Source organism: Mchenga conophoros, linkage group LG16, assembly GCF_057382185.1.
Source record: "Mchenga conophoros isolate Kocher_MC1m ecotype Shallow Benthic linkage group LG16, M_conophoros_male_GT1.1, whole genome shotgun sequence".
NCBI classification, from domain to species: Eukaryota; Metazoa; Chordata; class Actinopteri; order Cichliformes; family Cichlidae; genus Mchenga; species Mchenga conophoros.
The window spans coordinates 7,046,365-7,181,889 of NC_140541.1; the positions used below are offsets into that span (position 1 = coordinate 7,046,365).

At 40.4% G+C, this 135,525-nt stretch overlaps 5 protein-coding genes, 2 long non-coding RNA genes and 5 other non-coding genes across 13 annotated transcripts; 4 read left to right on the forward strand and 8 right to left on the reverse strand.

The window, feature by feature from the left end:
* Positions 1–9,463: 9,463 nt before the first annotated feature.
* On the reverse strand, positions 9,464–11,532 carry olig2 (oligodendrocyte lineage transcription factor 2). Its single transcript, XM_085250160.1, has 2 exons — positions 11,458–11,532; positions 9,464–11,045 (listed from the first exon to the last, which is right to left on the reverse strand). Exon 2 carries the CDS (start codon positions 11,021–11,023, stop codon positions 10,202–10,204), a length of 822 nt encoding a protein of 273 aa, XP_085106286.1. The 5' UTR covers positions 11,024–11,045; positions 11,458–11,532; the 3' UTR covers positions 9,464–10,201.
* Positions 11,533–25,637: 14,105 nt separating this feature from the next.
* LOC146556185 (uncharacterized) lies at positions 25,638–57,746 on the reverse strand. The gene is made up of 3 exons (XR_014889019.1): positions 55,107–57,746; positions 37,165–37,233; positions 25,638–27,613 (listed from the first exon to the last, which is right to left on the reverse strand). It is a non-coding gene; the product is annotated as an uncharacterized LOC146556185 (long non-coding RNA).
* On the forward strand, positions 53,088–53,206 carry LOC146556186 (5S ribosomal RNA). The gene has a single exon (XR_014889094.1). It is a non-coding gene; the product is annotated as a 5S ribosomal RNA (ribosomal RNA).
* A 3,027-nt stretch (positions 57,747–60,773) lies between the features above and the next one.
* LOC146556187 (5S ribosomal RNA) lies at positions 60,774–60,892 on the reverse strand. The gene has a single exon (XR_014889095.1). It is a non-coding gene; the product is annotated as a 5S ribosomal RNA (ribosomal RNA).
* Positions 60,893–64,613: 3,721 nt separating this feature from the next.
* Positions 64,614–65,558, reverse strand: LOC146556188 (uncharacterized). Its single transcript, XR_014888967.1, has 2 exons — positions 65,181–65,558; positions 64,614–65,100 (listed from the first exon to the last, which is right to left on the reverse strand). It is a non-coding gene; the product is annotated as an uncharacterized LOC146556188 (long non-coding RNA).
* A 1,218-nt stretch (positions 65,559–66,776) lies between these two features.
* On the reverse strand, positions 66,777–66,886 carry trnal-caa (transfer RNA leucine (anticodon CAA)). Its single transcript has 2 exons — positions 66,849–66,886; positions 66,777–66,822 (listed from the first exon to the last, which is right to left on the reverse strand). It is a non-coding gene; the product is annotated as a tRNA-Leu (tRNA).
* A 410-nt stretch (positions 66,887–67,296) lies between these two features.
* LOC146556190 (5S ribosomal RNA) lies at positions 67,297–67,415 on the forward strand. The gene has a single exon (XR_014889088.1). It is a non-coding gene; the product is annotated as a 5S ribosomal RNA (ribosomal RNA).
* A 1,852-nt stretch (positions 67,416–69,267) lies between these two features.
* On the reverse strand, positions 69,268–69,376 carry trnal-caa (transfer RNA leucine (anticodon CAA)). The gene is made up of 2 exons: positions 69,339–69,376; positions 69,268–69,313 (listed from the first exon to the last, which is right to left on the reverse strand). It is a non-coding gene; the product is annotated as a tRNA-Leu (tRNA).
* A 274-nt stretch (positions 69,377–69,650) lies between these two features.
* On the forward strand, positions 69,651–74,314 carry dhrs12 (dehydrogenase/reductase (SDR family) member 12). The gene is made up of 10 exons (XM_085248802.1): positions 69,651–69,830; positions 70,363–70,496; positions 70,592–70,674; positions 70,952–71,044; positions 71,134–71,215; positions 71,592–71,653; positions 71,742–71,846; positions 71,932–72,022; positions 72,150–72,287; positions 73,854–74,314. Exons 1-10 carry the CDS (start codon positions 69,775–69,777, stop codon positions 73,964–73,966), a joined length of 957 nt encoding a protein of 318 aa, XP_085104928.1. The 5' UTR covers positions 69,651–69,774; the 3' UTR covers positions 73,967–74,314.
* Positions 74,315–74,625: 311 nt separating this feature from the next.
* Positions 74,626–98,227, reverse strand: wdfy2 (WD repeat and FYVE domain containing 2). Its single transcript, XM_085248801.1, has 12 exons — positions 97,948–98,227; positions 96,277–96,344; positions 91,160–91,233; positions 89,960–90,014; positions 88,682–88,832; positions 86,598–86,710; positions 85,420–85,546; positions 84,808–84,913; positions 81,759–81,860; positions 78,921–79,051; positions 78,710–78,818; positions 74,626–77,369 (listed from the first exon to the last, which is right to left on the reverse strand). The coding sequence occupies exons 1-12, from the start codon at positions 98,082–98,084 to the stop codon at positions 77,340–77,342; spliced, it is 1,203 nt and encodes a 400-aa protein (XP_085104927.1). The 5' UTR covers positions 98,085–98,227; the 3' UTR covers positions 74,626–77,339.
* Positions 98,228–101,100: 2,873 nt separating this feature from the next.
* ints6 (integrator complex subunit 6) lies at positions 101,101–121,367 on the forward strand. Its single transcript, XM_085249374.1, has 18 exons — positions 101,101–101,553; positions 101,692–101,769; positions 102,380–102,529; positions 106,864–106,953; positions 107,838–108,021; positions 110,903–111,028; positions 111,348–111,499; positions 113,026–113,178; positions 113,947–114,079; positions 114,283–114,377; positions 114,493–114,603; positions 116,616–116,831; positions 117,171–117,297; positions 117,437–117,579; positions 117,687–117,873; positions 118,184–118,555; positions 119,180–119,273; positions 119,587–121,367. The coding sequence occupies exons 1-18, from the start codon at positions 101,443–101,445 to the stop codon at positions 119,678–119,680; spliced, it is 2,616 nt and encodes an 871-aa protein (XP_085105500.1). The 5' UTR covers positions 101,101–101,442; the 3' UTR covers positions 119,681–121,367.
* Positions 121,368–121,492: 125 nt separating this feature from the next.
* serpine3 (serpin peptidase inhibitor, clade E (nexin, plasminogen activator inhibitor type 1), member 3) lies at positions 121,493–128,689 on the reverse strand. 2 transcript variants are annotated; one of them, XM_085249161.1, is made up of 9 exons: positions 126,855–128,689; positions 125,884–126,212; positions 124,901–125,128; positions 124,177–124,419; positions 123,294–123,492; positions 123,086–123,186; positions 122,911–122,997; positions 122,744–122,827; positions 121,493–121,658 (listed from the first exon to the last, which is right to left on the reverse strand). In XM_085249161.1, the coding sequence occupies exons 2-9, from the start codon at positions 126,146–126,148 to the stop codon at positions 121,606–121,608; spliced, it is 1,260 nt and encodes a 419-aa protein (XP_085105287.1). In that variant the 5' UTR covers positions 126,149–126,212; positions 126,855–128,689; the 3' UTR covers positions 121,493–121,605. The 2 variants fall into 2 exon arrangements, with proteins under 2 accessions (XP_085105287.1, XP_085105288.1); XM_085249162.1 differs by having other exon boundaries at positions 122,911–122,994; positions 125,884–128,688.
* Positions 128,690–135,525: the final 6,836 nt, after the last annotated feature.

Consider the following 135,525-nt stretch of genomic DNA (forward strand, 5'->3'; position numbering starts at 1 on the left):
CAAACGGGAGTAAAGGTGCTCCAGCAAGTTAGTTTTCTCAGGAGCTGATTCAGTACCATGACCAATTACTTTTTAATGGCTGTAATGTTGCAATGCATCAAGTAACGAGTTACCCAACACAGCTTGCAGCGACAATCTCTAATCTCAATAAACATTTATGTTGAAATCATATCTGATCACCTAATTAACTAAACCAAGGTCCCAGCTGCCATGACAGTGTGTCATCAGACCAGTAAAAAGCCCAATACTGATCATTTTGTGAGAAATCATGGGCTTGTTTATGATTGATTTATTAAGAACGACTACAGTGTGTTTAGGTGCAAAGTTCAAGGGACTTTGTTGCATCTTGTGTTGATCTCTGGCTTTCATAGACATAGTTTATCTGGCACATGCTTTGATCATTGTGAAGAAATTTTCTCAATTTTCTCAAATTTGAAATTATTCAAATTATTTTAAATTATTATTCATGAGCTACCACATTTACAAGGCCTTTCTGCTTAAGCCTGAATACCTTGAAATTAGAAGCAAATTCCAAACTTGCTCAAATCAGACAATTTTAATCACTCTGTGTACCTTCAAGAAGTGAAATGTCCTTGTTTTAAGAGAAAAATCTGCTAAGATAACAAAAAAACTTCTTAAACTAATAAAATTCATGGCAAATCTAAATTGATCTAATCTTAATGTAAAAAGGTGTTTAATGTAAATCGAATACTTTTCTAAGACGTTACTCACTTTAAAAAAAGCACACTGCTTCTTACAGTGACAAAGGTCTCAGTGTAGATCTGACCCTTTCTAGCCAACTGCAGGACACCTGGTGTGTATGTGTCTCAATATCACTTTAGTTTCCCTGATTCCTGTCAGGGTGAGTCCCTTTGTCCAAAAGTCCCAGCTGCCAGCAGCAGTCAGAGCTGGCAGGACCAATGCCAGGGAACAGACGCGAACGTGACATGGTCAGCAAACCATATGGAACATAATTCACGGGGTATCTCAGAGTGAAAGTCACACAATATGAGAATAAAACGTGAGAATTTTTTAAAGATGTGAGAAAACAGGGAGCAGATAAAATTTCTTAGATAATTCTCACTTGTGTGCAGACAAAACTCGCAGCACTTTTCGTAAGCAGAACGACTTTAGAGTCACAATCGGGAAAAGCACACATTCCCTTTAACAGTGTTTCCAGGAATTTGCATTTATATTTTGAACTGTTTTATTAGATTATTTTCCTTTATTGATACGGTACTGTGAAATAAAACTTATTTTAATTCGATTCATTTCAATTTTATTTACATAGCACCAGTTCACAGCATCAGTCATCTCGAGGCACTTTATATTGTAAGGTCAAGACAGCAGCAAACAGAAAACCACAACAATCAGACCACCACATATGAGCAGGCACTTGGCGAGAGTGGGAAGGGAAATATCAGTTTTAACAGGAAGAAACATCCAGCAGCACCAGACTAAAGGAGGAGCAGCCATCTGCCAACACCAGTTGGGGGTGAGAGGAGAGACAGAACAAAAGATACACTGTGGAAGAGAACCAGAGATTAATAATAACTAGTAGTGTCAGCATTAATGACGTTAACACCATAACCACGTTAATGCTGCAAATCTCCTTTAGCTCGTTAACGCGGATGACCCCGTGCGTGTGGTTGCATGGCGTCAATTTGTTTGCGCGGTTAGCTCGTTAACGCGTTAGCGCCATCCAGCCCCACGCACAGGGCAATCCGCGTTAGCTCGCTAACGGAGATTTGCCACGTTAATGCGGTTATGGCGTTAACGTCATTTTAACAAGATTAACGCTGACAGCAGTAATAATAACTAATGATTAAATGCTAAGTGGTGTATAAACTCACAGAAAGTGAAAAGAGGTCAGTTAAGAAGAAACGCTCAGTGTATCATGGGAAGTCCCACAGCAGGCCTATTGCAGTCTAATGTAAGTAATTTCAGATTTAGTCTGATTGGAACGAAAAGTTGTCCCATGCTTAAATTCAGTTCATTTTAATTGTATTGATATATAGTGCCAAATCACAACCTCAAACCTGATCATCCATCAACCTAAACTTTTCTAATCAACAGCTCAAAAGACACAGGAACACAATGAAAATGAATGTGTCATTATATTTGATATTTCTTCGTGTGTATGTATGTACATATCTCATATTGGATGACAGGTGCACACACCATAGCATATCATCCTCCTGAATGGATTTAGGAGACCCACATCTTGGAATCATTCAAAGTGCTATCCAACCACCAGACAACTGGTCCCCTCTGGACCCCATCACACCCCTCTGAGACCTCTGTTTTTCTGCGATGGCTAATTCATATCCCAGTCCGGCCCTCCTCAGATTCACTTTGATGTTTAATCCCATCCTGGCTGTGTCCTCCTTCAGTCCACGGAGCTGCTCGGCCAGTCATGAATATCCAAAGGTCTGCTTACTTGACAGGATTATCCCCCCTTTCAAAGCCACTGAGGACAATTCTTCAGCCACAAAAAAACACACTCAATGGATCTTCTGCTCTCTCGCTTTGTTTCTTTCATTTTCCTTCACTCATTCTCTCTCTCCCTTCTGTCTTTGTCCCACTGGGCTTTTACTAAATGCATTGATCCACCCAATCGAAGAGTTCATCTGCTGCGCTTCGTAGATTATCGGATGTACACACAAAAGTAAAGACAAGCACCACTCTGGGTTTTTTTTAAGAATTTCACATAAATATATGTATGAATGCTACTCAATTCCACAACTTCATAGTTTTTCTTGCGGTATGCAGAGCTGTCTAGCATAAAAATACAATGGCAAAACAAATCAAACAGATGTTTAACTTAACAGGAAGGGGCCCTGATTCAAAGGCTAACAGTCCCTCAGTCTCAGTTCAGCATTTCTGTTGGTAGACTTGATGAACATGCCTTGTAAAATGTACAACTTTTAGAGCAGCCAATACATTTTTAATACACTTTGTCGCTCTTAAACAACAAACAACACTACATGTAATGCTAATGCCTGTCACAAATCTGCCAAGTTTTAGCTAGCTAGCGCTGGCATTGAAATTGGCTTTGATAACATACCTTGGTTCTATTGTTCCTTCATTTCGGAGACATAGCCAACATTGCAGCAGTTTGCAGGGTTCCACACTTAACTTTTTGCCACTGGACGCTGATAGTTTACTCAACGTAGTCGTACTTGTCAGCACAGGCAAGTGGGTGAGTATGGAGAGCACCATTTGACACAGCACATTACAGTTTCTGTTTCAGCTGCGCTACTGCTAACCTCAGTTGTTTAGTGCAATGAAAGCTAACCTGAGGGTCTAGTACATCTTCTGATTGACATGCTCCAAGCAGAAGACGTGTTACACCCTCAGTGTACAGACTGATTGTCCTTCGATCAGTTTTAAATATGATACATCTCTTTACACAGGACTGTATAATATACCTGGCTAGTGGTTTGGACAATATATGATGTAAAACATAGAAACATCATGCAAGAGCTGATTTCTTGTTCTCACACTATGTTCACTTGTAACTTTGAATGACCAACTTATCAGAGTAGCTGCACATGCAGACCACTGCAAAAGCCTATCTTACCCAGAAGTAATCCAGTAACCCAGAAGTAATCCAGTACTCCAGTAAAGTTTTTATTAATGCTGACCACATTATGATGGTTTCCATCACAAGGCTCCTTATTATGAATGAAAAGCCTTCTGAAATTTATACACTTCCAGACAGCTGGAAAAAAAATGTTACTGTGAATTGACTTTTAAAAACAACAGGCTAATTTGTTGCAGCTAAATTTATTAGTTTTAGACTAAAACTGTGATTTGATTGAAACTGTAAATGTTTCTTAAATAAGTCAATTATATTTATTTTTCTGGAATCATAAATGTACATGAAAACAAACAAACAAACAAAGTAATTCCAAAGATCTTAAACCCTTTTTTCACTTTGGTACAATAACCTGATAGTTTTGAGTACATTTGTTCTTTGGGCTTAGTTGATTGAAACTTTCTAATTGTTTTACAGTTTTTTCAACTTGTGCATTTTGGCCAGTGAAATAAAATACAATTTCTACTTACACATAACTGAAAATTGGTTTCTTATGTCCTCATTTAAAATATTACTTAATAAACCTTCACAAAAAACTTTTTTATTACGTAAAATTCACCACAATCAAAAGCTGATTTCTTTAAGGTTAAACCAAGATTTTCACGTCACAATCAACGTACTAGAAATAAAGACACATTCTCTTTTGAAGGACAAAATGTATTATGGTGCATTTTCAAAACAAAGGCTGCCTTTTATGTACATAAAATACATTAAAAATTATAAAATAAAGCACTGAAGTCTTCATTATCTGAACAACAGCTGCAAAAGAAACAAAGATCAAATACACTAGACAAAATTACGCAAAATTTGTCCCCTTCTCAACCTTTTAAAGAGCTTAAAAAATATGCTGAATTAAAGATTAAAGATATATTTAAAATATAAGATTGGTGATGTAACAGCAATTAATATTAACATTTCTAACACTGTGATTATGAATCAATATGACAGACAGAACTCTTTGAACAATGAAAGGGGGAGGGGGCTCAGATACTGTTTTTCTAATTTCAGTCAAATTAAAGTATTTCCTTCCCATTACAATCTAATAAATTCTTTACACCTCCCTGGAGTTTGTCTGTGTCTACATGTCTCTTTGGCTGATCCAGTGCTTTGAGATCTACGTGTCACTTTCTTTATTTCTATCTCCATGAACAGTTTCTGCAGTGCATCAAAGGTGTATTTGAGCCTTCTAGGATCACTCAAATCGCAAGTATAGATCAAGACAAACAGCATAGCACATGCACGTGCGATTGATCACAACTCATTAAGGAATTTCACACCATTAGTGACAATTCCACCTGCATGTGGTGGCTGCAGAGTGTAATGTGATGACAAACACTGGCATTGTACTTACTGCACATACTTCACTGCTGAAGCGTGGTAATGGCGGACACAGGAATCAGTGCTGAGTGACGTCATGTGACACCATCACCTTTGACTTGAAGTACATAGTTACTTAAGAGGAAATTGTTTCTATAGATTTTTTCCACGTAAGTAATTTTTCATTTTAGGTAAAGTGAAATAAACAGTTTCAAACCGGAAATCCCAGTTTACCATTGCAACAATGTAAAATTTCAATTCAACTAAATGACATGGACACTTCACTTTTTGTAGTGTAGCACAACCTACTGATTTATTTAGTAAAATTACCAATGTAATGGTAACTGTGAATATAGTGGTAAACATTTACTAATTGATGCAACTGTACTGATTAAACATAATTCCAGTTTGGGTTTTGGTGACAAACACCTGCTCTGCTTTTAAGATTAAAACGTTCCTTTCTCATAAAGTTTATAGTTCAGGCTGGAGCAGGTGACCCAGAATCATCCCCTATAGGCGTATGCTGCTGGAGGCTTCCCATGATGCAGTGTTTCTTCTTCATTTACCTTTTTTTTTTTGCACACTCTGCATTTAATAATTAGTTATTACTAATCTCTGCCTCTCTTGCACAGTGTGTCTCTTGTTCTGTCTCCCTCCCCTCAGCAGCAGATGTTGCTTCTCCCTGAGCCTCGATCCGCCAGAGGTTTCTTCCTGTTTAAAGGATGTTTTTCCTTCCCACTGTCGCCAAGTGGTTGCTCATAGGGGGGTCACCTGACTGCTGGGGTTTTCTTTCTGATATTGCATGGTCTTTACCCAACGATGTAAAAAAAAAAAGGGTTTTGAGGTGACTATTGTTGCAAATTGCTGCTATATAAATAAAATTCAATAAAAATGAATATTAATCTTTAAAAAAAAACTTTTTTTCTAAAACTCAGTAGTAAATCAGTACAATTATAAAACACAAAATTATCAAACATAGCCTCACTTCCCATTGCTCTGGTGTAAGTGGAAAACATGTGTAAATACTAGGTATCCAGTTCCTGGTTAACAGTGACATCATGATATAAATGCTGATATGCTGCTACATTTACAGCTAAGCAACCACTTGTTGCTTATGTATCTATACAGTGACTGTCTCTTGGTGTGTTAGAGTCCATCAGTGGTTTAATGCTGGTAAGAACTGAGCAGATGAAGCTGTTGGAATAAACACCAGTCCCATGGGAAAGGGTGACCTCTGAGGTCTCATATTTACCTTAGAGCTTCATCTATTTTCTTGTTAGAGTTAAATCCTGCCTTTGTCTCTGACAGCTTCTCTGTTTGATTATCTTCTCTCTCTTATTCCTCCTTTTCTCCAACATAGACTCTGTTTCTCTTTCTGTTTTTCCGCCACCTTTGATGCATCCCACCAATGTTTAATCCTTTCGGCTAACACAACATGATACGCGGTGCTGAAAGGGTGTACATCTGTGCAGTGTTTTCAGGAAGGTTTAAATCCAGTTACAACAGTGTAAGACTGATGGCTCCCCTTCTGTCCAAAGTTATGAATATTTAAACTGTCACAGAATCAACCTCACGCTCTCAGCACCAATGGATAAGTCAGCCTGCCACCAACAGTGGATAAGAAGCTGTTTATTCAAATCCAGACACTAGGACATGAAGCCCAGCTGCTATTGGCCAGAATGTTCACGCAGAGCTGAAGAGATTCCACCCAGTGAGCTTCCCTTTTAACTTTAGGCACATGTTTGTCTGGATGGATCTTGAAAAACTAACAAAATTTGAAACAAAAACAAAGACAACAGTGATTAAAAACTAAACTAAAGTTCTTACACAGGATATGAACCATGAACTGCCTGAAAATTTTGTGAACTGTACCTGATAGAGAGACAACAGGTTTGTTGTATATTGTATATTGTTGTATAAATGGAAAGGCATTCATTCATTTGCCACAACACCTCCTTCTAATATGATGTTTTTTCTCTTAAACAGGACAGCACAGCATCTTTGTGTGAATCTACCTGGGACTAAAGCGTTATGATGCATTAAGAGTAACTACACTCTTTGTGTTATGATCCGATCCCATCTCCAAAACAGTAAATATTCCTCAAAAAGCACATTTTGGAAGGAACTTAGCTGCTACTACAGGTCAATATTCATATAGTGAACATAACACATCATTGTTGCCTATTCAAATATCTATTCAGGTCCACGGTATCTTCCTTTACCATGCTGTGAGCACCTATATCATGTGTGTGTGTGTGTGTGTGTGTGTGTGTGTGTGTGTGTGTGTGTGTGTGTGTGTGTGTGTGTGTGTGTGTGTGCGCAAAGTTTAACAGTTCACTGCAAAACTTTTTTCCTTTATTTTGTCATTTTGTCATTTAACTGTAGTTCTCATACGGTGCCATTTGTTATATGCTAGCAACAAAATAATCAGCAAAACTCAGGAAATATGTTGGGCTCTGTAACTGAGACAGAGGCAGAAGAGTAATGGGGTGGTGGGTGTGGGTGAGTGTGTGGGGGGCTTTCTAATTATTTTTGAAATGTAACACTTTTTAATCCATGTTAACTGCATTTTGCTCTGACAAATGGTGCTTGGACTGCTCTGGTGTTGGGACCCCTGAGGAAAAGCAGATGTTTCCAAGTGCTGTATGTGCCACTAAAAAAACTATAAATCTCTTTATGCCAAAGTCTAAAATAAAATGATGTCAACTGAGAAGAAGAATTGGATCTACTATTACAAATAATAATAGTAAAAAAAAAAAAAGCTGTAAACAAAAATAGAAAGTTCACAAGACTAAAAACCAAAAATGAATGACAAAGATCTTCAGGCTTTCAGGCAGAACTGCTTATAAAATAAAATAAAATAAAATAAAATAAAATAAAATAAAATAAAATAAACAAATTAATAATAAAGGTGTAATAAAGGTGCAGATGTGCTCAACTGGCCTGTTGTTTATGATGATGATGATTTTTTTTTTTTGGCACACTTTCTCATTGTTATATGACTCACTGGGACCATAGTAATGATATTAGTAATGATATTAGAAACAAAAAGTTAAAATGCATGCTTTAAAAGAATGACAGCCTAAAGGTAAGTGCACCTGAACTCCCTACAAATCATTGGTGCCCCTCACACACAGGTGTTTTTTTTTTTAAATGCTTCTTTTCTTGGGACTTTGGAAATGTGTAAACACAAACCCAGAATCCAGGGAACTTGTGAAATATGTGAAAGGTGATAGAGTCTGTGGAGAGGTCTGATTCAAAGACCAAAGAAATTAGATGGCAGTGTACTAACTGATGTATCAACGCTGAAGGCAAAGCATTGAGCGTGCAAGTTTTGGGAAAGCCACAGGCATACGCTGAAACTTTGGAAGAATTACTTCTTATAGCTTATCTGTAAATAAACTGTTTTTGTTGCATTGCGCCAAATTACCTCTTACTCTCGAACGTCCTACAAAACACTGAAGGACTCTGAATAATTCAATTCCAGTAATGAGATGAATAAACAAATGCATGCATGAATATTCAGAGATTTAGTCATATCATTCCAGCTTCAAAAGCTTTTGGAAAATATTGCAACAGCATGCACAATCTGCTATGCAGCTGCTTCATTTTCCTAAAGTCCACCGGCGTTTACTCATCGCTGGCTTCTTATTGCCAAAAGAGCTTTTTGTGCTCATCTTTAGCGGCTGTTTACACTCGTGCTTTAAGGTGGCTATTTCAAATGCTGTATTTTACTCACATTCTTGCTGCACAGGTTGGAAATTAGTATTCATGTGAGCAGATGAATTGTTCAGGAAGAAACATTCAGTTGGACAGACAGACAGGTGTCAGTGGGCTAAAAGTCATCACTGTTTGCTGAATGAAGCTCATTCTCCACCAGCTGAAGCCACATTGTGCACAACTGTGAATAATTAAAAACAGTGAGTGTCATCCAGCAGAAGAGACCAGCTCTGAAAAGTTTCTTTCATGTGGCAACATTGCTGTTGGCTCATAACATGACGAAAAATTACTTTGGGCACTCTGTTATAAATCCGAGAAAACGTTTATCGTCAAACTTGTTCTTTTTAATGAAGCCCTTTTTCATAAGATGCTCGTAACTGCTTGTATATAACACCAATAATTAGGCTGAGATTTATTATTTAAATGGGCGATATGTTTATATTTTTATTTTTTATTTTTGTTTTTTTGGTTGACAACTGAATCTAAGCCGATTGGGTTTTATATGGAGTAATAATGAAAATAAACTGATTCAAAATAAAAACTTTTCTTAAAGAGTGCTAAGGTGTTTTAGCTGAGGCGGAAAACTTTTTGTTCCCATGATAAACGTTTAATTGGCCTTGAAGATCTAAACACTACAATTTAAAACGAAAACAAAACAAGTTGTGCTTATGATGTGTAATTTCGCTGGTTATTATGTAATAATACTGAATAACCCTGTTCAGTACTGCCCTCCTGCTACAAGCTATAAACGCTGCTTTTAGTCTCCTTTAAATGTATTTATCCACAAAAAAGAAAAACAAATAAAAACAAAACCACCACAAAATGTTTTTCTCATTTCAATATTCATCTTTATTTTACATTTCAAACCCCAACATAATCAGAGATTCGTCTGAACGTCCCCTCCAAAATAAGTAAATAAATATCATTTTCAAATTTTTATTTTTATTTTTTTTGTAATTAAAAAAATAAAGAAGTGGTCGCTGTGTGCGTCTGACAGTGAATAACAGCCTACCGAGGAGAAAATAGGGAGAGGAGCATTGAATGAGGCGGACAGAATAATTATAGCAGGTGCAAGATGTGAGGAGGTGGGGTGGCGGAGTCTTCCTGGACATTTACAAGACTCTAATATATATCTCCGACTATTTAAACAGAACAGCCCATCTAGATATTTACATCCTATATTTGTGGTTTGATTCAACTTTTGGGGACTTTTTTTTTCCTGCGGTACCACAGAACGGGAAAGTATTTTTGGAATAAATGTGATCTTCAACAAACTGCATGGAAACACGTATGTGGGCCATGACCGATTCCCAGTCGCAAGAAAACGTTTGTGTGTGTTGCAGGAGCTCTGTGAAGAAAAGACCGGTTAAAACAGAGGTTAATTACTATGAAACACCGAGTTAGTTTCAAAAACACCGAAGTCCCAGTGAGGAAAACCAATGCATTGGTCTTAAATGCCTCCGTTGACGCAACGGATTCGGCAACAAAGATAAATAAAACCACGATAAAGTTGGGAGATAAGTCTTTAACACCCCCCGGAGAAAAGTTCAGCTTTGCTTGGAGTCACTTAGAGTCGCTGGTGAGCCTCGGCATGGTGACGGTGCTCATGCTGGACACATGCGGAGGCGGGACTTGGCACATGCTGCACGGACAGGGCATGCCGGTGCCAACGCCCCAGTGCTGGAAACTGCTGCCCAAGGGCCCCGCACTGGCAGTGGGCGCTTTGAGAAGTCCGTGGTGGGGTCTGACTGAAGTGACGGCGGAGATACCGGGCGCGGAAAGAGAGGCAGTGGAGACAGCCGCCGACGGGAGGAGAGGGTGATGTACCCCGGGGTGCGATGCGTGAGAAGCCGCCGGGTGTCCCGGCACGGGCCCCGCGTGTGTCATAGTCCCACATGCTGACGGGTGGAAGCCGCTGTGATGTCCGCTACTGCCGTAGATTTCACTTACAAGCCGCTTCATCTCTTCCAGAGAGTTGCTCAGCATCAGGATGTAGTTTCTCGCCAGCAGCAACGTTGCGATTTTGGAGAGTTTACGCACCGACGGTCCGTGCGCGTAGGGCATGACCTCCCGCAGCCCGTCCATGGCCACGTTGAGGTCGTGCATTCTTTTCCTCTCGCGGCTGTTGATCTTGAGGCGGATCGCCTGCAGCTCGTTCTCCGAGAGGAGTTTACGGTCTTTCTTGGATGCCATCCGGAGCGACAGAGAGTCCTCGTCGAGGGCGGAGAGGCCACGCAGACCGGGGATCTCTGACGGAGAGTCACTCTGCGTAGAGGACACAGCGCCGGAGAAGCCGTGCACAGACTTCTTCAAAGTAGACATGAAGATGTCGTCCACCTCGGGAGAGGACGGTCTGCTTGACACGCGGCTTGTATCTGAGTCCATGATCCGGGTCTCACACGCTAATCTGAGAAAAACAACAAAAAAGTAAACTTCTGAGTTACTTTACTGAAAGTTCAAATCCACATGTCGACCAAACCAAGCTCATCTTACCCATTTCGATTCTGATAATGAGAATCTGCTCATTTTAAAAAATATATTTTTAAATCAATGTAGGCCTCATAAAATATGTTAACACAGAGGAAACTTTGTGATTTAACTTTGATATAACACAATCACAGAATGGAAAAAGAAAGAAAACCATATAAAAGTTATTTGTTGAGTTCCCCATCTTTTATATGCAGCAGCCAGTAATCAGCGTCCTATTTTATTTCTGGATATTTTTTTTTCTGAGAATAATTAAAGCAGAAACACAATCTGTGTATACTGACACTAATTATCAGGATAACCTAACAGAAAATAAATAATAAAACACCTACCGAGAGTGTTTGCAGGCGCGATGAAGAGAAAAACCTAAACGTCAAATCCACTTGTTACTCCAAGTCGCATCTGACAGCCCATTTGGCACGCCTGCGTGCATATGCGGGGTTTTATAGTGGGCTGGGGTGCACAGAGGCCGGGTCACCAGGACAACGCAGTTTCTGTCCAAGCTGCCTCCCAGCGACCAATCAGCTCCGCGCAGAGGGAGGAGAGAGGGAGAGGAGGCTGACGGAGGGACCTCCAGCCTGATGTAATTACCAACACCCAGCATCACTATTAAGTGAAATCAGACACACTCCGTCCTACATATGGGCCCTTCTTGTGAAAATATTGGCCCGTGTGTATGGATAGATTTTTATTACAATAAGCCATGGAATAAGACGCATTTCTTTCCCTTTATAAGTGAAAAATAATTAGGGAAAAGCAATACAGTAAATCAAACTTAAAAAAATAATAATAATAATTGGCCTAACGTATATGAAACCTTTTTTTTATTATTGCGATTAAATTTAATTTAAAATGTGCTTGAATTCCATGTATCTTTTTTTAAGGAAGTAGCCTAAATGAGATTTCAGTTTGTTTTGATGATGAATTCGTTTTTTTATATATATATATATATATTAATAATAAACAATAAAAAAAGGAGAGTCAGTGTCGTCCCTTCGGCTGAACACAGATTACCAATCGAAGCCTAATAAGCAGTGCAATATGTTTCCTGCTTGCAGTGTTGGAGCTAGTACGGTGTTTTCCGTTTGTACCCGCTGTCGGCCAGCAGCTGCCGTTGAAGTGCATCTTTAACGTTAATTAATGAAGTGTGTAAAATTGTCTTTAACCGTTATGATCCGCAATATTTCAATTAGACTGCAGTGAGCCACAACTGCGTGGCCTGCCGCTGGCGGTTATCTGAGCCGTGACATAAGGGCCTAAACCGGTGGTCTGCACTCGGACCTAACTGAAACTGACAGCATGCATTGTGCCACAATATGACAAGTGTTGTGCAGTCGGACGCAAAGAGCCCTAATTGCCTCTACAAGTTTATCTGTTTTCATAAGGGTGAGTTATTGGTTAAATAAAAGGCGGGCTGAGGAACACCTCTGATGGGGTTAACATTTGTAACCTAGGCCTATAGATACTTTGCACCAGGCGAAACATACATAAAATAATTATTAGTTTTTCTAGTATTATTTTTCAATCTTTCTCATTCATCATATATATATATATATATATATATATATATATATATATATATATATATATATATATATATATATGTGTGTGTGTGTGTGTGTGTGTGTGTGTGTGTGTGTGTGTGTGTGTGTGTTATTCATTTAGAAAAGAAATAGCACCAAGGGAAAAAAAACAAGCAAACTAGCAAAGCTAGAAAGAAAAAGCACAAACAACTTCAGAATAGGGCAATGAGAAAATGAAAAAAAAAAGTTTTAATTTTTTTTTTTTTAAATTGATCTCTTCCTTATTTCAGCTAAGTTTTCGTAAACGGAAGACTGTTGCCATAGTTACCCTCCGTTTTAGCGCCTTGCGCACTGATTTAGGAAGCTAGTTGACCGGAACTAAGTTTGTGCGGAGTCATGTTCGATTTGACGGCCAGTCGGAAAATTTGGCATTCCAACCGTCATCTTTCAGTTAGGAGCCCTTCAGGTGTCAAAAAATCAAGGTCATTAGCGGGTGAGTGTGCTTTAGCGTGCCATACACACGCGCACACGCACGCACACGAACCCACCCACCGCCCCCGTTTTTCTCCTCCCTCTTCCTGATCCTATATTTGCTAGTTTGGCTCCTCCATTGCGTTCGCGTGTTTAGGCCTGCTCCCGTTAAATAAGATTATGCTAATGAAGTGGCATTTTAAATAAGGAGGTTTGTATCCTTGCCACCCCCCTGCTTCATTAAACATTCCCACAGTCTCAGTGTTGCAAGTGGATTCACAATGAGACACATGCTCTCCTCTTCCGCAGGGTTTTCTTTTTACCTCTAGCATCCTCATTTCACTCTCTACCACGAATTTGACCTCCCAGCAAGAATGTAACGACAGCTTGAAACATTCTGGAAGGTTGTCATAATTTCAATTATGTATTTATTTATTTTACTTATTTATATAGAGGTTATTTTTTGTTTTTAAATAACTTTTTGTGCATAACATATTTTTCTTAATGCATTAACAGAAATTGATTTTTGGTATGTCAGTGAGAAAGGCTGATATTTCAACAGGGAAAAAAATAAGTTTCGGGCCAATTCCTAAGTTTCCTAAGATTCAGAGAAAACCTATACAGCTCTCTGTGTGTGTTTTATATTGCAGCAGCTGGAAACTGCCCCCCAATCCACATGTTTGCAGTTAATTTACCTCAAAATTATTTACAAGTATTTTCTATATTGCCAGAAAACAGCACTCAACAGGAAAGAGAGTATTTGTGAATAAATAAATACCAAACCTGATTAATAATGACCAAGCAGACAGATTATTGGCAGATTATTATTTTATTTAAAAAAAAAAAAAAAACAGACAACAGCATTGCACCCATGTGATTTCCAGACCATGGGAATAAATCTGTTTCTTTAGCAGCCTCCGCTCTTCTGGTTTCATTCTTTGCACCAGATTTCTAAACCTGGCTGAGGATTTGCGCTCATTCAGCCACAAGTGCTTTGGTAACGCTGATGCTGTGATAAGGTCTGTTTTGCAGTCTGCACTCCAGTTCATCTCAAAGGGCTTTGTGAGTGGCAGTTAAGTCTTTTTCTTACCAAAACTGGGGAAACCCTTCATTTATGATCTCAGGTTTTTGAACAGGGGCAAAACAGTCATGTTCAAATAGTAAAGAGAGTTCCTTGGATGCTCTATTCAGTTTTCAAATTATTTGACAGCCAAATTGAGGGAAAACAGCTGCAACTGAAACCTAAAAACAAGGTATGTGAACAGTGGTGTTGGTAACATGTTCACTCATCTTGCAACTTTGACTCCTATCCATCTCTGGTCTTCATCAGCATCGTCCCCATCTTTTTAATTCTATCTCTGTTTCTGTCCATCAGTCTGGGTGGCGTTAGGCCCAGTGCAGTGGTGAATACCAATAGTGAGGAGGAGCATATGTGAGCCATACTTAATCCTGCTAATCTGCCTCCAAAATAAAAAAAAAGGAAGGGAACAAAAACGGCAGAAAATAGAGGAGGGTGGAAAAACATGAGAGAAGGTTTCTCTTTCTGTCTTGGGAGCTGACCAGCAGAGCCAAATGAACTGAAAGACATGAATAATGTCCTGGCTGTCCCCCTCGATCCCTTTCTCTCTGAAATCCTGGAACGAAATGAAGCAAAATTCTCGCTTTTGTTAAATTCTGTAGTGAAGAACGTGAGATGCCGCCAGCCACTGCCGTTACTGTGAGCGTGTTTCTGCAAGTGCACTTTGTCTCCCGCTCAGATTTGCATGCATGTCTCGTGCATTAGCGCTTTACTGTACATCTAGTGGCCTAGTTAATGCCAATAAATTAGGGTGAAGCAAAAACATGAGAAAGTGCCTGCACCCCAATTTTAACTTTAGTTATACTCGGGAAAAGTCAAAACTGGAAAAGATATAAAGTCTCCACACACCAGACGAGTGCCAGTGAGATTGTGCCTGTTATACAAACTCCACCTCTTACCTCTTCTAGCTGTCTGGCTTCATCTAAACTCCAGCTCCTCTTACTGAGGACCATCAAAAAGTATTTAACTCTTTTAGTATGTGGTGACAAATTGTTTGCAGGTAGTCACTGGTCTTTTTCTGTTATCCCCAGTTTTGTCAACTTTTATTCACCACGTCAAACAGGCAGTGATTTAGATTAAAGAAGTGTAGAGTTAACCAGTGCAGGACTGTTTGGCTATAAAAATGTCAGTCATCACGTTGAACCTCTTACTCTTGTCCGTTTGAGTGTTCCAAGTCAGATTCAGCAAACTCTCTTAAAGCCACGAACTCGTCATTATGCTTATTTCAGCCTGATGCATGGCACCTGTTCACGAGCAGGTGTTCGTTTGTGAGATTTGCATAAATTAACATAAATATTGACCCTAAAAATGCTATACAGGGCTACCTGCTCTGCTCCTTTTCAGACAACTTTAATTCAGAAGGTTGTTACTAGAAATGAACAAGAAGGACTTCACAATGAGGAGGTTCAAGCCCTGCTGTTTTTGCAGTGCCAGTAATAATTCTAGGAGGCAGGAGGCAATTATAAAACATAAGAGTTATCATATATTGAAAAGGGAATGGTGGGATTATAAGCAAGGTCTAGAGAGTTTAAATCTGATGTTGTAGGAAAACCAGAGGCAGCTGTTAGAAAAGGGTTTTTTTCCCCAACATGTATTATAAGTACGTAATCTCATTATGTCATAAAATTGAATCATAAACTCTGGAAAAACATGGAGCAAATCCTGTGCCCCCCTTGTACCCCGCTACTAGCCTAGCATCCACCTGTGGGCTCACACTGCAAAACTCATTCACCGCTCCCCAATTTCTTTGTGTGCCACACTGCAGGGAGTGATCAGTTCAAAGCCTCTATACTAAACTAACTCTATTTTCTTACTATCTTGCATATTTCTAATGATCCAGAAGATAGCACGCTCCTGCTTTATTTTTGGTTCGTTTCAGTTCTAATTTTTTCCTTCTCATAGATAATATTCATGCATTTAGGAGTATTGCGATTCTTAAATCAAATACTGTAAGAAAAATATTGTATGTGTGCTTCCCATTGTCTAAAAATAAGTGCAGTGTGTTTAAAAGAGATACAGAAAAACTCATCAACAAGTTGTTTAAGACCATGATCTTAAAGAAGAAAACCTGTAGCATGTTCTTTAGCCTGTTTAAGACGATTTGCAACAACATTTGCAGATGATTATCAGTGCATAATGTTCGTCTAGCTACAGCCTTTGATTAATTCTGCAATCATCCTTTTCACTGTATCACTTTGTTTACAAAAAAGAGTCTGCAGCCATGCTAGCATGTTGTGAGGGGCTTTATTATATTATTATTTAAGTGCTGATGTTTTTAGTCTTCTTGGTCTTAAATAAATAAATGCTAACCCAGACTCACACTAGGTGGTGTAGGTGCTGAAAATGCAAACAAATACACGAGAAAGTCATCAGGAAGTCACCAAAGTGCTACTGCACCTCTGTACAGATGTGTAGAGACACATGAGGGCGAAAGGTCACATCAGTAACATATACTAAATCGTGTGTACCTTGGCTGCCGAAGGAGTCTTCAGGCCAGTGTGTCTCAGGGGCTGGACAGCGCTGGGTTTTGCTGGCCGGGGGCTTTATCTCTACAACAGCTATTAGGAGGTAATTAAGTCCTAACACTGCAGAGCCTCCCATGGTTACTATAACATAACTGCAAATGGGAAGCTTACAAGCTCCTTTAGACGGCATGACAAATTGAATGGAACTCATTGGGCTTCAGCTATTCTTCCAGCGGCCCCATCTGGCTGGGAAAAGATAAAGGGGATTTGCTGGAGGTTGTGAGGGGTTGAGCCTCCGTGCTCGGCGTGTTAGTGTGTGTGCGTGAGGGATAAGTAACAAGAAGGGGGTCCTGGACCAGCATAGGGAGTGTTTTGAGGGTTCCAGGGGGATTTTTTTCTCTACTCTTTGGTGTGAGCTTCAATTCAACAGGCAGCCTGAGATTTGCTTTGGCCAAATGTTACAAATGTTTCGACAACCTGGTCTCTGATCCTCCGGGGTCACCCAGGAGGGCACGGGGGTACAACAGCTTTACGCCCAGAGATTTAACAAAGCAGCATGGGGATGAATATATTCACACTTGTATTCACTGCCCGAGCCTCCAGATGCTTGTTTTAGGGAGCCAGAGACTAGACTGTGTCGCACTATGCTCAAAGCAGGCCAGCTGGCTATTTGTGTCCATCGTGCATCCATCGCCAAACTTGAGAGGACAAAAAAAAGTGTCACGTTCACTGGAGTGAAGCTGTCAATTGTTTATGGGTGGAAAAGCCGGTGAGATTATTCTAAGACTGATTAAAGCATATTTTAAAGCGATTAGAGCATTTTAAATTTGCACAAGTGTTCCATATAATAGTCTAAACATAAATGCATCTCAATGATGCAAATCATCTCAGGACCCTTGAAGCAACTGAGCAAGAAGAGCACAAGATAAAAGATACTGAAGACAAAGTAACATATGAAGGACCATCATTTATACTAACTCATGTTATTAATATTAATCTTTTATCCATCATATTTATAACTTTTTACAGGTAGGCTCAATAACAAAAATAGGTCATTGTACAAAGCAATAATGCGAACAGTACCATAGTGTGCAGCTGGAATAAGTGTATCTAACTGAAAACAACTCGTATATGTAAATATATGAATGCGCACATTTCTGGAAATCCTGTGGTTTTATCCATATTTTATTAATATTTCCACATTTTTCAGAAATATGTCATTTTTAACCACAGAAACAGCCCATGAATGCTCTCAATGGACTTTCAGTTGCTTGCTAGGAGAAGAGAAGGAAATTCAGATTCCATAAAAGCGACATCTTCCTTAAGCAAGATCAAAAAGTTTTAGATCAAGTTATTTGAAGATTTGGTGTGAATGGACAACTGAAACAAAAAGAAACAAAGAATGTATCTGTGGTTATTGTGGATTTGTCCTCAGTCCTGCTGAAAGCCACTGATAGCCCTACAGTATCCTCCGTGCCGCATCACAATGGGTGTAAAGGGGTCTAATGACGGGGATCTGCCAAGCTTAACAGGCTCTCATTCAGATGGCGATTGTCAGAAGGCAGGAGACAATAGGCTGAGGAATAACAATAGTGTACACAAGCAGACCAGGCCATCCCCGTTCTGTTGCAATTAGCATCATATGTAGAGACTGAGAGGGCTGGGCTGCATTCCTTCATTCTCCCTACCAGCCTCCTGATCCCATCACACACACACAAGCTCATCATCCCTAACAAGGGGGTGGAGTACTTTATTGCTACCTCACTACTAACCAGCTGGCACACCCCCAGCACACACACAGACATGCACTCAACACTGTTGTTTCTTTCTCTAGTGGTTATGTTGAAGTCGACCAGTGTTGGCCATACCTGACTCAAAAAATATATATGTGTGGTGAAAATTTGACAGGGCACTCAATTGTTGAGCTGTGGACTTTTACAGATGATGAAGTTAAGATGTATTCACCAACATGAATATTGATGGAGACATATTCATGATGGGTACATGATTTGTTTCTCTGATATTTTGCTACACCGCGTATGAACACAGCCTGAAGAAGGTAGTAAAGCTTGATGAGCACGCCTACATAAGCCTTGGTTCCACCACAGGAACTTTTTAAAGTAAACTTTAATAAGCATGGTAAACTGCGACTCTTTGTTAGGTATTAACATCAAAGTGACCTAAATTTCAATGACCGAATGGGAGTCACTTCATCATCACAGAATATCCCAATTAGTTTGTATATCTGGAAGACGAGTTTTTTGGTGTAGACATATGAGCTGCTGTAGAAGATACCAAAACATAATTTCTCCCTTATAGGTTAAAAGAGTTTTTCCACACTCATTATTCATTAAGAGTCGTGTTGTGTACTGAGGCGACGTTAACAAACCTGGAGGGCCTAGAGAATGGACAGGTCTTCAAGGAGACCTATGGGGTAGAAACGCAGAGAGGTGGGGGTGATTTGGACCCACTTGGCAGCTTACCATACTAGCTCTCCTTCAATTCTTCAGCAATTATGCTGTCATCAAGCCATTTTGCCTTTTTTGAGAATGAAGAGAGCAACACAAATAAGGGCCACGCTGATTTAATTAAACTAATACCAATTCATGTTTGAGCGAGATGCTTGAGGTGTCATTAGGAGGAGAAGGACAGAAAGGGTCTGTTCCTGTGTGTTTGTGTGTGTTTGTCCGTGCCCGTGAGTCTATGCATGGATGCCCATTATGTATGTGAGAAATTCTGAGCATTTGTGCATGTGAGTGTGTATGTGTGGGCGTGTGTCCTCTCACTTCCAGTCCATTGAGCTGCTGCGGTGCTGGTGCATGCTCTCTGCTGTCCTGGTTTTGGTCCAACAGAACATAATGTGTGGAGTGAAGGAGAGAGGCGATGGGAGAAAGCAGAAAGAGGGGGGGGGGAGGGGGGGTTGCACGGAGGGGGCTGTTTGTCACTGTGAATCGGCTCAGGGTGGTTCACATCATCTGGCCATTGATGGCTGCCCCTCCCCTGTTGTAAAACAAGCTCCTGTGGGCCTGCCTGAACACTGGGGGCATTGTGTCCCACCCTTGCAGGAAACATGCCACCCAAAGTGCTGCTACCCCCCACCACCACCGTCCACCCACAGCATCTCCAGTCCTTTGCCCTCTCCATCTCGTTCCATCCTTTCCACCCTTGCTCCAGCACAGCCTTGTGTCAACCTCAAGCTGGCGGTGAAGGCAACAAGACATAATGGTGTAGCACGATCATTTGAATGCAACAGGTAGGACTAAAGAGGATGGAGGGAGAGGCGGAGTGAGCAGCAAGTGGAGGAGCTTGAGGGAGGTGCAGGGAGAATGACAGATTTGAAGGGCTGGTGTAAAGGGGGCGTTCCCCGCGGTTTCCGTAAGATGGAGGGCTAATGGGAAGATTGATGGATTGAGACAGCAAAACAAAACAAGGGGTGGTGATAAAATGTAAAGTGGGGGATAAAGCAAGTAGGGCTTGGGCTGAATTGTGTCTTAAAGCCTCAATTCTGAGGTTGTGTGAGTGTGTGTGTCACAAGGCCAGGAGAAGGAGGAAAATTTACTGCCTTTGGGGGCAGGGAGTAGGTGCGACTCGTTCCCTAATTGCCAGGGAGGTCTCGGGATCTTTGGGTACAAGACAAGTGTGAAGGGTGGGAGAATAAGACAGGATACAAGAGGTTAGTGCAGGTCAATGCTGACCACCTAAGATGCCCCTCGCAAAAGGCGCACACCCTCCCCCCATTCCATTTCACCCCTCACCAAGTGCCCTGGCTGAATGCTATAAATAAATATCGTGTCTTCCCCACTAAAAGCTGATAATTTACTGCCCACCCATCCCGTTCTGCCCATCTCTTCTCCATTTCTCAGCTCCGTTGCCAGGCGGTGAATGAAGCTCGTCCTTTGAGATTGGAGAGCCGGGCCTGTGTTTTCTGGAGGGGCTGTCCTCAAAGTTTGGAGCACTCTGGAGTGGACACACACAAACACACATATGCTTATATCTTGAATGCCACACATGCTCCTTTTATCAGCCACCTCTATAACAGCTACCCTCATGGGAAGAATTTAAGGTTTGTTCAATGCAGGTGAAGAGAGCTAACTCTTTTCTTTTCTAATTAAATGTGAGGCTAACAGGTGCTTCAGGTTGATGATTCTTAACTCTGTGTCAGAGTGAAAGGCAGATTTGCACTCTCTTAATTCACCTGCGTTGTCTGTCTGCACTCTCTTTACAAAGACTTCACTATTAAAGTTAGTAAAACTTATTAACCTAAAAATGTAATCCATTGTGTATGTTATACATGCATGCTTAGAGATGCTTGCAGGTGTTTTATGCAGGTTTAACATGGACAGTGTGTACACCTATTGGTACATTTCTACAAATATGCCCTAAAAGCCCCAGAAACAAGCATGAGAAAGAAAAAAAGTCAGTAATTCAGGAGATGTTAAACCGCACTAGAGTACCAAGCCTGATCAGGCTACTGTTAAGTGCAGTTTTTAAAATGAACTTTGCATTGGTTGCAGTTACTTGAAGCCTGGTTTCAGCAATACACATTCATGTGAATGCACATTTGAGTGGCTTTTTCCTAGCAGCACTGTCTTGCTAATTTGAAATTTCTGATTTGTGGAAACTACGGAGCATCAAAGTTAAAGAAAAAGAAATCTCACTATCATTAACACAGGAAAAACACTAGAGTTGAACGTTCAGCATATCTTCAGGTCAGTTTTTTTCATTTTTACCCGCCTTTACCACTTCCTCCTTCTGCGTGCACTTTGTGGTTCAACCATAATGTAGTAAGTACAGGATGACACCCTCCTTGCGACTGGGAAAATTGGTGGTTTGTCCATTGATTGCATTTGATTTTTTTTTTACCTTTGGTGAAGGATTGTAAGTAGTTGCAGCAGCCAACTACTTACAATCTACTGAACTACTGATGGCCCAGAGGCTGAGTGTGCAACACCCTCAATCTCTGAGTGTCAACTTTTGATTGATTCGACTCAACTGGTTGTGTTCTGGTATTATTGCTTTATGAAAGCAGGGTTGACAAGCATTTTTCAGTTGAATCGTCATCCTGCAGTAACTACGTCACTATTTGTGAAATTTCAGTTTCACGTCAGTTTCAAATTTCTGTCGTTCAGTCTCTAAGTGACTCTGAACGAAAGTAGCTAATGTGAATTTCTATCTATGTTGTTGTCTGTTGCGACAGATTTGCAATTTTTAACAACTGATCACAGCGTGTAGTTACCAACCTGACCCCGTTCAATCACAAACCGAGGTCAGACTGACCCCGTCTTATTGCTGTTTTATCACTGTCGTGATGCACCAAAGTTGCTTTGAAGGTAGCAACTGAATAAGAGTGGTCCCAGTCCCAGTCACCAGCTTTGAAACAATCATTTTGAAGGCAACACGACTGCAAGTTCACCGTTTTGCCAAGTGTGACTGTAGCAATAACCGTGAAATAAAAGACACCACTGATAAACTAAAAAAAACAAAAGGAAAAATCAAAATCAAGGTAGCCAAGATATTGTTATGTGTCCTTTGAATTCCATGCTAGAGGATGAAGTAAATATTGGCAATTTTAAAGATGAGAACATGAAGGCAAACAGTGTTGACAGCTACAAGAATGTGCCCCAGATTAATGTTTGCTAATCATTTTGGCATAAATGTAATTTTAGATCACTTTTGATATTTTGAACATGAGGACCTGTTGCTTTGTCCCATATAGTCTTTAGCAATTTCCACAGGATTTCTCCAATTAATTGTTTTAATTGCTTTTTCTTTGGCACTTTTGCTTCCTATTTCTTTCTTGCAGCCATCTGCTTCCCTGGCGCCCTTGCCTGCCTGGCATCCACCTGGAAAGAAAAAAACAAGAAAGAACAACAAAGACGACAAAGACAGATACAAGTATGAAACTGCCAGGGCTGCCATGGAGTCGTTCACTGACCTACTGTAGCTCAAAAGAGGACAGAGTGAAAGAATAAGAGGGAAAAAAGAATCAAAGAGGAGGAGAGTGTGCTGGCAGCCTCTCCCTGCCTCTGCTGCCATGCCAGAGTCAAACAGGCACAACTAAGAAATTGTTACCCTAACAGGGGGCACAGGGAGGGCAGAGAGGGATGGAAGAGGGTCTATTGAGGAAGAAAATAGTGCATGTATTCCCCAGTAAATCAGTGTTGTTGAGAAGATTGGCTTTGCCAATAAAGTGAAGAAACGACAGTGGCAGCTGCACCCAGTTCAGTTCCTGCTGACAGAGATGAGGCTTTTGTTTGGGACACAGTGAACGACATAGGGTTGCATGGTCTGGAATGTGACGTTACTGTTTTTTTAATAGAGATGGGGTCAAAATGGGGCACACTCAGGGACCAATTGGGAACCAGATTTTGTTTGTGTGTCGTTATAAAACATGTGTGCCATTTATAGCAAGTTCAGTCATAAATCAAACGCTCCTACTTTAAGTTTAAGCCAAAAATAAGCTATTTTAATGTTGAATGTAAAGTCAGTGTCAATTTCTCAATTTTGAATTGAACTCATCTTGTTGTTGCACAAAAGGAGACACTAACAGGCAAAGTAAAACATGGTTTGGATCCAGAGCTCATCTTAGAGGAAGGGGCCTCTGCAACTCGATTCAAGAGAAAACTTTTCTATCCTGGCAGGAGGGATCTTTTCTAGCATAATGGTGCCCCCATCCACAGGGCTAGAGATTACTTCTGTTATAGAAATGCAAGCGTGAAAAATAAAAGCAAAATGTTTGTCTTGTTGCAAGCAACTCAAGTTATTAGTTGTTGATGCTTGTTAATCCACCTGGACTAATATTACATGATACATTGAACATACAGCTGCTTTACCCTGACGACAGTTAGCAAGTCAACGCGTGACTTCATTCTGGCTGCACCTGCAGTGCGCTTGAGTGTTTTTGCATGCGTGTGTGCAAGTATGTGTCCCTGCATGGATGCACGTGTGTGAATTTAACAGGCAGGTGGTAATGAGGCAGACCGAGCTGTGCTGGCTTCTATAATGAGGAGGCAGGCAGTGAGGGGCAGGGCCAATGCTACTAATGGGCTCCTATAGCCTTTAATAAGCAGTAATTATAGTGTGTGTTTACCAAGTGGCTCCAACCTGGTTGAAAATGGTTACCTTCACTCGTAGCTACTTCACTGCTGGCCCTCCCACCCAGGAATACAACAGAACAATGCTGCACAAAGCTTTTTGTGCACTGCATGTGTGTTGGAATTAGCATGTATGTTTTCTTTTGTATCATTTGTTGAAACGCTGTAATATTTTTGTGCATGATTTTCAGTTTCTGAATCTAACAGGGAATACCAAAGCATCCACGTTCAAACAGAGCAGTGACTAGCATTCCAGTGTGTATGAATGCACCTGAAGCAGATTTACTCAGACTTCATTCTCATGCTGCGTATTACAATCTAAAAATTGATGTAGTACTTTAATAGTTTGTGTCTCCCCTTTGGTTGCACTTTGACCTCTACCCAACCTCTGGCTGACCCTGTGGAGACACTCAGCGATTTGGGGAAGCCCTCTCAGTGACCTCATCAATCACAACATCAGCAGCCAGGCTCCAGGTTCTCCCTCTTTCTCTAGCGGCTGCTGCATTGTCTTCTTTCCGTCTCCTTCTCTATGTTGATGTAACACTCTCTTTCTCTAGTTCTACTTTTCTTCCTATTCTCTCATCACACCCTCAAACCTCACTGTGACTTTGATTAGGGTTCAACTGTCAGACGTTCAAATTAATATCATTCCTGCCTGTCATGCACTCAACCCCTCAGTTTACCAAAACTTCCTTCCACATTGTCTCAACATTTTGTTCTCTCCTTCATTTTCCCCTTCATTTTTAAAAGGATGGAAGTTAGCTGAGGAAAGGCTTGTTCTTGTTTCAGAAGCTATTGAGTTAGGATGATTAGCAGGTCGAGCTCTCACTGAGACACACATACTGTGCTGAAAAAATGTATTAAACCGCCACCCAGTGTGAGGTTTATCCCACTGCTGTCCAAAATTAACAGTAACAGCTCTTTAATCAACATGATATTTTTTAAACACTAAAATATAATAATATAGTTGCTATGTTGTTACATATTTGTTACTATTTTTACACCAAAATCAGAAAAATGTAGTGAAGCAATTTATTTGCTTTCATTCCTGAACATAAGAAGCAGTTTTATGCTTCTCAGAAAAGTCCAGTGTGCCGGCTCAATCAGTTTGTAATTCGCCTAATAATTAACAATAATTTTTTTTTTAAGTTACAATCAAGTTTTTGATAGATTTCTCAAACATTTGTCTTTTCTTGTTTTGTGACAGGAGGTCTAATAAATTTGTTGAGTGCTGCATCTATTCTGCTTTACAACAGCACGGTTATAAAACTAACCAAACACAGCGTCTCAGTGCAGAGGAGCATAAACTGGCTCTGGGATGTTATAGCAGGTTTCCACAGCTCGGCTGGTTCATCCAGTTTGATGTCCGACAACAATAACCTTTCTAAACCCCTGCTCATTAAAGTATGGTTACAGATGAAGAGAGATTAAAGCTTTCGTTAGTAAAATGTGAAGATTTTGCATCCTTGCACAACCAAATGATTCTCCTCATTATGTTGCATATGATTTGAAGCCTTTTCTCACTGAATGACTTGCCTGGATTTTTTGCTCTGATAGTTTCTTCAGTGAAAACAATACTTTTAAAATATTTGAAGCAGGGAAAATGTTACTATGATTAGTATACATCGGTATATGTGGTCTGTACACAGTGCTCAGTCCTTTGAGAATGAACTTGAACACCTCACCGCCACAACTCTAGCTCACTATAGCCGTTATAGAAGCTGATTAAAGCCCACGGTTTTAACTGACATGCTCTATGGGTGTAATGTTTGGGTGTTGACGTACTTTTATCCATACGGTCTTTATCAATGGGCTGTGTTATGTGTTCAGCTAAACCGAAAAATAAAACACTGAAGTGATTACAAAAAGTTCAAAGGCACCACAGCGGTTTAATGAGTACAAAGAGGTGGATTTAACGTGATATTCACACATCAGTCTGCTTTTGTCTGACAAAGATAAGCTTGAATACTTCATTATGTGAGAGAGAGAGACAAAACTGCCAGCCAGCTTAACAGCAGCCTGATCAGATATCAACATTCACTCATAAACACACACAAACACTTGCTGTTTTCTGCTTTTGGTTCAACAGTAGCAGCAGGGCCTTCGCTCACTTTCAGGGTGGTATTTCTCTGACGGTTGGGCCCATCTTTGATGTGGAGATGAATGCGTAGGATAAAGTTGGTCCACTATCTCAGTGGCCATTCACACGTCATGAGAACAGCAAACCAGTAAAATAACTGGGTTTCTAATCTGGTGCCCATGCTGGGACAGAACCACAAGTTTGCTCACGCCACAGTTTGTGCTCTTTCTGTCTCCCTCTGTCTGTTTCAGTGTGTGCGTGTGTGTGTGTGGTGTTCATAGTGCAAGAAGCACCCAAACACCCAAAGAAAACCTGCCATAATGAAAGGTAACATTAAAAAGTGCATTGTAAGACCCAAATTTTAGCAGATGACTGTTAAAAAGGCGTAAATTTGGAGGGTAAAAGCTGTAACTGTGATGGGATTAATGAATTTAGCACAATAGCACAATTACGTCACTGCATCACTGAGAAATGTAACGTGATTGCAGTTAGACCCAACACTGTCGTTAACATAAGTTGATTTATATTGACAGCTTGTACAAAGCCCAGTGTTCTACTTACTTACTGTATTTACCAAAACTTTACTGAATATAATTTAGAGAAGAGCGGCAGCATCAGTTCAAAAACAACATCTGTTCACATCCGCAGTGAAGGAGGAAGTTGGGAGACATTGTAAGGATGGGTGGGTCATCAAAGCTTTAAACTTTATCAAAGATGTTTTTAATGTAACTCGTCTCATGCTAATAAAGCTCTCTAATCGTAGCAAAATACTGCCAGTTCCCTAAACAAAGTTGTATTTTTGTGGAAAGCCTGATTTAGCCTGATTCGGTTTGCACATTCGCTTAGGATTTGTGCTGGTTCAAGCTCGGGAGGAGACCCGTTGGGGTTGCGTCAGGGATATAATTAGCAGTGGAGACGAGGATAAGTATTTTACATTCTGGCTTTTTGTGGAGAAACAGCTGTTAAGTGTAAATCTGTATCTGCAGTAGAAGGCAAAGGTGGTGTAGGATCACTTTTAACTACAGCTGGCAGCATCTCCCCACAAGATTCCCTAAGTAAGACACTCAGGTTATATAAATAAAAGTCAAAGTAATTTTAAATTTGACGGAAATCTCAAGGTTTTAAGAACAATAATCATATCAGAATTATATTTTATGAATTATTAAATTAAACTCTTTTTCTTACACTACATTCATTTGAGGATTGCACTTCTTTAGTAACTTTCCGCCATCAGGGTTTGTACACATCCCGCCTCCACCACTGAGAGAGAAATAGGCCACATTTGAGTAGTTGCGTTATCATTTGGCCCATCACTGTTTTTCCATGACAATGAAAACAAATCCAGCTTACACTCATTTCTGTTTTCTCTCAGACTCTATGTGTGAGAGAAAGCCTCCCTCTGTCCTCACTCTATAAAGGCTTGATCTCTGCCTCTGTTGAATATGTTAATCCATCTGGTGGTCCCCCTGCTCTTTCTCTCTGCCCACGAGACCCCCACTACCCCACTCTCCCTTCCCAAGTAGGGGAAAGGGAATCTGGGATACTTCAGCAGAGGCTTGGTGGGCCAGGATTTCATCCCCTGGATGATTATTTGTGGTGAAGAGAAGAGGGAGAAGGAGAGGTGCAGGACATAATCCTATTGACCATCCCTGTCCCATATGGTGAACGCACTGGCCTCTCCAGTGGTACAGTCAGTGGAGTGGCAGGGACAGCTTGCCTCTCCAGTCGGGGCACATTTTCACTAAGGCCCACCATCTCACGCTCTCATGCAGGATCACTGAAAAGACAAGGATTTTTTTTGTTAGTCTGTCACAGAGATGGGAGTCTAATGCTGTCTGATCACAGTTTAATTACACGTGTACGCGTCTGTTTACTACTTATATGGTTTCTAGCCATCTTGCTAATAATTGGATAACATATAACTAGAACAGAGGGAAGCTAAAACACACACACACACACATATACACATACATATACACCTGGTAAAAAAAAAAGAAAAAGGGTGAAAAGACAAATAATAGTAGTACGTTTTTTGTAGAGGTATATTTAGATAAATACAGATGTATGAAATTGTCTGTGTGCATCTTTTTTTTTCTTGGCATGAAAAAAATGAATTCAATAACAATTTCTAATCAATATTTATTAATTAATTTGCCAAAACTGGGGGAAAGGGCCTGAAACTATACAAATATAGTCCTCTGCAATTCTGCATTTCTCCCCAAATTTTAATGGCATGCTGGGAAAAGTTGGATGTTGTAACAACTGCAAAGAAATAAAAAGTCTAAAGACAGTAAATATATGTTGTGTACAATATTGAGTTTACTCATTTTGTTAATGCATAATTAAAGCTCAACAGCATCATCTGTGAAATCTGCATTAAAATCACTGCAATATCATACCAAAAACTTTTGTGTGTGTGTGTGTGCGTGCGTTTGCGTGTGTGTCTACGTCTCAGTGTCGGTGGGGGGATCTGGCCTTGTGTCAGCGGCAGGCTGAACGTCTGTTCAGCTCTGGTGGAGGTGTGGGAGCCCGCAGGGGGGCTTTTTGTCCGAGGACCACTGTTACAATCCACGTTAGCCATTCAGCCCTAGCCATGTCAATTGGCATATGGTTGATCCAACCCCAATGTGTTCATGTAACCAGAAAATGCTACCTTTCAGGGACTTGCATTCTCCATCAAGCAAGTGAGATTAAGATGTAATGTTGCTCTCTCCCTGCACAACAGGGGGTCAGTGGAAGTGACGGGGAGAGGGACACGATTAGGGCGCATGAGCCTGCAGAAGATGCCCCCGGGGCAAAGGAGAATGAAGCCAGAGGGAGCATGGGACACGATGGTGCTGGTTTCATGTTACCCACAGCACAAAGAATGAAAATCATATAATTACACTTGGTTGCTTTGAAACGTTAGCAAACAGTGTTGTCAAGGGAATAAGTGCATATAAAAGATTACGAAACGCGGAGAGCAGTGGGAACTGCTTTTTAGAGTTGAAGTGAAAACTGCCAAACCAATCTTAATTTGAGGTCCATCAAACTCACAGAGGCTGGTCCTCCAACTAACCAAATTTGTCACCTATGTTCTTAGTGCAGCATTCAGCTGTGCTAAACGAATTAACTAGCCTTTTGACATGATAAACTTGCATTAGGTAACACGATGTGCCACTGGAACACTGTTGTTTTCACTTGGCTGTTGAAAACAAATTAAATTACAGTTCAAAGAAGCAATTCAATCTAGCTATCGAAAAGCATATATATATATATATATATATATATATATATATGTAGATTATTATGAAATGTTTTGCTCGATACATTTTTAACTGCGACATTGCAAGTGTGAATAATTTCACATCCTCTGGCACTAGGTTGTCCATTTGTTTCTTTAAAGGTCTGTTTACGGAACAATATTACTTTATTCGTCTGTGTTCTAGAAATATATTTTGATTTCTATAATCTGGGGGGGGGGGGGGGGGGGGGGTGGAGCCAGCAGTCGAAGGGTTAACCCTGGGCAGGTCCTGACAACCACAGGCTCACATCCACAACTGGAGCCAATTGACTGGCTCTGACTCCGAGTTACTCTGATAAGTGCTCCGACACCCTGGTTGTTTCTATTTCTCTTTGAACCTTGCTCTTGTTCTCTCTGCTTTAGTTTTTAGTTCCCACAGTTCAGTGTTCTGAGTCTGATTCCCACCAACAGAGCCACTATTAAGAGTAGCTTATCAGGAAGCCACATTCCCAAACCCAGTAATTCCATTGTTCACCTTATGCGCAACAGCTTCTTACCAAAAACGATTTTGAGTGACATGCCCATACACACAAACACACACTCTCAAATACACACAAATGCACAGAACTTGTCTCTCCTCTGTCAGCTTAATTTGGCTCTAACATGGAGAATAGACACGCCCTCCTCTAATGAGAACAAATCTCTGCCTTTCTCTGCTGTCGCTCAGCTTCCTTTTCCTTCCTTCACTCTCTCCATCTCCTCATCCCTCTGGTCCCACCAGCCTTTGCTTCCTGCCTTTTGATATTGTAGCCATCTTACTAATGCCACCAATTAGCAGCATAATAGACCAGCATGCTGCTGACTGCTTGGACCTCAGTGATCCACTGCTGCTGAAGGGCCACAGGGCAGATGTAAAGTCAAGAGAGAGGTTTTGTACATTTGGCAGGGCAGACAGGAACAGAGGAAAAGAATGGGTTTAATCAAAAAAGTCCCCATGATGCCCTTCACTTCTTCACAGTCATTCTTTTTTCTTCATTTTTACGTCAAAATGAATTAGGAAAACCCCAAAATGTAGTAGGAGGCTATGGTATAATAGAAAATTCAAGCTAACTAAAGAAAAATGATCATAACTCTAACGGAGAACCTTTACAGGGACATGCTTCGGTGTTGCTCAGATAGTTATTGGTTATTGTTGTCTGTCTACCCTGATTGCTCTACAAGTCAATGCCATCTTTGAAAAAAATCAGTAAATAAAAATAAGGACTAGAACTAATTTGAAAATATTATTCTTTTGTTCCATTTTGGAAATTAAGATTGGTCCTGTGTTGCAATTTTTATACCTTTTCTAGCTCTAAAGTTCTAGCTCCCTTTGTGTAAAATGTTTTATATTGTGTGCAGTATACATTCATCTGGGCCATACTACTATGTGATTACACGCATCCATCCATTCACTTCCGCTTATCCTTTTCAGGGTCGCTGGAGCCTATTCCAGCTGTCATAGGGCGAGAGGCGGGGTACACCCTGGACAGGTCGCCAGTCTGTCGCAGGGCCAACACACAGGGACAGACAACCATTCGCACTCACTCACACATTCACACCTAGTGACTATTTGGATTATCCAATTAACCTATCCCCACAAGCTGCATGTCTTTGGACGGTGGGAGGAAGCCGGAGTACCCGGAGGGAAGCCGGAGTACCCGGCGGGAACCCACGCAAACACGGGGAGAACATGCAAACTCCACACAGAAAGACCCCGGCCTGATGGTGGAATTGAACTCAGGACCTTCTTGCTGTGCGGCAACAGTGCTAACCACCGTGCCACCGTGCTGACCTCTAATTGGATTCAAACTGAATGTTAAACTGTGGAAGGTTTACACAGTACTTTGTAGTACATTTAAATACCCGTTAGTGTCTGATCCTGGAGCCTCTACACACTGTGTGATTACACGCAGTGCTATCAATTTTTATTGTATTGCTCTATATGTAGGGGGTGCAGAGAATTGTGTGTCAGAAAAGTGTTGGTCTTTGTAATGCAGGACAGCACCACATAGAGGTATTTTTCCTTTATTGTGATCTTAATATAAGCACCTTGTTTATCTTTAACATGGCCATAACTGCCATAGTTAAATATTAATATTTAGCACTGCGCAAAAATTTAAGCTACCACAATTTCTTTATCCTTTTCTAGGAAAAATGACAATTTATTGAATTGAAACATGCAAACAAATATGCCAAAACAGAGTCTGAACTATTATTCCTGGTCAAAGGGAGTTTTTTCTTTCCACTTTCACCAGAGTGCTTGCTCATAGTGTCGTTTGATTGTTGGGTTTTCTCTGTTGTCTCTGTAATATTGTACGATCTTTACTTTACAATATAAAGTCCCCTGACGCAGCTGGCAACTGTGACTGACAGGATATAAATAAAATTGAATTGAATTGCATGCTGGATCAAAATCTGATAGTATTTCAGACCCAACCAATAATATACCCCCCACCCCCCCAATGAAATTATGAATTATCTTACATAAATAGGTTGTTGATTTTCTGTACTCATTTCAGTTATTACCAGCAAAATAGTTGCATGTTTAATCATCTGGGAATTTACCCAGACCTACTTATTTATTTAGACAGAGATCTTGACCCCCCAATGTTCAGCACAAAGTTACTCCGATGATTGGATTTATCCCTTCATAAGACCTGTTAGCAAATATTTTCTGTGCAGTTCGTTTGAAATTTGGCACACTTGAGCCCTTCCTCCCTGTTTCCCTTCATTAAGAATGGCTTCTTTACAGCAACCCTTCCACTGAGACCATTTCTGATGATTCTTCAGTGAAGAGTCGATGGATCAACTGAAGGACCAGGTTATGTGTCAGGTCTTTGCTGATTTGACTCTACTTCTTAAGGGCATGAATTTCAGATACGTTTCATCTACTGTAGAAAGTTATTGTAGGCCTGCTGCTTGTCCAGCTTCCTTAATTATATTTTAAGAACACAATGCATACAGTGACAAGATATTCGAAGTTTTTTGCTAATGGCCCCCTGAATCATCTTGTTGGTGCAAAAGTACTGTTTTATACATTCAGGTCAGGTACAAGGACTGGACTAAAATGAGTGAAAGCAACATTTTGAGAGACTTTTAGAGAACCATTGCTCAAAAACATTTTACATTCCCAGATTGAAGACCTGTCCAGGGTGTACCCTGCCTCTAATCCTATGGTAGCTGGGATAGCCCCTCCACCACCCTGATAAGGATAAGTGGAAGAGAATGAATGGATGGATAACTCAGCCTAAAACCTTTGTTGTAGATCGTGGGAAGATATGAACATTACTTTCATTTTTATTGTGCAAAGAGACATGACGGTAAAGTTCTAAATGCACATAGCCAACTATCTGCTGCTAACACAACATCAGCTCTTTGAAAGAGTTTCCAAAGACAGTAGTGAAGAACCCAGAAAAATGTTCGAGTTGAATTTCAGCAGGTAGCAATATCAGTGACCAGCTGCCAGGCTTTATTTCTACTGTAGCCTTTATTTCTACCAATTTCTATTTCTAACTTTATGGTCACAAAAATGGTCTTTGCAATTGTTTTTGGTTTTGTGTCGTTAGGGTAGATATCTGTGTCAGATTGTGAGCATGAAGCTTTTATTAAGGTCTTTATTACAAAACAAAAGCACTGTAAATTACAAAAGCATTTGAATAAGTAATGTTTACTTTATGTATACTTTAATGATCCCCATGGGGAAATTCCTCTCTGCATTCACTCTGTGAAGTAGTATTTTGTTACGTTTTTTAGGAAATGTAACAAAGCATCAAGTAATGAGTAACACATTTCTTTTTTGAGCAACAGTCTCTAAGACTTCCTCTTCCATACACTGGCTGTTGTTTCAAGCCCAACTATTATTGCAAAAGCCCAAGTGAATATTTTAGTTTTGGAGATTACATTTTAGCTAGTGTGCTCCTCTGTTACTCTGTTTACCTTCATGCAGAAACCAGAAATCCAGCTCTTTGCTTGCAGATAAGCACATACGTATATGTTTACATAGATTAAGCACTCAACAGCCTATAACATATGGATCTGTGTGCTGACTCATGTAGGTAGGAGCGTGTTACTCTTAACTGTTTTTGTTGTCAAAATGTCCCATATGCATCTAGGTTGGTTCCCATCATCCTTGAGCTGAGATCTGTTTAATGTAGGTTAATAACCAACGCTACAAAACAGCTTTTTCAGACAAAACAGTCCAAACGGTGCATCTGGCTGCAGGCCTTTTGAATTAGTTTGTTGGGATTCGTGTGTCTAAACTTTGTTTTTTCTCATTAAAACCGAACCAGTGTTTGTAACACTCAACGTAATATTCAGTAATCTGTTAAACCTTATGATTAATAATTGTTTTACATTAGACCGTATCATACACGTACACTATTCGCCGCCGCTAACGGCAGCTAGCGTGTCATTAAAAGGAGGCCATTGTTGTCGATTAATTAATGAGCATTTTTTTGTTCATGCTAAACTGGGATTAGCATATTCATAAGGGTAGACATCTTTCAGACAGCTTTGAGCGAATCTGGCAGGTCTGTTTTCTCACTGTGTTCTTGTTTGCGCCCATACATAACCCCGTTTGTTGACCGCGGTCCTACCCCATTAACTCCCATGATCCTCGATGTCATAGACACAGCGATCCAAATGCACCAGAGAGAAAAAAGCAAGACACACGGCCCCATTTTCACACTTGAGAGAGCACGCTCCCAGGATTACAGACTAAATTGGTCCGGGTTACAAACTGATTACCATGTCGTGTTACATCTTTATTCTCATACATAATAAACAATGAGAGACTATTAAAACATGTTGCACTCAATGCCCTCTTACCTCCATCCCCACTAGACTAATGAAATCAAAGGAAAAACCGATTAAAAAAATTAATCACCTACTGTAACCACGCAATCGAAAATCCTAGTTGCCAAATACAGCGATAGGTCTAACGTTTTACTTTTTCCTTAAACTGACGTTTTATATCAATAAAATCTTTGTAGTCACAGAATTGCCCTCTATTTGTGTCAGTATCATCTTTGTATTTAATATATTACTTTGTCTTTTTTATGGATGGTATACTTATTTATTTATGTATCTATTTATTAATTTAGGATGTCTAATTGCATCTAACACTTCATATAATATTCCCAGTATGCAAGTTCTGAAATGGGCACTCAAAATTGAGTTAATGAAATCCTATTAATGCAAGTGCACAAGAAAAATATACCAACAGTCAAAGTTTTGGAAATGAATGGGAGAAAAAAACTACATAATTTTCACAATACAAATTTTTTTCACAATCCAATTTCTTTACAAATAATAGTGCTATTATTTATAATTAAATCATGATGGCTAGCCAAGTCCTCCACCATAAACTACCACATACGATGTCCCTGTATATGGTCCGCAAAGGTGTTGCAGTGACCACAGATTTATAAATATATAAACCTTATATAATATTTTATTATATAAACTAATTTTACATCCAGGGACACACACAGCCCACTTTGACCTTACTTGATGAGTGAAGCTCTACCTTCTGTCAGTGTAAAGATGTTTAACAACACATTTAATCTCTGAGATATTTTAAAATAATATAAAGAAACGCAAACTGTAAAACATGAAAATATGGTTAAAAGTCCTAAAATTTGTGCCCTCCTTCAAGGTATGAAGCGCCTTGAGGCACTTTTGTTGTGATTTGGCGCTATATAAATAAAATTGAATTGAATTGAATTTTCCAAAGCTGGATTGGAATCTTTGGAGCCAATTCTGGTCCCCGGGTCTTATGATTGCTTTATATGGTGTGACAATTCTGTGGTACATAATTTAGTTATACAGAAATCTGGGTTTTAGATCAAATCATGGTTACAGGAACAAACATGACCATAGCTACAGCCCTTATTTGCCGTCTAACTCAGCCGCTCTTTACACGTCTCGGATGTTGTAACAACGTTACAAAATCTCCTTTCCCTTTGCTACAATAAATGCAACCCCTGCAGTCACTGTCACTTTGTCACATAGCAGGTTTTGGAGAATTTGTGGTGCTCAACAGTGAAATGTAAAAGTGCCTCCAAAACCTGCTCGCAAACACAAAAGGTTATTTTTATGGGACAGTAGTCACCTGTTGCCATAACAACGTAGGGTTACATGGTAGTGATCGAGGTCACTGTGTCCCATCATGGGGAATGAGATGCTTATTGTTATTTAATTTAACTTAATTTATTTCAGTTTTTTTCTTATAAACTACAAAATGTTGGTAATATGCTTGAGTTGGCTGTTTCTTTGTGTGTTTTTTTTCTTTGTACAAACAAAATACATCCAAATAACTCCGAATATCTGAATACAGAGCTTTCAATTGTGCCTTTTTGGAATTTTGATTGTTTTTCCCACAATAATTGGAGCATCACTGTGTTCTGGGCCAGTTAATGATGTAGAGAACTTGGCTGCTGGCAGCCTGATGTGGCAGTAAAAGGCCAAGTTTGAGTGACTTATTTTTCCTCCATCACATTTTCTCCCCACCTCTCATCTTATCTGATCTCTAAGCTGCATCGCTGCCTTATTAGTAACGTCCATCTAACTTTCTCTGACTCGCTATTTCAAGCTCTGGCCACACACAGACACACTCATGTCAGGCTGCACTCAAATACATGCGCATACACACAGACACGTACGAAGAAATGCATACGCACACGCATGCCCCTGTACGCGGGCAGACTGACACACTTCCCTACTCACCAGCAATTTGTTGCCTGTGACATCACATTGTGTGTTAAAGCCGTACTGGCACCGGGCTGCAGCTTCGTTAACTTCCCTCTTTAATGAGCAGTTTAATTGAGCTGTCTACCAGGCCACCTGTCGGCCCGCAGCCTCATTACCATACTAATGGACTGGGATTGTTGCTGCTCTGACAGCTCGGGCTGCATGGCCCTAACAGAAGCTGAGGAGAGGGAGGGGACAGAGAGAGGGAGGCCCAGTAGGAAAAGGGGGACTGAGGGCCACACTGGAAGAGAGGGATTACCAGAGCATGAGATTTAAAAAAGAGGGGAACCTAAACTGGTTTTGAACACTATAAAGGAAAAAATATAAAAAAAAACATTAATTAATTGTTCTTTCAAGCAAATATTGCCTGTGTAATAAATTTGGTTTAATCCTGATAAATGTTTCCTCATAGTTATAGCTAAAAACTTTTAAACCCACCGCCGAGTCACACTAAACGCTAAGCCCAGGTTTGTTTTAATCAATATAACAAGAAAAAGTTTCAATGCTCAATCTAGTTTTTCCCAGCACTTATCAGCAGTTATTCCAGCTATTAAGTATGATTAACATGGAAGTTTTTCTGGTTTTGTTTATATCACGGCAACTTCACTGTACCATCATTAGTTCAAAATAAAAAAGAAAATTACCCATAAAAATAGCCTCAGTGGTAGTCTGTGGTATCCCCTAAACAGCTGGCATCAGGGTGCTAAAACTATACACAGAGTGCATATAAAAGACAGGCATGAAAGAAGGCCGGCATGGGGCAACCACTTTTATAATGAATTCATGATATTGATCATGACTTTCAAGATTTATTGAATGGAAAACAAGGTTCAGATTTTAAGTTACAGTCAAGAAGAAGATGAGATCAGGGTATGTTCTGGGGCAAGCACATGTTGCAGTTGACACACTACTGCCATATAAGCATTCCATATCATTTGCATACATTCTGTGGTCTAATATTGCTAATGTTATCACTTAGATCAGGGGTGTCAACCATAAGGTCCAGGGACCAGAGTCCGCCTGGCAGAGACTTCAGTCTGGGCCCAGTGGACAATTTCAGAAAATATGAAGGAGTGCATAGATTTTGAACGTTTAAAGTTTTACAGCTTTTCTTATTGGTGAAGATTCTCCCCACCCACCACAACCCCCATGGTAATTCTGTGAGTAACTTTCGTAAATATCAAAATACAACCTTTGCTAATAAGCCTTCCAGGACATTCAGTGAAATACTTAGAAATTCAACATTTCAAACCCAGAGTGTCCCTGGAGGATATAAAAAGATTTTTTAATGCAAGTAAAGTTAGATCGTTTCTTACCTGCAAAAGGTTACTCTGTAAGTTTCCGCTTCATAAAAAAATAAGGTATTGAATTAGATCCAGGGTTACCTAATATAAAACACAAAATGAGCTACATCAGTAAAAAAAAATTCACTGCAGACTGTTGGAACTTGAAATGCTCACTAATTCAGTGCTCGTGACTTCAGTCACTTAAATGTAATCAATGACCAATGTTAAATGGGATTTACATGCAAAACATACTTTCTACAGCACAAAATATAAAACTTCAAAGACTGCGGCAAATAAGGACAAACCCAAAGAACCGTGCAGGTTGTGTGCTGCTCACTGTGTTGATGAGCGCTAATGTGACAGGGGAAAGCTGGCATGAGGCGATCTCGGCACAATGGCGGAAAAGGCACCACACTGGGCCTGCTACTTTGCTCTTTTCCAGGCTCGTATAGCAGAGACAACAAGCTGAGTGAAAGTCAGCCCGAACAGAAGCCATGGTAGTCTTCAACAAAATGAAAGAATAATTCAAGTTAAAACGAGTTTCAAATATGGCCTTACAGACCGTGTAGGAACTGCTGAGTAACAGCCGCAGTTTCTGGTCAGTTATTCTCGATACAGTATCAAATTTATATTGTGACACTGGAAAGATAAGCTTACAGTGTTAGCAGTGTTGAGCCTACCAACTAGTATGTGACATTTCATTTGTTCCTACATCTAATTAACCAGCTTAATTTGTTTTGATTTAGGATTCCAGGGAGCCTATTCCAGGCAGAATGATGGCATAAAAACCACAAAAGCGACAGAAAAGCTGTAGAAACTGAATGAAAAAGGAGACCAAACAGGGTGATTACAAGTGAAAGGTGGCCATGGGAATGATGGACAGGCTGAGGGGAAGAGAGGTGGGGGTATGGCCGTAGTACTGAAGTAATATGCATTCAAGGAGCCAGTGAATGCACCCCAACTCTACAGAGCCACATGCTAATGATGGCCACTATTTAATGTGTCAAATTCACAACTCCCTTCGTTTTTTTCCCTCTTTCTCTCTCCTCCGTGGGGCTAATTGCTCCATCCCCTCCTTTTTGACAGAGAGGCTGTTGGTCTGAATTAAAGCCCATATTGTGCCGTGCGTGCCCAACCTGCAACTCTAAAAGCAGGAGCACATGCAAACAGACACACACAGTGCTGGAAAATCAACTGGTCCACCTTTCACATGTCTTCAGCCATGTGCGCATTAATAGACAAAGATTTTTCAGATCACCAGAAAGCATATTGGACAAGCTGAAATTACTGCTGAAATCTCTAAAATAAAATAAAAAACAATGCTTTAAGTTTTTACTGCTTAGGTTGGTATGAGAGAAAGCTTGCATCATTTATAAAGGATGAAGTATAAAATGCAAAAAACAGGGTCAGGAATTGGGAAAATACTCAGTTGCCTTTTTTACATCAAAGATGGAAAAATACAAAAATTAAGGAGCCTAATTTTCTGTTAAATAAAGATTAGAATAACCCTGGTTTGTGTAAATGTATTCTGCTACAGCCGTGGTTATTTCTCTTTCCTTCTGATGACTACTTGATAGCAAGATTTTCATGTCTGATCAAATATTTGTCCTGTTTTCTCAACTTCAGGGAATTTAAGAAAAGGATAAGGATAACTGCATTAGCTTGTTAAATTAACACTGTTATTAACATTACGGAAGGACTGTGTTTGCTACCTAGCTCCAACATTATCATTTCAGTTTTATTAGTAGCCATAGGCAGTAGTCAGTACCTTAGTGATAACTTATAATGTCTAATATGGGTAATTGCTAATTGTTAAATGGCTAAAGTTAATATGTATGCTGGAAAGATTTATATTTAGAATAACTGTTTAACACTTCAATATTGTTGAAACAATAGCTTTACTGAACTCACAAAATTCCCCATAAAAACAGAAATCTCTTTAAGATGCTTCACCAAGTTTGTTGTCTTGCTGTCCACCTGTTTAGCTGCTAGTGAGGGGAGGGGCTGTGCTGATTCAAGTTATGTGCTAGCTGAGGTAGGCAAACACAGCACTGCTGGTATCAATGCTGTTGCAAATAAGTATCTAATCCAGTAGTAGTTATTATTGTCCAAGTAACAATTTTTTTTACAACCCTATGTACATATCCTGCCTTCGGCATCAAGATATTTGGCAATTTTGGTACCATAAGTATCCGTTCTGGTGAAAAATAAGAGGTACTGCTGTAAGTTTGTCCTCTTTTATTATGACATGGCAGCACATTTATGAGTTCATTTCAGTTTTATTTATATAGCACCAATTCACAACAGCTGTCGCCTTGAGTCGCTTTATATTGTACACTCAAAAAAATCTGTTGTTGGATGAACACAATTTAATCGTGGCACCTATTTCCACGTGATTTAACCAAGTACAATAACCCATTTTTGACCATGTCAAACCAACACATTTGGCATTTGGTGGTTTAATGTAATCAGATTACGTTGGATCAACGTAGTATACTTGAATTGACTTGAAGTGAGTTATTTAAGTATGTAGAGTGAAATTTGTTTTAATTGATTCCACACAAGACTTTAGGAAGACAGAAATCTTGTTGTTTGAACAACTACTTTATTAATCAAGGACATTACTGCTAGTCTTGCTTAATGTACCAATATGGGGGTTGATGGTTTCATAGTGACAAACAACAATCGCCAACTCTAAGTACACACTGCAAATCAGCCAGATTGTAGATTTGAACCCAGGCCCTTCTTGCTGTGAGGCAACAGCACTAACCATCACGCCACCAAACTGTCAATCCAGGCTTCACAAAACTAGGAAAGCTATGATTACAGGGGTTGATGCAGACTCCAGCGATTTTCCTGCAGTTTGACATCTAATGTGATCTTGTGAATTTCATGGGTCCAGGCAACTAACCACTCTTACTAGATTGCATCATGTCATCTCAACAAGAACAAATTAAGTTGCTGAATTTCATACAGATGCTACATGATTTAATTACATTCACCATAGAAACATGAAATTATTTAGTTCACATTACAAGTTTGAATGCTGTACATGCAACAACCACCCAATTTCTTTTTTTTTTCTTTTTTTTTTTTGAGTGTAGGTTGCAGACCCTGCGATATTAAACAAGAAATCAGAAGAAAAATGACAAATCAGCTCAATCAGAAAGTATCTGGGGATAAAGGGAAGGAGAAACTCCCTTTTAAAAGGAAGAAACCTCTGCAGAAGAAGTAGAGAGAGTGTATGTCTCCAAACTGGGAGCTGGTTCCACAGAAGAGGGGCCTGAAAGCTGAAGGTTATGCCTCCCATTATACTGTTAAATATCCTAGGAAACACAATTAAGCCAGCAGTGATGAGCTCAGTTTGGATAATATGGTACTATGGGGTCTGTAAGATATGATACCTTGTATGTGAGGAGAAGGATTTTAAATAAAATGTTTAACTTGACATGTACTCAATGAAGAGATGCTAATATAGGAGAAATATGATATCTCTTTCTAGTCCCTTTCAGTACACTCGCTGGATTAACTGGAAACGATGGGAATGAAGATCCTGTTAACAGTGAATTAAAATAGTTCAGTCTATAAATGCATGAAGTCGTTTTTCAGCATCAGTCTGAGATCAAATGTTTCCAATTTTAACTGCAAGTGAAAGAAGGCAGTCCAACATGTTTGTTTAAGTTCTGTGTTGAAGTACATATCTTAACAAATATGAACCCAAGAATCCTCATAGTGTTATGGGAGGCCAAAGTAATGTTATCTAGAGCGCATATCTGGTAAGATGTCATATTTCTAAGGCTTTATAACCTAAAAACCCCCTTTTGAGTACAACCACAAAGTCATATTTGACACTTATGTATGAGCTTTAACCTTAAAGGCTGACCACACTAAACACAAGAAATACCACAGATGAAATTATGCATCTGTTTAATCATTTAAACATCACAGAGTGAATTTGCCAGTTTTATAAAATCTAACATTAAGGGTGGTATTTACTTCTTTTTGGGTGGCTGTAGCTCAGGAGGTAGACCAGGTCATCTGCTAATCAGAAGGTTGATGGTTTGATCCCTGGCTCCTCCAGTCTGCATACCAGGTATCCTTATCATATCTAAGATACTAAAAGCACTTGCATAGAAAAAAGAATGGGTGCTTAGTTGTATAAAGCCCTGTAAGGTATCGGGTAGAGTAGAAAAGCACAATATAAGAACCAGTCCATTTAGTTTACTGGTAACGGTCAGATGAATGAGTGTGTGCTGTTCAGAACATTATCTTATCACCAAATGTAAATTATTGTTATACTTTTTATAAGTGTCCACATTACTGTGGACACAAACTTGCTTTGAGCACCAGGAGTATGCAGTATACAGACTCTGCTTTATGTGTTACTGTCCTGCTGCTTTCCCTTTATTCACACAGAGGGCCCCCCATGGCCAACACAAGAAGAGCCAGCGACCCCTTCCCGAGCAAGGTCGGTGGTAGCTATGGGCCGGGGTGCGCTCAGCCCACCCAAAAGTGCATCCTGCCCAGCCAATCAAGTTAAGAACTTTTTTCTGTTCAGCCAACAGAAAAATTGCATAGAAAACATCAGCGCCAGCTTTAACCTCTGACTAGGGGGGGCAGCCAACGTCCTGCTTTGAAAGCGCCTACTAGGACCGTCGTTGACTAAAGAAATTTCTACTGAAATCGGGCCTCTTCAACAAATCATTTAGTTGTGGGGGTTGTGTGGTGGGGGTGGGTGAATTTGTGTGCATGCAAGTTATCGTCGCTCTACCTGCGAGCTTTAGGAGCCTAATTGAAATAAGGAGACATTTCAGCTCATTATTTTATATCAAACTTATAAATATTCAAGGTCCAATATCAGTGAAACAGGCTTCATGACATAAACAGTCGTGGTATAATTTTTCAGCTTAGACATGAAAGCTGCTTATCTGCTTAAAGGTGAGCCGGTAAAGCCCTCAGTGGAGGTGCTTGTAGAGTGTAAAAAGATTGTTACACAAAACACATTAAACGACATTCTGGTGTGTTAGTATTCAGTGCACAGAAAACAAGCTAACTTAGCTTACAATTCGCTTACAGTTTTTAGATATGTGTTGTTGTTTGTAGAGCTGTGATATGCAGACTGCTACAAAGTTAACACTTGGGCTTTTCTGGTCATCCATTTGAACAAAATGACCATGTGTCAATTAATTTAGAGCTGTCTCTGAGAAAAAGTTCAGAAAATGCAAAAAGGTAAATTAGTTAGACTTCACAGTCTCCCCTAAGGAGAGTTTGGTCAGAAGAAAGCATATCAGCATAATAATCAACCAGTTGCCACACTATTTTTCTACAATCCTACCCTAACATAGCGTATTAAAACCAGTGTTGTTCGAGAGTCTAATAAACTGTCCAAAGACTGTGTGTGTTTCAGGGCTCTAGATGGTCAGATGTGGGGTTAGAAAGAAAGAGGCCACACTTTCTTTGCTTCGCATTAACAGAACATTTTGAGCCCTTCTGACCACCTGCTTCCTGATTGATGGGCTGAACCAAAAACACAAAACACGAGAAGCTTCAATGAGAGTCAGAATGTCGGGAGCATTTCTTCTATGACTCTGTAGAAACTTGTGTTAGTGTGTGTTAGTGTGTGCGTGTTCCTGTACTTCTGTACTCCGGAACACTGAGTGTGTAATGTGAGAAAAAATGTAGTGTGTTATTTTATCACTATATGTGCTGATGGACTGTTTTAATGTTTACCTGAAAACTGAGCCCCAGTGTGTAGAGTGATATTTCTTTGTAAGACAAAACAAAATAATTCACAGTTTCAAAATGAAATCAAAACTGAAATTCAGCTTTGATTTTCCTAACATCTTTAACTCAAGATGTTAGGAAAAGACAACATTTTGAAAAACTTGGAACTTCAAGGTGAGGTAAATTGCTTTTAGATTGCAATATTGTATTAATGAGCTTCCCCCAAAGCACTTAAATAAAAATAAATACAAAATATTCTATAAAATAGTATTCATTTTATCTAAATGTAAAAATATAAATATGCAAATTATAATAATTTAATTGATTAATTTGAAAAATAAAATAAATGTAGGCATTTAAAAATGTTATTTTAAGGTTTTCTTTTTATATATATGGATTTGTATTTTATTATGATAGTTTACTGGGTGTAATTAGGTCAGATTTGTTCATTTTTGTTTAACTCACAGGGGAGTCATTAGTATAGTTTTTAATTAGTTAGTTTGTGTTATTTTGTTCATTCTTTATGCACAAGAAAGAAAGTAAAAAGAAAATACATGACTAAACAGATTTCAGGGGTTATATAAACACAGTGCATTTTTGTGTCGTTTACTCCTTTTTGTGTACAGCAGTTTCAGAGCTTCATAGTGAAAAAGTAAGTTGTTTCCATGAATGTGCATGCGTTTATGTGCATGTGCACAGAGGCAAGCTTTGGCTTCCATCTGTTGCATCCACCTCCTGATCTGTGTTTCTTCCACTCTAACAAATAGTGTTAATGTCATAATGGGGTCCAAATGGTGGGTGGATGTACAGAGAGGAAAACATTTTGGAACCTAGCCACTCAGTGCACTGTGCCAACACTTTTCATTTCAAGTAGAAAAGCCAGGGACAAATGGTTGGAACGAAACAAAGCAGTGTGTGGAGGTTTAAAAAAAAATCTTAGCTGAGTTTGTGACTAGATTTGATTTCTTAGGCTTAAACAAGATGCAATATTTGTGAATGTTGAAGTTATCGATATGCGCCAGAAATAAGAACATTTTTCCGCCCTGTAGGGAGAGGTAGATTGTAGATTCTGCAGCAACTATTTTTTGGCTAATTTCTTTCATCTGTTAATTTTTTTGTAACTTCTCATGTCAGCATGTTCAGATGTCTTAAACTCATGACAACGTACCCCAGTGTACCCACATTTAACATAGTGGGTACACTGGGGTACGTTGTTAAATGTATAAACTGTTATAATTATCTTCATCTTCAAGTATAGCGATGTCATAGTATAATGATTTTAACATTTAGCTAAGAAGCAAAAAATTGTTGAAACTACAGAAGAGGATTAGTACAGAAGAGGATTAGGGCCACCGAAATAAAAAAAAGGTAGGCACGTCTTTTTTTTTCCTTTCCCAGAATTCTGAGGTTAATGTCAGAATTCTGTCTTTTTTCTCAGAATTCTGAGATTAATGTCAAAATTCTGAGAAAAAGGAATTTTGAGAAAAAAGTCAGAATTCTACGATTAATGTCAAAATTCAGAGGATTAATGTCAGAATTCTTTTTTCTTAGAATTCTGAGAAAAAAGAATTCTGACATTAATCCTCTGGGGTGCAGGGTATAATTGGCCATTTTGGACTACTTTTGATTTTACCTCTATATTTCACCTTTAAAAACTGCTTATCCTGCCCTGTTTGGTATCATTATTTCCGGACCAACCTCAAATATCTGAAATGGGATTTTTTTCATTTTGACATACTATATTAGCACAATTGATCTAAATTCAGAGAAAAAATTTAAAATCCGAGTAGAACAAAGTTGTATTTTTTACTGCAAAAACCACAAACATGTTTAACGAATCATTTTCATAACTTGAAATGCAAATAGAAATTGTACATTTCTAAAAAATTATGCACAAATTTTGCAAACAACAAAGTTGTATGGTACTATTTACCTAAAAATGCAGCCAAGGGCTCAGGCGTTTTTTATAGAACCATTTAAAACTTTTTACAGAACAATCAGGTGTGCTGCATCAAATAAGAAGGCACACAAATAATTTGTGCCACTCAAAAACTATAGTTTCTTTCCACTATAAGACAGAGGAGAATACCACAGGCCTAAACCCTGCAGGTCTGAGTACAGGAGGTGTATCAGTCCAGTTTTCCATGTGGAGACAGCGTTTAGACCGCAATCTGCTTTTGGTGGCTTTTTTGGAGCAACTGTGACATTCACTAGTATAACTGACACACAAAACAAAACAAGGACTACAGTACACACTAACTATAGCCCCCAAACATGCAAAAAAATTTTGATTGGCTGACATACACTTTAACACCAATAGGGAAGGGATGTTTTGTCTTTTTCTTTTTTCACTCGCAACCGGAGAGTTTTTGCTAGCGCTGTCCTGAGAAAATGTTTTTAACCGTTCTTCCCGCTGTAAACACCGCTGTTTTGTTCAGAAAAAAGCATCGCATGTATTTTTATCATAACTCTGCTTTAACGTTGCCTATCGAAACAATTTAAAAACTGGTATATAGTTTGAAGTCCGCACTTTCGATCAAAGTTGAAATGGAGATTCGCTACATCTTGTTGCTGTGTCGTCTTAAATTGGTCATGTGATTTTGACGCGCCAGCGCGTCCTTCAACCCCAGAGAGTTAAAGTCAAAATTCTTACTTTTTTCTTAGAATTCTGAGCTCAATGTCAGAATTCTGATTTTTTTTTCTCAAAATTCTGACTTTTGTCTCAGAATTCTTTTTTTTTTTCATAATTCTGAGATTAAAGTCAGAATTCTGACATTACTCTCAGAATTCCAACGTTTTTTTAGAATTCTGAAATTAAAGTTAGAATTCTACGGTTAATGTCAAAATTCAGAGGATTAATGTCAGAATTCTTTTTTCTTAGAATTCTGAGAAAAAAGAATTCTGACATTAATCCTCTGGGGTCCAGGGTATAATTGGCCGTTTTTGACTAGAAAATAGTCAGAATTCTGACATTACTCTCGGAATTCCAACTTTTTTTTTTAGAATTCTGACTTTTATCTCGGAATTCTGAGATTAAAGTCGGAATTCTGACTTTTTTCTCAGAATTTTGGAAAATAAAAAAAAAAAGACCTGCCCAGTTTTTTTTTTCCGTTGGCCCTAATCCTCTTCCATACGAAACCATTTGTGATTGAGAAAGCAGCTGAAAGGAGTTTGTCTTCCACTTTTGAGGCTTTACATGATTTAGAGCCCAACTGCGTTATCGGCATCCTGATATTATCGACCAACACTAACTATTTGCCAGTTTGTTGTATTTGCATTTATGACATCCATCCATTCACTTCCGCTTATCCTTTTCAGGGTCGCGGGGGGCGCTGGAGCCTATCCCAGCTATCATAGGGCGAGGGGGGGGGGTAAACCCTGAACAGGTCGCCAGTTTGTCACAGGGCCAACACACAGGGACAGACAACCATTCGCACTCACATTCATTCGCACATTCACACCTAGTGGCAATTTGGATTATCCACTTAACCTATCCCCACAAGCCGGAGTACCCAGAGAGAACCCACGCAAACACAGGGAGAACATGCAAACTCCACACAGAAAGACCCCGGCCTGTTATTAGTGTTGATGTTGCATAGTTTGTCCACAAGAGGGCACTCTGCAACTTCCCTACTGGCAACACACGTTTTGATTGCCACAAACACAACGACCAGCGGATCTGAGCAGAGTCCAGCAATATAAATATATAAATGAGTAAATACCTAAGCATCACAAATGTTAGGGAAATTTGTTTCTGTCTCGTGTGTCTGAAAAAAAACCCAAAATATCAGCTGATATATCAGATTTTTAAATCACCAAATATTGATATCAGTTGCGATGACTAACTGTTATGTCGCTCAGCCTCTAATATGAACATATCTTCCATAGGAGTTTAAAGACACTGTGGATTTTTCCTTGTCAATCTGTAACCAGTCATTATAGGTACCTCAATGCAACAAATATTTTGTTTACTTTACATTGTTTCAAAATTATTACAAAGTGGAAAGAGTCGAACTTTCCAGGTTTTTCCCAGTAGAAATTTTACCTTTAACAACCACAATGTTGCTGAGCCAAAAACCTTTCGACCTTTACTACATCTGCCTCTCGCAGCGTCGCTGTTACATCTACAGGGTGGGCCATTTATATGGATACACCGTAATAAAATGGGAATGGTTGGTGATATTAAATTCCTGTTTGCGGCACATTGTGAGGGGGAAAACTCCTCAAGATGGGTGGTGACCATGGTGACCATTTAGAAGTCGGCCATCTTGGATACAGCTTTTGTTTTTTCAATAGGAAGAGAGACATGTGACACATCAAACTTATTGGTAACGTCACAAGAAAAACAATGGTGTGCTTGGTTTCAACGTAACTTTATTCTGTCATGAGTTATTTACAAGTTTCTGACCACTTATAAAATGTGTTCAATGTGCTGCCCATTGGGTTGGATTGTCAATGCAACCCTCTTCTCCCACTCTTCACACACTGATAGCAACACCGCAGGAGAAATGCCAGCACAGGCATCCAGTATCTGTAGTTTCAGGTGCTGCACATCTCGTATCTTCACACCATAGACTATTGCCTTCAGATGAGCCCAAAGATAAAAGTCTAAGGGGGTCAGATCGGGAGACCTTGGGGGCCATTCAACTAGCCCACTTTCCAGGAAACTGTTCATCTAGGAATGCTCGGACCTGGCACCCATAATGTGGTGGTGCACCATCTTGCTGGAAAAACTCAGGGAACGTGCCAGCTTCAGTGCATAAAGAGGGAAACACATCATCATGTAGCAATTTCAAATATCCAGTGGCCTTGAAGTTTCCATTGATGAAGAATGGACCCACTATCGTTGTACCCCATATACCACACCAAACCATCTCTTTTGTTGTTCCAGCAGTCTTGGAGGGATCCATCCAATGTGGATTAGTGTCAGACCAATAGCGGTGGTTTTGTTTGTTAACTTCACCATTCACAGAAAAGTTTGCCTCATCACTGAACAAAATCTTCTGCGTGAACTGAGGGTCCTGTTCCAATTTTTGTTTTGCCCATTCTGCAAATTCTGTGGCCGATCTGGGTCATCCTCGTTGAGATGCTGCAGTAGCTGGAGTTTGTAAGGGAGCCATTTCTGAGTAGTTAATATCTGCCGAAGGGATGTTCGACTAATGCCAGTCTCCAGTGACATGCGGCGAGTGCTACGCTGTGGGCTCTTGCTGAATGAAGCTAGGACAGCCACTGATGTTTCTTCATTAGTGAGTTTTCTTGCGTCCACATTTTGGCAAATCCAACACTGAACCAGTTTCACGAAACTTAGCAAGCAGTTTGCTAACTGTAGCATGGGAGATGGGTGGTCTCGTGGGGTGTCTTGCATTGAAATCTGCTGCAATGACCCGGTTACTGCGTTCACCAGATATCAACACGATTTCGATCCGCTCCTCACGTGTTAACCTCTTCGACATGTCAATGGCTGTGAACAAAGAGAAACTTGTAAATAACTCATGACAGAATAAAGTTACGTTGAAACCAAGCACACCATTGTTTTTCTTGTGACATTACCAATAAGTTTGATGTGTCACATGGCCCTCTTCCTATTGAAGAAACAAAAGTTGTATCCAAGATGGCCGACTTCTATATGGCCACCATGGTCACGGCCCATCTTGAGGAGTTTGCCCCCTCACATATACTAATGTGCCACAAACAGGACTTTAATATCACCAACCATTCCCATGTTATTACGGTGTATCCATATAAATGGCCCACCCTGTACATCTCCTTCTCATTCACACACATGTATTCTGCCTTGCTTGTACTAACTTTCATTCCTCTTCTCTCCAGAGCATACCTCCACCTCTGCAGGGTCCACCTGCTCCATACTCCCATGTTGTCTGCAAAACTTGTAGTCCCACCCCAACCTAAACCCATCTCTCACTCCTACCGTACACCTCAGCCCTGCCTTGCTGTCCTGATAGATCTCCTGCACCACTCTCACATACTTCTCTGCCACTCCTGACTTCCTCGTGCAATACCACAGTTCCTTTCTTGGCTCCCTATCATTTGCTTTCTCCAGAGCCACAAAGACACAGTGCACCTCCTTCTGACCTTCTTTATACTTCTCCATCCTTCTCCATCAACACTCTCAAAGCAAACACCACATCTTTGGTGCTCTTTCTTGACATACTGCTGCTCACTGATCGTCACCTCGCTTCTTAACCTCGCCTTAATAGCTCTTATCCATATCGTCATGATATGGCTCATCAACTTTATCACTCTGTAGTTACTGCAGCTCTGCAGTCACCCTTATTCTTGAAAACTGGTTCCAGTGCACATTTTCTCTATTCTTGAGACATTGTGTTAAAGTCCACTGCCCTCTCTCCTGGAAATACCTCAACAAATATGTCATCTGGACCTTTCCAGTCTTCATCCTCTTCATAACACCCTAACTTCCTCCTTTCTAATCATCTGCACTTCCTAATACACTTTCCTTTTTTCCTCTATCCATCCTCCTCCTATTTATTTAGTGTCTACATATTTGGTTTTTATTTGATTTTTTATATATATACATATATGCCTGTACAAACATTGCACAACAGAATTGTGGTACCCTCTACCGACAAGTTGTCAGAAGTACAGGAAGTGTGGTGTGGTCCTTCTTATACCCGTCTGCTTGCCTTCTTGTGTGGGTGCGTGTGAAACTGTCTTGAAACTCGTGTTCCCTGCATGCCTTTCCCTTTCTTCAACATGCTCTTGACTCGATGCTGCCACTGCAACCTAATCCTCTGATCAGCATGCTGAGAAGAGCACAGACGGGCTGACTGGGCCAGTGGAGAACAGGGGACTGAGGTGCTGCGTTGCTCCAGCCACTTTCTCAGATTGTTTCAGCCACTTGTGCTGATGCAGTGTGAACTTCGCTCATTGTTGACCAGGGGTGGAGGTGTAAGGGGGGGGCACACACCCCACCCCATCTGCTCAACATCTATCACCCTTCTGTGATCTCTTCTTCCACAGAGGTGAGAGCTGGGTGAAAGAGAAAAAGTTGTCCAACCAAATGTTTAGAAAATGCTAATTTGGTACCTGGACACTGCACACAGATCTTTCCAAAGACAGAATTAAAACATAAACAAGGGCAAGAAAGAACTTTTCCTTAGTTCAGTGTGTCAGGTTCAAGATAAACCAGACAAAGACTTGGGTGAATAGAGTGACTTAAGAGACCAAGGGATTGAGGGGAGTTACTTGGCACACAAACAAAAAGCACTCATCCCTGCATAGCTTGCAGTGGTCCCAAATCCCCACATTTGTCCGGACAAATTGACTGGACCCCAGGTCTTGTTTGTGTAGCTCCGCTGGTCTGCTGGAGAGGACTTGAGGACAGTGGGGGATACCCCTCCAGCAGGCTTGGCTCATGGGAACAGAACAAATAAGATGTTCAGACCGAGCTTGGCAACAGTCTTTAATTCTTTCTATGGTAAAATCAAGAAACTAACCACCAGGGATACGATGATTAGGTTGTGCCTTAAACACTTATATGCAGTCTATAGTACCATCCCAATATCAGAAATCTTTCAGGCGGCTGAAAGAAATTTAATGCAACATTTTACAGGCTCTCAGCTTGTTGTTATCTCAGCAGTGTTAGCACACAGTTGGAGTAACCCGTTATTGGGCTCCAAGTGGTACAAAAAGAAGTTTGTGGGATCTGGTCTATACTGCTTGTAATTGTGTTCATGGAATCATGGGTAAAACAAATGGGTTTTAAATGTTTCAGAATCTATAAAAGAGCAAGTTCAATTATTACAATTATGTTAATTCAAGAATAATTTGATATTATAATAATGACCGCAGATTGTGCCTATCCCAAGCTGTTATTTGAAGCTCAAGCGCTTAGTGTTTTGGGGGTTTTTCATATACAAAAATGATAATTTTACAGAAATGGAAAGATATCTGATGTAGCTATTAGCCAGCTTTAAAATGCAATCCCAAGCCAAGTAAACACAGCTGTCTTTGTAGCGTTAAAATACATTTTCAGAGTAATAGATACAAGTAGGGTGTTATCAAGCACGCATATTTGACATGCATATTTTGATCCGCACCGTTCAATCTGCAGATTACTCCATTTCAATATAAACATATATAAAAATCCTACAAAATATATGGACATTTTTTAGAATCATGAGGAAACAATATGAAGACTGCAGCTGTTTTCAGACTATTTAGAAGCTTTAATGAAAAGGCAGATTGTGCAAAGGCAGATATTTTTTGGCCATCTGTTCTTTGATGGCAAAACCTTTCAGCAGTGGAGGTGCAGTATCGTGAAGCACTTCGAGTGGTTTTTCAAACTTTTCATCTTTTATTTAACAAGTGCAGCACAGTCATCATACTCCTGTGGATAGTGTGAGATGAAGCTGTGTATTGGAGAAACCATCACTGTGACCTTACAGTTACACTGCTTTGTGTGGTTGGAAGGCTTATGGAAGACTGCCATCTAGTGCACACTGTAGGGTTATAAGTTATCCAATGTTTATTTCTGTATAATATAAGTGAGCCTATCTTATTTTATTTTTTTTAAGAATCAGAGTAAATCACTTTTAATTGTCATGTTAAAACTATGTCACCTACCCAAGAGTGTAAGGTTGGAAAAAAACAGAAGAAGCCAGACAAGCCAAGTCAGAGTCATTGTGCACCTAGTACCGTAAATGCTGCTGCTTACCATACCAAACATGCTCAATTTTCAGGAGCTAAGCAGGGTCAGGTCTCATTAGCACTTGGATGGGAGAATGTGTGCAAATGTGTGTGCATTTATACACACAGGATAGATTCAAGCTCTCATTGACATATTTTAAAAGACAAGAAAAGCATGCCCATGTAACAAGGTCATAAATCACATCTTGTTATAATAATAATAATAATAATACATTTTATTTGAGGGCGCCTTTCAGAAACCCAAGGTCACCTTACAAAAAACACAATTAATAAAAGGAAAAGTAGTCATAAAATACATAGAATAAGTTAAAATTACAAAACAGAGCGTGACAACAGATAAAACCAGCATTAAAGCGAATAAGCCAGTTTAACAGATGTGTTTTGAGCTGAGTCTTAAATACGGAGAGGGAGTCAATATTTCTTAGTGCAGGAGGAGGAGAGTTCCAGAGCCGGGGAGCAGAGCGACTGAAAGCTCTGTTCCTCATAGTAATAAGGTGTGAGGACGGAACGGTAAGATGAATAGCAGATGATGGTCTGAGAGGGCGGGAAACAGTGGTGATATGGAGCAGCTCACACAAATATGAAGGAGCAGATTTATGGATACATTTGAACGTGAGAAGTAAGATTTTAAAGTTTATCCTGGCTTCTATGGGCAACCAGTGAAGCTGCTGAAGAACTGGGGTAATATGAGCACTTAACGGAGTGTAAGTTATGACCCGAGCTGCAGAATTTTGAAGAAGTTGGAGTTTATGAAGGGACCTTTTAGGGAGACCAAATAGGAGGGAATTACAGTAATCAATACGGGATGTAATAAAACTATGGACAAGGATGGCAGCAGGATGGGGGGAAGGAATTTATTTGGAGGTCTTTCTTTCTTTCTTTTACCTTTTATCGTCAGACACAACGCAGAACCACACCGGTTACACTCTGACTCCTTGAAAACAAAAGCTGTGCCTTTTTTTTATGTCACCATATTATTTAGTAACTTGAACCATATTTATGCGTGCAAATGTCAAGGGGTGCTAGCTTCCCACTTGGATTTGGATTTATCTTTGCCCACACAAAGATGGTAATGGCGTGGCAGTACTAATTCTTCATATATTCTTATCATGTTTGGTTAGAACTCTCAGTCCTGTAAATTAAAAACGTGTCAATCCAGTAGAAAACTTCTAATAATAAATATAATATCAGTTTGAGCCCAGCTAAAATATATTTATCTTAAATAACCTAAACTTTTGGACCAGAAAACAAAATTAAAACAAAGGACAATACTCATCCAGGTTTCAAAAAACTAAAAACATATAGCACTGAATATGTGTTTAAGCTCCTCTACGAATCCCAAGTTGTTAAAATCTGATTCATATCGAAGAAATAAATCAAAATACGCCAACATAGTTCGTGTTTTCTACCATATAAAAAGCCATCTTGTGATGTCAGCGTCCGCTTACGGCCATACCACCCTGAACACGTTGCATTACATTTGTTTTAGCGTCCAGCCTTTGTTGTTGCATATAAATATGTTTCCTGTTACTATGACAGTCGCTTACGGCCATACCACCCTGAACACGCCCGATCTCGTCTGATCTCGGAAGCTAAGCAGGGTCGGGCCTGGTCAGTACTTGGATGGGAGACCGCCTGGGAATACCAGGTGCTGTAAGCTTTTGCTTTCATACACCAGGCGGCGCTGTTGCTCTTCATAACAGTACAGAGCGTTTTCTTAAAGTGAGACTTTGATAAATTTTCATCTTTTCTCTATTGTTTTTTAATTTAGCAGGTAATATTTATTATTACTATATCAGTTCTGGGGGTTTTATATTTTCAAACAAAATACACGTCTCACCGGCAAGTAATACTGCCTCCAACCTCTTCACCCTCTTCACATAGACACATACTGTGCACACACAGCATGCTCAGTTGTTTCAATTCATCAGCTGCCACAAGTCAACTTAACGCGTGCATAATAATACTCTTAACCTTCCTGTGTGCTAAAGACTATACACCCTACTTACTGGTTTTTTGGTTACATCAGTCTGCCACCCAATTAATTTGTGTGTTTGTTCTGCAGCTCCACATCGCCCAGGCTGCAAAAAACGTGTGTGCTCTTAATGAGCTCGTTGTCATCTCTCTGCCATCAAGAGTGAGCATTGGTTAATGTTCATTGTTATGTGAGAGTGTAAGCTTCTCGCAGTCCCTTATCATGATAGAGCAAGCTGCTACTGCTCTCAGGCAGGCCGGCATCCCCTGAACTACTGCTGGCAATACCTTTGAATAGAAGGCTACTGGACGGTAGCCACTGCCATGCTCTTGGGCCAGTACACCTGTGCAGGTCGTGCCGTTCTCTGTAACGTACAGATGGAAAGGTAAGTGGTAGTCAGGCAGACCCAAACAAGGGGCGGAGGTCAGCGCTCCCTTCAATGCATTGAAAGAGGCAGTCATTTCTGTGGACCACAGTATTCGAGGAAGCTTGTCTTTTTTGCAGCATTCACGCAGAATGTGGTCATGAAAAGAACAGTCTGGTATCCACTGTCTGCAATAGTTCACCATGCCTAAGAAGGACAGCATTTCCTTCTGTGTAGTAGGCCGAGGGACGGAGGTCACAGCTTTGACCCTGTCTGCAGTCATGGAACGTTTTCCGTGAGACAGTGTAAATCCCAAATATTGAACAGAAGTCTGACAGTACTGCATTTTCTTTGCAGATGCCTTGTGGCCAGTCTTTTGGAGGTGCTGGAGAAGCATGTGTGTAGCAGTTTGACACAATTCCTCACTCGGAGCACAGAGGAGGAGATCGTCCACATACTGGATCAGAGTACAGCCCTCAGGAGGAGCGAAGCTGTCCAGGGTAGCACGGATCACCATTGAGAAAGCAGCAGGGCTGTCTATCATGCCTTGAGGCAGACGAGTCCAAGTGTACTGCTTATTTCTATGTGTAAATGCAAATAACGGCTGTGTATCTACATGCACAGGCACTGAGAAAAAGGCAGAGCATAAATCCACCACGGTAAAATGTGTGGCTGTGGATGGAATACATGTCAATATGCTGGGGACATCCGGAACCAGAGGTGGCAAAGGGATAATGACTGCATTAATTTGTCTTAAGTCTTGTGTAAAACGCCATACGCCAGGTTTGTTAGGCTTTGGCACAGGATTGACAGGAGTATTATATGGAGATACTGTAGGCTTTATCACTCCTGTAGTCAATAAATCTCCTATGATGACATCTAGGGCTGAGGCTTTTTCGACAGAAATGGGATACTGCTTGACATATACTGGCGTGTTGTTTTTTAGCTGTGCGTGATAAGGTATACAGTCAATAAATCCTACATCATTCTCACCTTTAGACCACAATGTCATATTCTGGTATTCAGCTGGCAACGTAAGTGCAGAAATAGTACAGTGGATAGGATAGGTTAGATCTATGTGACGACATGGTGTAGTTATGTCATAACCTATGTCTGAGTTATGTGACAAGACCACTGTTTGGCCTTCACTTGTGTGAGCAGTTATCATGTTGTTGAACAGTGTGAGAGAAACAAAAGTGTGGCTCCCAGATATGGGATTACCTGGCAGTGGTTTTTGAACACGTCTTTGGCACAGTGTGTGTCGTGGAATACCAGACAAAAAGGTGTTGAGTTCATTCTCTGCTGAGCCGTCCAGCTGACACAGAGGCTGTTCCTTCTCCATGGTACATAAGGCAGAGAAAACATAGCTGTTATCAGTATCAGCAAACATTTCACCTTTTGTGTTAAATGAAATACACAAATTCATTTTTGCCATTAAATCTCTGCCTAATAAATTCACAGGCGAGTTTGGAATAATTACAAATGGATGATATGTGATTTCATCTGGTTTAGAGCCCCAACGTGTCTTTAGAGAATGAGTTTTAGGGCATTGCACTACAGTTCCATTAATTCCCATAGTGTTGATGCACACAGAGGACACAGGCCCATTATAGAATTTCCCAGACAGTGAACTTTTAGTGGCTCCACTATCCACTAAAAATGGGTATTTCTTACCATCTATTTCTACTTGTAGCATGGGCAAATGTTCTGTGTTAGGGGACAGCTGCAGATGCAGCATCGTGTGTAGTGCTTCACACTGCTGTCCCTCATCCTCACCTGGGCCTCCCTAGTAGCGACCCAGCCGGGGATTATCAGGTGATGGGAAAAGATCATGGTGAGAATTGTAACGCACCCTTTCCCATTCTGATTCATGCTCTGGGTGTCTGCGGTTACTGGAAAACTGAGCTAAATTTGCACCTCTAGCTTGTCTGCCTTGTGGGTTATAATGTGGGTTGTAAGGCTGCGGCCTAGATGTGGGGCCATTATTGCATGCTTCTTGTGGTTGCCAGTTACCTTGACTGGAAGAGCTCTGCTGACGCCTAGTGGCGGGAACTTGTACTGCGTTCTGTGGTTGAGGCGTGTGTGACCTGTTGGTGGCTGCAAAGCGACATTCTCTGGACCAGTGTCCTACCCTTCCACAATAAAAACAAACATCTCTATTCTTACCATTCCGTCCTCTGAAACTTCCTTGCTGTGCTGGAGCGGGTGGTCCTGCATACATTAATTTCTCACTTTCCTCTGAGCCTTGAACATCAAAATTCAACATCATCTTAACACTGTTAGCTTTTGTGATAGTAGGAAAAAGGTCTGCACTGGCCTTCAGTTGTACAAGCTTTAAGAAAGCATCTTTACTCAATTCGTAGAGATTATTAGTAGCTGTCACTTTTAGCAACTGAGAGCATTCGGGGTGGATATTGTTCAAAAAGGTGGTGATGAAAATCTGATCATTACCATACTCTGGCATGCATGCCTCATCAGTCCAACAGTGCATAAAGCGTTTTATGAATACTAGGATAGATTCATCAGGCTTCTGTTTACACATAGTTACTGCATTTAAGTCAATTTTGTCTCTGGACATTGTGAGCAGGAATTTCTTTAGATTCTTAAAGAAATCGGCGACTTTGTCATTATTTACCCACAAAAACTCTGCAGTTGTGGATGCTTTATCATGCTTTGGGTCTAATTCACTTATCTCTTCTATGAGTTGTGACTCGGTTACTCCAGGAATGCATTGACACAATATGTACCTGTAATCCGGACCACCCAAATGGTGATATCTGGTACTTCTCTGTAGTGCAGAGACAAAGGCTGTAGGATTTTTAAGAGGATTGGGAAGCTCTTTAATAGTTGTCACTAATTCTGAGATTTTAGGGGGCTGAATACAACACTGATCTCCTATTATCATAAAGGGGTAGGCGTCATTGACGTCACTAGATTTTGGGTCTGTTTGTTTACTACCGCGAGTGTTGGCGTGAGGACCTTTGTCATTCCGGCTTTGTTTTTCCTTTTTTTCTTTTAGATAAGTCTTTATTAAAGTTCGGGTAACAGGTATTTCTTTAGCTACCTCTAAACCTCTAGCTACGAAATCATGGCGTTTCATGTGGGTGTCTATTGTGGACACTGCCTGATGCAAAAGTTTTTCTTCATAGACGTCTAAATTGTTTTTCATAAGTTCCTCACATTCTTCTTTCAAAAGTTTTTCTCTCTTTCTATGTTCTGCTAATTCTTCCTCGCGGCGTATATATTGTTTTTCCTGATCTTGTTCAATTAGGTGGCTGAGACCCGTTGCATGTGATTCAGGTTTTGTGTCACTGTCTTTTAAGCTGGTTGGATCAAAGCGCTGACGTTGTTTGCATGCGGCTGCTGCAGCAACTATTAATTCGGTCTCATCTTCGTAAGGCGGTGGGGCTGTGGGCTGAATGGCTGAGCATGCAAGACTATCTTTTCCCGCGGTAGAGTTATTTTCTATGCTGGAGCCTGCACTAGTTTTATTTGATGTAAAAGTATCTACACCTGGTTCCGGTCCCTTTTTCCATAGTGGTAACATTTGATGCATCACGTCGCGGCATTCTATCATATATTTTCTACAGGACTTTTTAAGCAGACTACTTTTCTTATCACAAATGATATTCAACATTTCTACTGACCTGGTTTCTGGCGATAATCGTTCGGGATAAGGCTCCGGAAATAAATTAGAATGCATTGAACTTATAGTCCGTAAGTTGTAAACAAAGTCAGTCACATAAGCACTCCCGCATGTTCTGGATACGTAATCATGGAAGTCTTCGCCGATTCGTGGACGTGGGTTACACGTAACCGGAAATGGGAGTCGTACTGAGCTGTTGTTTGAGGCTTTAAATTTAATTTTTGTTGGTTTTACAGGTAATTTTGATTTTTTATCGGACTTGTCTGTGGTTTTTGAATTATTCTGACCCATGTTCAGTGATTTCCAGAGGGGTTTACACGCTTGAAGGATTTATGTTAGTATTTTCGCTGCGGCACAGCTGAGGTTACTTTAAATTTATTGCTAGCAATTTTTTGTTTGTGTGAGCAACTCTCACTTAGCGAGCAACTTCTCGCTTAACGAGCAACTTCTCGTAAAACAACAGGCAACTTCCTGTGTCTTTCTGCTTTTAATTTACTGCTTTTAACCCTTGTATGGTAATCGGGTCTGTGAGACCCGTTTTCAGTTTTCTTTCGTTTTTTTTTTTTTTTTTTTTAACAAAATTAAATTTAATTATTTACTAGCTTTCTGTGAGTGAGCAACTTCTCACTTTTTAACGTACGTTTCAAGATAACAGGCAACTCCCTGTGTCACTCTTTGATGAGCAACTTCTCACTTAACGAGAAGTATTTAAGACAACAGGCAACTTTCTGTGTCACTTTTCTAAGTGAGCAACTTCTCACTTTTTAGCGTACGTTTAATTAAACAATTAATTATTATTATTTTTTAAACAAAATTAAAATATTCAAGACAACAGGCAACTTCCTGTGTCCACCAACACCACACAAGGGTTAATTTACTTTATTCGGGGACTGAGGAAGTCGTCAGTGTATCTCTCTGGATCACTAAGTGAAACTTCGTCAGCATATCCCGTTTCTTTATGGATTAATCACTGAGAGAGGTATAATAGGTCTTTATATAAATATGAAAGACTCATATTTACCTTCTGTCAGGAATCCCACTTCTGACACCAAGATTGAAGGAAATTGCCTTCCCGGGTTTCCTCCGTGGCGTGAGCGATAAGCAGAGTTTGTCCTTTCCTTATAAGACTCCTAATTATTCAAAGTAACACTCAGGTATGCCGTTCAGCGGGGTTAGTTACGATATCGGGAGCAGCTAGGAGAACAAAGTGATACAGAAACTGTTCAGATTGCTTTCCCAGAATCAACTCAAAGGTTTATTTGATACACAGCAGTTTATATAGAGAAAAAAAAGGTTCGTGTGTCAGCTTTCCCAGTTCAAACCGGTACAGACTAAATAAGGAAACGTCTTCCTGCCTTCTGAGCAAAGTATCCCTTGTGTAGTTTATCAGTTCAGCTATAATTTATGATCATCCCAGCAAAATACACTCCTAGACATAGAATACAGAGTTCTTTCATCAGTGAATTCTGAAACAAACCACCTAGCCTTTAACGAGCCTTTTCCAGGAGATAAAGAAAAAAGGGAGGATGGGAGTAAGGAAGTGGTCTCATCTCTGTGGTGTTTTCGACCTTGGGGTACCAGCTCGTGAGTCCTACACATTGATTCTTGGGTCACAGAGAAAGAGAAAAACAACTAGTAGATCGGCCTTATTGAGTAACAGTTTTCCTGTATAAAACAATATCCTGTAAATGCTTACCGTGGTATCAAAATATCATAACATTCATCATGTGACCAATGCATGCCAGCTTCTTTTACTTAGCAAAATTGTGATTAATAGTTTTGTTAAGGGGCACGGCAAGACCATACACACACATTTTTAAAAAATTAACAAAAAATGCCTGAAGAAAAGGACACTTTGGATACCTAAGAAGAAAGGGGCAGGTGCTCATGCCCCCTGCACATGCATTACTGTTACTAATATTAATATGGGGGTATGGCCATAACCCCAGGATATTTTTATGTCATGCTGATTTGTATTTTTGTTGTTGTTGTTGTTGATTAAAAAAATGGATCCAACCTAAAGGTCTTCTATGTTTTGAAACTCATGACACTCTATAGTCTTCTGTTGGATTTGAACACTTTTAATTTATAGCATTATAACACTGTTTCGTTAATCCTGTCATCACTGTCTTTAATTGAATTGAATTAATTTCATTGAATAAACAAAGTCTTAATCTAAAGACAGAAGTTAGCAAGCATTATACTTTGATACATAAACAGCCTTTTCATGAGTTCTGTTATACAGTAAGACAACCATCGAAGGACCCAGTCCCTTCTGGTCTTAGAAGGTAATTGGAATCAGGCCCTGGGTAGTACTTGCGTGACAAGCTCCAGTGGGTGTTGCTGCATCTTTTACTGGAGACAATTTTGAAAAGCAGGGATGTCAAAAATCACCAAGGATCGAAATTCACTTATTCACTTAATTTCAGTTATGAATAGTTTTGGTTTTTTTTTTAAAAAACAGCAATGATTTAAAAAAAAACATCTTTGACAAAAATTATCGTTGTCAATATTGTTGTCTTTAGATGGATAAGCACCTTGAGTCAGCTATTGTGATTTACAGTTGATTTGAATTGAACTGAATTAAATGTCAAATCAAATCAAATCACTTTTATTGTCACATCACATGTGCAGGTACATTGGTACAGCACATGTGAGTGAAATTCTTGTGTGCGAGCTTCACAAGCAACAGAGTTGTGCAAAATACAATAATGTAAACAAGCAAAATACAAGAATGGCTACATCTGAAACTAATAAATATATGTACAACATATAATAGTATATGCATTTCTGGATGTGTATACTAAATATTTTTCTACGTGTGTGTGTGTGTGTGTGTGTGTGTGTGTGTGTGTGTGTGTGTGTGTGTGTACACATATTTTACAAATTAAATAGAGTAAACAATAAATAAAATATATAAAAAAAATAAAATATACAGAGTTGAGACGTGCAAAACAGTGGCATTACTGTACAGTATGGAGTGCATAATGTTGAAGTTCCAGTAGTGAAGCTGAGGTGTCTATGACGTGTTCAGCAGTCTGATGGCCTGATGGAAAAAGCTGTCTCTCAGTCTGCTGGTACGGGACCGGATGCTGCAGAACCTCCTTCCTGAATGTCTCCATTATCACACGTTAACTTTATTTCTTGTTGTTATTTCACCATATTATTTAGTAAAGCAGCAAATATGAAGCACAAAAATTCGGAAAGTACCACTAGATTACAGCAGCGCCCCCTGGTGCAAAAGCTTACAGCACCTGGTATTCCCAGGCGGTCTCCCATCCAAGTACTGACCAGGCCCGACCCTGCTTAGCTTCCGAGATCAGACGAGATCGGGCGTGTTCAGGGTGGTATGGCCGTAAGCAACAGTTTCACCCACGTGAAGTCTATTTATGCATCTCAGTGTTCGTTGCGTTTAGTTTTAGATTGTCACAGTAATCGAATTGTGAATTAAAAACGTGAAAATCCCGTGCAAAACTGATTGGAAAAAAAGATATACAGGTTGAAGCCCTTTTAACAATGAAATGTAGCAGTCAATATACTTCTCGGGTTTCCCAAAATAAGAATATGGCGGAAAGAACAAAATAGTAAACTACAAATGTACATTACATTTGTTTTAGCTTCCAGTTCATAGCCTTTGTTGTTACATATAAATATGTTTTCTGTTGGCTTCATAGTCACTTACGGCCATACCACCCTGAACACGCCCGATCTCGTCTGATCTCGGAAGCTAAGCAATACTTACTTGGATGGGAGACCGCCTTACAGGTACTGTAAGCTTTTGCTTTCATACACCAGGCGGCGCTGTTGCTTCGTTACAACAAAGCTTTCAAAACAATAAGATCTTATAACTTGCAGGATATCTGTGTCACGGGCCACGGCTTTTACATTTTCAAACAAAATACAAGTAGTAATATTTCCAGCCACTTCATCGAATTTCCACACATTAAATTTATAGCATTATAACACTGTTTCATCATTGCTGCCATCATATGGTCTTTAAACAAGTTTTAAAAGTCTTAATCTAAAGACAAGAGACAGCAAGCATCATGATTTGATACATAAACAGCCTTCTCATCAGTTATGACGTTCCTTACAGTCATACAAACCTCGAAGAACCCAGTCTCTTCTGATCTCCTTCTGAACTCGGGTAGTTGTGGTTAGTACTTGGTTGAGAGACCACCTCTGGATGGGAAAAAACAAAACATAACACTGACTCTGTTAGAGATGGCACGATACCACTTTTTTATGTCCGATACCGATATCATAGATTTGGATATCTGCCGATACCGATGTGAATCCGATATAGTGTGTTTTTTAATCAATAAAACTGTTTTTTTAATATCTTGCTGCATTTTGTATAAGTTCATACTCAAGTTTAAATAAACAACAACACTAAAGCTATTCTGTTATACCTACGTGTAAAAAAATACACTGCACCCAAAATATTTCATAGTTCAGCAAAACTGATCAATCTAATGAACTTAAACCTATACTCCATCATTCCTATTCTGGTATTTTAAAGAGTACTTAGCAGAAATATTAAGCAACCTAACTAATAGGGTTTCTCTCCGATATTAGATCCAGTAATTTACGTCAGTATCGGACCGATACGTAATATCGGATAGGTCCATCTCTAGAATCTGTGTAGATGACAATTTATATGGTGACATATGTCATTTCAGTTTATGTCACTTCTGCAATGCGAAGTTCATCAATAGTGTTGTCTTTTAATGGGTGAATATTCCCTTATTACAGTGCAGACTGCTGCTTCAGTGTATTTTTTTGTTACGTCACGGTATTATTTACCAGAGCAGCTCATATGAAGCAAATATGAGCTCAAAAGTCAAAAACAAAGATGAAGCAGCAGCGCCCCTGGTGTATAAAGACAATCATACAGTACTTGCCATTTCCACGGCAGTCTCTAATCCAAGTACCGAGCTGCTCCTGTTTAGCTTCCAAGATCAGGGGTGTTCTGAGTGGCCGTGAGCGTAAATATTCTGAGCTTTTCAACTGTAAAATATGTGTAAATAATATAATTAAAGGTCGTTCATGTTTATCAAACAAATGCGCAGAAAGTATGCAATACATGATAAAAAAACAACAAAAACAACAAAAACGGTACAACAGTGACATGTAGGAGTCAATACACTTTCCAGGTTTTGCAAACTGAAAACATATAAATAGAAAAACAAAGAGCAAGTTTGTTTTATCTTCAGTACGAATCCTAAGTTATTAAGACCTGATTTGGTCAGTACTTGGATGGGAGACCGCCTGGGAATACCAGGTGCTGTAAGCTTTTTTTTCATTTATACACCAGGGGGCGCTGCTACTCCTCATCGGGGGACACAGCTATGGGGGAAAAGACTGAGAGGTGAAATTTTATATATTTATCAAAAATGGCTGTTTGTGTGGGTTTTACTTGCACTAAGTTCAACATTTCATTGTACCTCTGATCACAATAAGATCATGAGAGGTGGGAGAGTTTTTCTTTTTTGGGTGGATGTGTTGGGCTGCCCATAGCTAGAACCTGCCTCAGTGTAAGTTATCATGTTCACAAGTAATGATCTGGTATCATTGCTGAAAGATATACAGCAATCAAATTACAAATTACATCAAGGGCCAGTGTCCTGCAGGTTTTAGATGTGTCCTTGATCCAACACAGATGATTTAAATGGCTAAAAAACCTCCTCGGCATGTCTTGAAGTTCGCTAGAGGCCCTGTTTCAGGAAGCCGGTTTGGAAAACTCAGAGTGAAAAACGACACTCACGGTTGAGTAACCCCGAACTGTCCAACTCGGAATATTCGGTTTCAGAAAGGCTGATAACAATTAGTTCAGTCAACACGGAGTTGCTTTAACCCCAAGTGAAGCGCGCGGACGAGGATACATAAAGCCCTGATAAGCGGAGCACAGATTAAGCGAGTCACCATGGAGACGGAGGGAAAGAAGGCGCGGTCAATGTATTTCACAGCGCTTGAGGCCGAAATTCTGATGGCAGAATATGCCGATAACATGCAAATTCCGCGGAAAAAAGTAACACAGCCACAGCTGCAAAAGCATGCATGGCAAAACATAGCCGACAGAGTCAATGCGTGAGTGTTAATTTAAACATTGATCTAGGGATTTCCACCCATTTAACACGTTATTTTATCATATGTTATTTTATTTGTTATTTTATACATTTTATTTTGTGATGTGATGTGAGCGCAGGTGCAACCCAACAGGCCCCAAACGTGCCTGGCAGCAAGTAAAAATGAAATATAAAAATATAGTCCAAACAGGTAAGGTGTAATTGTATTATGAGCCATAGTGCTTGGTCTGTTTGTCCCATGTACATCAATTGCAGTTAGAGGCTACATTAATTTTCTTTCTGTAAGCACTTATTGAAATTAGGGCACATTACAAGTACATATTTGCTTACTCTGTATGCTCAAATGTGGCCCGTTATAGCCAACAGAAAAAAAGCGGAGGCCCGAAAAACAGGTGGGGGTCCTCCACCACCACCACTCACAGAGGCTGAGCAGTTGGCCCTCAGCCAAAACAGTGGGCGCCCTGTGGCCGAAGGCATCTCTGCGGGGACATCCTCTGAGTCAATAACCCCGCAAGACACAAGTGCCTACATAAGGGGTAAATTCAAAATAATACATGATGTGCATACATCCTTTCTTCACAGTCACCTTTGCAGTGCGACACATTCATTTGATAAACTCTTTACCATAATGAATTATTTTGTAGTGAAGTTATTTTCCGACTGATTTTGCCTTCCCTCAGCCTTGGTTGTCTTTGAGAGCATAATGACAATGAAGTGTAAGGTGCTTGGTATGTTTGTTAATTGCCATTTGGTCCCTTGTAAGTTATAAGTGACCTGTATAAACCTCATATTCTATCAGTTGATGGTGGTGGTGTACTGCATCTGGTGCAGCCTCCTGTTGAGCCAGACCAACATGCAGTTGTGAGTAATACTCCACAGATTATATGAGTTTACAGTAGAACAGCAATGTTGTTTATTTCTTTACTACAGGAAAATAATGAAGAAACATTGACAGCTGTTACAGAGGAGGAAGCAACAGAGACACTTTATGAGGTTTACATCTTTTAATACTTTGTGTACAGGAAATACAGGTGACCAATAAAGCCAGTTGAACAAAAAATCTGTTTATTCTTCTTTCAACATGTTGAGGTGATGGGTCAAAAGAAATGATTGTGACATATGGTGTCTCTGACTGCTCTTCCATCTTGTATGTCCGTGGGAGGGTCAGGATGTTCATGGTTTGGATCACTGCTGATGTTTGGTTCAGAAGGACAGTGTTCTCCTCTAATTGTGGCAATGTTGTGAAGAATCACACATGCCACAATAATGTCACATGCCCTTTCTGGGGTGACCCTGAGTCTTTGCAGGCACTGGAACCGGGCCTTAAGCATTCCGATAGTCATTTCAATTCTGGCTCTTGTCCTGCAATTAGCCAGATTATATCACTGCTGTGGGCCCGGTTCAGGGTCAGGGTAAGGGGTAAGCAAATAGGGTAAACATGGATACCCCCTATCACCAAGCAAGTAGCCAGTGAACTCTCCTAAGACAGAAGGGTACACTTCAGTTCAAATGTCCCTGAAGCAATTGGTCTTTATATATTTTAAAGTATTCTCAACTCACCATGTCCAAATTTTGTGCTCAGTGTACATTCACGGAATATTTGTGAGTCATGGACAGAGCCTGGCCACTTGGCTTCCACATTTGTGATAATGTTGGCAGCATCACATATGATCTTCACAGTGCAGAGAACACAAATTAGCATCCATTACTATAATGAAATAATTTGTTAGTTTGACATGCTACAGGGAACTATGTACCTGTACATTAATGCTGTGGAAAGACTTCCTGTTCACATAGTCTCCTTCATTTACTGAAGGAGCAATGATTGGAATGTGAGTGCCATCTGTACAGCCAATCACGCCTGGGAACCCTGAAAATAAATGTAAAATTTAAGTAGTAGTTCAAGTATCACCACATCATACATTAAGTTTTGGTCATCCTGATACCTGCAATTTTGTGGCATCCCTCTTTGATAAATCTTGTGGGTCTGTGACCGGGGAACACCACAGACGAGTACAGGAGACGTTTCAGTGCAACTGTAACATTCCTGACTGCCCGACAGACGGTAGCCTTGGAAACGTGCTCAGCGTCACCAATATTATACAGAAAGCTCCCGTTTGCAAAAAACGAAGTGCAATACAAATAATATGTACAGAACTGAGAGGATGTCCGCGATGTGTCACATGCGTAATATATGGCCTGAGGATGTTATCCAAATAAATTATAGATTGTGCTGAGACACGGTAACGTTCGCACAGAAAATCATCAGGAAATGATAAAATGTCCAAACGCGCTCTGATCACTCTCTCCCGGCGGAGAGCTCTGCGGAGAATTTGGGCTTCACGATCTACTGGCTCTTCAAGGAAGTGGCACGCCATGTCCGACACTTCCTACTGTCAGGTTTCCGACAAAGGGGCGGAGACAGTCAGGGTTAGTTGTAGTAAACCTGCTAGGGGGCAGGTTAGCTTCACGGAGTGTGTCGTCATAGTGACTCACTCAGGCTGCAGCTGAACTCGCTTTGTGAAACCGAAAACCCAGAGTTTTCGTTAACTCAGGGTATACTTACTCAGTTTTTCCACTAAACCGGCTTCCTGAAACAGGGCCCTGGTGATGAACTAATCATTTGACTCAGGTGTGTTGGCCCAGGGTGAGATCTAAAACCTGCAGGACACTGGCCCTTGAGGCCTGGAGTTCCACACCCCTGTCATAGATGATGACAGAAGAGTGGATGAAAAACTCAACTATCAGCAATGTGGAGGTGAAAAAAGAGTGATTAGAAGAGTGGGAAGATGGTTTTATTGAGGGGGTAGGCCTAAGGAATGAGAAGTGAGGTAAGGGTAAAGTGGTGTGGAGATGGGAGGAGACAGATAAGTAAAATAATCAGTATTTCTGCTACAAGAGCACTGAATTGTAAAAATGTTAATGTGTGCCTATTTGAGGAACTCCTTGTTGAAAGAATTTTTCATGTCACATTTACACATTTTTTGTCCTATCATCCTATCCTATCCTATTTGTCCTATCCTATTTTTCAGCTTTAAAAAGGTTTTGATTCGTATACAAAGCAGGATTTGTAAAGTGGTCGTTATCAAGGTACTTAACTAAAGCTAAACTGAATAATAGTTTTTATTAATAATTTTTAAAACGAACAAAAAGAATTGTCAGAAGTGGGATTCGAACCCACGCCTCCATTCGGAGACCAGAAGTCCCGTGTTGAGGAAGGTTTGTCACCTTGAGTCTGGCGCCTTAGACCGCTCGGCCATCCTGACAACTGCGATCCCGGCCGTCAGAAAGCTGTTTCACTGCTGCTAACCAAAGTTTGCAGCTGAGACTTTGTATCACTTTGTAAAGACAAGCGGCATTTTTTAAAGAGTTTAGCGTAGAGTTTATTAAAAACCTTAAGTTTGTTTGGGTTACGGCTCACTTTTATTTTCTGTTTTTATTTCGTCTTTCCGTTAATAAGAAAAACATAGAGGCACTGCCAGGAAGAGAAAAGACAAAAAACACTACTCAACTAGCCGACCTGTGTTGAGAATTGGACTAAATAGCTATAAATATGCTTCTTGTTAGCGCCACACTCGCTTACGGCCATACCACCCTGAACACGTTGCATTACATTTGTTTTAGCGTCCAGCCTTTGTTGTTGCATATAAATATGTTTCCTGTTACTATGACAGTCGCTTACGGCCATACCACCCTGAACACGCCCGATCTCGTCTGATCTCGGAAGCTAAGCAGGGTCGGGCCTGGTCAGTACTTGGATGGGAGACCGCCTGGGAATACCAGGTGCTGTAAGCTTTTTTTCATTTATACACCAGGCGGCGCTGTTGCTTCGTTACAACAAAGCTTTCAAAACAATAACGAGTACTTGACAATGTTCGTTTTTAATCCTTTTTTTCTGTCACAGGATATCACGAGAGCACTTCCTTTTGTACACCAGGGGGAGCTGCTGCTACACCATTGTAGACGACTTTGACAAAACATTTGGCAAGAAGTCTGAAAGAAGGAAATTCATTTATTCATCCTTAAATAAATAGTAGAAAAAATAAAGAAAATCTCGATTGACGAATAAAGATTTGAACGAGACAAATTTCGTATAAAATGGGTTCCAAGAATTAATAAGTGACCCGTGCAAAATCAATATATTGATTAATAGATGAAAATTGGTAAAGTGAAGTTTTTCTTGGGGGGGGGGGGATCCTGTTTATTTATAGAATTTTTACATGTAGTTTGATATATCAGGCCTAATAAAACAAGTACCAATGATACAAAGACATACCTCAATACAGTTCAGGCCGTTACAATTTGAATGATTTTTGAGAACTACTGAACAGCATATAACTAATACCCATCCCAAGGTCCAATCCAATAACAGAAATAAATGAATAAATAAGTAAATAAAACACACACAGAGAGACCACCCTCAATTAAAACAACAACAACAACAACAACAAAAAAACAAGGTACTCAAAGTGATATAAATGATAAATTGCTGCCACACCTGTGAAAACCTATTAGCATTTCCTCTGAGTCTGAATTTTATTTTCTCCATTTTTAAAAAGAACATAGAATCTTTCAGGGTGAGAAGTTTTTCAAGACCGCAAAATTCTACGTTGTGCCAGCATTGAAGTGAAAGCTATAACGTCCAGCTGCTTACGGCTAAGGTTTAGGGTGGAATCTTCAGAAACACAAAAAAGGAGAAACTAGTGGACAAGGATTGTGTAACACTCAAAACATGAGAGAGCACTTCAAAATAAAAAGTCCAATATAACTGAAGTGTTGGGCAGGTAAAAAACAAACAAACATATGAGTTAATTAACAGGTAGGAGGTTTTGCATCTGTTGCACAGGTCAGGAATGCCGGTGTATATTTTAGATGTGTAATCTGTATACTGTCTTAAACTGAATATGCAGATGAAAATGAGGTATGAATTCTGTTAATTAGCCTACTTTGTCCCAGTAATCTTCGCCAAACCTAAGAAGTACCTGCTCCCAAGTGGAAACAATCATTTTGGTTGAGTAATCTTGTTTGCCCATATAAATGATGAAATCAGTGGGAAAAACATTTTTATAATATTAATCCTACCAAGAAGTTATACAGGAAGGTTTGCTGACCTTTGAAAAGCCAACCTTACATAGGTTAGCAATGATTAAAATTTGCAGTTTGGAAAGCTTTAAATGAACTGGTAATATGTACTCCTGGATATCTGAGGCCAGAAGACGGTAAACTCAAGTTTTTAAGCATATATTATAAATTATCAGTTCAAGACCGAGACGGAGATCTAAGTAAAATACATAACAGTTTTTTAAGCACAGACTCGACTTTTTATTTATTTATTTATTGTCTCTGGCAGCACTTTACATGTAGTTGAACTGACATGTGATTATGAATGAATTACCCTGAAGGAGAAATGTGCGGATTATAAACTACGATTCTGTTTCCGTATTTTATTTTTAAACGTAAACACGGTTTATTAGTAGTATTAAAATGCATAGTAGTCTTAAAACATGTCAGTGTTTTAAGACTGTCATGTTTTTTCATTTGCGGAGAAGGGACGATAATGTATCCTGTAAGATAACATGTTATATAAACGTAGTTAGCGAAGAACGACGAAAGAAATCAGCGTAGCCCACAGAAAGAAAAAAAGTATTGTCAGAAGTGGGATTCGAACCCACGCCTCCATTCGGAGACCAGAAGTCCCGTTTTACAGGAAGGTTTAACCTTGAGTCTGGCGCCTTAGACCACTCGGCCATCCTGACAACTCTGTCGAACGAGCCGAAACAAACACTCATATAATTATAACTCACTGTGTCACGATTGTGACTGCCAGAGATGCATCGAACAGCCATTTCTCCTTTAGGTTCTTTGACATCAGTTCAAACTGAGCTTAAATTTGTTTGTTTAAATGAAAGGATGGTTTGTTTCGCAGCTGTTTACGGAACAGCAGTAAGCAAACATTTCCGCCAGGGGCAGTATACATACGTTATGAAATACACTTCCGGTGCTTATACACGTGATTCTCCGCCCATCTCTCACTACAGACCTTCGCTTACTACATAACAAGCTGCAGTCATCCTTATGAAACGCAAATACTGGATTGTGTCCACTGTTAGGGCGACTAAAGAGCCAATTGTGTAGAGAAGCTGCGCGTATTAAAATGTCCTTTTACAGGAATACTGTGTGGCTTGTCAAAGGACTCCAGGAGTATACAAAGTAAGTAGACAGTTTCCTTTTCTAATAGGACTCTATTATGTAGTCAAATGACTTGTAGTCTTAATTGTTTGCGGTACATATAGGCTACATAACCTTCCGACACGCCGCCCAAAGTTTAACTACATGTTTGCTTTGTTAGTGATAGCACTCGGTTACTGCGCGTTTGTGTCCGACAGCATGCTACAGGTAAACGATTACACAATGCTGCAAGCTTACCGTATAATCAAGACTACAACCTCAAGATGTTTGAAACAGTGAAAGTGCTTCTTACATGTTTTCTGACGTGACCAGTAACCCAAATTAACACAGTGGATAAAGACATGTATAAAGCAGGAGAGTGTCATTTGGAGGAAGACTGTTTTACTTGATAAATTACCCAAATTATTAGGCCGTTATATTTTGTGATTTGCTTATGGTATGCTTATTGTATCCTAGTAACCACACCCAATAGTGATGACACTGTTACATCAGTGCATGTAGAAATATGGGTGACAGTGTAATGTGCTCACACATTCCTCTTTGCTCGTACCAGGAGTGGCTATGAAGCAGCAGCAAAGCATTTTGTTCCAGCTGACCTGGATGTAAACCTGAATGGAAGGTCCTTCATGGTGACAGGTGCCAACAGCGGGATAGGGAAAGCTGCAGCGCAGGAAATCGCTAAGAGAGGTGAGAGTCTCACAGCTGACAGAAGGCACTTTTCCTCCTTCCTGCTGGTATTTGTGTGTGTCAAATGTTGATCATGTTTTCGTTTGTGTCTGTAGGGGGAACGGTTCACATGGTGTGTCGAAACAAGGGGCGAGCAGAAGCAGCCAAAGGTGAAATTGTTGAAAGCAGTAAAAATGAGGTGAGATTTTAACTGTTCATCTGTCTGAGTTTTTTCTTTTTTATACAGGAGTTCTCTCCCAGAAATAAAGTGAAGCTTTGCTTTTTCTTTAATAAAAATATGCTCACATGCTTGTTTTTTTTCCATCAGATTTTTAAAATGTTCTGTCAAGAAACGTGAATGAAAATAAAGCAATCAAACAAAACAAAATAGATGAGAATATTCATACCTGCTTTTCTACCCAATTAGATTAGACTTAAAACTAACCCACACCTTTAATTTTCCTGTCTATTCCCAGAATGTTCACGTCCACATTGTTGACATGTCGAGCGCCAGGCAAGTGTGGGAGTTTGCGCAGAGCTTCTCACAGAACAACACACTGCATGTGTTGGTGGGTAACTGCAGATATGTTGTGGCTCATCTGCAGTAAACATATTTTAACGTTAACGTTAATCTCAATCTGCTTATGGTGGTTCTCAGATCAACAATGCGGGCTGTATGGTCAACCAGAGAGAACTAACTGAGGAGGGTTTGGAGAAGAACTTTGCCACAAATACATTGGGTAAGACGAGAACACATATTTCAGATGGAAGTTTTAACAACAAAAAGGAAGCCGGGGTTTTTAAATCGTAACTTTGTGTAAAATGATAGTGTTCAACATTTTCTTTCCTGCAAAAATGACTTCTCAGGACTGACTGTAATTAAGATGGTCTTAAAAAAACTTCCAAAATAGGCAAAATGTAAAATATTAACATTAAAATAAGCATTTTGTATTTAAATTTAGGGGAGGTGATTGTAATGATCACTGGTTTTGGCCTTATTTGACAAATTATGTTGTTATTTAATGTCATTTCTGCAAATTTGTAACAAAAAAAGTATGTGAAAGACTAATATTGGCTATAAATAAAAACTCTTTTGTGCGTAACTTTGTTTTTCAGGTACATACATCCTCACCACTGCACTGATACCTGCACTGAAGAAGGTCGAAGACCCGAGAGTGGTGGGTTGAATTACAGCCGCACAAAAAAATAACCAGGATGTACAAATGCACGACTGAAAATGAACGATTTCTTCTGTTTCCGCTCCAGATTACTGTGTCTTCAGGTGGCATGCTCACACAGAAATTGGACGTGGACGACCTCCAATTTGAGAAGGGGACATTTGACGGGACCATGGCCTACGCTCAGAATAAAGTAGAGTGACTGAAAGACGTAGCGGTCTACAGAGGAATTGTTGTGGTATTTATATTGATATGCATTTTTTTTCTTTGTCTGGCAGAGGCAGCAGGTGATCCTGACAGAAAGATGGGCTGCTCAGCACAAAGAGATCCACTTCTCCAGCATGCACCCCGGCTGGGCAGACACACCAGGTGAAGAAAAGAAAGATACTTTAAAACTTAAGAATTTAACTGGAAGACAAAGGTTTTTCATGGAATAACAACCTTTGACAAGAGAATGTTGTCTCTGTGACTTAAGTTTTGAATTTTCTCTCTGTAGCGGTCCAGACCTCCATGCCTTCATTCCACGCTAGGATGAAGTCCAAGCTGAGGACAGAGGCCATGGGAGCTGACACCGTGGTGTGGCTCGCCATATCCGCAGCAGCCGCCAAGCAACCGAGCGGGCTCTTCTTTCAAGGTCAGAAACAGACTTGCAAATATCTAACATGGTTTTCTCTGTAATCACAGAGAGAAACTAAGGAACTTGAAGGGTAGCAAAAGATATAAATTATGTATTCAGCACTTGCTAATACTTTACTAATGCTTCATTTGAATGACATCTGTGTCAGTTTCAACTGGATTCAACCAGCAGCAGCAATGACTGTTCCCACAGCTGGGACTTCAATAATGAGGCCACAGAAACGTTGTTTCGCAGTAACATGTCTAGAATTAAACTACGCTTTCAATCACAAATAAGGAAATCCCTCCATATTTCTTCTTAACACTCAGATTAATGGACTTTTTTGGGTCCCTGTCCACCCAAAAAATTCTAGCTACAGTCACACAGTAGTCTGGGAATTATGAGTCTGTCATAATCTCGCTGTAACGAGACTGGCGCCTTACAGCTCACCAGACTCATCCATACTATTGTCCAAACACCTCTCATTCCCCGTGATGATCAAGATGACTGCTGGAAAAAGCTCCAGCATTGAAATTCAGTCGTTTCCTCTCTAGCTCCTCCACGATAGCGGACGTTACTGCAGGCAGTAGAACTGTCTGCGCTCTATCAGCTGGTAGAGACTGTCTGTTGCCAAGATCGTAACATGCAGAAAAACCACCGATAGATTTGAACACCTGGACCAGTAGCAGTTTCACTTTTTGCATAAATCAGAAGCAAAATCAACTGTCATTTTTACAGTCATAAATGAAATTTGTAATCACAGGTTATTTAGTTTGTTGCAAAAGTGATTCATGAGCGTAATTGTAGCTTAATAGTATTGATCAAAGATGTTCATTGTCAGGGACCAAGCAGTAAAGCATAAAGGACACAGGTGTTTAAATTCAAAAAGGGGTTTTATTGACCCAAAAATATGAAAATATATTTAACAAAGCCAAAACTTAAACAGGCAGACCAATAAAAGAGGTCAACTCAAGATAATAATTAACAAAACCTCAAACATCAGATAAACTGACCTGCTGAAATGACACAGGGGAACTTAAATACTGGTTTAGCTAAACCAAATGACACACACGGGGAAAACAAGATGGCTGCCATATAACCAACTAATACAAAACAATTAAACACGCATGAAACACCCCCCAGGCAATGAAGCATGTGGTGCTATCCAATTAGGCTGTCAGTGGTACTTCAGCTCTCCCAGCCCTTTGCCAGACAGGAGGAGAAGCCAACCCCAGGTAACTCAAACAAAGAAAGATGTATTAATATAACATAAAACAGAACTTTGACCTCGCAAGGTTAATGTGTGCACGCCATATAAACATTGGAAGGTGTGATGGAAAAATAAATACATTTAATAAAGAAACAATATTGAACAATAAGTAGAATATTTTAAAGTAGTGACTGTAAATTAAACTAAGGTGAATCAACTGGTGGTGAGGTGTGGAGCTTACCATGTGTGGCATGCCATCACATTCATGTTTTTGTGATGCTGCAAAACTCCTATATTTAAACTTTTTATAATCGATCACTTAAATGTCACAGTTTTGTGTTAGGTCTCATGTATTCGCATAAAATGTCTTTCAGATCGTAAAGGAGTGGCGACACACTTGCCCCTCGCCTCCTCCCGGTCAACACCGCAAGAGGAGGAGAAGCTTCTGGCAGCGCTGGACGAGTTCGCCCAAAAGTTCAAACCTTAATACCTCAAAAAACAGTTTCTGTAAAAGGAAAAAGAACAAGCACTCGTCACAGATTACTAATGTTTACACAATCTTTTTTTAATATACAGAAAAGCTTCAACCTCCAAGAACAACCTTTACTTAAAATATACAGAAAAACAAAATCTAGTGAAGTAAATGTGGTTGTTTACGGAAAGATGACTTGTACTTTATTTTTGCTCCTTGGTTAATCAAAAATAAATAAATAAATATATATATACTTCCTATTTGTAAAGCTTATGAACATATATGTACACACTAACAATTATGCATTTTAATTTATGTTGAATTTCTTATCTGATTTCATTAAATAAGAATTTTACCTGTTTACTTGCAGTTTCTTCATAAGGGGTTGTGTGCACCTGTGTTTCTGGTGTATTTTGGCTACTTTCAAATGTAATTTTTAAAGACGTTTCTCCCTGGGTGGATCATCTCCTTTTGCATGTGTCATGTGTTGCAATACCTGGGAAAAAGGAGAAAGTCTGTGGTGCCGAGCAAAGTCCGATGAAGCTGCTGAAACGAAGACTCCAGTTAAAGTCGTCGAATATCTGCCGGTTTCAGTTTGCAGTCAAAGAACTCAACACTGCAGCAAGAGCCCCAAAATCACAGCTGCGATCCAATAAACAAACACTGGACTCAAATACAGTTGAGCAGGTGAATACCTCCTCTTTTAATATGTAATTTATACACATAATTACATTGAAGGACACAACAATTGTTTTCTTTCCTGGGACAGAAACACAGACCACTGGCCAAAGACGGATTTATTGCATCCATTCATTTTGAATGCAGAAATCCTATATTAGTATCTAGAAAGATGTGCATCTCCTGTGCAGTCTGGGTTTTCACATCATTGTGAAAACCCAGACTGCACCAATTATCACTTCCACGTGCACTTCACATGATGCCAGCAAAGAAAAAAGCTGCTTTGTTGCAGTTCTTTGGATTTTTTTGTACTCCTGTTCCACGCAGGCACCACATTACATTAGATTCAATGCAGAGTGACAATAAATGAGCTTGCCGTGCATTCGAAATGACACAATTACTATAACGGAGCTGAAACACTGGTAAGGACCTTTAAAGTCTTAGTACCCAAAGTTTCACATTCACAAGTAAACAGCTGCTATACTTTTATTCGTGGCTGTAAAGTGACGTACAGTTTTCCATCGTTCTATAGTTGTAGAAAATCTCATCTTTGGGCTTGAACTGTACGAACACTAAGAATAGTTATCGGCTGAGCAGATCATTAAAGCACAAGTGTAATGATAACTAAAGACATACTTAGTCTTCACAGCATGAACTTGAGATATTTTTGCTTGTTGATTCCAGTGCATCGACAGTAAAGTCAGTCAGTATCGAGACGTTTAAAAACAGTAACAGTGGGGACAAATCAATGCCGTGTTCGTTAGCTTACTTTCTATTCTGTGCATGCTGCCACTGACGAGCTTGATGATATGTGCTTTTGAATGTCAAAAACGTTTAAACCACACTTACAATAATAAATAATCTCAGAAAACAGTTCCACAGCTGTAAAGGACAGGAAGTACAAAATGTCAGCTGGCTTCATGCTAGATTACACAATCTGAAAGGTGCGCTCTGCACATCAGTGGGTTTAGATAAACACTGTGTGTGCTTACACTACAACAACAAGAGTCTGCAGTATCATCAGTATCCTTGAAAACTTCCCAACCTTGTAAACTTTGGATTTCTTGCTCATACTGTCAATTTGTTCCAAATTTGCTTGTTCTGACATGATACAGAAGCGTGGTGAGGTTGCAAACCAAAGAGCATCCATTTGCCTGGAGTTTTTTTTACCAGACCAGTATGAAAACGCCACGAGGTCTGCATGATATCCAGTCTTTTAACACTCAGTGGACTGGGTGCATCTACATCTGAGGCCTCCATGTGTTTGCACACCAGCATTACAGTGCGTACAGAAGACATAAAGCTCCTAATGTAGGTAATGTAGTTTATGCAGGTTTTTTAAGTTGTTTCCATCCACAAGCGTTTCAGCATAAATCTGAACTAAAGCTGCGTTTTATGCTACTTCTTCCCTCTAGTGCTTGATATCAGGTGTTGCAGACTAAGAAAAAGTCTCCCTCGGATGATACTGTCAGGTCAGACCAGACGAAAAACAAAAAAAACAAAACATGATTTGTATAATAAGCGCACACAGTGTGAGTGATGTGAAGCACCTGAGAAACAGCACACTTGCAGGCATTAATGACATGCTCACGAGCAGCATTTACAGGCAAGAACTAGAACATCTTCTACACAAGTGACACCTGTTTTATTTATTTTTACTGCTCGAGGCTGTTTTTATTTTAGGTTCTATTTTTGACATTTACACCTGTAAAACACCCAAATGTTCAGTGCTTACTATGAACATATTGTATTTTCTGCTCTTAGGACACATGTGAGTGCCACGCTGCATTGATGATTATACTAAAACAATAAAATAAATGAAATAGTTGGGAAAACCTAAAAAAAAGATAAAAGAAAGTAAGTTTGTGAGAGAATTGGGCAGTTTGGAGGCTCACGCTTTGCTGCTATTTCAACTACAAACATTTTTTGTAATATCAGCCTGTATATACAGACAACAAAGCCTAGGGTCTGAGGGTTATGTCAGTATGTTATGCCAAAAAGACGACATTTGGTGTTAAACAGGTCAGTGTGACAGTTTAGGTTGTCACTATAACAGGTGGCAGGTACCTAATGTTAAATGGAATATAATAAAAGGAGCGTCACTTTTAAATTCTCTGTCTGCAGAAGGTAAAAAACAACACGTGCAGGTCTGAACAGCTGCTGGTGCAAATGAAAATCATAAGCTCCTGTTTTGTTAAGGATCTGCAGCCAGTTCAGTAGGAATGCACGTTTGATTTTGCCAGTCTGTTTAACAAGGTGCTTCACATCTACAGAAAGTAAAGTCTGGGTTTGACAAGTTCCCGCAGTGCAAGCAGGTTTCATAAGACTGTTTCATGAATTTCCAGTTTGAAACTGGAAAGGAATGCATGGAAATTAAGTACATGAGGTGTGTCGATAACTTACAAAGGGAAATGCCTCAACCTTTCGCACACTGTACAGACACACATACACAGAGAGACCCACAGTCCACCAGCAACTCTCTGTAACCTTGTGTCAAACAAAGCCTGTATGGTTCTCAGGCTTCACTGGCCTGCAGTGCCCTCGCTGTAAATGTTCAACAGCCACCGCTACACGTTAAAAAACTGCTAAATATTATCCAGATGACATCGATCCTGCTGGAGCTCTCACCCTGTTTCTCTTCCCAGTGGTACTGGCACCTCGACAGTTTGTCAAACAGAGATTTCTGCTGACTGCTTGTTATCCACAGATCTCAGGACACCACAGGAGTCATGTCCCATAGCTGCAGACAAAACACAAGTAACCGTCAGTCCATTTAAGCAGAAACAGTTAAAGCTGTGTTTCTGTGACCCCCTCATAGCTCAGACATGTGCAACACCATCATCATCCGTTTGTTGGATTTGAATCAGATACTCTATGTAATTTGTCGACTTTAACTAATGCAATTTTTAAAAGACAGTAATTTAAGCGCGTTTTTGACTAAATTAAGACGTGAATTTTTTAAAAATAGGAGAACAATATTTGACCCAGTAGCTAGAACTGGTAATCAGCAGAGAGGCAGTTATACAGTCAACAGGGTGGGTCAAAGAAGAAATACTGTGACGTACATTATCACTTTGTTTTAGAATATGATTACTGACACACTGGGGCCCAATATAAATGTTTTTATGAAGGAACATGCGGGCTCTAAATCGACTCCTCCACATATTTGACTTTCCAGAGTGGCTACTTAATGGCTCTCTATGGTGGAGCTCAACAAATAAATGACAAAAGGGCAGAAAGCAAATTAGTTAACTGAACTGACATGTTATTAAAACCGAGACCAGAACGGAGAAAACCTGATTTTAGCTATTTTAGATTATATTCGTGCAATGTTTCGAGTACTGCAGAATAACTCAGTTGTGATTACAGTTACTCTGCTAGTCATATATATAAAATAGACAATTTAATTCTTTTAATTAAATCTTTTTCAAGTACATTGAAAAAGCCTGCACTGTGTATTATTTTACTAAAGGGAAAATTACATTAGTGCATAGTGCAAAGAACTACCTGTTCACATACCAGCCAAACACAGTGTGAAAGCTCAGTAGTCACCACTTTAGTAGCTCCCTGTAAGAGGCGTCTGACTCTTAAGTAGCAAATATTCTCCAGCTCACTCTTCACCAGCCAGTCTCCAACTTTGTCTGTGAGAGCTGCCCGAGAGGCCCAAAACAAATGTGTTCCCTCTGAGTGACTTCGGATTCTCCAAGCATTTAATCTAAATATGCAACACATCCTGATGTAAGGTTTATTAATGGGTGTTAGACTGACAGTCACAGTGTAGCACACAGTTTCCAGCTACCTGCAGTGTTTTATAGGCTTTCACATGCTCTGGATTTCCTTAAAATAAATAAATACTTGAAAAAAGACTTGACTACCACCTCGGACACTGGGGCAGTCCCCCCTAAAAGAGCAGTTATTTTAAGAGCAGGGATTGTAGCATAAACAAGCACGTCTAAACGGGCTGAAAACATAACCCTCATGTCTGAATGATCCGAACCCCTAGCTAAGGGTTACTGTCTGTGCCGCACGCCTTATCCAAGACTCTCAAACACAACAGACACTCCTTGTACTTTTCCAGACCTTGACAATCTTGTCAGTGCCAGAGGTGAGCAGATTTCCAGTGGTGGGCTCGTAGTGCATGTAAACAATGCTGTGCTTGCTGTCGTGGAAGGTGGCTGTGGGTGCTCGACTGCAAGACACAAAGGCAGCGCCAGCGGTTATAGTGTGCGAATCACTGGGAAAGCTACAAAGGCTCAGTATATGACAACAACAGAAGCTGATTGTTACTCACTCCTCGTCACTGATGGACTCGTGGCAGCTGTCACACACGCGCACCTCGAACTCGAATCCCATGAGGGGGATGGTGGAGCGTTTGGACGAACATTTGCCGCACACTGCCTGGCCGCACTTCCTGCAGTGGTGCTGAGCACACAGGAGGATATGAACACATCAGCTTTCATTTAACATCTTATTTCTCATCAAAGAAATGGAGGTGGTGTTTTGCTTTTTGTTTTGTTTTGTCTTACAATGAAATGTTTAGCAAATGTATACGCCAAGTCAAGGCCAAGTTTTGAACTTTGTGTTTCGAAAGCTACAAGAAGATACTGGTTGTGATGCATTTTGATAATTGCTATCCAGCAGACAATCTCTCTCTCTCTAGGAGACTGTGTGAGGTCTGCAGACAGCTGCAGCACACACACTTCATCACAGCTGTAAGTCTGAATGAGACTTTGAGGAACGTTAACATAGAGCTGGGCGATAGAACGATAACGATATGTATCGCGATATAACTTTTTCTCGATAGAAAAATTAACCTATCGCGATAGACCTCGCCGCTCTTGTCCTCTTAAAAAAAACAAAACAAAAACAAAAAAACAGCCAATCCAAATTAAGTAGCGCAGAGCCGAACCAATCACAGCCGCAGTGTCACGTCACGTGACTTGTTACGTACAGCACAAGTGCCAAGCCGCACATGTGTATTTGTTTGGGAAGCAGCCAGCCACCGTACCGCCCGGGTAATGGAGGAAATGAGTGTGCCGACTAGAAAAATCAACCGAGCGTGACCGAAGAGAAAACAGATGACGGTTCCAACGCCGGAGAGATTGTCAAACGGAAGAGCCATAGAAGTTCCGTAGTGTGAAGGTATTTCGGCTATTTCAAGTCTGACAAAAAACAGAGTGGTAGTAGTAAATTTTGTAGTAAATTGTGCCGAAAGCAAGTCTGGAAATACAATAAACTGGTGCGTGCGCTACGTCCACAGGTACCCGGGTATTTTTGAAAATGCAGATTTTTCTATGCGTTTGCACCTTTCGTCCACACGCGTTTTTGGTCACTGAAAACGAAGATTTTTAAAAACTCCGGCCAGGGTGGATATTTTTGAAAACTCCGTTTTTGCATTTACATGTGGACTAGAAAAACTGAGAAAACGCAGTGTCAAAGGTGTGCGCATTTTTTGACGTCACACTGTGCGCCACGTTATTGTTTCGGTGAAATGAATTTCTACAATACTGTTACTGTTAATTCTACTCTCTGCAGTGTTTAAATGCTTACATATACACACAGTTACTGTCCGTCCACACATACGACTCGGTTCTGCTTCTGTGCCCCAGCTTTGTTTACTTTTTCCCACCGAGGCTTCTAGACTTCTGATTGGCCAACATTTCTGCACGGTTAGGAATCTAGCGCCACCTGCTGCTTTGGCATGTTCATAGCAGCGTTTTCCTTCATTTCTCCCTTTATGTGTGGACGGGATTATTTTTTAAAACGAAAACGAAAAATCTCCGTTTTCAAAAATACCCGTGTACGTGTGGACGTAGCCTCAGTCTCTGACTGGAAGCGCTAATTCATCATTCGGCTTTTGTCAGACTAAAGTAACTGTTAAAACTGTTTGAAAAGCTCAGCTATACAACAAGGAGAGATTGAGAATTTCCTTTTAGTTCTCAGTTTATTTGATACTGACAAAAGTTAGTCAGTTTTGTCTGTTCTTCTGTAAAACAAACTAAGATTTATTTTTAGAATTAATATTTTGTTTCTAAGTGGAATTGACAATTTAGTCTGTTTCGTTTGTTCTATTTTGAAACTTAAACGCTTTAGCGGCTGCCTTTTGTGTAGTTTGCAATATTTGCCTTTATTTATCTGAAAAAGTCTCATGTTCCTTAAGTACATCTACCCTGTTGAACTTATTATGGGAAATAAATATTTAAATAAAAACAAGCTGCTGATTATTTCACATTTTACTTGTGAGCAACGGCACATTTAAATCTTACAAATATAGTTATTTGGCTTATATCGTGATAGATATCGTTATCGCCTGAAATGAAAAAAACATATCGTGATATGAAAAAATCTCATATCGCCCAGCTCTACGTTAACATAACACTGACCCGTGTCCAAATAACAGAATCAAACTAGCAATGTTAACCATCCAACGTCTGAAACCGGCTTAAATCAGACCACTTCAATTCATTTCCAAGAGTCCACACGCGTTGAAACTTCAGGTAAAATGTTCTCGACTTCTCTTTTTATTATAACATCTGTATCTGCATTCAGCATTAAAAATGCGAGACCACCAACCTGATAGATTTTCTTGTTTTGACACTGAAGTTTTATTTCATCAGCTGCATACAGCTTGAAGCACTCTATACACATTCCTCAGTGATGCTGAAACATTTCTGTGTACAGTCAAAAATCTTTGTGTTTTTCCCCCCTCCAGTGCAGTGAAATAGAAACACCAACATTACAGCGCTTTGTGTTTGGTTCTCGCTACACAATGTTTCAACAGACTGCTGTGCAGTCAAAAAAACGCCTATTACTTTATCTTTGAACTGTGATTCGCACACACACACACTTGGAATGAGTAACCACAACATAAAGCAGTTTCTGAAATTGAGGCAATAAAACAGCCACAGGATGTTTGCTTGCCATTAGCGTGGCAGAAGTGAAGAGTTATAGAGACTTGTTTGTTAGAAAGCTGTTTGGAATACGTTTTGAGTGCGGCTGAGCTGCACATCACTGAATCTGCTGCAGCAGAGAAGCTGAGTTATGATATATTTGATATATAATAACTTGTATTTTTAAAGAAGAGTGGAAATAAAACAAGGTGCTCGGCTAACGGGCGTGCGCTCAGTACCTGCCGTAGGCCGATCTTCTTACTGTCCCACATCTGTTTGAAGTTCCAGAAGAAAGGCTGCTCACACTTCTGACAGGAGTCGCTGTCCAGCCATTCTGGGGTCTGTGGAAACGCACATTTCAAAACTCATTTGACTTCCAACATAAACACTGGAGAAATATTTAAACCTGCCAAATGAATTATTTTTTCTTATATTGCTGACCCAAGAGAGACTGAAGCTTTTTCTACAAATTGAGGGTCAGAAGATGGTTTAGCCCAGTTTAAATGTCGTGTTTATTCAATAGATCTCAGTTACTTCTGTTCCTACGTAAATAAAAGTGTTAAAGGATAAATTATAGTCAGGGAGGGAGGGAGCTGTTTATGTGTTTTGCTGTGCAGCAGAAATAAATCCAAATTCACTCTGACAACATGACATCAGGAATCAGGATACTGTTATTTTTCCAGAACAAAAACACTTCCCATGAACCTTAGTCTGTGTAAAACACATACCGTAAATCCAGGACTACAGAGCGCACCTGATTAAAAGCCGCATGCTCTAATTGTAGAAAGAAAATTAATTTTGTACTTGTACAGGCCGCACCGGATTTTAAGCCGTATGCGTTTCCCCTGTAATATGAGATATTTACACAGAAATACTAAGGTAAGGTAACATAAACATGGTAACATAAACGTTATGGTAACATACAAAAATACATACTGCAAATGCCTTTTTTCCTCGAACAGCGCCTGTAACACGGCTACCTCTAAGTATATGTACTGATCGGTAACACACAAATTACGTTGCTTGTGGGTTTTTTACGGAACAGTGCATAAACAATATTACAACGTCTCTTAACAACCGATAAAAATATATACCGTATATATACACTACTTATCACTTTGATTGGTCTACTGTTACCAGGCAAAATGTTTTTGGCTGCATGAAAAAAAATATGCATTAGCCGCACGTCAGTATAAGCCACAGTGTTCACAGCGTGGGAAAAAGTAGCGGCTTATGACCCGAAAACTACAACGTATTGACTCAGGGGGCTGAATAATTACGCACGCCCCACTTTGCAGTTATTTATTTGTAAAAAATGTTTGGAATCATGTATGATTTTCGTTCCACTTCTCACGTGTGCACCACTTTGTGTTGGTCTTTCACGTGGAATTCCAATAAAATTGATTCATGTTTGTGGCTGTAATGTGACAAAATGTGGAAAAGTTCAAGGGGGCCGAATACTTTTGCAAGCCACTGTGTGTGTGTGTGTATATATATATATATATATATATATATATATATATATATATATATATATATATATATATATATATATATATATATATATATATATATATATATATATATATATATATATATATATATATATATATATATATATATATATATATATATATATATATATATATATAAAATAGGCTGGCCAAAGGAGGAGATAGAAGCCACTGACATAAAGACAAGAAAGCTCCTTACCATGCATGGAGGGTTTCACCCCAAGTCCAGCACCCTGAGGCTGTACGCTAAGCGGAAGGAAGGGGGCCGGGGACTGGTGAGTGTCAGCACCACAGTCCAGGATGAGACAACGAACATCCAAGAATACATTGGCAAGATGGCCCCAACTGACCGAGTGCTCAGTGAATACCTCAGGCAGCAGAAACCCAAGAAAGAGGAGGGAGACGAGGAACCATCATGGAAGGACAGGCCCCTGCACGGTATGTACCACCGGCAGATAGAGGAGGTGGCTGATATCCAGAAATCCTACCAGTGGCTGGACAAAGCTGGACTGAAAGACAGCACAGAGGCACTAATCATGGCAGCACAAGAACAAGCTCTGAGCACAAGATCCATAGAGGCTGGGGTCTATCACACCAGGCAAGACCCCAGGTGCAGGCTGTGTAAAGATGCCCCAGAGACAATCCAGCACATAACAGCAGGGTGCAAGATGCTGGCAGGCAAGGCATACATGGAACGCCATAACCAAGTGGCCGGCATAGTGTACAGGAACATCTGTGCCGAGTATAACCTGGAAGTCCCGAGGTCAAAATGGGAGATGCCCCCAAGGGTGGTGGAGAATGACCGAGCTAAGATCCTGTGGGACTTCCAGATACAGACGGACAAAATGGTGGTGGCTAACCAACCGGACATAGTGGTGGTAGACAAACAGAAGAAGACGGCCGTAGTGATCGATGTAGCGGTTCCGAAAGACAGCAATATCAGGAAGAAGGAACACGAGAAGCTGGAGAAATACCAAGGGCTCAGAGAAGAGCTCGAGAGGATGTGGAGGGTGAAGGTAACGGTGGTCCCCGTGGTAATCGGAGCACTAGGTGCGGTGACTCCCAAGCTAGGCGAGTGGCTCAAGCAGATCCCGGGAATAACATAAACACAGCCCCCCCATGCATATACAAAGTTATCACAGTGTGTCAATAACTGGAGTGAGAAGTATTATCAAGAAATGTAAGGAGAGCCACACAGTCAGAACAAGCCTGGCAGAGGTAGGAAGTCAGAGATTTTAAAGACTCTCCAAAGAAAACTAAAGACCCCAGCACAACCGTCAAGACTCCGGTGAACGACTTAGTCAAGCTGTTATTTTAAAGATGAAAATTTGGAGCAAATTACAGAGACTGTGGCACAACAGAACAGCGAGGCAGAGTGAAAGTGGCTCTGATTGAATATAGAAGCAATTAAAGCCTGGAGACTAGCAGAGCAAAGAGGGAGACGCCGAATCTAGACTGTGTGAGCATCTGAACGACAGAAAATCAAAGAAAACTCTGCTAATCAGGTGACCTTTAATGGACCTCTAAAGAGAACTTTTTGCCCCCAAAGGATCTGAGAGAACAAACATCAGCAGTGTATCCTGTGAGCCGATCTGCATCACAGAATGTGCTTCCCTGTAAAACATGCAGGGAAGCACTAAGGGAAAAAAGCATGCTATTACACAGCACACATGACATTTCCTTATTTTGCTCACAAGCTGTTGCAGTTCACACATCAAACACAAGCTTGTGTTTGTGCGCTGACGTCACGCTGCTTCAGTCTGCTCTCTCTCACCTCTTGCCGTGTTACATCCATGTTCCAGATGACGATGCTTCCATCTGAGCTGCAGGAGATGAGCTGCCGGGTGTGTGAGGCGTAACACAGGCCCTGAACTTTGTCACTGTGGGGAGAGCACAGCAGTGAAGTGGGTGTCCCGGTATGCTGACATAACCAGAAGTGCTTTGCATTAAAATTCAAGAAACAACAAGTTAAAATACAAGGTAGCAGCTACACTGAGTGGGTCCTCCAAGCTTTCAGTGGTTGAAAAGCTTGTTTCAATGTCAAAGCACATTTTTATAAAATGCTCTAAGAAGAAAAACATTTATTTAGCAGCTTTTAGCTTTTGAGAGTCAATAAAAGTCTTTGCTCAAAAAAAGTGTGAGATTCCAGAGTCTGTTTATCGTCCTCTTATGAAGTCAGAACACTGTTTTTCTTTTACTGAAGTCTGCTCTCCTGCAGCCTTTATGGTAACTTCATAACATTACATTTCAACTAGTCGTTCAAGCTTGAAGTGAGTGCGATGAAATGAATGAAACTGAGTAAACATGACAAAAAACACAATTACAATTCCATCAATACAAAACTGCTGAGCATATGTATAACTTACTGGCTAATGGAGAGCCTTACTTGTGTCCTTGCAGTTCGATAGCGGTGCCTTTGCGTCCGCCGATGTCCCACATGATGATTGAGTGGTCCGAGCTTCCAGAGAACAACACCCTTGTGACCGGGTCCCAACACAGCGCCGTCACATTACCTGACATAATTACAACGGAGACAAAAGTGCCTCCGTCAGCTACGCCACATTATCGTGCAGGGTTCACTGAAATTTAATAAGAACCAATTAATTAAAACCAACTTTCACTGGCTTGAAGTCACTGTTGTTGGACCTCTCTCATCTTTAAACTCATTTGGATGTCTCTTTATTGTTAAATGGTAAAAACACATTTTTCTTTTGCCTTCTCTGTTGAAGCAGACTGCATCATGACAAGTTCCAAAGATTTTCTCGAACATTTAAAACCACCGGGGACGCACAACTCTGTAAAAATCAATGCTGAGCTGCGTCAACAAATCTGCAACCTGCTGGAGGACAACAGGCGAAGACAAACGAGGATACTGTGTGAACTTACTGCAGCTGCTGTGTGAACACACATTTATGAGAATGCTCCCCCAAATACAACTGAATTCTAAAATAAAGATTTAATTATCATACAAAGAAAAGCTGCGACTCAACTGCTACATAATTGTTTTAAAGTGGGTTTTGTTTAAAGTTTACAGATCAGAAAGTAATCACCAAATATTGAAAATATCTGCTGCTGTGATCCACTGTAGAGGCTCCTCTCTCTCTCAGATCAGTGAAGAAATAAGAAAAGCACACAAGCAAAAGATGCTGGCTTTCTCTCATAAACTAATATTCAGAGTCGGGAGCGTACTGAAAGCAGAAAACTGAAAATCATCCGAAACATAGCTGGGAGACAATTTGTACAGACAAAATTGGAATGAATATTTAACAATGTTGTGGCGCAGGCAGAGCCGGCAAGAGTTCAGAGCTTCATTACTATGCTAGGACTGCCGCCAAAAATTATTTTCATTCTTGATCAATCAGTTGAACATTTTATCAATAAATTATTGAATTATTTATTTAATTCTGGTAAATGTTAACAAAAATCCCCCTAAGCTCCATGTCATCTGTTAAAAATCACTCAAAAAGCCAAACTAACAGTGACACTATCAGAGGCCTGATCAGCTGACCGATTAATTAATCATTTGTGCTTCAATTAGGACACTAGGTGCTTGTGTGTGGGTACCAGTGTGTCCTTTGAAGGTGGTGACCAGGCTGCAGAGGTCCTGCTCCAGCTTCAGGATTGTCACCTGACCAGACTGATCCCCTACGAAGGCGTGTCTGGTCTCCACGTCGAACCTGGGTCAAAATTAAGGTCATGCTTTCCTGCTAAATATGCACTCATTCAGATCCTGTCACACAGACCGAACAGATTCACAACAGAGCTGTAAATTTCACTGCTCACCAAAATCCAGAGCCAACTCTGTGTAAACTACTACATGAAAGCTTTGAATGAATTCGTGCAGAGGCAGCACCACAGCGACTGTCAGCGGAGGACTCTCAGCTGTTTCACCGGCTTCCTTCAAAGCCCTGTCTGACCCGATTAAGTCACGACTGAACCAAATCATTACGTCGGGATACAAAGACGACGAGGAAACCCAACAGCAGAAACAATAACCTAAAGATCCAATCCACTTCCACTGATTTGTCCTTTTCTTTCTGGAAATCTGAGATTTCACGCTGTGCATAACTCCCAGTAAGCACAGAAAAGATGATTTTAAAGTGAAAGGATATTACAACAGATCTACACCGCTGGTTCGTCTGTCCTTCTCAACACCACAGAAAACCAGTGAAATCTTTATTAAACATTAAAAGGGCTGTAGCAGTTTTTAAAACACCCCTGACTGTCTGCTTAACCATTTTCAGCCTTAATGTTGCTACAGCCAGTTAGCCACATTGAGCTGCGGTGGTTAATGCCTGTTTAAAGTATGCTAAGCTGGTGAGAAATGAAACAGTTACGCGCTGTTAAAAAGTGAACAGGAAACACGTCAAAATAATCTGATTCTAGGAAACTTAAGTGATCAAGTCATATTCTTATTCATTACCCTAAAAGGAAAAACTACAGTACAAACTGTGCATCTAAAGAATCACTGCACACTTAACTATATTTTCAAAGTTTGTTGAGTAAAGTAGATCCTCTACATGAAACATTATAATTTCTTTTGCTGCTCTTAGGTCTGTTTTCAGCGTAGCACCGTTTCTGTTCAATGACGGCTTTTGTACTTTAATAATAAAAAGAAAACAACTGTCAGTTCCAGCTCAGTCTTCACCAGTTAAATTGAGTTTAGCATAAAAAAATCTGTTCCTCAGCAAGTCTTAAAATTAGGCAAACACAAGCTCAGATGAACAATACATGTCATATTACATCGTCATTATTTATTTAATATCTACTAAGAACAACATGTAGAAGCAGTGTATGAAAAACTGATTCAGTAGCTTGTAGAAACACATTTAGCAGCACTAACTGTTTGACTTTGTCAGTCTCTCTCGTGTGGTTGTGGAGACGTATTGGCCCACTTTTCTTCACACCTCCTTTTTTAGGCTACGCTGAAAATAAAACTGGGAGCAAGATAAGATGCCTCTTTTTATCTTACTTTATATTTATCAGAACTACAGCAAAACACGCATAACTAATGGTAAACAGCATGAGGGCACTTTTTATTTGTTGTTTCCAAATAAAAAGCTTTCAGCCACAGTATCAAAAGGCTTGCTTTAGTTCAAATGAGCGCAGATTTGGTTAAAAGGCTTCATGCACTATGACGGCCATTTGAACAACAATTTTTTGAACAATTTTTCAAAAAAAACCCAGCAAAACTTTTAAATTTAACTTTTCATTTTCCACACTGTTCCTTTTTCATTATGTCTAAAATCCCTGAACAAATAAACGCCGCTGCTCTGAATCTCCTCTTGCCATGTTATGTAGACAGGTTAGCATGATGCTAAGAGGATACCAGCAGTGTGATGACCTAATAGCAGGCTCATTGGTATGGATCAGTGCCGCTGCTGAGCACTCACACAGCCTTTCATGTGGCCATTACAGAAACCTACTCAGACCGTTTCCTTGACAACAGCATGACTGATGCCTATTGTTAGCCCTTCACATTAGTAGAAACTAACTGGAGGCTAATTTCAATTGCCCGGTCTTATGTTGCACTGACCTAAAAATAGACGGTGTCATCAAAATAAAAAGACAAAGGCTAAAGAATCAAAGTTGGCTCGTCACTTCCCACTCGATCCACTCTAAAGACAAAGCTGGGTGTAGAAGGATACTGTAGTCCTGAGACCCAGGCTGCGGTGCGATATGTCCCCAGCAGCTGGCCGCTCTCTGAGCAGTGCCAGGTGAAGTTTTTATCCTGCCCCGTGCTCAGCAGCCACTCCATCTCCAGCACAAACAGCACCACTGTCACCCTGCCCTGATGAGCTACACACATAAAAAAACAAATTAATTAAAATGAGTAGCCTACAAGAAATCATGGTCATCATGAAAGAAGACGATCAAGCACTACTGCCTTCTTCAAAGAAAGCAGCCAAATGAAGAGGAAGTTTGTGCTCGACACTGATGAAGACGTATTTTTATACATTTGTACTGTTGCACAATACACTTAGCCTTATGTGACACAAAGATACATCTTCACATATGATCAGAGAAACATATCATAAAGGTCAACTATAAATATTTCTCTATATCCATAAAATAAATCTTCTAAGGGTTGTTTTGGACACCCACACAATAAAAAAACATGCAGTATAGTGGAATCTGTGGAGGATACATAAAGAGATTTATCACTGGTGCTCTGATCCACACTTAGTGAGTTATGCTCCACAGAGGGGCATGAATTATGAACACAGCCAGAGAGCAAATACTCCTCAGGCTACAAAGCCTAAAGTACAAGGATGTGAGTGGACTTTATTAACTTTGAACTGCCCAGAATTGGCAAAAGTAACAATAAATAACAAGTAACAACAAACGATAGCAGAAACAAAGCTTAAAAATTTCACTTTGAAAGTGTTAGACTTATATTTTTAAGGCATTCTAACAGACTGTAATAATAATAATAACTTTTTTTTAATTTTATTTTATTTTTTTAAATGGGGCAAATCATAATTTATTTATAGAGAAAGAAAAGCCCCTTGTCACTCTTTTCTGGGGCAGTGGGGAAGGTTTAGTCAGGGTATTAGTCTGGGCACAAGGCATTAAAAATTTTGCCTTCTGAATGCAAGTTTCAGCTAAACCCCATTCGCATCAAAATAAAAGACGCGCACCAGATAAGAAGTTGCAACGCGCGTTTGGGTAAATAAGATTTTCTGGAGGAAGACAGACATCTGTTTAGAACTCTTAAAGATGTCAAAAGAAGCAAGCTCCTTTAAGCAATTTCTTTGGTGTTCCTCCACCTCCAAAGAAGCGCGTATTCTCAGAAAAGTGGTTGCAGGAGGTGAGCTGGCTGCAAACAAATGATGAACGCACAGAGATGTGGTGCAGAATGCGCACCTGCGGACCACTTATGTGCACCCCTGAATATAACAGCGTTCTTGCTCTTTCTGTCTCACCCTGGTAGGTGCGTGCTGGGGTCATCTTGTTGTAGTCTTCTGACAGAATAAACTCCTGAAAGAGAGGAAGTGGAGATAATTGGTCACTGACTAAAGTTTCCAGCAACTTTGTAAACATAGAAAAAAAACTATGTTGCTGTGTTTAAATTACATTTGGCTCAGTTCTCTGCACATCAGAGGATTCATGCAAAATGTGCACTGCATAGCATGTATAGGTGAGAAATAAGTACTACTTCCTCAAAAACATAAAGACAAATGACTCATAGATCAATAAATACAAGAAAGGTTCTTGTTCTGAAGTTTCAGCTGAGGTCAACACCCTTAATAAAACACTTATGGGAACTTATGGTAAGTTATGAGGTTGTTCTGAGATGAATCTCCAAGAAAAGTTCACATCACGTGCTGGCTTTATTTTAGGACAGCAACAAAACAAGAAGTGGACAGCAAATAATGCTACATCTAAAAATAGAGTGACCTGCACTGCGTCAGGTCAGAAATGAAACTGCTGTGTTGCTAGAGATTGTGTTTATAAAAAAATAATGGTTACTTTTTTTGGGGTTGGAGCTTTAACTGTACGGAGTAGACCAAAAGGAAAGTCTGGCAAAGAGGTGTTGCCCTCTGGAAACAAAGAATCGTATTAATAAATTGCATTATGAGCTGCATGACGCACTATAGGAAGGATTATTAAGTGACCAAGATCACAAGGATTCTTCCTCTGATGAGCATGAATAAAATAAGTAGATCTGAAGGAACTCGTTCAATTAGACACCATTGTATGGTACTGTGTGAGAAAAGCAAATAAAAATGAGAAGTGAGATTTATTCTCTGGAGAGCTTTGCCACAGTTTGTCACAAACGAAAGCTATTCACTGCCACTGTAAGAAAGATCAGAGGGGACAAAATTGCTATAATGATGATGATTTACTGGAAGAGATGAATTCACATTTAAAAAGAAAAAAAATCTCGGCTGAGTGGCTAGATAGTGTGCTTCAGGTGACATGAAATGACTTCAAAACACAAAGCAGATCAGGTTTGTGAACTAGGGCACTGACATTTCCACTAAAACAAAAGAAATACAACTACTCCATTCATTTGATTATAAAATCACCGGCAAAAAAAGGAAATAGTTTGTCACAGAGGAAGGAGTGAAAAAACCAGAGGTCTGCATTTAAAAGGGAAGCAGGATGTTGGCTGGACTTACACAGATACTCCCAGTGTCCATCCCCACAGATAGTCTCCTGGTCTCAGGGTTAAAGGACATACAGGAGCTTGATGCTGGAGACACAAAGACACACAACAACAAAGGTTACAATTATTACTGACCTAACAGACTTTTGTGAGGCAATCTGTAAGATATCAGTAAAATCATAAGGATACTCGTGCCTTCTTTCTTAACATTGATGACATTTGTTTGACATTGTAGCAAGTGTCAAGGTTAAACCACAAGCTTTTTTTAGCCTATCAACTGCATCTCACAGTCCTTTCTCAGCTGACTGGGTCATGTCACAGCAAACGAGATGCAAACTGAGATTACAGACTGTCATCGCCTCTATTCCCTCGCGTCAGAGTCCTCCTGCGTGTAGTGTGTAGGTGAACCTCAGCGGCTGCCACCTCATTTTAAAAATCCAAACCATTCCAGTCTATAAAGCTGAGCTGGCAAACTTCACTGAACAGAAGTCTCTCTGTAGGGAATCTAACCTAACACAAATAATGGACACTTAGCTTATTGTGCCATGGTTTTTCTTATTTTTTATTTTAATACAGCATGAGGTTCATAAGGTCTGATTTCGGCCTAATCAATTGTTAATATGCATCTCCCGTCTGATCCAATCTACACCAGGAAACATTGTTAAATCATGTCCTCAAGCTATTAAGCTAGACTCTGGTGCTGTACTGAATCATTTTCATTGTGTTCAAAGGCTTTCAAACTACCATAGGCTTCTCTCTGAAATGAACAACACTTCGACATTCAGAGCTGAACAATGGTTGCTGCACAAAATACAAATCACCAGTTTCAGAGGTTTTCATCTCCCATGTTCTTTTCTCGTCTCATCGTCAGCATTACAATTAAAATGAAATAAACAATTGTATTCTCATTTATATGGCTTTCAAAAACAGCAATTTTTACATTTAAATATGTCAGAGCAGAATAAAATGCAAGATGCCAGCTGCATCAGATTAAAAAGAAAAAAGAAAAACTGAATCTTTGTATTGTCAAGAACGACAATACTACTGTCAAGACATCAAGCCACAGTTTATTATAAAAAGCAGAACATTGCGAGTTTGAGTCTTGCACAAGTGAAACAATGTTTATTTTATGTTCTGTCTATCCACCCATCCATATTCTTAACTGCTTGTCTAACCCAGGGTTTGGAAAGGGCTGGAGCCTTTCCTGCAGGAGGGTACACTCTGAACAAGTTAGCAGTTTTATTTGCTTAATTTCTGAGAAATTACAATTTTAAATCTAAATATTCAAAACCCCCAGTGTGTTATTTAACCCAGGGGAAATGAATCCAGAATTTATGTATTGCAGATACTTTATAATGACTGTCTAACTACTTTGGAAAACTGTTTGTTGCAATTTCCTGGAAGAGCTGGCTGAAAGTTTTAAAAGCCAAAAAAAGAAGAAAGAAAGAAAGTGCAACCAAAGTCCCTGCAAAACTACCCAATTTAGGTTTCCAGAAAGCACTGGAAATATCAAAATGTTGGAAAGCAACATAGGGATGCATAGATGCAATCAGTTTATTCTACCTTTCTGCACTTTAGCCAATAGTCGCTTTCCTTTGCAGTGATTACTGAGCAGTTTGAAAAAACTCATGTCAGGGTTGGTAACCACAAATATTTAACTAGTGCAGCCTCTGGCACTGCTATTGTTAGTGACACATCTTGCTGATGTGTCAAAACCTGCATTCTGTCTGGAGGCCACCAGATGGAGATAGTTGTGGTTGCAAAAAGACTTCAGTCCTGTAGAAGTTTATGGGAAAACTGCTTTCTGACTTGATCTCTGTAAACACTTTCATTATGAGTTTATGGGCACAGTCACTCATTTTGGGTCATACAAAATAAAAACTGTTTTGTAAAATACACCATAAGTCATATCCATGTGTTATATACAGTCTACGGGCGCAACACATAGGAACAGAAACCCTGTTAATTCGTGCCAAGTAAGAGATGAATAAAATCACCAAAACTGGTAATAGCAAAACCTCTTGTAACATTTTTTGTCATGATGTTATTTATCAATAATTCTGCTAAAAATGCTCCAAATGCACCACAGACGTGCACTTCAGTGAGGCTGAGCTTACAGCTGGAGGCTACAGCTGCCAATGTTGGCAGACCCATTAATCAAAGCAGCCACTCACTAACTGTAAGCCACAACAAAAGGGGGGAGTTAGAAGAAGAAGAAGAAGACTCAACACCTACACAACTACAAACCCATTTCCAATAATGCTGAGATGCTGTTTAAAGTGTAAATAAAAAATAATACAACGAGCTGCAAATCTCATAAACACATGTTTTATTCACAATAGAACATTACTAAACATCAAATGTTTAAATCGATACATTTTTATAATTTCATGAAACGTATTAGCTCATTTTGAATTGACGGCAGCAAAAAGTCAGAACAGGGGAAACAAAAGGCCGGAAGTGTAAAAGGGAACGTTTTGGTGGAGGAATATTTTGCAACTAATTAGGTAAAGTGGAAACAGGTCACTGAGAAAAAAAAGAGTTTCTCTGAAGTAAAGATAAGCAGAGGTTCACCAGTCTTTAAAAAATTGCAAATTTGCACATTTTGAACCAATTTCAGAATGTTTGTCAATAGTACATAAAACCATGAAACGATTTAGTGAATGTGGAGAAATCTAGCAAGGAACATGGCCCAGAATCAGTACTGGATGCCTCTGATCTTCAGGCCTCAGGCGGCACTGCATTAAATACAGACATAATTCTGTCATGGAAATCACTGCATGAGGTCAGGAACACTTCCACAAATCACTCTTGAGAACACAGCTCACCGAACCATCCACTAACACAGGTTAAAGCTCAATCATGCAAAGACGAAACACTGCAGTCTTCTCTGGGCCAAAATACATTTAAAATGGATAAAGTGAGGCAAAGTGAAAAACTGTTTTGTGATCAGATGAGTTGAAAATTTGAAATTCTTTTTGGAAAACACTGACACCATAGCCTCATAAGTATATTAGCGCCTAATATACTGAAAACTATATACAGCAACATATGCTTCCATCAAGATGGCATCTTTTTCAGGGAAGGGCTTGCATATTTTAGCAAGACAATCCTACCCAGCATACTGCAACTATTACAACAGCATGGCTTCATAGTACAAGAGTGTGGGTACTGAACTGGCCAACCTGCCATTTCACCAAATGAAAACCTTTAGGGCAGACTGGAAAAACCCAAAGACTTCTTAACAGCTAGACTCCTGTAAAAGACAAGAATTTGCCAAGATTCCTCTGCCCACGATCCAGCAGTTACTCTCCACGGCAGACTGTTGTTTAAAGAAGAAGGGATGCTACACAGTGGTCCTGTCTCAACTTTTCTGAGACGTGCTGCTGCCATCAAATTCAAAATAACAGAGGATTTTTCTCAGCTTAAACATTTGGTATGTTTTCCATGTTTTATTATTATATGAAATATGACATTTGAAAATCAGTGCGTTGTGTTTTTGTTAATATTTTTTACAGTGTCCCAACATTTTTGGAAAAGGACTAGTAGGGCTGGGCCATATCATACTGTTCACGGTAATACCGGTATAATGACGGGCAACGATAAGAAAATGAAATATCACGATAGAATATGGGTAAAACACACATGCGCAGTGCCTTTGTTTACATATGCACATGGCGAAAAAAAGCGTGCCGAAGACTGAGAATAAGAAGGGCGAAAGCAGATCGTTAAATGAAACAGATGAACCAGAACTGGTTTGCAAAAATGCTGCAACTTCAGTGGTGTGGAACTGGTTTAGCTTTCGTCCCTCAGATACACAACAAAGCACATTTTTGGTAGAGCATGCTAGCGGGCCGTCGTTATTACCGTGTTTTTTGGAAAACACGGCACACTTAAAATCAATCCTTTGATTTTTCTGAAAATCGACAGTGCCCCTTATAATCCCGTGTGCCTTATGTATGAATTCTGGTTGTGTTTACTGACCTCGAAACGATTTTATGTGCACGGCGCTCGAAAATCTGTCAAATGTTTCAGTACGACTTCGCTAAGCTACGAAGCCGCACCGCTTGATGGATTGACGGATAAAAAAAACAGCTGCTTGTTTAAGTGAAAATACATTGATGTTTTTTTTGCACTAATAAAGTTGTGGAGTTGTAAAGTATTTTGTCTAGTGTCAATTATATCGTTATCGCAAATTTTCAAATGTATATCGTGATAAATATTTTTGGTCATATCGCCCTGCTCTAAGGACTAGTGTTATGAAAAGATAAGTTAGATAAAGAGATTTTTTTTTAAAAAACAACAACAACAACAACAACAATCTGTTGTACCATCCTGTCAGAATATTAATTTCACTGCTGGTATTGAACATTTTTACATGGAAGTCTAATGGGATTGATTCTGTTTTGGACAGCGCCTCAAGTGGCCACTATTGGAACTGTCTCTCTCTTCTTCTTTTTTTAGCACTTCCATGTTGGCTTCACTTTTCAGCGTCAGAGCTTGCCACTTCCTGCTGCCTTTACCTTTGAAACACAGCTCCACCCACTCATCGAGGCCGCTCCAGTCAGCACATGTGGTCATCTGTGCATTAAGTGTTGATAGGCTGTTACTCGTGAAGCATAACAAATATAATAGTGCCTGACACCTCAGGGTGACGACAGCTGCCAGAGAGAGGTAGCTTTTTACGGTAACGCATTTTACAGCTAATCTGTTTTATCGAGACTCGGTGGAAACAAGAATGATACCGATAATCTGAAAAATGTTGAGCATCAAGTCTGGTTGATCCCAAGAGCAGAGTGACCTCCACATTTTCATCGGTCTCTGAAAGGAGGGGTGTGTGATTCATTGTGTCCATCATGTTGAGTCAGTACACTCACAGGCGAAGCATGTACAGAAACGGGAGTGAACACTGCCTTTCACAGAAGAATGTGTCAGCTGAATAACTGCTGACAAAAGTGCCATTCTTGTGCTATTTATGATTTCTTTAATTATACTAAACAAGCCAGTCAACCAGCTAATTCATAAATAAATATTGCCTTTTTTAAGCATACAGCATACTGACAATTTACTGTTAAATACTGTTATTCAAAAAAAATGTGCCAGTAGACAAAAAAAGGAAGGAATACCTACATGGCATTGTGTGGTAGATGCTGGGCCAGTACTGACCACTGTCTCTCTTCAACCATACCCGAATAGTCCTGTGGGATGAAACCAACAGAGATTAGTCCTCAATGCATTTGAAGTGAGTTACATTCTTGGTGTCAACTTTGTTACACTGCAGGTAATCAACTCAATTGCCAGAATTTCTGAGAAAACAGAAATATGTGTGACGTATTCGTAGGTTTCACTACCACTGATAAGGAAATCAGCCTGTTCTCCAGCACTCCGGGGGGCCACAAGCAGATCCAACTGCCACTTCCACCAGAGGAAGTACTGACATTTCCCCCAAAAGGATACATGCATTCATTATCCCCAAAATATCATGACCACCCATCCTTAAAATGCTGCTTAAACCTCACCAGATCCGTTAACTCCGGTAAGTTGCACCTGCTGCATATCAGACTTCATCCTGTCACTGGTTTGTGGTTTGACTCTTGTCAGCCCAGTGTTAGTAGGCCTCTCACAAGGAAGAGGTGCTAACTTAGTTATCTGACCACAAAAATCTGGATCTTATCAGACTTGCTCAGGTCTTTACACCTGACAGTCTGCACAGCCCAGATATGAGACAAACAATGGTTCTAATGTTTTGTCTCTGCTGTGAATGCAGGTAAAAACTTTCCCCTGTGACACTGAACAACAGCCCGAGTTCCGAGATGACTGACAATCAACTCACTGACCTACTTTGAATTTTTACTACACCACTCAACACTTCAATTTACAGCAATTATTCTTCACTGTTCTCTTTAGGGGTGACATATACTTCTGGGTGAAATGTAATGGGAATAAAATCATCTGTGCTTTAAACTCAATCACAGAATCCACTGAAAGGCTCATTTCCCACGCAAATCCACATGGCCACTGGCACAAAGACTTAAGACACTTCTATTTCACCACCTCCTTTTCCATTTCGGTGGGTACTTAAACGCGGTTTGTTCTAGCAAATTCCATATATCTTATTTTAAGCATTTCCCCTGCTTAAACACCCCAGTAAATAGCCATCTAGGACTACAATAGGTAAGTCGCCATGGATCAGGGATATGCATCATATAGCTTAGGTGGCATATAGGACTAAATTTGCAATTGGTGCAATAAGTTACAAGGACATTTCAGAACATGCCGCCTCAGCATATACAGGCTCACCGTCACCCTCACATAGATCTAAGTGGGATAGACGCAAACTCTTGGTACCCCAAAACAGCTCCAGGCATGTGCAACAGAGAATAAGGGGACAGACTACAGCAGCTTTAATGCCTCAAAGCTGAGACATTCTGGTATATATAGCAACTCCTGGTGCCATAATATGCGAGAAACACTCTAATAACACCAGTGTTTACGCTGAGTCTTTTTTTAGTTATGTCTAGCTAACGTTAGCACAACTAAACTACGTGTTACTGGCTTGGAGCTAACACAAAAAGAGTATAATTTACAGCCGTTAACTAGCATGTAATGGTGTGACTGTGTCAGCTGACACTTTTGTAAAAATGTTATTGAACCCTTGGACTGTTTCAACATGTTTGGAAACGTTACATGACACGGGGGTGGGGGTCCACTCAATAGGAGCAGATTAAGGGGCATTATTGTGTCGAATATTATTTCTGGAGGTTAATTTGTGCTTTAGCCAGCCTGCAGAGCGCAGCTTACCTGTCTTCAGACACGCTGATAACGCCGTCTTCTTTGGGAATTATCACCGCTGTGCTCACCACCTCCTGGAAAGCATCGATTTTGCTCAGGAGGCAAGGCTTCCGAGCCTGAGGTTGAGGCTGAATTTCAGCCGCCATGAGCTGGTGGTGCACAAACCTCCGACTACGGTCCTGGCTCCGAGAAACATAACACACGGCGGTCCGACAGCAGAACCTCGGCTGCTAGCTAGCTGTCAGGCAGGCAGCTCTCTGTTGTGACGGCGGTCAGAGGCGGTGCCAGTCAGCTGACAACAGATACGCCACCTACACTCGCACACATACAGCACTTCCTTTGAACAAAATAAAAGTCCTTAGTTGAGTTCCGCTTTTGGATTTTCACAACAAAATATGATAGATATTAGATAGATATGCTTTAATTAAAATATAAAACGATACGATAACAATATCTCAAGTCTTGTAAGCAAAAATAATAAAGTAATATCAACAAAACGTTTTCTAATGAGGCCCTCTGCAAAGTGTGGCTACACTACGTCTGCCATACAAGAAAGAGTTAATCATTTTGAAGCAAAAAAAAGCAAAGAAATCAGTTTTAATTGGCCGTAATGAAATATAGAGCAAATACTGTTATGTTAAAAAGTGCAAATTATGACATGTCAATTTCCCTTTACCAAAGGTTTATAAAATGTGACAGATGTCTTTATTAAAGGGGTGCCACAGTGAGGTCGACAAAAGACGTTATCCCGACTTTTAGACACCTCTATTGGCTCAGGGTGAGCTATACTTTATTATTAGTTGCATTAATTTCCATAATGCGACTTTCTTCAAACTAGTTTTGTATTTTTTATACGCCATAGATATGGTACTATATGTATAATGTTATTGATTACTATAAATAGCCAGTTTGGACATGAGTAGAGATAATCTTGATGACTGAACTGGACTTTAGAAATAAAACCAGATTAATAGTTGGGTCACTGATAACTTCAGAGAAGAAAAACTCTACCAACATTACTTTTTTCACGAACCACTTACTTTCCAGGAAAGAGCTGCTGGACTGCCTAGATCAAAAATGCAATTATAGGTCGTTTATTAGAACCTCATTATATACTCATAACACTAAATCTACAACTTTCTAAAATCTATTGAGTGGAAGGCTATACCACATTTCCAGTTGCATTTAATAATAATGTCAATGATAATAATAATAATAATCGTATATCTAACTATCTAAGGTGATGCGTTTGGATTTTAACATGCAGCACTAATACTAATAGAGCAACAACTTCCTGTATGAAGCAGCTCAGACATGGACCGGAAATTTGTGTTTGGCTTGTCCAAGTAACTTCACATATGTTCTTGACTCACCATAAATTGTGATCAAGATTCCTTCATAGTAAAAATGCAGCATTTCCGGTTCTGACTTTCGTAGTACAAACTATGGAGGGGGGGGGGGGGGGGGGGGGGGGGTGAGAGACTTTCATAAGTGGAGAATTACCACTACCCTAATAATCAATATCCATTATGTTTGGAAATGACGCTTTGTGCTAAAATCAACCAACACAAGAATGTGTTATATATAATATATAAGTCTGGGAAACTGTTTCGGAGAAGCAGTAAAACCTGTAATATAACAGTTGCACAAGAATGTGTGTTTTAAGTGTACACTTAATACATTTTTAGTTACATAATCTTTGAGCAAATGAAAAAACACTGCAATAGTGGGATGACAAAAAGAAAGTTGAGTCAGTTAAACCTGCATCATAGTTGAGTGTTTTGATTGTTACATTTTAAACTTGAAAGTTAAGAGACCCAGAATTGCGAAAGAGGAAGAATGAATGAATGAATCTGTGGAAAGTTAATTAATCCGTCAAATAACAAAGTCAGAGAGGCCCAAACAGAACAGAAGTATCTCAGATTGGTGCTTAACCGGTTACTGTGCTGCTGTGCAAGCTACAATAAATAGCTGGTTTATAATGGCAATAAATGTTATTGCAGCTGCAACTACAGTTTATCACACCTTCCACAGTTTCGTCGTTAAGATCGCCAAACCACATTAAAGATTTTATTGTGAAAAACGTCAGTGACACACCGGAAGATAAATTGTGTGTGTGTGTGCGCGCGCGCGCGTGTTGCTTCACATCAAATAAGAAGCACACAGACGTTCCTCCGCTTTGCTATCGCAAGCCACCGGATGGTTTCGTCTTGTTTTTGCGGAAGTGATGATATTTTCCAGTCAACTACATTATGTAAATTGTATTGCACAATCGTGCGCGTGTGGCTGGGTGTCATGTAGCATTAAGAGTGAACTCTAATCTGTCAAAAGGCTTATGTGTAGCACGTTTGATGATATTCTCTGTGCAGTAACAGTTGAGGCTTTATCTCACATAACTACAGATCAACAATAGCAACGCTAGAAGTGTGATTCTTATTAGCGACATCTCTCTTTGTGTTTGTTTGATTGTTTCTGTGTCTTTTTCTTTCCTTTTACCTGCAAGTATGTCGTTCTTTGGCTATGGAAAATAAAGACAAAGTACAGACATTTCAGAGCTGCAGGGTGTGTGAGTGCGTGTGCGCGCATGTCAATCCCAGCGACTATTCGGCTAAACCTGTTTTCCTTCAGAGAAAAGGGGAGTCTTTATTTGGTCATCACATGAAAACCGAGTGCCATAACACCCGCGAGTAGTTTCTGTTTGCCCTAGGTGCATTCCTTGGTTGATATTTTACAGTTGTTTTTATATGATAGTGCCTCCAGTTTATCTCTCTATAGTCTTGAAGGGTTGTCTTTCACACTAGCCCACGCCCGCGCATAGGATGAAGTAAATGTTGATTATGTAATCAGATCTAAGAGCAGACACATGCCTGTTCCTAAATAACAACACCTCAACAAACTGCGGTAAGGCTCCGATAAAAGAGCGCATCGCCACATATGCTCTATTCTTTATCACACAATGTATGTACAGAATATTTTCCTTGCATTCCTGCCTCTCGGGCAAGCAAGCATGCGCATGAGACAGTCTGCTTTGGCCTTATTTGGATATGGTAATGAGGAGCCTGAGACCGCCAATAAGAAGAGAGTGTATATACACGTGACACTGCAAGACCGCTTGGGAGGCGGGGTCAGGCGCGGAGCTTAGGTTAAAACCAGTGGACAAGACACAGCGCATTCAGTGTAGGGAGAAGCAGGGACTCACTGTGAGGGGGAACTTTGTTACTATGAAACTTAGGAATATTTACAAAATATTGTAAAAATTATCAAAATCCCTCGTGAATCCATAACCTGCCCCTAGGGTTTGAGGTTTTTAGTTTAGTTCGCCCGGAAAGGGCTTCTACACTCACTATTCTTACACTTTTTTGAAAGAATGTGTGAGACAGACAGTTAGCCAGCTAGCTAGCTAGCTGAGAGGTGATACAGGCGGCAGGAGAACAAAAGATTTTTTTCCGTTTTGGCCGGTTGTACTGACACCAAGTCCATGCAGAACGTGTCATTACCATCACAATGCCCGTTTTACTTTTTCTGATAGACACGTCCGCTTCAATGAACCAGCGCACCCATCTGGGCACTACCTATCTGGACATAGCAAAAGGCGCTGTTGAGACTTTTATGAAGGTACTGTAACCACGGGACACATTAATATTGAGAGATCCCGAGCGGGAATGCAGTTCAGTTCATCGTTTTGCTGTTGCAAGCTCGCCTGTCAAAGCTGATCTCTCGATAACCGTAAATAATTCTCTACTATTTCCACAGCTCAGAGGGAGAGATCCGGCGAGCCGAGGGGACCGGTATATGTTGGTAAATTTTGAAGATGTTCCGTTCGGGATAAAGGTAGAGTTTGTTTTCGGGTCATGTCCGGCTTTACATTGCGCAGATTGACTGTCCTTCCATCGCTGCACCACGTTGTGATCACTACATCAACTGTGTAGAGAAAAATCTTCAGGAGGAGCTTTCATACCCCTTTTAAAACATGGCCGACATTTTGTTTCAATGTGAGCAGCAAGGAACTCTGGGTGTTATTTATACAGCGAGGTGATATCTAGGAGGGAGGGAGAGTAGAGGAGGAGGAGAAGCGGGGATGACAGACTAGCCTACTTTACTTCTTTAGACCAAATTGCCACTTTAGTCACTGCACACATTGCGACTTTGCTACTTTGCGATTTTCTGATCTGGAGCCGAGCGCAGCAGCCTGGTAGAAACGGATCAACGTCCTGTGGCTGCAGTGCTGTCAAATTATTAGTCTGGGCAGATAGAGAGGAAGCGACCTATTTAGATATTTATTAGCTCAGACTCTCAATAAAACCAGTGAAGTTAACCACTAGTTTCCTTAGAAGTTGCCTGCTGGTCACAACAGTGGGGTAGTTATTTAGCTTTGTGCATGTTATTAACCAGCTGCTATGTTGTGTTTTGTTTGGGTTTGTTTTTTTTGTTTTTTTTTAAGGCTGGATGGAAAGAGAGCCATGCCACATTCATGACAGAGTTGAGGAACCTCCAAGCAACTGGACTCACAACTATTGGCCAATCCTTGAGGAACGCTTTTGATTTACTCAATCTCAATAGATTAGTGACTGGGATAGACAACTATGGACAGGTATGTAGCAATGAAACAGGTGGAGAAGAAATCAGGCTCATAAAGTGCTAAATGCCCAAACAGACCCACTTCACCCACCCACCTACCCCCCCTCACCCCACCCCTTTCTGCTATCTCCCAGTCTTACAAGCATCAACCACTTTCATACTGTGGACCCACACATCCTCAGCCATACGACACAATCATGACAGCAAGTCCAAGCAGCAGGAGCAACGTAGCTTTCTTATTTTCTTTCTTCCCCCATCATTGATTAGTAACTTTAGTTTGTGTTACATATGTCACTGCTCTCATCAAGGACATGGAATTATTACACCTGTAAATGAGCTTTTAAGCAAGAAAATGCATTATGTTTTGAAACTCTAAGGATCTATTGCAGGCTCTGTCTGCACAAATATGCTCTGAAAGCTAGATGCTTTTTAAAAATATATATATATAGTTGTATATAAACTAGTGTAGGCTTGTGTCACTTCAGCTTTATGGCCAGTTTGTTAAAATGCACTGGATTATTATAAGAGGTGGTTCTAATATTTATATCTATTATTTAGTTCATAAATGGTCTGGCCACTCTGTGGTGTGTGTGCACGTAAACACAAAGCTAAACATAATTTTAATCAAGCTGGGAGTTATTTTAGAGCTTTGGAATAAGACTTTTGCAGTTTTAACCAGGTCAGTCTAAATTATGTAGTTTCAAGCCTGTCAGAGGACTTTTGTGCTTTTATGATGAATCACTGGGCAAGGTGGTAGAGCGGGTCATCTACCGATCGAAAGGTCGACGGATCAATCCCCGGCTCCTCCCGTCTATGTGTCAAAGTATCCTTCGGCAAGATCTTGAACCCTGTTGCCCCCGATGCATCCATCAGAGTGGGTGTGCGTGAATGTTTGGTGGAAGTGCTTAGCTGTAGATAAAAGCACTGTATGAATGTGCGTGTGTTTCTGATTGGGTGATTGACAGATGTAGTGAAAAGTATTTTGAGTGCTCAAAAGTGAGGCGACAGGCGCTATATAGCAGTACCAGTACCACGGATCTGTACCATGATGAACATACTCTTGTGTTTTTATCTTTTGGTTAATGTGAATGCTCACTGATGCTGAGGTTGAAGACTGTCGCCCTTTTCTTTGTTTCGCTCAAGTCTGCTTCAAAAATGGGGATCCATCTAACAAGACCACAAATGTGAGGATATTGAAAAAAGCTCCTGGATACACGCTGACGGAAAAATGTGGTTTACTTTAAAATTATCGATGTTATTCCAGTTGTATTGTGCAGCTTAGAAAGATTTCCATACTGCAGCTTTACGACACAGTGGGCCTGATTTACAGCTGTAAGCTATTCACATAAAACTCATTCAGACTCAGTATTGCTAAGAAATATTCTCCAAGCCCACAAAGTCTGGAGCTAGTACAGCGTGATGCTGGCCAAGTTCCCTCTTCAATTTAAATCCAGTATTAGTAGCTAAACGTAGATTTGCATGATAAAGTTTCAGACCACCACTCTTATGCCAGCTCACTGACTCATGTGTAACAGATGTTCAGATCTGCCTTTAGCTGTGCAGGGTTGGACAAAGTGACCAGAGAAACTTGACTTTGGTTTAGTCTCATTAGAAAAAGAAAAGCTGAAGCCAACAGAAAGCATATTGCTTGCTATTCAGCATCTCACCTTCTTGAGATTTTCTCATCTCCTGGCCAGCGTTGAAACTGAAATGCAATTTTTTTTTTTTGCATATGAAACAAAGTGGTCATTATTAATGTAAGCTGTGAAGTCTAGCCCATACCCAGTTAGAGTGGTAGGTGAATCTGCACGCTTGTGGTTGATACAGAATCTGGACATCTGTTTTCCTGTGCGGAGGTAAGTGGGGGAGTATGGGAGCAGTAATGAATGTTTAATTAGGCATTTCCTGAGTAATAAACAGAAGATCCCTACCAGCCCAGGTAATGCATACATGCAGCATGCATAATGCATGTCAGACACTCTTTGGTCGTTTGAAAAAAAAAAAAAAAATACCAGCGACACCGTCAGACTGTCCGATTTTGAACACACAAGCCAAGGTCGAGGTTACTGCGTCCCGCGCTGTCACTGCTGACCTCTAATTACAGGTTGATTTGACAGTGGCTATAATTTAATGACTAGTTCTCCCTCTTCTGCCTATTTCCAGCAGGAGGCTTGGCAATTACTAGTATGGAGTGCATGTATGTAGTTTATATATGCTTAGTATGTCCTTTACAAAAGTGGAGTTATTGTGAACATGGGCTGTAATTTAAAATGTGAGCCCAACACAAGTGTTTGGTACTCCTAGAGGATATTTTAACGTAACAAATGTGTGTGGGCAGGAAATGCTGGTAACACTAAAAGCTAGAGGAATCAATGAACTTGAGTCAAAATCTAAAAACCTTTCAGTACGTCATCTAACTGATTACACAAGTGTAGTGGTGCTTAATAACTCCCGTAAGCTGTTTCTGCTGTCTTCTGTTTAGTTACATTTCCTTTTAAGTGAGGGTTTACCATTTAACCAGAGAAGCGTTTCAAGGGAACTAGGAAGAGGGCACTTCCGCATGAAAACACATCTAAAATGACCGTGTGTGTGTGCGCTTTTCTTCTGTTTTCTTATTTAAAGGGCCCTTTGTATCATAAGTCAGTGCTCCATGTCGTCCAGCGGGTGGAGCCCTGGGGGGTTAACGGGGGGAGATGGGGGAGTTAATATTGCCCTGGAGTGCCTCAGTCTACAGTAACAAAGAGCGCTCCAGGTTGCCAGGCATCTGAAACGACTCTCCCCTGGGAGATGAAGAAGGGTATGGAGGTAGAGGGGGGAGACGGCCGGCGGGTAATCCTGACACTGATCAGTTTCATTAAGAGCAATGAAAGAGCAGAAGAAAGGATGAACGTGAAGAAATGATATGGCCAGTGTTGTTTGGTGGTAAGTTAGAGTGTCAGCTGGAGTGATGGCCGGCGCTTTAATGGATCTCCATTATCATGGCATTGTGGAAAGCACATCACAGTAGCGGTAGCTGACTGCATAGACGGGTCTTAAACATGATGAATTACCTATTATTTTTCCATTTACTAATGTAATATCTCATTATCATCATTAACCAGTTATAAGAAATGCCCACTGTGTTTTCTTCTCTTTGAAAGCACAAAGAGATGTCTTCAGATGACTTGTTTTTATCTTTCAAATTACCCAAAATATATAGATACTGTCTTGTCTTTTACATGAAAAGCAGCTGGGCACATTTTGAGAAGTTGTCAAAACGCTTTATTCTTACACCGGCTCCCCTGATAGGCTGTCGTCATGTGTCATCTATTTTTAGTAGTCGCATTTGGCTTTATTTAAGCACGAGTAAAAGCTCTGGCAGCTGATATGACATGGATAAATTCATCGCTTGACTGGCAAGTTAGCCCGATCATCAAGTCAGCATGCCAACTAAGTGCTCGATATCATGAAGGAATTTTTGAGGGGGGGTTGCCAGGTTGTCATGGATACCTGCAGCACAGTGGGGTCTTGGTCGTATCCTGCTCTGTTTACTTTGGGCCGTTTATGTGACTGGACAGATGCATCATTCAGCAGAAAGCGCAGCCTACAGGTAGAGCCCAAACAGTGTGGCTCCACGTCCATTAATAATGGCTCTGCTGTCAGAACAGGAGGCCCTTATGGAGTCACTGTGACTCTGCAGTGAAGTCCGGTTTGCTGGCAGCACTTGTCAGTCTTTGTTGAGGGTTTTTTTGTTTTCTTTTTACGCTATTACCTCACCTAGTGGCTCTGTGGAGATCCCACAAGGCTGATGCACAGTGATAAATGCAGTGCTGCTCCAGTTTAATTTCATCAGAGTGGAGCGCTGATGTCATGAAATATCATGGGGTCCAGCAGGAAAGAGGTTTCGTGTAGCTCCTCGGATAATGAGCTCTGCTGTTGTGGAGTATAGAGTGAACATATACTGCAGACACTAAATACTGAACTCTTACTCTGTTTGTTTTCCCTTTGAGTCAAGGTTTTCTATTTCACACGCTTCTTAAATATGTCCCGTGTAATTTATCTGCTGTTTGTAATGATGCATTCACGGTGCTTATTTATGCGTTGGATCGCAGAAGGCCATAAAGCCACACTTGCTAAATACAGGTATTAATGGTGATCACGTCTTTTGTAAGCACAGTTTTAACAGATGTGAGAACAGCCCCCCTATTTTTGTGTCTTGTTTTTTATAGCTTGTTTGTGTCTTTCTCATTTCTTTGTGCAGGGTGACCCTAAGTTGCCTCTGGGAGTCTGAATGCTGAATTAATTCGGCATGGTTTCGTTTTTCATTTAGTCTTCAATATGTCCTATTTTTTTCTTTTCTTTTTTTAGGGAAGGAATCCTTTTTTCCTTGAACCTGCCATCATCATCGCAATTACAGACGGCAACAAGTTGACCAGCAGCGGCGGTGTCCAAGATGAGGTCAGCCTGCATCTCCAATCAGGAGAGCGTTCTGTTTGTTTGGGTGATACTTTAGGAGTCTAACCGCACCACGTCAAACTTTACCAAACCCTCATCCTTTGACTGTGATTAAGATGGCTAAAGTTTAAACCACAGAAGCTCTACTGTGAAGTGCTTTATCATATTGTCCACTCACATAATAACAAAGCTACTTTTCATGCTTAGAAGTGTTATCAGTAGCTTTGTTATTATTGTCTTAGAAACAGAGAAGTTTGATGTACTTACTTATTGATTAATCATTTGGTCCTAAAACATCAAGGAAGACAACTTCCCCAGCTGACACATTCAGCAGAAAAAAACCCAAAAACCTTAATTTATTCTCATCAAAATCTAAAAATACCAATGAAGAGTCTCATTTGAGTCCAACACCAGTAATATTTTTGGCATTTTTATTGAATTTATTAAAACAGCTACTTTTTAATCATTGATTGCACTTCCTGTTTTGACTGATTAAACACTCTTGAAAATGTAGAAAATAAAGAAAAATCATTGCTCAGTATGAAAATGCACTATTTTTTTTTCTTTACAAATGCAGTAAACAGTCATGTTTTCAACCTATGCAAACAAAAATTATATAGGCAGTTACTTTTAAATTCCTTTAGCCCAAATTATGACAAAGGGTATAACTGCAAGGTTAGAAGTGCGAGCTGAGCCCTCCGTGCCACTTTAATACCCTGTAAATGAAGGCACTTTATCAATACCGCCGTAAAAGTGTTGTTCATTTATTGCCCAAGTTTCCCCACAGTAACCTAAAACAAACGGCGATATTAGAGAGAACAGCAACACAGTAAATCTGTTCTAACGCAGGTCTGTCATCTCATCCTGTGATCTGTTTCATTGTCCAGCTACATCTACCTCTGACCACGCCGCTGCCGGGCAGCGAGCTGACGAAGGAGCCGTTTCGCTGGGACCAGCGTCTGTTTGCTTTGGTGCTACGTATCTCCGGCAACGCTTCGGTGGAGCCCGAGCCCCTCGGCGGCGTCCCGTCTGACGATTCTCCAATCACCCCCATGTGTGAGGTCACTGGAGGTAGGCGGACTGATACGAGCTGCTGGTTGTTGTGTACTTACAGATCAGCTCTGACAGGCATTTCTCAGCTTTTAAGTACACTCGGTTTGCCTTTTGTAGCTCTGGAGTTTATGTACTGATTCATATGCTTTATATGCCGAAGTTTCAAAGATGATTTAAGAGCATTTAAAGACAGGACAGGTTTTATGGAAGAGCTGCACCATGGGTAATGCAGTCTGAAGTGCTTGTCGGGTACTTCACTTTAAGTTGGTGATGTTAAGGAGTTGTTTTTTTTTTTTTAAATTATTATTATTGTATCACGCATGGAAACATAACCAGCATACAAGGAATTACGCAATTAAACAAAATAACATAAACCAGGTAGAGTAGGCTGTAGACATACATTTTAAATGACAGCATGAACAGCCTAAGATTAAGAAAACCATTTTACTGCTTCAGTTTAGTCTACAGAAGTAAAAGCTCCTTATTCTGAGTGAAAAATAAACAGATCAGATGTTTTCCTCTTGGAAGTGTCAGAAGCTTAAATTTTAAAGCAGAGCCCACTTCAACAGGGGACAGCCCTGAGCGGTGTCTAGGCACTGTCTTGCTCAATATTCAGAGTTGTGTTTTAACAGCCCAATGCAGCTACACTGTGCTCTTATTTTAACCCCTGCTGGAGCTATTGCGGAAGGGTTAAGTGCTTTGTTTAAGTGTACTTGGGTAGTAATTGCTGATTAAGGTTAGAATGACTAGATTTTCCCACCTGGTCCATAATCGGACTGCCTTTGTCCTGCCTAAGTCCTGTCAAGAGACTTTCTAGCCAGCGATTTTGATCTGTAATCCCCCCATCTCCAGCCAAAGTCCGGCTGCCAGAACATTCACTTATAGAAGCAGACTTTTATCCCCTCTGTCTCCATTCCTCACGTAGCTTTGTTTTGGAAGCAGCTGGCAGGAGGAACGAACTAGAATGATGCTGATGGCAGGTTAAGATTAACCCATGCACACATATAGAGAACAGAGGACTCCAAAGCTGCGTGTCGCAGCCGGTGGCGCTGAATGCAGAACATGACACAGGTCCATTGTCAGCGGCAGTCTACAGTACATGCTGCCTGTCCATTACTGCTGATGGCAGACCTGACACAAAGCCACAGCCTATTGAAATGAGCGAGTGAATGGGTGCACAACAAGGTCACTCGAGGTGAAGTTGAATGACAGGAAGGCTAAGTTAGACTAGTCAGTTGTAGCTTTGAAAGATGGTTTTTCTGACTTTTTTAATTTTACACATGCGATTGATGGCGTGACAAAAACAGCAAAGAGAGATTTTGACCTTTCAGAGTCACATTTCATGCAAATGCACTATTTGCATGTAGTGTAAATGGCTGATATGGCTGCACAAAGATGAGCAATATGTAAAGAAGAGAGCTCTTGAAATTGCACTGCACCAGTAGCAAAGCACTTCATAAACAGTGTAATGTAGTGATCCTTCTTAACCCCTTTTATTCTTGTTCATTTGATTTCTCTGACATTGAGGTGCATTATATAAACACCAAACTGCTGCTGCTGCAGTTTTTGTTCTTTAAACACAAGTTTTAGTGGGAACTTTTAATCCTCTGTGTCTCTATCTGTAAGTTTCGGAGACAAAGATTAAGTCTAGTCCTAGAATGAGTGAAGAATTCGATGAAGCTCTTCATTGGAAAAAGGTCTGAGAAATCTCAGCTCAAGTTATTTATAATTTTTGGTTAATTGTGCTACAGTCACACCAGAGAAATCAGTTACTGGAGACTCCGGCATGACTAAAATTATTGCATGCAATGAACTTGAGATTGTGTCTGAAATGGTTGCTGCTAAGACGAGGTGTACGAACACTTCAAAGAGACTTTGGTGTGTCAACGTAGAGATAAAATGTAATAAGATGGAGTCGGTCTGCTATGAGTTTGTGACTCAATGGGTTGAAGTTAAAAAAAAAAAAAAAAAGACACACTGCAGACAAGTTGCGTTCATTGTTGCAGACTGACTCGGGTTGATGCAGTCTGTCTGCATCTATATTATTTCCAAACCTTTGTCAATCTCTCTGAGATTAATTGCAGTCAGCCCGAGTCGGAGCGCAATTGTTTGGAGACGAGTTGCATCCCACTAAGTAACCTGTGCGATCACCATGTGTTTGAAAGTCATCACCCAGAGACTGAGGGTGGTGCACGTTCGACCTCTGGACGAGTTGGTCGCCAAATGCAAACATTTCAATGAGATGACCCAGCAAGTAGCAATTTCTTTTCCCCCCTAGTTTCGGTTAGATTGTTTTCCTATTTTTACCCTGGCACCAATCAACAGAATTATCAGACTTCTGTATTTTCCCTCTTCTGACTCACAATTTTTTATGGCTCATTTAGTCTGCAATTCAGTTTTAACCCTGTTCCAGCAGCAGCATGCAACTTTTAGCAGACAAGCTCTAATAGACCCACTGTACACTGTCTGACCTGCACCAAACAAAGCAAAGAAGACACAATTAGAAACTAGCTTACGAAAAATGTGGAACATTTAAAGCCAGATGTTATTTCTTAATTTGGTTTCTAGTATCTGCTCTAAAAAGTACAACAAATTATTATTAATTAGGAGGGGAAAAAATCACATTATAATGTCAGGATCTAAGTGGGAGGGTCTAAATAGACAGCTTTTTGCTAGGAAATTGACAAAATGTGAAAGCATGGTGAAAATGCATCCCGTGTTGTTTCTGCTGCTCCCAGTTGGCCCACAAATTCTATTAATTAAGCTTTTAAACGGCTAAACCAAAAAACATTTGAAATGATCCACAGTCAACCAAGGAAAAACGTTTAATTTTAGCAACACCATTGACTCGCTCGTGTTTTGGGATATCTATACTTACAGACGTGTGTCTTCGTTACAGGTCGTTCTTACAGTGTGTTCTCCCAGCGTATGTTGAATCAGTGTCTGGAGTCTTTGGTGCAGAAAATCCAGAGTGGAGTAGTGATAAACTTTGAGAAGACGGGACCTGACCCTCCTCCGCTAGAAGGTAAGACACACCTCTGTTTGTTTGCTTTTGGGTTTTCTCAAGTTGAATTGTCTTTTATTATAAAAGGAGCTTTTTGACATGTGCTGTGCTGCATGCGTTTGATTAGTAGAGGAGCTCTTTGCTCTCTCCCACTTGGTGTTTGTTTTAATCCATTCTGAGCTTTTCTTTCCTGTTTTTTCATAAACATCTGGTGGGTGTCACTGTTTAAACTCCTGCTTTCATATTTAACTGCTGACACACTTGTCTGATGCATTTTGTTTCATGCTGCATTTCATAAACCCCTTGTTTTTTGTTTTGCTTTGCTTATATTCCTGCACAGACACTCCAGCTGAAGTGGTGAAGTCTGGTCCGCAGCCTTGGCACTGCTGTCACAAGCTGATCTACGTACGACCTAACCCTAAAACTGGTGTTCCCATCGGGCACTGGCCCATCCCCGAAGCCTTCTGGCCAGACCAGAACTCCCCCACATTGGTAAGAAAGTTGCAGAAGAACCGACAGAAATATGAGATAAGAAACCGGTATCTGTCAATTTATGCAATACATAATCTGTGTTACTGCAGCAGATTAATGAAATGACAACCTAGCTTAGTAAAATAAATATAATGTCACAGAACAAAAGAGCCCAAAAAGGTAAAAATAATATTAAAGAAGAGACTTTAAAGCCCTATAGTTCCTTTCTTGTATTTATATATTGGACAGTTTTACTCTTGACAGCAGAATACACTTATAATTCTATAAAACTTAACAAAGATGTACTTTATTCCTAATTATTTTTTAATAATATAAGTCTTAATAGCCAAAAAGTGACCATATTTACAAGACTGGTATAGTGTTATTAGCTACGGCTAGCATGCTTGCTTAGCATGTTGGCCTTAGTGGTGTGCTAAAAAGTGTCTGGCTAGTTTTATGGCTAATTTGTGCTAAGTAACAGACTAATAAGTTTTCAACATTTCACTCTCTCAGGAAGTACAAACTTCCTGATAAATAAAATACTTCCTTTAAAAATGCTCTTAAGGTCTCCAACAGCAGAAAACATCACCCAGAGGTTCAGTTCATTGACTTATATTAGCTGAGGTGAGGCCTAGCAAACAAGCAAGTACAAGAAGACAAAACTCTGTAATTTTGTTATGAAGGGGATAAATGGCTACAGGGTTTGTTTGTTCTTTTTGTTTTTTTGTTTTAATTTTGTATCAGGCTTTTGTAGATGTCATAATTTAATTGCTAACACTGGTTATTTTAGTGGGAGTCAGTGGGGACTGACGCTCTTTTAGAAGCAGCCTGCAGTGATACAAAGTAGCCGTATGCTCGATTATGAATCTTAAAATAGAAAAAATGTGAGAACAATAAAAAGAAAGGCACTTACTAAGTTTATTTTTTCATGTTTATTAAAAGGAAAAACAAAATCCATTATAGCTGTAATGTGCCTTCAGTGGCCATTAGACGATAACTCCTCCACAGGAGTTACAGGATTCAGCCCCACACATTGTCACTTTCATTAAACAACTTTTCTTCTTCCTGTTTGTTTAACAAGAATAATCAGTCACACTAATGTAACAGTGCCACACTCTTATTAACTTTAACCATTTATTCCATAGCAAACAATGACTAACTCGTGATAACACAGGGGTGACGTCAAACCGGCTGCAGTGATGTCACAGCTACACGAATGTGCAACAGCCCAAGCACAGATGAGCTGTAATCAAAATTAAACAAACAAAGAAGTACTCATTATGATAGATCATGCATTGCATGTTAGCTATCATTCATAAGCTTTTCCTCTGCTCACACATATACTCTACACTTTCAGTAGAAATAGAAGCAGCAGCCAGACGTGATTCTTTTTTCCCGAACTGTATTCAGACGGTCAACTTTGCGCATTGCTTAAACTTAGCTTAGATTAACAACACCTACTGGTGTTATTAGGCGCCAGCAGGTGTTGTTGATCTTCTTTAATATTTACCATAACATTGTGTATCTCTTTCTGTTTACCTTCCCAGCCTCCCCGCTCAGCCCACCCCCACGTCCGTTTCTCCTGCGTGGATGCTGAACCCATGGTGATAGACAAGGTACCCTTTGATAAGTATGAGCTGGAGCCGTCGCCCCTCACACAGTACATTTTGGAGAGGAAATCACCGCACACCTGCTGGCAGGTACAGCACCATCACAGAAACCACAGAAAATAACAGCTGTTGAGAAGAAAGTTTGGCATTAAAGCAGAAATCTGTGTTTTTAATCTTTACAGCCAGGTAGACAAAGAGGATTTTAATCTCTCACACATGGAACGTGTTACATGCATCCTAACAGCAATGTGATAAGTACTTGATTAGATGTTCAGACATATTGAGACATTGATGTGTGGTTTCAGGTTTTCAGTGTACCAAAAAAATAAATAAGGGTGGCAGCAAATGAAGCGATGATTCGATAGCCCGTCGGCATGCACAGACTGAGCTTTAGCACATGTGATTAGATCAAAACATCTAGTCTCTGCTGGTACCCGCACACCAAGCTTTACCTGGTTTGTGGCAGGAACCTGAAAGTAAAGGTTGTCTCTGTATTCATCACTCGTATATTGATTTTGGTGTTTTTTCCCCATGTTTGGCATGAGTCATCATCAGAGATGAGGTGGCAGACTTTCAGAATGACTTTTATATCAGCAATTACAAGAATCACGCAGTGAAAATATTTTCCTGACACTGACCAGATGCAGTGTTATGATATTGTAGGGCTAATAGTAAGTGGTAAGCAAGGAAGTGAAATTTACTTCTGTAGGATATTTAAAACCAAAGTGGCTTTACACTAAAATAAAATGAAACCTAAAAACAACTCGGACAGCATCAGCTGGTTCTGTTTTTGTTTGCTGATTGAAAAGTTCAAATGTCACAACTCACTTCCTGATTTTTCTCTTTCTGTTTTTTCAGGTGTTTGTATGTAACAGTGCCAAGTACAGCGATCTGGGGCAGCCGTTTGGTTACCTGAAGGCCAGCACAGCTCTAAATTGCGTCAACTTGTTTGTAATGCCCTACAACTACCCCGTACTTCTTCCGCTTCTGGGTAAGACCTGTGCATCCACCTCATTTTTACTCTCGCTGTAGGCGTTGATGGGGAGTCTTTGTTTTGGGCTTTAGAAAATTTAAACGATCTGCTGCAATAGCAAAACAAATGACTATTTTTTTTTTAAATTCAGTTTTCTTAATAAAACATGTTCCTAATTATTGAATTTCTTTGTGTGATCTGTGTTTGATTGTTTTCCACAGATGACTTGATTAAAGTGCACAAGTTCAAGCCTACCATTAAATGGCGACAGTCCTTTGAGAACTACCTGAAGACGATGCCTCCGTATTATATTGGGGTCAGTGGCCTTATTATCACTCTTCAACTTTTCATTAATGGCTTTTTTTGTGGTTGTTGTTGTTAATGTACGAAGCTGTGCCTGCACTGTTCTTACTGCTGTGTTATTCTCACAGTCGCTAAGAAAGGCTTTAAGAATCATGGGAGCACCGAACCTGCTAGCTGACAACCTGGAGTATGGTCTGAGCTACAGCGTGGTTTCCTATCTGAAAAAGCTCAGTCAGCAGGTTAGTTGTTAATATTAAATCTACTCCACAAAGCTGTGCTTGTTGCAGTGTCTGTCAGTTGTCAAGCCTTTCTGTTTTCACTAAAGTCCACACTGATGGATTTTTATAGTGTAATTTGTAGTTTTGGATTATTTTGGGTTTTTTTTCTAGTTTTCTTAATTAAAAAAATAAGAAAAGAAAAAAAGATAAACACCAGTTTAGTTCAAATGTTTTATCTCAGTTTGATTAGTATTTTAATATCTTAATTTTGGTTTAGAAAAGTAACTTTCAAAGAAACCTGGTTTTATCATGACATTTTTATACTCACTGGTCGCTTTGTTAGGGATATCTGTTCAGTAAGGGATATATCTAATCAGCCAATCACATGGGAGTACCTCAGTGCATTTAGGCTTGTAGACGTGGTCAAGGCAACCACTCATTATTATCAGGGTGTGCAGAAGAGCATCTCTGAACGCACAGCACGTCATACTTTGAATCAGATGGGCTACAGCAGCAGACGTCTGCACTTGATGTCTCTCCTGTGGCTAAGAACAGGAAACTGAAGCTGCAGCTCACATGCACTCACCAAAACCGGACAATAGAAGATTAGGAAAAGGTTTCTTGGTCTAATGAGTCTCTATTTCTGTTGCGACAGTCACTGATGGTAGAGTCAGAATTTGACATAATCAGCGTGAAAGCATGGATCCATCCTGCCTTGTGTCAGTGGTTCAGGCTTCTGGTTGTGGAGTGATGCCTGATTTGGACTTCTTCAGGGAGTCTTTGTAGAGCCTACAACAGAACTTACATAAGTGGCTGATGTCATTGCCGACATTTATGCTCGTGTGTCCTGGCAGTCTCCCTCCAGGAATTTGCTGAGATTATAGTCCTTATATTAATGCTTTGATTATTAATCCTTACATTGAGATGACGATTGTTGTGAAAACTCAGCTAAAAACTGCACAGGAGGAGTCGACTGCGCCAAGCAGCCCAGTCATAATAGTTGTGGGTCACGTCGACCTGGCATGTTGTTATGTTTTTCATGAGGTTACGCTCTTGATCATAAATCCTCTGTAATGGTGTAGGAGATATTTTCTTGGCTCCCTTTGAGCCCGTAGTACCAACTGAGCATCGTTTAAACACCACAGCCTACAGGAGTGTTGTTGCTGACCATGTCCATCCCTCCTCCTGACAACACACAACCTCACAAAGCTCAAAACATCTCAAACTGGGATCTTGAGCATGAGTTCACTGTAATGGCCTATTTGCATTGTCCTAATTTTCTTTAGCATTGATTAAAAAGTTAAAGGAAAAAAAGAACAAATGGCTTTAAATAGAAAATCGATATCCACGTCAGTCAAATCATCTTCTTTCATTCATTCACTTATTTTTACTGAGTGCTTTAAATTGCACTCAAAAGACATGACAGGCATTTGCAGAGAACGTCTGTTAGCACAGTTATACTTGATGAATAGATGAACTGAAAATGCTCCACTAGATTTAGACTTTGCATCAATACACTGTCAACTGAAACAAAGTCTCTTGGCTGAGTGGGGGGCAGCTTGTGTACGAGTCCACGGGCTGATAAATCATTTTGTGCTTTGTGCTGCTTTTCTCTCTGTGTTCAATTCTCTGTCAGCGGCTACATTTTATGACGAAAGAAAAAAATGTTTATTGTGTTGGAAAGTGTCACAGCGATACCATCACATCCTTAATTTCTAACTTACTGTTATTTTAATGGTTATTTGGTATTAGGCACCAGCTGTTTTTGTTGTTGTTGTTTTTTTAATGCAAATATGTTTTATGCTATTACAGCTGTCTTTCCTTGTGTCAGTCGTTCTTTGTACAGCAGGATAAACACTTATAAAGCAGCTTATAGCTTTGCACAGCTGCATTGTAATGCATTTTAAATCTTATCTTCAGTTTTACGTGTTGCTTATTAAGTTCCTGCATTTCCTTTTTTCCTGCTACAATAATCAAGACGCCAAATAGGAAGGCATTTCTGACCAGAAAACCTAATTTCCTCATATTTTCAGACAAAAATCGAGTATGACCGTCTGATCGCTTTGATTGGGAAAAAGCAGCCACCGGAGCCTGGCCTCAAGGTGCGATGGCGAGGCGGAAGTATATCTCTAGCCCAGCGTCGGGACTTCATCCAGCAGCTACAGAATCTCACAGGAGAGGCCCCAGCCCTGCCCATGGAGCTTAACCCCAAAGAGTTTCAAGGCTTTCATCTGGCACTGCTCAACAAGGTAGGGTTGGATTATTATCTGCATTTCTTCAACATGATCACATTCATCATCGGGAGCTGTTCTGACATGATTACACGCATGAGCATTGGTTTTTACTGTTGAGCGACTGTTTAGATTCAGTTGGCGAGGAGTTCCTTTTTGAAATCTCACTCTGTGCTCAGATTCTTCAGGCTTCTCCCCAGCTGCCCTCCTGAGGCTTATAGCATTGCTGTGTTTTTATGTAGTTGGTTTGAGCACTTGAGGGCTTTTGAAAAATGGTCCACGCTCTCAGAATGCATCTGTATATCCACTCTCCGGTGTCGAAACTACAGCGGTGTTTCTGTCTGCTGTCATCCTCAGAGCCTGAAGCCTCAGAGTTTTAGGAATCCGTACGACATCCCCCGCAGCCACCTGCTCGACCAGCTCAGCCGAATGAGGAGAAACCTTCTCAACACCAGCGTCTGCACTGTCAGAGGCCACGACTCCGGTACCCCGCTGTGCAAATCATTTTCCCCACTTATTTGGCTGTGATTATGCTACGTTGTGAACATAATTTCAGCGTAAGAAGCAGGTTAGATGTATTGCTGTTCTTTCCATTTTTGACAAAGCATCTGTTTCCCTTCCAGACCAGCTCCACAGCGTGCCAATCGCCCAAATGGGAAACTACCAAGACTTCCTTAAAGCTGCTCCCCAGCCTCTTCGAGACGCAGACCCCGAACAGCCCAAACGGTTGCACACATTCGGCAACCCCTTCAAACTAGACAAGAAGGCAAGTCTCTTTTTTACTCTTCTCGTTTTCTTATTGGTTACATTGACAAATGTAAATTAACCACTGAAAAACACTCCGATGTACCATTTTCCTCACTTTCTTTACAGGGCATGATGATCGACGAGGCAGACGAGTTTGTGACCGGCCCTCAGAACAAGGGCAAGAGACCTGGCGACAGCAACAACGTGCCGGGCGGAGGTCCAAAGAGACGCCGGTGCATGTCACCTCTGCTGCGATTGGGTAGAGCCTACACCCCTCCAGTGTCCCCGTCTGCGAGCCCTCGACACTCAGCAGGTACGATCTAAGAGACAGTCGCACATCTTTTCTACTAATACTGTAATTCTTAATAATGACTGATGGCATGCTTCTAGTGCCGAGTGTACAACCAAGTGTACTGGCCTAATAATGATTCAGTGATTATGGTATCTTAAGAAAAAAGCACTTTTTTTTTCATAAATTTAGAGAAATTGGTCAACAGAGGGTAGATTTAACACACAGAATATAAAACTCAAGGCAGGAAAAATGTGGGGTTATGGCACGACCTGTCCTACGCAGCCGATCTGGATTACAGTGAATGTTTTTGGTTTTTTCCACCTTTCTGTAGACATGGACGTTAACGACGGTGCACCAGAAGCAGACCTGATCATCAACCACGTGGATCAGAACCACTACGGCTCAGACCGGAACTCTGACTCGGAGGTGGACCGTCCCTCGAGTCCCACCGACCTTCAGGAGAACCACACTGCTGCAGATCCTCAGGCGATGCGGCACAGGGATGAGGACGAGAACGGGCAGACCCATCCAAGCGAGCTGCCACTGGGCAGCGAGGGAGGAGCGGAGATGGTGCTGATGGACGACCAGGTGCAGCACTACATTACGCCTTCAGCTCTGAAGAAGCACATTCACACCGAGACGACGAAGGTCAACAATGAGCTCAGGTCGCTCATCACCAAGGAGATCAGAAAACCTGGCAGACGTATGTATCCAAACCTGGTCTATAGGCAGGGAGGACAAAATAATAGAAACGGAGAGCAGCTACCACTAACTTTAAAGAGCTTTTTTTTCTCATATGTAACCATGGTAGCATCTAAAAGTCACAAGTGTGATTGAATCATCACCTAAACAGAGATTCGAAGCTTCAGCTTTTATTGCAGGGCTGCTAAATTGAAGATGCTGCTTTGTATTTCATTCTTCCTCGTTACATCTTTGTCTTGTTTTTGTTCCAGAAGAAACCACATAAATGTGGTTTTTCATGGCACTTAAGCTTTGGTTTGTCCAGAAGCAAAGCTGTTTTTCTTAAAAACAAAGCTAGGAAAAACAGCAGGTATCTGTGTGTAAATTTAAAGAAGCAAACTTTTTTTTTTCTTTCTTTATCTCCTCTGTTGATTTGACCGTACACGTCAAACTAACATTGGACGTCACTCTGGACTTTGAAAACGTGCTGTGGAATGTTTTTTTTTTCTAGTTTCCTTTATGAGTGAGAACGCCTTTTATCTTGTTTATTATTAACATTCAGCTGTACACATACAAAGATTTGATTCAGTGGATGTGCTCTCCTTGAATCGACTGAACCTCGTTCGCTTTGCTTTTTCTGTTTCAGACTACGAGAAGATTTTCCTCCTCTTGAAACAGATCCAGGGCACTCTCGACACCCGGCTCATCTTCCTCCAAAACATAATCAAAGAGGCAGCCAGGTACAAAGTTCAGCCCTCCTCCTCTGATGTCAGAGCGTTATTACCTCTCCCCTAATTTTTTTTCTTTTTTTTACTTAAAATGAGCTGCAAACAGAAAAAGGGGACTGTCTTTCTTTATAAGCTCTCTTAAAGTAAAGAGCAGCTGTATCCTAGCACCAGGAGTCGGCATTTAAAACATCTGCAGTTTCACGAACCGAACAAAATGCAAAGAAACAAAAACGTATCATAATTTTCTGCTCATGATCTCCTTTGCTACAGAGTTGTTTTTAAAAGGCAAATGTTAACACGTGTCATTGCTTCTTCTTCTGCAAAGGTTCAAGAAGCGCGTTCTCATCGAACAGCTGGAAAACTTCCTCGAAGAGATCCACAACAGAGCCACTAACATGAACCACGTGGACACGTTCTAACGCGAACTCATTCCCAAACTGAACTTACTGGTAACCAAACCGGGCAACCCTCCACATCCCCCTCAAACCACCACTCCTACTGTACCAGGGGCCCCTGCAGAGATGAGACAAGGCGGCATCCAGCTCCCAAACCATCGCTTCTTCACTGGACTCCTTCATTCATTTAATGAGCATTATGCTTGTGTTGTTTGCACAGTAATCCTCAAAGACAGTACTGACCCTGAGTAATGCAGATGCATTTTTCAGACTTGCAAAAAAAAAAAAAAAAGATGAGCGAGGAAGCACATATCGCTGCAGGTGAAGTGTGAAGGTGAAGGCCTATGCAATGACGTGTTTGTCCTGTGGACAGTTTGTACGGGAAGGTTCTCTGAACCCGTCCTCAGATGTTGCCCTTTAATTATTCAGCTCCCCTCATCAGATTTTTCTTTTCTTTTAACAAATGTGAGTGGTTATCTCTCAGACAGGGGTGCTGAAATAAACAAGGGCATTTCTGGAGAGGGTCAGATGACAGCCTGTGTGTGGATGTAATGTCACGTGACAGTGTGATTGGACTGATAATGAAGGGTATATCGGCACGTGTGGTTGTATTTTCAGACAACTCAGGGTCAAATGGGATCCAGGGGAGATGCTCATGAGAGACTTTGCTCAAAGTCACGATTCAACTTTATTTTATTTTCCCCCCCCATGGTGTTATTTCTGATTTGTGGAGGATAAGAGTCCGGCCGTTCACTTCGCAATTGTTAAAATTGACCTTCTGCTTTCCACCAGATGGACTGCTGAACTCTCGAATCAGAACAATTGGGCTTGAAACATTGAATCTAATAACGTGTAGTCTTCCTGGCAGACTGATGCTATATCAGTAGTAGCTTAACTTTTGGACTAAACCACCAGTTCCTGTTCCCTTTGCGGGGCGGGGGAGGGGGGCGGCGGCGACGAAGAAAACAGATCCACAACGATCGTTGCATCTGGAGACAGTCAACTTTAAAAAAACAAAACTGTCTTTTTCAAAGTAAAGTCGGGAAAAACAAAAAGCTCAGGAACTGACACATTAATGCATCACAATCAGCAATAACATCGGAGCCCTCCTCCCTGCCCTTTCACTTTTAGCCTGAAACAGCTGATATGCAACACAAACGTCTTGTCTGGTGGAGTGTAGATGAACCGAGGTGTCGGATGCCAGCCTGTCCCAGCGTGCTGGCTGCTGCCAAATAACTTAACCCAGCCCCTAAACTCCTTTTTCCGCCATGAATCTCAAAGCAACTTCTTACCACTTAAAAGCAAATGCACTTGTGTACATTTGAGAATCTTTATTTATGTAATTTAAAATGAAAAAAAAACAGCCTTTAAACTTTTTTTTTTTTTTTTAGGTCAGGCTTGTTTAATGTTCTCCAATTTACACAAATAATGTCTAGAGGTCAGGAGTTGATTTCAGACTCAGAGGGCAGCCCTCTTCCGCTCCCTCCCTCCTTGGACAGGGACCAAAATCTGCCATACTTGTCTTTGTTTGTGAAGAGGCCGCTACCAAAAGAGTATTTTGAATACACTGTAAAGATGTAAATAACCCTAGAGTACTATTTAAAGAGAATGTTCAGTGGGAAAAAAATGGCCTTTTTGTAAGTATTTCCATGAATAAAGCTTCTATTTTACACTGTGAAGGGCCATGTAAATAAAGTGTTCTGTAAACATGCGAGTCTGCCTGCTTTTATTTACGCACGTTGGCCGTTTCGGAAACGTCGCGTCAAATGGAAAGAGGATCGAAACACCGAAAGTGTAAAAACATTAAAATTTTATTTACAAATATGTACAAAAATAATGTCCCTCTTCCTGACGTGTCTGTGGAGCCTCCATTTGGTCCACAAATAAATACCAGTAGTGAAATGGGCTGCTGTAGAGGTGAATGTGAGTGGCGTTTAGGTTGGACGGTTTCAGGATGCTTGGTCTGCTGGGTTCATTACTCGGCCCATGAAGAGGATGGATCCTGAATTGGAAAGCAAATAAATATTTTGCATTAAAGGATCATGTGGAATGCTAGTTAAGCACTAATAATTATAATTAAAGAGATATAGGGAGAAATTGCACTGATGCAGTCTTTGTAGATCAACTTAGTGTGTTTTTTGATATCACCACTAGAGGTGGCCATATCAATATATTCAAATCCTTCACGATTGTTTGGAAAATCATGCAGAGAGCAAGACTGGCCTCAGATAAACAGAGGTACCCTGCAAAAACTATTGCTGTAATTTCATATCTTTATCCATATTCATGACACTCACTTTGTGACATGATCACATGAACTAACTGCTGCCACCAACCCAGTGATTGGTCTTTTCGTCCCTTGACGCTTCATGTCAAACTCTTGGCTACATGTTCCAGTCTGAGCTCAAGGGGGCTGGACCAGTAACGCCACTGCATCCTGAACGAATGCAAAATCTACAATATGCATACTGTAAATAAGCACGAGTTGGTATAGCTTACAGTCATACCAGCCCAATTTTGTTTATCTCAGAAGCTAAGCAGGGTTCGTACTTGGACTGGAGACTAACTGGGAATACCAGGTGCTGCAAGCTTTGCGAGCAGTTGTGCTTCATGCGCTAGTCTACCAATTGGAAGGTCACGGATCAATTCCCCAGCTGGTATAGAAAGAAGTGCTTGTACGACTGGGTGAATGAGGCTTGACGTAAAGAGCACTTTGAGTGCAGTTACTGTAGAAAAGAGCTATAAAAGTATCAGTCCATTTACAACTATGGTGTTTCAGACAAATAGATCTCTAAAAAACAGGGCGATTTCAGCTGCCTCCACATATACACAGAAGTATTTTACTTCTTTATGATTAATAAATTATCTGCAATTTTCCCACTGCAAAGCCAACCACAGCCTCCAGGTTCTGGCCCCAGTGGAAGGCTTTTGTTTCGTCGACCATACTTGTATATACGAAAACGTTACTCAAGCATAAGTAAATAGTGCTTTTGTTGGAGATTACATCAGACGGTACAAATCTGATTTGCAATACTGTGCCAGTTTTTTTGTGTTTTGCTCAAATGTGCAAAAAAAAGGGATAAATACCTGTTTTAATGTGTCGAAGCAGAAATAAGAAGGGTCGGTCCGCCTTGAAAACAGGAGCCCGGGATCTTTTGAGTAGCACCATAGCTGTGTGAGTAAAGAGTGCGTTTTAACAACCTTATATGATAAACACTCATTATTGTTCCACTATTGTAACAGACATTACTCACCGGTAGCAGCAGCTGCCTTTGTTCCATCCTCTGTGACTTCTATTCTTACTTCATGGAAGGCATCAGACACATAAAGACCCTCCTCTGCTGGAGGGAGTAAAAAATATTGAGCAGCCGTTTGCATGAAACATACAAAAAAGCTTTTGAAACAGGTATTTTGAACGTACAAGCTGACCTGATATTCCAGTGAAGTCAGCTGCTGTCGGGTTAAAGGCGTCACTGACGCCCAGAGCAGGGAGCACCGACCTCAGGTTGAATTTGTTCTGCATTTTAAATCTGCAAATACCAGACGGAGACTATGTAATTTGCTGTTTTATTTCTCGTTTTTTCTAAACGAAACCTAAAGATGGTTTTCAAGCACAAAAGTCTGTAATCTGCTGCACCTCGGCAGGAAGATGTCCATTTTGGTTCTCCGCAGGCCGCCGTCCCAGGATGCCAGCTGGCGTGCAGTGAGCTGGGCCTCGAGGGAGGACAGCGGAGTCTTCCTCTCACTGGGAAGGACCACCTGCAGACTCAGGGAGCGGCCCAGGTACGGCAGCTGCAACACGGTGTAGCGCTGTTCTGACGCTGTCCTGAATTGACCTGCCAGAGAGGTGAACAAGTTCAAGTGTTTACAGTTTCCATCAGATCTTTTGGTCATTACATGCTTTGTTTAGCTCCTTCTTGTGGCTGCTGTGCTGGGTCTACAAACCTGTATTTATGTAAGCTTATAATATTGTAAACATACACATACATAGAAATAAACCCTTTTATTTTTTAACTAAAGCTTTTATTAACAATATCAAATCTGACGGGTTGAGTGCAATGACAGCAAATGATTGATGATGAAGAAATGGTTCAAAGTTCTTCACTTCCTTTAAAGTACACGATGCAAAAGGTTCTCATGAAAACAGATACGGGGCAAAGCATGAAACAAGCAATCCAAGTGATGATCGGGACTGCAATGCCAACCTAAATAATTGAAGAGTTCCAAATGTTAAAAGAAGTTTGGTCATCAGTAAACTCCTGAGGGGACTTTTAAGATGAGTTTCACCAAACTGCAGTGGTGTTTTGTCTTAGATACAATTATAATTGTAGCAGCAACAGCACTTTTTCAAATTTCTATCAGCAGACCACATGGGAACCAGTTGTAAACAAAACACTGATATATTAGCACCTCATTAGGGTTTAGCTTTTAAATGCATCTGCACCTGGAAACAGGGTGGGTAGATAAGAGAGTGGGTGGGATCTGAAGCCTGTAAGTGTCAGTGAAACATCGCCTCTTACCAAAGCTAACCTCTGCGGCCTGATACATCATGGGCACCTTGATCACATTCCCATCTGAAAGCACAAACGGCAGATTCTGGGTGTTGGTGAACATGAACTGCTTCTGCCAGACGCCCTTGAAGGCCACTGTGTTGACCAGGGCCACCTGCGGCCGGTGTCCCCACCAAAGAGCCTCTGCTTGGGCCTCGCCCGAGCCTGACAGCTCACCGCTGACGCTTCCTGCCAGGAGATGCCATGACTCATCTGAAACGCACAACGGAAGGTCAATGTACAGACCACCTGACCTACAGGCCATGTAGCAGATAACACAATCTGTAGAAATGTTTGAAAATGGGTTAGAAATTCATGTTTTTTCTCATAAGGGTTCCAAAGAAACCTCTGCTTTGACAATTGGAATTAAAACTGCTTTAATATATTTTCTAACACCAGGGGGCAGAGGAATGCCACGAGCTAAAAATAATATCTCTCTTATGTTTTTATTGCCAACATATTAGGAAGCCGCTGCCCAGCAGAAAAGGATTGTCATCATCTCAGTGAAGTCAAGTTTTAGTTTGCTGTTGTGTGGTCAGTGTGAGAGGACTTGATCTAAGTGTGCTTTCACAAACAGGAATGCACAGGATGTGCATTAAACCAAAGCACTCTGAAAATCTTACTGCAGGATCCATGCCACCCTAATCTGTGTCAGCATAAGAGTAAAAGTTAGTGGGAGCTCTGTCTGGGTTACCTTGCTGGTGTCCCGCTCGCTCCGGTTGGCTGTGGGTTTGATTGGGCTGGCTGAAGTTGGCTCGGACCACGCTGGTGTTGGCCCACTCTGATGCAAGCTGTGTGAACCCAGGCAGGAGCTGGACACCACTCTGGATGAATAATGTGCAGGTCTGCTGCAGCCACATGCCCTGGCTGTTGTTGTTCATGTTGGCCTGGGAGTGCGACAGGAAGTCTTGTACGTGGGCATCTGCAGAAAAGGAAGACACAGATGTTTTTTCTACCCAGCTGTTGTCAACTACAGCCAGACGAGTTAGTTAGTTAGTTAGTTAGTTGGTTAGTTAGTTAAAATGATCTACACACAAGTCAAACACCGCTTTTCAGTGCTTGCTCTGAAAAGAAACCCTTCTGGAAACACGTCTTGCAATTCGAGCACCTTATTTGTGCACCTATTATTGTAGCTTTTAATGAACTTTCACTGCAGTGGTCACAATGGCATAAAGATATGCATGTCTAGAATCACACCTCTGGGGATTATATCTACAGCTATCTTTGCCTTGAATTCTCCCACTGATTTCAATTCAGGATTCTTTGATGACCATGTCTTTCGGTGTCGTGGAAATCCTTTTTATTTCATGATGGAAGCTAAATTAGAGCCTAAAGTCATCACTAGGAAGAGGTGGAGATAAATCCCCAGGTGTAATTTTCATTTTGTTTGTAAATTAAACACCTAACCTCTTGACCCAAAGGCCGAGCTGAAGAAGTCGTTAATGAGATTAGAGTTGGTGTAGAGGCAGGTATTATGGCTCCAGACACCACTATGCTCTGCAGGGCGAACAGCAGCAGGAGCACTGCTCCACACCACCTGGTACCAACAGCACTGAGGGCCACCCTCTTTCAGCCTCTTTCACACAGCATAAGGAGCCTCTAATGCCACCTGGATAAAAACGTACATTTCCATTCCTATATTTAAAAATTTTAAAAGAGGAAATATCAGAAACCTACCATTCACATTGTAGCCCAGTGTTCCCTCCAGCTGAGCAAGTGTGTTGCCCCTGGCGCCAAGCTGCAGGAGCGCGAGAGACAAGGAGACGCTAACTGGCGACACGATCAAGTTGGAGTTGTTCTCCGTGTCTGTGAGAGTCTGGTAGAGGCTGATGGCGAACCTGGTGTGCAGCTCCCTCATGCTGTCCTGAAGGCTGTTGTTGCAGTAGCTTCTCTCCACCAACCAGAAGCAAATGATGAGTGAGGCCACTGGCAGCCGACACATCTCCTCAGTGCTGCACGAGAGGATGTGTCCACAGGGTGCGACACGCGGACAAAAGCACAAAATTCTGGAAGATGAAAAAAAAAGAATAAAAAAAACTCCAATGCAGCAATGAAATCAAACAACATGCAACTATTTAAGGGTTTTATGTTTTATAGGAATGAGTGGGACACATTTTAACCACTCTATCCATCCCAGACAGGTGGGTCCGCTGGGATTCCTGCATCCTGCTTGTGGATCACTCAGTTATCAAATGTGGGAGCCTACAACGAGCTGGCATACAGCAAAGCAGACCTGCACCACTCAAAAAGGGAAGCTTTAATATTACCTTTTCATGATGCTCAGTGTAGTACTTTCTCCATATAAGGGTAAGCAGATTTGGCCTATCCTGAGTGAAAAGCTGTTTCTGGCAAGCTGCCACAATGAAATGATTTTCACATGTCAATACATGACTACAAATAATAACGAAACCCAGTTTAGTTAATGTAGGATTAATACTGCAGATTTCTCTCAAATAAAAAGTAAGATTTTAAATTTAGGACATTCCTTTTATTTGGAGATCAAAGTGTTGAAATGCATCTTTCTCTAAGAGGTAAAAGTAAAATATGTCAGTGCTGCACTTTTAAGGTACACTTTTGGATGGCTCAATGCATTTAACATGATAATTTTCTGTTGTGATGATAACTATCGGTGCAGCTGTGTGTCGTACCTGCGGACAGGTGAGGTAGTTTCCGTTCAACTGTTCTCTGACTGGACACAGACCATTCAGCCTCTGGAGCGGACCTGTGTCCTGTCTGTCCCCTGCCGTCAGTCACTGTCCCCCGGCTTCCTGTCAGTAGAGTAACCCCTCTTCTGCTCTCGGCTGTCAGCCTCTGGTTCAGTCTGAAGCGGTCTGTAGTCATAAGACCGTGTTTAAAGGGGAACGCTCCGCTCCGTGTTTGTGGTCTCCGTCGGCGATGTCCGTACCACTCGTCCGGGATTCCTACCTCCGCGGGGCTATAAGGAGCCAGGCGGAGGGAGGCATGTCACCGACCAGCAAATCCCAAACCAGGCAGAGAGGGGAAAAAACACCCACACACGAGTGCACAGAGGGGCAGGCATGCATCTGAAAATGCTACTGTGGAGACTCCTAATTGCTTACTACTAATAAAAGTCAAACACATTGAGGGATAAACCGTTAAAAAATGTATTATAAATAAGCTAGAGGCGAAACAACAGGCTGCTTAAAGCATGTGGCTTACGAATAGTTCAGCACTTTGGGAAATTAAAGTATTTCTTTGAGTTATTAGTTCTTATATTAGTAGTTAACATTGGTAGCTTTCATATTTGCCCTTTAGTGCAGCCCTTTAGCATAACTGGTACAATAAACAGCTAGCCTGTCTAAAAGTATAAAAAACTGTATGGCAGTAACTCTTTAAGACCACCAGTGTTACTTTTATACCACACAAAAACTTTTATGTTTGCAGTAAGTTTCTTTCTGATTCACCCTAGCTTCCTGAGTCATTAGTTTAGGACTTTTTGTGTGTTTAGCGTTTTTATATACCTGTTTTAGGACAGTACATTATGATTGTCACAGTGGGGTTTAAGCTTTTTCATTGGCAGGTGTTTCTACAAAGGCAGCTCACTATTGTTGTTATCTGTACATGGACATGGCAGAGTTGGTTTTCTGTGCAGTACAGGCCAATAAAGAAGATTGTGCTCGAGGTCTGTTGCTTTATTATTCTGTTTTTAAGCACAGAGTGAATAAGCAAAAATACCTTCTACATCAATAAAGTGGTGCACGCTAATAAGCATAGAAAGTATAAAACATGGTTGAAACAGTCATGGATTGGCCTCCCCAGAGCCTGGACCTCAACATCAATAAAGCACTGTGGGACTGACTTGACAGAGAACAGAGCAAAAGACAGCCAACATCCAAAGAAGAGCTTTGATTGTCCTTCAAGAAGTCTGGAGAACAATTCCTGAGCACTAATTAAGTAAATTTCATGAAAGCTTGCCAAAGAAACTTAAGGCTGTGTTGAAAATAAAGGTGGTCTTACCAAATATTGGTATATACTGTATACCAATATTATATACCGTATTTCTGTGTATGTTTGCGCATGTTTCACAAGAATCACTGCACCTTTTCCCCATTTTCCTAGAAAAATATCTCAGCTTGCACAGTACTGTGATTTGATCATATCACATCGATCTTGAGGTTATAATGTTTGTGTAAGAGGCTGACTACTGCAAACACCTGCTTGTTTTTTTGAAGGTCACACAGACACACTCACTAAGACATCCATTCTGTTATACAAGTGCTTTGGCCTTTTGTTGTGATGATCAAAAGACATTTTTGCTTTGAGCGTCACACTACTGTGTCAGCATTTTTTAATTGGTATCGCTCTGTGAGATGTGGAAGCGTTGCTCCAACATGTGACGCATAACAGCATCTCAGCCTTCAAGAAACAACATTATATGAAACAACAGACTTTGAATGAGGTTTTTAAAAGTGTTTAGACATAATATTGTAGGGTTACAATGTAAGCACCTTAAGACAGAGAGAGAAGTCTTAGTAGTTATGTTATGAAACAGATTCTTCTTCCTCATCCTTATACCTACACATTACCTATGTAGTCTTCACATATGCTTACAGTATGTGTTCCATTACTAACATTCACCATGACATTATTATTGCATTTTGATAAAAAAAACAACAACCCAAAAACATGAAGAATTGCAAATATTTGATCACGGTATGCCCTTTTTTTCACCTAAAATCAGTCTGCTCTGGAGTGATCTGCCCCTCAACTGTCCCTCTTAATTGGGGAAATGAGAGTCAGCAAAATAAATTGTGGGTATTTTTCCCATGAAGACAGAGCATGATTGGTAGCCATCAGGTATTTGGCAGCTTTGACTAACAGTGGATTCCAGCCATTACTGGACTTGACTAATTAGTGAAGCCGTGGCTTGGCTTCATTAACCAGAGTCAACGCATTCTTTAAAACCCAACTCTCCGACTCTAAAGGCAGGAATTTGGAATTTTAAGGACTTTGTTGGAGAACATGAGACATCACAGTGACTGACCAAAGACAATTCTTTGTAAAGATGCCACCACTGACAGCAGCTTTCATCTTGGTGGACAAGGGGCCTTTGGTGCAACACTATGTTAGAAATTCACATTGGTGAAGTAGAAATACTGGTTTGTACTCTCTACTTCTGATCCCTGGACATGCTACAAAGTGAGCTTCAGCTGCACTCAGAGTTCAAGATGCAGGTCAACTTACTCTACAGTGTTGCTGTAGAGTAACCTCCAAAGGGTTATATTCAAACGTTGATGTTTTATGGTGATGTCAGCAAATCCTCAAAAATGACATCTGGATTGTTTTCATGGCTCATTTGTGCTGATGTACAATGATTAACATATTGCTTTAAAGTTTGGGGAAAACAGTGAAAACTAAAGCTTTTTGCCTGTCATTTGACCTTGAAGCATTACATACTAAAATGGCGCTTGTTGCAGCTTTACAGTATGATTGGAGCAGAATTGGATTCTATAAGCTTTTTTGTAAGAGTGTTATACAGCTCTCTCAAAGTTTTTATTCATTTTGCCATTTGGTGTGATCTTGACCTTGACCCAAGTTTCACCAAAATTAAATCTGCTCGAGCTCTTATTGGTATCTAGCATCACACAGAGTTTGAAAATGATATCTTGAAAACTGTGGAGGCTGGACAGCTAATAAAGAGACTGATGGGCAAACAGACAGATGGAACCAAACACTGATAACACAGTCATCATCACTGCTCTTTGAGTAAGCAGCTACTTGGTCATTGAAGCGGCGCCCTTGCATGACAGCTGGCTTGTACCAGGCTACAGTGAAGACTATACTACAAGGCAAAGCACTTTAAGTCTTGCAGTTCTTATATAGACTGGGCCCAAGTGCGAACCCTAAGTTCATGCTCTGTCTGAAACTAGCCATGTTAGCTCTCTGTTTAAGCCAACTTTCTTTTGATTGGCTGTTGCTTGCTTGGTTTTTAATGAAGTGGTGATCTTGTATGGAAGGTTGTTTCCTCCACTGAAAATATTTTTGGGTTGTTTTTTTTTTTTTGCCATCCATAAGAAAAAGATTTGGCTTAGTATGTCACAGTTGTGAGATAACAACTCAAAAATGTTATGTAGCTCTGCCTAGGTTTATTTATTTATATATTTTTGAGTGGTGGGAACTAGTTTCTATACTTTGAGCCCTGGGTGTCCCACTGCGCGACAAAGATGCCCAATCTACCTTGGACCACAATCCCCAAGGGAGCAGGCCAGCAACCGCGCCAAGACATCCAGTGAGCTACCCCGGAGTCACCAAGCGCTTAAAGATATCTGCTCTCTTTGACATCATAGAGATCAAAGAGTATGGAAAAAATTGCAAACTGAGCATTCAGAGCCTTCTGACACATCATTCATTCACTGACACACACGAACACACACTTTGCAATCATTTTCAGTTTCTCCTTGGTCACTTTATATCTCTTTGTGGTTGTTTTTCACCTATTTATGCAGAACTCAAATGTAGTGCTATGCTAACTGAAAATGTAGTTAATACTAGAGATGAAGAGAAGCTGTTGATTCCTGTCTAAAGCCACCATTCCCTGCAGATCTACCTGACACTCCTTTGCACACATATTATGTTATATAATAAAATTAATGATGTAAGAGGCGCTCCCTTAGGTTCCTGGGCACATATCTGGTTGGTTTGTTCAGGTAACGATCCATGCCAACACCTTTCATGTGCACATGCATTCAGCTTTTTGTTTCCAAGAGCTTAGAAATATTCAGTGAAGTTTTTTTTCCTTCCCGAAAGCAGCACCGTTAGTTGATGAGTATTTGTGCAACTCTGTGATATCTCTGCCTTTCTCCACATAGCAGCAACTTAATCCCTAACTAGTGGAGGCTATCCCCAGGCTCTCCATTCATATCCTTCACTGCAGTCTTCTCTCCACCCAGTGACTTTTACCCTTGCAGGGAAAATAAAGGTCATCTGAGGTCACAGTGTAGAAAGCAATGAAGAGGAACTATTACAACTAAAATCAACACAAGAAAAAAGAAGACAATAAAATGAAGGTGACAAAGGATTGAGAGAAAGCAGCTTATATATAGTTGTAGAAATGATGTGACAGACTCACTTACTCTGCTTCACCTCCAGTGGCCTACTTCCCTTCGGGCCCCGGGGCCTTGGGGCAGTTCATTAGGATTAAAGGGGATGCGGGTGTGTGGGGCCGGGCCAGGCTGCAACAACGCCGGTGTCGCCAGAGCGATCTGCCAGGTACGCCACGGCGGATTAGAGCCAGTAGTGCTGGCACTGGGAGAGGGGCGACGTGAGGGGACGTGTCCCGTGCAAGCATCACCTCACGGGGACATGAGCGTGGCTCTGGAGAGTTATGGGAAAAATCTCGGTTTTACTTTTTAATTTTCTTTGAAGCACAAGAAATTGGAAGTGGGTGTGGAAACAGCAGGTACTATGTGGGAAACTGGAAATACCCTAAATGTTTAAGAAAGTATCCCATGCTGCAACAAAGAAATAAAACATCAATGACACAAAAGCATCATTTTTGAAGCTTTTAAGAATCAGACAAAGTAACTGTAAAGCAGCTGTAGTTGTAACTTTTAAAATCCTATTTCTGTTTCACTATAGCACCATCTGCTGCCAGTTAATATAATCTCTTCACAGCCTAGTCAGACATCTGTTAACATTAAAAAGTCATAGTGGGACATAATTAAAACGAATTCGTTAGGGAAGGCACAGATAATTTGGTATATTTATATCGGTTTGTCAGGGTTTGCACACCCGCCTAAGGTCACAAGGCTGTGTTGTTTAAACAACACCTAGTTGGTACAAAGAGTGCAAACAAAATAACCAGCCCAAACTGTTGATATAAAGAAGGATGAATCCATGCTTTCATGTTGTTTATGCCTAATTCTGACGCCACCATCCAAATGTCACAGCAGAAATTGAGACAGGCGTGGCACCTGCACACGTTGGTCCTAACGAGTGGATATTTGAGTTACTGTTGCCTTCCTGTGAGCTCAAAGCAGTCTGGCTATTCTCCAGTGACCCCCAGTAACAACCAGGTATTTTCACCAAACTTCCACTCACTGGATATTTTCTCTGTTTTGGACCGTTCACTGTAAACTCTACAGACAGTTGTGTGGAGAAACTGCCAGTAGATCACCCATCTGCCACCAACAACCATGCAACAGTCAATGTCACCTTATTAACTTCTTCCCCTTTCTGATGATTAATTTCAGCATGGGCTAATTAGATATTTGTGTGAACGAGTGGCCAGTGAGCGTATAATTAAAATAGTAATGAATGCAGAGTTATTATACAATACACTGTAAGGAAAACTATACCGTTCCCCTTTATGCTAATAGCTTTATTAAACATACTGTTAAGTGGTATACTTATGGATACATAATAACTGGGCACTTCTGACTCATATCTATAGGGCTGATTACCAGTGATAACATCCATCCAATCAAGTGAATCTGGTAATCAATAATCTATCAGACCTATAATCAGGTTTTCTTTTTTATGTATATATTTCTAACCCAATTTGAAAATCCACTATCCTCCTTTTTCTGTCTTCCCTGCCTCTACATTGTGTCTTCTCTATATTTAAGTGATTTTCAGATCTTTGTTTTTTGTTTTTTTACATGTTGCAGAGCCCTGTAGTCCAACTATTATTCATTTCAACAGTTTCCTTGCACAGATTTTTAAAATTTTATACATTTAATCTAAGTTGTTGAACAAATTTTCCAAAACTGTCTGGGATCTCAGGATCTCAGCTTGCAGACTGATCTATTTTCCAGACTTGGCCCGAAGAGGTAATATATTACACAAATCTCTGTGTTGATTGGTGGATGATTACATCACCTCCTCAGGGTTGCAAGGTTTCACCATGACAACCAATGTGCACTAATGTTGGATATTTCTTCTTCAGACTGTGGACCACACAGGCAGGCTCGCACCTGCGTAAGTGCTCAAACAGTGCAGAGAGACAGCTTTCACAGTTCGAGCTGAAACGAGAGGTCGTTAAAGATTTTCCCGAGACGCAGAAGAGAGTTGCAGACCTCAGTGAAGCAGCTCTGACACATGCAGATACTGTTTCAGTGAGTCCTTGAAAGCCTGTGGAGAGATTACCTGAATTTATTCATGTGGAGATTACTTCAAAGGCGAGACCCAACTCTTAAGTAGTAATAAAAAGAAAATCACTAGAAGTGAAACTCTTGTACTCAAGTTACTTCTTTAACCTCAAAGTTCAGCACAAGAGGGCAGCACTGCATTGTATTGAAATACTTTATTGTAGTCTCCACATTCCAAGAAAAGTCTCTTAAGAAGATATCTTTTTCATTTTTTTGCAAGTAATTTGTATTTAGGGAATTATTATTATTTTTTATTATAACAATGCTTCTTACACTGCTGGAAAGCCTTTCCACATAAACTGTGCCACATCTGCAAGGAAAAATGCATTTTGAAGGTTGAACAGCAGATTGAGTATTTGGTTTGAACTCATGAGAAATTTGCCAAATCTCTTCTGCCAATGCCAAACAACTTATTCTGCTGTTGACTCTTATTTTGAGGTTCTGGTACCCCAGGTGCTTACAATCGTATCCCTTATGAGCAGCACCTGTGAGCATGGACCCTACTACAGCGCTCAGTTGGTGTCTGCGCCAAGCATACCGTGTTTGACTGATCTGGATATGGCCCTTCCTACAAAAGTTGGTGTGAAACCTGGTACCATCTCTAATGGGGGATGTCAGAGACAGGCCATGAAATTGGCATCTCAAGAAGAAAAAGAAGACACCACAGGAAGACCATTTCCTCACCGTGTCATCACTCAGGAACTGTAAACTGTCTTCTACAGATTTGCAGGATAATATGGATGAGGGCTCTTTACCCAGACAAGCCGGAACAGACTGCACACAGCTGATCTCCAGTCTCATTGGGCTGCAGGAGGCCTCCTGTGACTGCCCTTCAGTGTCAGGTGCTGGTGTCTGCAACATGTGCACTGGAACCTGAACATGTGGGGAACGTTACGTTATAATTTGTGCAGATTCTGTCTACGGCAGTACACATAGAACATCATGCTGATTGCTGCACCGACACAGTAACACCTTTTGGTGGAGACGTGATGGTGTGGGGAGGGATCTGCCTCACTAGGAAAACGAGCCTTGTCATCATTGAAGGAAATCTCAGTGCAGAGATTCCAGTGACAGTCCCATATCTCCACAGTCTGGGACTGAACTCTATCTTCCAAGATCACACCCACCTCAAAGAGCAGGTTTATTGGAGACTACCTCCAGAATTTAAAAATGGAGAGGATGGAATTACCTGCCTGCAGTCCTGACCTCAACCCTGCTTATGGGATCAGCTTGGACATGATGTTCGTGCCAGAGTGACCAACACAATCACATTTGCCTACTTGTGACAAATGCTGGTTGAAGAATGTGATGTAATCCCACAGCAATACTACCGAGGCCCCTCTTTGTTAAAAGAATAAATTATTAAATTGCCAATTTGTCTTTAGTCTTCAAATTTCAGTTATCCAGTCCAGTAAACAACACCAAACAAGAGCCAGTAACAGAATCTGCTGTTTGGCACTGGCAAAGAAGATCTGGCAAGTTTTCATGGGCGCAACCTACAAATGCATTTTCCTTACAAATGTGGCACCATTTAAGGGGAAATAAACAGGCTTTCCAACAGTGTAAGATTTGTTGCCAAGAAGCATCACTACAAGAAATAATTTCCTTACTTTCAGTGCCAAGTTTAGATAAAACGTTCCCTTTGAACAGAAAGAAACTTGCAGGAGAATCATGTGTGTGTTATTGTTCCTGAATCTTATATCCTACTCTGTGGTGCAGCCTTCTGTACCTCTTGCACTTTTTATATTTACACAAAATGTCTTTTATTTTCACCATCTGGCTTCTTTTTAACATGCAAATGATCTTGTGCATATTTTTTTAAATATACTTACCACACATCTGACCACAATTACATTTACTATCACTCTTCATGTCTGAATTAAGGTTAATTTAAGGTTCTTAACCACTAAATTACAGACTATATGAAAAAAAGAATGAATGGGATCTTAAGTACAAATCAAAATAAACACATCCCCAGTCTGTGTACCTTAAAATGTGGAAGGAATTTAAAGCATTTCTCTTAACCGGAAGGATTGCTTTCCCTCTCGTGCTTCTCAAATTAATTTATGGCTACATTTCTTTGACCATTTAAGACCATATGACTGTACTCTAACTTTTAGTAGCTTCTGCTGCTTTCTCTGTGATAACTTTACATATTTTATCCACCAAGTTTGCAGATCCATGTACTTTTGAGTACTGTTAGTGTGTC

Excerpts from the sequence above, each read along its gene's own strand:
- ints6 (XM_085249374.1), top strand. The coding sequence starts at position 101,443 with ATGCCCGTTTTACTTTTTCTGATAGACACGTCCGCTTCAATGAACCAG. Across the intron at positions 111,500-113,025 it reads ACCAGAACTCCCCCACATTG|CCTCCCCGCTCAGCCCACCC; the intron begins GTAAGAAAGTTG and ends TTACCTTCCCAG. Across the intron at positions 114,378-114,492 it reads TGCCTCCGTATTATATTGGG|TCGCTAAGAAAGGCTTTAAG; the intron begins GTCAGTGGCCTT and ends TTATTCTCACAG.
- olig2 (XM_085250160.1), bottom strand. The coding sequence starts at position 11,023 with ATGGACTCAGATACAAGCCGCGTGTCAAGCAGACCGTCCTCTCCCGAG.
- wdfy2 (XM_085248801.1), bottom strand. The coding sequence starts at position 98,084 with ATGGCGGCTGAAATTCAGCCTCAACCTCAGGCTCGGAAGCCTTGCCTC. Across the intron at positions 81,861-84,807 it reads TGGATGTAACACGGCAAGAG|ACCCCAGAATGGCTGGACAG; the intron begins GTGAGAGAGAGC and ends GCGTTTCCACAG. Across the intron at positions 77,370-78,709 it reads GCACTGACAAGATTGTCAAG|CTATGGGACATGACTCCTGT; the intron begins GTCTGGAAAAGT and ends TTTTGTCTGCAG.
- serpine3 (XM_085249161.1), bottom strand. The coding sequence starts at position 126,148 with ATGTGTCGGCTGCCAGTGGCCTCACTCATCATTTGCTTCTGGTTGGTG. Across the intron at positions 125,129-125,883 it reads ACTGGGCTACAATGTGAATG|ATGCCCACGTACAAGACTTC; the intron begins GTAGGTTTCTGA and ends CCTTTTCTGCAG. Across the intron at positions 122,828-122,910 it reads AAAGGCAGCTGCTGCTACCG|CTATGGTGCTACTCAAAAGA; the intron begins GTGAGTAATGTC and ends TTACTCACACAG.
- dhrs12 (XM_085248802.1), top strand. The coding sequence starts at position 69,775 with ATGTCCTTTTACAGGAATACTGTGTGGCTTGTCAAAGGACTCCAGGAG. Across the intron at positions 70,497-70,591 it reads GCAGGAAATCGCTAAGAGAG|GGGGAACGGTTCACATGGTG; the intron begins GTGAGAGTCTCA and ends TTGTGTCTGTAG. Across the intron at positions 70,675-70,951 it reads TTGAAAGCAGTAAAAATGAG|AATGTTCACGTCCACATTGT; the intron begins GTGAGATTTTAA and ends GTCTATTCCCAG.